This window comes from Amblyomma americanum, chromosome 1 (genome assembly GCF_052857255.1).
Source record: "Amblyomma americanum isolate KBUSLIRL-KWMA chromosome 1, ASM5285725v1, whole genome shotgun sequence".
In the NCBI taxonomy this organism is placed as follows: Eukaryota; Metazoa; Arthropoda; class Arachnida; order Ixodida; family Ixodidae; genus Amblyomma; species Amblyomma americanum.
In genome coordinates, this window is record NC_135497.1 from 111,712,574 (window position 1) to 111,841,816 (window position 129,243).

The following is a 129,243-nucleotide window of genomic DNA, read 5'->3' on the forward strand; positions in this document are numbered from 1 at the left end:
AGATCCATCCTTTTGCGAAGTTTCGGACCATTTGTCGCGAGTCGCAAAGAACCGTGGTGCACGTCGGACCCGTGAGCGCGAGTGCCACCGCCGCTTCCTCTGCGCGCTCGTAAGCTACACTTGCCGTTATGCGCGTTTTGCCACTCGAATCGACGACCGCTGGCCGTGCAGGAGAGCTCTGGCCCTGGCCACTCTTCTTCCCTGGTTGTGCTCCGGGTGGACGTTCTGTGGAATCGGGTCGACTCTTGGCGTTTGTCTGATCGCGTCCGGAACGGCGACTTTCTGGCTTTGTCGTGTGTGGTAACGGATGCTGAGACTTTCCATGATCTGGCGTCCTGCTCTCGTGGCCGCTAATCTTTATAGTTGGGAAGTGCGCTGCGCCTCGGCGATTTCGCTAAGCGTGTTGTGAAGCCCGAGCAGGAGCAAGCGGTGCGTGCTGGTGGACTCGGATAGACCCAGTGCTATCTTGCACACCCTGCGGATGAGGACGTTGATATTGGCTTCTTCGCCCTTGTACCAGTTGTGGAATGCCGCGACGTACGCAGTGTGGCCCATGACGAAAGAGTGTACGAGTCGTGTGAGACTCGCCTCCCTCATTCCGTTTCTTCTGCTAGTAACCCTCTTGAGGATGCGCATGGCGTTAGCCGTCTTGAGGTTTAATTTAGTTCTCGTTTCGCCGTTCACGCCGTTGGCCTCGATTATCATGCCGAGGACCCTAATTCTGTGCACTATCGGGATGGTTGCTCCGTTGCTCGTGCGTAGTCTGATCTCTTCGTATTCTCGTCTGGTCGTTGCCGCATCCCGACCACACCCGGGTAGTCTACCCCTCTGCGTAGGGCGGTAGAGTAGGAGTTCTGACTTTTTCGGCGAACATTGTAATCCCGTACCCACAAGGTATTCCTCTATTGTCTCGATTGCTAGTTGCAGTGCCGTTTCGATGTGACCGTCGCTGCCTTCGTGCACCCAGAGGGTTACGTCGTCGGCGTATATGCATGGTGTGCCGGACGTTTTCAAGTTCTTGTAGCTTTGCTGCTAGCCCGATCATGACCAGTTTGAAAAGCGTGGGCGAGTTGACGGAGCCCTGCGGGGTGCCGGTGCTTCCCAGCGTGTTTGCTCTTCTAGCTGGAGGTCCCCTGCCACTATAACAGCTCACCTGTCTGTCAAGAAATCTTTTACGTAGTTGTACGTGCGTACACCTAGGTTTCGCCGCGATATCTGGTGTAAGATCGCAGAGTGCGCGATTCTGTCGAACGCGCTTTCAAGGTCGAGGCCGAGAATTGCTCTGATGCCTCTCGTCTTGCCGTCAAGCACCTGGTGCTTCAGTTGTATTCTGTCTCATCATAATTAAGACAGAAACGCGTGAAAGTTGGTGCATGTAATAATTAGAAATAGCGCAACAGACAGGGTAAGAATTATATTGACGACATGCAGCGCTGAGCGCCGTCCACTACTCGTCCTGTCTGCTGTGCTGTTACACCGAATTTCAAAATCTGTATTATTCTCGTCCTGTTTCGCTATAGATTCTAACCACCTTTATAGTTTCACAATGTGCCAGTTCTGTGCCCTGATTCCCGTTTTCTTACAAAGAGAGCCCGTGAAACTCACACTAAGCGCTCACGTGCAAGTCGTATGTCTTGCACGTGCGCTGTGATGGCAGAAATGAACAGGAGCATGGACCACATGCTAGAGTATGTGCACCGGGCCCCGTTGAAAGAGCACTTTTGCTTAAATAGGATCTTCTTGACCAAGATTCAGCGTTAACGAAAAGTGAAGTAATATCTACAAACCGCTTTTATTAAAGAAAAGCTTGAAATTTAGTGATGGCAAATGCTTACGCACATCCGCAGTTTTTCTGTTTTGCCTTGGGCTATTTCGTACAGTTCTTGCATAGAGATAAAGAGCGAGACCGAGAGAATCAACTTTCGCTGACTTCGATGGATTATGCGGGTGGTTCGCCAAGGCGCGGGAAACTTGTCGAAGACGGCCCTCCTGACCGATCAGCTGGCGCTGAAGGGGGAGCTCAGTGTGGGCCAGCTTCGCCTCCCACTGCTCGTGGTTGAGTTCCTGAGAATTATGTGCTCTAAGTAGCTCGGGGCAGTTCTAGCAACTTCACTTTTTTTCTTTTACACAACGCAACCCGTACACTATAGAACAAAGCACGGCGGTCATTTGTTTCCTGCTAGTCTGTGATTAAATGCATGGCCCATTACAAGGCGCCTTAAGAAGTTACAATGCGACCCCGAAACAATGCCGAAAGGCCAAACTTAATTGACAGGCCGCCTCTGTGTCAGATCACTCATATTTTAAAGCGGCCTCATGCCACTGAATTCCGTCAGGAGGTCTTCGCTAAACCAAAAGCGAAAACCTCCGAAACGCATTCTGCCAGCCGTTCAAACGCCTCGCAGACATGGAAGGTAATAGCGCTACAGCGTCAAGACATTGCTTTCAGTCGAATGCGGACGCTCATCAAATCGAGGCTGGTGGCAGAACACATGCTGAACTGTTAAGAGGGAGCCATTAACCTTACTACCAGCCGCAGCAGGACCACATGACGAGCGCACAATACATGTTTAGCAATTGCCGCGACCGGCAACATCTTTTCCTTGCTTTGTGTATTATTTTAATAAACCAGACCGCCTGCCAGGCGTACGCATCCGGACTGTTCAATCTCCACGCGCAGCACATATTGAAGAATCTCGCCGACCCTAACACACTCCCATGGCACGCGCCGTCTGGGCTCTACACGTCCCTTCCTGGCAACGAGCTCGCACGCGATCGCCCGAGAAATTACAGGCCGGGTACGTGTGACAGGCGGTCACACCTCAACGACGACGCACTACCGTCAGAGCCACTCACATCCTTGAATACTATTTGTTTGCACAGACTCTTACGAAGAACCTTCCACCATCCAACTCATCCCTCCCAGAGCGGACGCCACGGCGTGGCACCAGCTTTAGACGAACTCCTTCCCGAACCTCCGCCACAAGCGCATCTTCCCCTCGCCAGTCACGTATTCCTCAGCCCACTCCCTCCTCGTGGGAAGCTGCTCTGTGAGGTTTCTTATGTCGCTTCTGATGATTTTTTTCATGTACTGAAAAAAAAAAGCGTGTCAGTTAAATTTGTCCTCCTCGAATAAGGCTACTTAGCATAACTACGAATCAGCAATACGTTGTCGCATTGCATCATCAATCTACATGTAGTCAACACCGTTCAGAGGGGAACTCAACCGTTTGCATGATTCTTTTGCGGAACATGCCCCTAAGGGAGCAGTGGAGAAAGTATGACCATTAGGTTTTAAACGTGTATCAGGTCTACAACTCGGAGCAGTGTGGCGACGTACCGTTTGGAAGAGAAATTTGCCATTACTGCGTGGAATTCTCCACATATGGAAAAGAAATAAGAAAAAGGGATTCCAGGGAATGTTGGAAAAGCTGGTGTTCACTACGCGGAAAGTTATATTTGGCAGGCCAACCTCCGCGCTGCTAGGATACCCGAGAAAATGGGCATTGTGCAGTCCTTACGTTCGAACAACAAACGCAGCATAATTGTACTGAATTCCGCGACCTTGATACTCTAAATTACAACTGCGAAAAAACACCAAATAACTGCTGCCCTTTTTCAGTGCTTGCAGCCAGTGACTGGGGAACACAGCAGCCCGTCGTAACTTTTCGATTGCCGTGTTGTTAGAGCTACTGCACCATGCATAATACACACTAAAAGTGCCAGAATATTATTGCCACGAGCGAAGCAACCATGCACTGCCAGTTTCCAGTTCGGTCACATTATTTCAGTCGCCACGCAACTGCATACTAACCACGCCACACTCAGAGCGTACTGTACGCGACCGGCGCGTGGGACCCAATATGCAGCTGCGAGGGGGAAACGGCAGCGCGGGGTGTACCATCCGTGGGTGGTACAAAGGGTGTCCCCACCCTGAATGTGGAGGCGAGCGGACATAAAGGCACCCTACCTGCCGCCGCATTCAGTCCGGCCTAAAGTCCCTAGATCAGCTGATGCAAGGACTTTAGTCCGGTCATGACACATGGACTATGCTCCGTCAATTCGTCGCACAGGCACTGCATAGTTTCCCGAAACAGAAAAAGCGCTGAGCATGTCAAATGTGTCGTCGTGTTACGTCATTCGTCAGCGTCGGTCCGCCAGTGCAGCATGAGGCCCGGGCATGGGCGTGTTAATTCCGTCCACGGCCAGCGTGACGTCATCCCTCAGGCCTACGTTACCGGAAGCAGCGACCAATGGTAGAGGAGCAAATAAGGCGAGAGCAAAATGAAACGTTTTCAAAATATGGTCTCTGATGTGGCAGCAAATGAAGGCGCGCAAGGCAAGGTGCGAGTGCATTGTGCGGCTCGTTGCTCTGGACGCACCAACAATGGCGCGTGCACGTTAAATTAAAACTTTGCTACTCCGCAACGCGAATTTATTGTCAGCGACAGTTCAAGATCGAAAGACAAACTGGACGGCATATCCGCGGTCAGTAAATACGCGAACCCATTTCCTTACCTTTGACGTAGGCACTCCATATCAGGTCGTTGGCGTCAAGAGCGCGCGATAGTCACAGCGACCACGTGACTCAGTGAACTTAGATCTTGAGCTGTCCCTGAAATTCGCGTTACTGAGTGCACGGTCCTTTATTCCAGTGCTTGCTACACGTGATCACATCTAACGACGCGCCGCCGACCAACTAAACCACTCGCGTCAACAGGCAAGGACGCACACAGCACCACCGCCCCAGATCCTTCCCACTGAGCACGTCTCGTAGATTTCTTTCAACATCCATACGGTCATGGATAGCTTGGGCTGCAAAAAACATCTACAAGGCGCTGTTTGGTACGTGTCTAGAAGGCATCTCACTCAAAACGTCTGGAAGCTGTTTTTAACCTTTTTATCTTTTTAGTTACACTCTAAACACAAATTAGGATATCTGGGAGTAAAAACCGATTAAGCTGTCCTCTTGCGCACTCCCTTTTAGGGGCAGGGAATGCTGCCCAAGACCCAGGGTAGATTTCAATCACTAAATATACGGTGTGCTTATAACTCTTGGCAGCGGAGGCATCTACCTACCACAGAGCATGGTAACTTAAGTTAGCAATGGAAGGAAGCTTTTAAATTCAGCACCAGTGGTCTTGAGTTTAACAAATAAGAGGTCCATCCCTCGCACATTTTTAAAAGGGAATTTGTTTCTGTTGCCAACTGCAAGTATTACATATTTTTACTGGAGGAAATCTAGGCCAGGGCTTGGGCAGCATACCCTGACCCTAAAAGAGTTTGCTAGAGGTCAGCCTACTCCCTTTTTACTCCCATATAGGCTAATTCATGTTTAGAGTGTACACAAGACACAAGTCAGCTTAAACAAGTTGACTTCAAGACATCCTCTGTCAACTAAAACTACCTCACAAGACCGCTTGGGCAACATGGCCACATATATGCAGCTTCAGTGCAATGTTAACACTTAAACAAGAGGGAACTAGCGGGTGACCGCCGAAAACAGAAAAGCTCACAATTCACACGTGACCAAAATGTGTGGTACACACATGCAAGACAGCACAGAGCAGGAATCTTTCTTGCCTCCAACATGCTATGCGTGATACACTGTCAGCCAGTGGACAGTGTATCACGTGGTCCAAGTGAATGGTATAAATTGTGCTGGTGTTTTTATGACGCAATAAAGAGTTGGTAGTCAGCGCCCGTCCTGTGTTTCGTGTGTCTCTTCGTCCTCGTTCCATTGCGCTGTGTCAATCTGTGTCGTAGAAAATATGAACCAACTAGCCCACACCAGAATCCTCTTAGCTCGTAAAGATATATTCTAGATGTGCAGTGGGTTGTTCCTCTCACCACAGCAGGCCAGTATGGCAACTCAAAGCATGTCTAGATGCACGCACTTGTTCAGTCTAAGGTCCCTCTACCTTTTAGAGGGTCCTTAGTTCAGTCTGGCACTGCTCACGCTCGCTTCAGCCCTCATCACTTCCTCTTCCAGCGGTGCGCCCTCTCTCCTCTCATGCCTTCTGTACCACGCCGCCACTGAATCGACCTCTCACGTTTTCTGAGATAGGACAATGTATGTAGCGGTGACTTAAGCGAACGAAAAAAGGTTCCCATATTAAACTGCACCAGCACGCATGTACTTGCAGGTATCCTGTGCCAGTGTCCCATTCGTGTGTTGCACTACACATCCGTACGCCACAGCAATTTGATCACCGAGATCAGCTTCAAAAGTAGTGCCTTGTATGAACTGGAGTGCACAAATCACACAGCTCACTTTCTGCATTACGATGCTGTAAATCAGAATAGTGATTGCTATTACTGAAAAATAACTTCGCGCCCCATTGGCAAAGTGACAACAAATGTGGCTGTACCATGGAGGAAAATTCCTCTCTTCCATGGTCCACACTCAATAGCTGCCCAGGCCATCACACCTTTGCATGCTATACAGCCACGCGATGACTAGTTGCCTATCAGCGACACAGTACTGCATAACAGGCGGATGCACTATTTCCAGTGGTACAAATTCTAGTTGTTTGGAGACTTTGAGACGTAGAAATCACTTTGCTATATGCCCATGAACTCTTCAAACATGACCATGAGCTGCTTGATGCACGCAGTACATGTTAAAGAACTCAGATAATCAGAATTAATTTGAAGCCCTTCACTACGAAGTCTTATAGCCGGTGTCCAGCTTCAGGGTGCTAATGCCACACTCCCCAACACCACACATTCTGTGCAACACTCTGACATGTCAGGCCTGACGTATGACGCCGAGTAAAATGAAGGAAAACCTGCCAATTCGGCACATGCTAACCGTGTTTGTGTGTGCGTGCATGAATTTTGTACAGCAAAGATGAAAAATGCAAACTTTTGTTTTAAGCTACACAATGCAAAGACGCTGAGAATGTGGGGCATGCAACTTTTATTTTCCACACAAGATTTGACAAAGCTATTGAGAAAAGTTGCACACACAAATACATTTTAAATCCCAAACACACTAGATGAAGCCAATGGCTTGGATGAATTGCACTGACAAGAGTTAGACAAATAAAATCACTAAAAAACAAAGAATACAGAAACCATGAATGGCCAATTACATTTACACTTGAATGTATGAAAAAAGAGTCTACACAGATTTTACTTGACTGTTCCTAATGAGCAAAGCCACCAACTCAGGCTAATGCTCTGCACCCTAGGTGCTCAAAAGTTATTAATAGCCAAATGGCATGTTAAAGAAAAGAGAACAAAATCACTAAGGCACAAAGAATACAGAAACCATGAATGGCCAATTACATTTACACTTGAATGTATGAAAAAAGGGTCTACAGAGATTTTGCTTGACCGTTCCTAACGAGCAAAGCCACCAACTCAGGCTAATGCTCTGCATCAAAGGTGCTCAAAAGTTAATAGCCAAATGGCATGTTAAAGAAAAGAGAACAAAATCACTAAGGCACAAAGAATACAGAAACCATGAATGGCCAATTACATTTACACCTGAATGTATGAAAAAAGGGTCTACAGAGATTTTACTTGACCGTTCCTAATGAGCAAAGCCACCAACTCAGGCTAATGCTCTGCACCAAAGGTGCTCAAAAGTTATTAATAGCCAAATGGCATGTTAAAGAAAAGAGAACAAAATCACCAAGGCACAAAGAATACAGAAACCATGAATGGCCAATTACATTTACACTTGAATGTATGAAAAAAGGGTCTACAGAGATTTTACTTGACCGTTCCTAATGAGCAAAGCCACCAACTCAGGCTAATGCTCTGCACCAAAGGTGCTCAAAAGTTATTAATAGCCAAATGGCATGTTAAAGAAAAGAGAACAAAATCACTAAGGCACAAAGAATACAGAAACCATGAATGGCCAATTACATTTACACTTGAATGTATGAAAAAAGGGTCTACAGAGATTTTGCTTGACCGTTCCTAACGAGCAAAGCCACCAACTCAGGCTAATGCTCTGCATCAAAGGTGCTCAAAAGTTAATAGCCAAATGGCATGTTAAAGAAAAGAGAACAAAATCACTAAGGCACAAAGAATACAGAAACCATGAATGGCCAATTACATTTACACCTGAATGTATGAAAAAAGGGTCTACAGAGATTTTACTTGACCGTTCCTAATGAGCAAAGCCACCAACTCAGGCTAATGCTCTGCACCAAAGGTGCTCAAAAGTTATTAATAGCCAAATGGCATGTTAAAGAAAAGAGAACAAAATCACCAAGGCACAAAGAATACAGAAACCATGAATGGCCAATTACATTTACACTTGAATGTATGAAAAAAGGGTCTACAGAGATTTTACTTGACCGTTCCTAATGAGCAAAGCCACCAACTCAGGCTAATGCTCTGCACCAAAGGTGCTCAAAAGTTATTAATAGCCAAATGGCATGTTAAAGAAAAGAGAACAAAATCACTAAAGCACAAAGAATACAGAAACCATGAATGGCCAATTACATTTACACTTGAATGTATGAAAAAAGGGTCTACAGAGATTTTACTTGACCGTTCCTAATGAGCAAAGCCACCAACTCAGGCTAATGCTCTGCACCAAAGGTGCTCAAAAGTTATTAATAGCCAAATGGCATGTTAAAGAAAAGAGAACAAAATCACTAAAGCACAAAGAATACAGAAACCATGAATGGCCAATTACATTTACACTTGAATGTATGAAAAAAGGGTCTACACAGATTTTACTTGACCGTTCCTAATGAGCAAAGCCACCAACTCAGGCTAATGCTCTGCACCAAAGGTGCTCAAAAGTTATTAATAGCCAAATGGCATGTTAAAGAAAAGAGAACAAAATCACTAAAGCACAAAGAATACAGAAACCATGAATGGCCAATTACATTTACACTTGAATGTATGAAAAAAGGGTCTACACAGATTTTACTTGGCCATTCCTAATGAGCAAAGCCACCAACTCAGGCTAATGCCCTGCACCAAAGGCGCTCAAAAGTTATTAATAGCCAAATGGCATATTAAAGAAAAGAGAACTAACACAGTGAAACACTACAATAATGCATTTGCAACTTTGTTCATGGGGACAATCATGAAAGCGATTCTAGTTGCTGATTACACTGCTGGCTTAATACAAGCTGTCAACTTAAAGCACACAACTGCAGCATCTAACCTTGGTTTTCAACCAACAGTTATATCCCCCTCCATCACTTGTGAAAAAATATAGAAAACAGTAAGCCTAGCAGCAGCTAGCCACATGAAATGGAAGATGTTTCATCATAAGCAAAAGCATATTTTTCTAATGAAAACCAGTGGTGTAAAAATGACAACCAAAATACTATACAAACTATATTGTCATTCAAAAATTTTAAACAAAAAACGACATCACAGTGAAAACTTGTACAAAGGCAATCTAGTGCACTGTGAGATGTTTTGGAACTGAACAAATGTGATGTAAATTTTGCCAGAGTGAAAGAACCAACATATCCAAAAAATTTTAAATGCACATACTACCCTAGAAATTTTTGAAGCATCCCAAATATTTAGTGAAATTTAACGACAGCACGTACCACATTTAATTTTCTAACAAGAAGAATCCCTCAAACAACTGTCACACTTCTAAGGCCTAGTAAGAAGAAAGTGTAGGCCACCACACTTGGCTGCTGGCCCGAAAGACGCGGGCTCGATCCCGACCACGGCGGCCGAATTACGATGGAGGCGAAATTCGACAGCCCTTCACTATGGCGTCCCTCATAGCCTCAATCACTTTGGGACGTTAAACCCCCATAAACCAAATCAATCATTAGTGGTTGAAACCTTTTTTTTTTCTTTCAAGTAGGCGTGTGTGAATATTCTAATCGAATATGTTTGATATTTGATTCGTATTCATATTCGAGAAATTGATATTCGAGAATTTCCGAATATTCGAAAATTCCCACATACTCGCCAGCGATCGTATACTGCGCAGACTTTCATAAATTCAACCGTGGCAAAACCACAATATCTGGGCAAATTTGCCCAGATATTGACGTCGTGAGAATTTCCGCAAGTGGGCTTTCCCACATATCACACGTGCAGCAAACAAGATGGCCGACGGCCCGCATCGAACAATCGCAAAGCGAAATCGCGTTTTTTTTTTGAAATCCTTCCGTAATACCTTACATATTTAATGCCCACATCCGAAGAATGCGTCCTGCCGCCTTCATAACTCTCCGAGCGTCACCTCCGCCATTACGTTTTGTAGACTACGCTATGCGGGAAAGCCTACTTGCGGAATGTCGCGGGACCTCCTGAAGGGGCGTGTCGAGTTGTCGCAAGAGGGAAAGCGATCCTGTAAAAATCCCGCCTATTGCATGGTGCATTGTGACCCGCGCACCAGTTTAGTGGGCGTAACGGCTGACGTGACGACGATCGGAAGCCCCTGTCGCTAGGTCAAAAAAAAAAAAAAATAGCCTGGCCAAGTAGTCTCGGTTTCTGAGCTTCGCCGCTGCCCCGCGGCAACTGCAACTGTCGGCCCGCGCATTCGCCGGTAGTCCAATCCCAGCTCTGCGCGGCTTTCGAACGCCGATTGGCGCGTCGCAGGTTTCTTTTTCCTTTTTAGAAACCGTCTCGCCATTCCAACGCCAGCGTGTGTTCCCCGGCCCCTTGCTTGCATTTGTGTTGTTCTTCGAGCACACTAAACAGGCGGCTCGTAACGGGCTTACAGGTGTTAGCGCGATGAAGCCGCCTCATAAGGCCTTACTGCGTCTTAGCATTTTCGGCAGGTTTTTTTTTTTAGGGGGGGGGGGGGGGAGGCACGGTTAACTTTATAAACTGAGGCCTTCGCATGAACCGGGCACTTCTTCCAGTCCCTTGAACTCCAAATGAATGAGGTGGTACTAGTCACTGTTATTTTTTGTTGCCAGTCTTGTCATTCTATGAATTTTGTTTTGCATGACCTCATTATAGTTTGGATACTGTTATGCTGTCAAATCAAGTAGTATACATTTCTGTGCACATCATGTTTTTTATATGGTACTGAGGCAGTCTAGATTTGTTTATTTTAGTTGCAAAGACCATACACTATTTTGAAAAAAATAAATAAATAAAATAAGAGCAACAACATTTGCTTGTTTATCATTTTCTGAAATTTTTTTTGTACTGAACAGATATTCGATTCGATATTCGAAGCCATTTTTTTTCTTCATATTCGTATTCGATTCGTATTCGAAAATCTAAATATTCACACACCCCTACTTTCAAGGTGTGACAACAGGCCAGTGCAGCTGTTATAACCAATTTTTAAGATACAGCCTCCAACAAGGCCAAACAGGAAGTCATACACCTGTCAGAAAATAAGGCCCTCTTGACGCTGTGATGTTGACAGAAATTTAGATAGCTGTTCTAATAGAAAATGAAAAGCTGTGGTACTATGGCATGCCAATAACCTTGCAAGCCTTGCCATCACATGACATTTCTTTATGTTTATGTCCTTTAATATGAATAAACATCTGCAATGTTCAACATACACCCCAGTTCACATCCACATCTTACAGAAAGGGCAAGCAAATGTGCAAAACATCAGGTCCCAGTAAAAAAAAGGAAGATATCCTGACATAAGTGCATTTCGGTAAGGCATATGTTGGCTCCTTCAGTACAAGCTCTCCAACGTGTCGGCTGCAACAGGAACCGTCATTACTCGTTATGTTCTTCCACGAGCTTCCCTTTTAATACCGGCTTACTCTCTGGCTCACTGTTGTAGACCCATTTGGTAACGGAACCGTCCCACTGAAACCAAAACCACCTTGATTAATGCATCATACAAAACAAACACACCACGACACTCGGTTGAATCGCTCAATGTCCAGCCCATGCACAACTCTGAAGACAAAAGAAGCAAATATAATAAAAAACTACCAACATTTCAGTAGATAGTCGCAGAGTGATCAAACATTTTACAGGTACATTATGTTGTATTTCGAAAACTGAAAAGAAAACCCCCCTATGAAATGCCATTATTTATTTTGATAAACTACATGCAGGTTGCATCTTGAAAGTTTCCAAGTAAAGGACAAGCATCTTAAAACATGAGCCTGGAAAGATACAGGAACAAAAAGGAATAACATTACCTAATGAGGTGTCCACTATTTATAAACAGAGTAAAACAGATTTACACTAAGACACCAATTAGACTGCTAACAGTGCTTAGTGAACCACTAGCCAAGTCTGTAGCAATCCTAAAAATAATGACAACAGGAAGGTGAAAGCCAAAAAGCTATGCTTACGACCAGCCAAAAACCTTGAGTGGAGTGGCAACATTAACTGCTAATACAGTTATTAAAGAGATCTAGATCAATCACTGGGCAAGGAGGAAAAACAAGAGACCAGTACACTACTTCCCTCCCCTTGCAAGTGTATGTAGCAAGTGGCAGGCCCTGTTCAAGCTATGAAGACGTGACTATAGAGTACTTCACAGTGCTTTAGCACCGGTGCAAGCAATATGAAAGGGAACAAATAGGAATGCGCTGATGCGGGCTGATTGCGCACCTGTGGCTGCTTCACAGAATTGGAAGCACACCCAGTTGCACTTGCAACCAGCACAGAAACAATTTCAAGAGCAGTGCCTTCAATTAAAAAAAATTGCAACACATGCCAGATCAGCACTTTGGCCTGCACAGCTATCTAGCTTTCTGAAGATGGAAAAAAATAAAAGGGGGGGGGGGGGGAATATGCACACACGATGGAGCACGCCTCCAGTTTTTAGAACAGCTGCAAGTGTGTAATTGGCCCACATGAGCATGAATTTGCGTGTGTGGTTTTATATTACTTGCGTCTGTACATTTTGAGCATTCTGCACTCTGAAAATACCTACAGGTGCATATCAGTCTTCAGCTCAAGCACCGGTCAATGCCTTGACTGCACAAAACTGCTCTCAAGTTCTTCACTTTTACTGGCAAGATGGCCTCATCAAGGCAACATTACCTATTCAAGCCAATAAAAACACATCAAAGCTTCACCCCCCCCATAACCATCCTCCTAGCTTACTTTCAAAGCATGATATGCTGTGCACTATAAAAGTGCAAGGAAGTTACTCAAACTGCATTACATCTCTGACAGGACTACAACCTCAGTCTGGCGAATGACCTTGTACCTTGGCATGACACAGCTTTGGCACTGTGTCATGAATGGCCTGTTGAAATTTTTAAAAGCGTTAGCTCTTACTCATCACGTTTCGAGATTTCGTAGGGTCTGCTACCACCCTGAGATCACAGCGCCATCTATGGCAGCAACTAGAAAACAGCATATCTCTCATGGAGACTTGTAGCGTCATCTACAATAGCATTGTAGAAACAACCACCTGCCGCGTGCCAATGATGACGTTTCGGTGCAGCATGGTGGATAGGGGTGGGACTATGTGAGAATGACGTCAGGGGACGAAATGGCGGCATAGTTTCGGTTCCTCGAATCCAAGATGGCAGCCATTAAAATTGGTTGTGCCCTTCCCCCCTCACCCCCCAAAAGATATCCTACAACAGGAGGAAAACTGTCCCTTTACAGGACCGCTATATGTATATACAATCGTCTGTCTGTCTGTTGTTGCCAGGAAGAAAGAAAAGGAAAGTGCACAGGCCTGCTCACTGGCTCAAGCTGAGCCACAATCGCTACCACGTGCAGATAGTAGGAGAGTTGAAAGATGGGATAGAAAGACAGGATAGTAAAGACGCGCTAAAGACAAGGCCAATCCCGGAGGTAGTGCAATACCGGGCCAACCGGTGGCGGGAGTGAAGCATCCTTCAAACTCTCCGCCACACTTCCAAAAATAAGTCCAATTGGACCCGTAACAGATACTCCACGGGGTCTGGACATTCGCGCCTCCAAGATGTATATACAATCGTTCCACTATATATACAGGGACAACAAGGGGCACTCATCTGGGAATAGCTGTGTACTGAATTTGGTAGGCAAATAAAACCCTATGGGTTGTTGTACAGAAATAAAACCACAATTAAATAATAGGTAAATACTGTATGCATGGAATTACTAATTGAAGCGTTACCATATTGCGCCGCAAGCCGAATTCTAGGCGCACCTTGGCACCCCAAACGAAGCAATTTCCATTTGGGACGTATCTTGAGGGGGTGTAACTGGACAATGGGCACGTTCTTCGATTTCTTCATCTAGTAAGCCAAACAGCTAACGCTCGTTACTTCAACATCTTCCAGACGGTGGCGGCCTTTTTTAACTACATGGGTCTTATACGTATTCTGCGATAATCATGTACGAGTACGAGTTCGAGTACGAGTTTTATGTGAGCGCACTTTGGCTCATCATTATCACCCTCATCTGGAGTAGCCTGCAAGATAGATTAGCAGGCTAGCCTCTCTGGTGCTCATTAAAGAGTGCCTCCTCCTCATGAAACTGATAATCAGTACAATGTGGTGCAAGGAGATTACGTGAACTGAAGTGTGCAATACTGGTTGAAGGAACAGATAGACCAGCTTAATATTGATGCTTGTTTCATCACGTTACACGAGACTGGAAGCGGGCGGAGTGGGTGAGGGAACAAACACGGGTTAATAACATCCTAGTTGAAATCAAAGAGGAAGAAATGGGCTTGGGCAGGGCATGTAATTCGAAAGCAAGATAACCGCTGGTCCTTAAGGGTAACAGAGTGGGATCCAAGAGAAGGCAAGCATAGCAGGGGGCTGCAAGAAGTCAGATGGGCGGATGAGGTTAAGAAGTTTGCGGGGGTATTGCGGCCGCAGCTGGTAAAGGACAGGGTTAATTGGAGAGACATGGGAAAGGCCTTTGCCCTGCAGAGGGTGCAGTCAGGCTGATGGTGATGATGATGTTGCATGACATTTTATGACAGCAGCAGTTAACATAAGCAAATGCTAAGCTAAACCATGTGGGGTGAAAGTGTGTGCGGAGCCAAATAACTAACTTGTTATGAAATGAGCACATAAGAAAACAAGGAAAAGAAAAAAAAGTCAGAAACTCCCCTTTCTTCACTTCACTCAAACGTGAATTTTCACACAGAGCTTTCCTTTTAGAGCTGTGCATGCTTTATTTGAAGTTAAGTTTGATTCCAACCTTAAGCCTTGTTGAAGTTAAGTTTGATTCCAATCTTAAGCAAGGAATCAAACAACTTCAACAAGGCTTAAGATTGGAATCAAACTTAACTTCAAATAAAGCATGCACAGCTCTAAAAGGAAAGCTCTGTGTGAAAATTCACGTTTGAGTGAAGTGAAGAAAGGGGAGTTTCTGACCCCAACATAATTAGCTCCAAGAAGCTCCTCAGCAGTTGCCACAAATGCCCCAAATCAATGCTTTCATCAGCAAGGCCACAAATACAGCAACAAACATGCAAAGAAACAGTTTCATTTAGCATGGCTTGATCCCTATATACCATATTTACTCACATAATGAACCCACATTTTTTCCAGAAAAGTTGACATCAATTTGGGGGAAGGGTTCACTACACGGGGGAAAAAAGTTTGTTAGATCTTTTTTTGTGACAGCCGAAAATTTCATATGCATTCACATGCCTGCTCATCCATCTGTCCATCTTCAATGAAAGCACATGATCAGCCAAGTTCATGTCGCCAGTGTTCAGCATCGTTGGCATCATACTTGCTTTGCTGTATCATGGCGTGATCCGATGATTTTGTGGTAGTCAACAGTGCCGGCTAACCGTGGTGAGATCAAGTGAACATGCCGAACACCGGTCCTGAAGGTCGGGTGCACATTTTTTACGCGAAGTTAAACTCACAGGATGGTTGCAAGTGTTGTGGGAATCCGGGCTTCCCGCCGTTGCTTTTGCGCAGCTGTTGCCGGCATCCCGCGTTGTTCTCCTCTTTCCCTTTCGCCTGCCTCAGGCGACGGAGAGGCAGCTGGGTGACTAATCACTGTCATTTTGCCGCAGCTCTGCCCCGGCTTTCCAAGGGCCTTTGCCATTGGTGCCTTTTGGCGGGAATTCGGGACCCGCTTGGGCGGCCGTGCTACCGTCGGAGCGGAGCTCGGAGAGAGACTCCTCCGAGACAGCGTAAAGTGCGTACGCTACTGTCTGTCCGGGCCGGCCTTTGCCGTTTGAGCCAGTGCATACTCGAGCGTGCCAACACGGGTCTTTGACCTGCAGCGACTCGAGCCTGCCCAGGGGTCCAGCGACCTCCAACAGGCGCATCTTGCGCTAACTGCCCGCTCTCTTTCGCAGACGGCCCAACAGCCGACACGAGAGATCACAGCACTGCCGCAAGGACAATCTCCTGCAGCGGTGTGCTTGCAGAGTACATTACTCTTGTCGCTCCGCGCGCGCAGTGGAGCCTTGCTCCTGGGGCGCCCCGAGGACAGGGTGACGAGTGTATGTATCGCTGGAGGACGGCGTGAATAAACGGCATGAATAAACGTCTCCTTTGTGAACTTGGAGGCCTCTGTCTTTGCGGCGAGTCGCTCTCCTCTCTGCGGAGGTTGAGTGCGCCGCAGCGGTGCCCCAGGGTGCGTGTGGTGACGGCTGATCGGGGCCCTTGGCTCGCGCAAAGCCCGAACCCGCGGTGGATAGTGGCCTGTGCTCACTGAGAAACTCACAACGGGCGCCCAACGTGCTAAGTCACTGGCTCTTATGCCTTTGATGGCACATTAGCCGAGCAGGTCGCTTTGACGATCACGCTTGCACACCATGCCTGCCACCCCCCCGCGGGGCACTCGGCAGCTACGTGTCGGCTCCCTACGGAGTCGTAGCATCCTCTGATCTGTTGGCTCTGATCCTTTGAATAGCCAAACACCGTGGTTGGCCACAGCCCCCACTAGGGCATATGGCGATACAACCCCCAACGTTGATCACGTAGCTCCCTTTGGAGCTGTATCAGGAGCACCCTGCGGCGCACCCATCAATCACATGCCTCAGCTGTACAAGCTTTCCGCCCAGTGCGAAAGTGGTGCGTGTGACGCTGCTGCAACCTGCAGTCTTGCACAACAGCAGCCGTGCCCCCGCTAGCAGTCAATTCTGCTCTGGGAACGGTGAGGAGCTGGCCCGGCTCCCTGTGGAAACCGCGCCGCTCATAGAACTGGGAGCCTTGCCTCCTGCGTTCATGCAGCCCGCCCAAACCTCCTCTGAGGCTGGGGCGCAGTCGCTGCTAGAAAGTGCTGCCCAGATGATTCAGTCGCTGTCAGGGGCTCCTGAGGTGCTTTTGGCCACGACAAAGGTGTCTCAACCCGGGGTCAAGTTGCCGATGCCAACACATTGCGGGTATGATAACCTCCTCAGTGCCCGTGATTTCCTTGAGTCCCTCACCTATAACCAGAGAACTATGGGTCTCACTGATCAGGTTGTGCTCGCACACATCATCCCCGCAGCACTAATTGACATGGCAGCTAGGTGGCATCAGCTTGCCGGCCACCGGGCAGCGGCTCTCGAGGAGTTCTGTGCAGCATTCCTGCACGAGAGCTGGAGCTCCGTACACAGGCTCTGGATGAGTCACTCCTGTAGTACGTACGTGCGATGGAGAACCTTTTCTCAATCGCTGAGCCCAGAGCCTCGAACGAGGAACATGTGGAAAGGACGATCAGGCAAGGCAAGCACATCCGACTTTTTCGGCATAGCTGCCCGGCGGCCGATTCCGAGATTTTTAGGAGCTGGCCGCGAAGGCAAAGCGCATTCAAGGCGACATTCTCGCCACGCGTGCCTATCGTCCGCCACCGCCGGCAAGCGAGGCCCTCGAGCCACGCTGCGCATGGAGAGGGGCCATGCCCCTACCCAACAGGCGACAACCCCCACAACCTGCCTTTGCAGCTGTTAGCGGGCAAAACGAAGTAGGGGAGTTGAGCGAACGAGCTCTTGATCCCTATTCGCACAGGAGACGGACAGCCTGTGCTGCCCCATTTCCTGAACTGCGTGCCGAGGGACGCCAAGCGCTCTAACGCACAGCGGAGGGGGAAACCCGAATCAGCCGGCCCTTTGGTCGTGCAGCGGGCGGACCCAGGCAGGGAGAGGCACCATTGTCCCGCGACCAAGCTCGCGACGGTGTGAGCCATTTCCGCTGTCAAGAGAGGGGACACTTAGCAAGAGAATGCCCTGTGGCCAGGACTCCTGTGAGGCAGGAAAACGGCGCCGGGGGTTGGTCGTAAAGGGATGACCGGCCCAATGTTTGCGAATTCCCTCAGCGTACAGAGCAAGCTGCCTTGCTAGTGCGCATGTGCAGTTTATTCCAGTCACCATTGCTGGCCACAAATTTTCGGCGTTACTGGATACGAGATCCAGTGCCTCCTTGTTCAGTGAAGAGGTGTTGTCCCACTCGAAAAAGCACTCGGTGCGCTTGCGGGACTGCCGTACGGCATTCAACATTGCGAAAGGCGTAGCCCATTTGGCTGGCGCAGCGAGGCTGACTGTCAGGTGGGGAGAGCGGACGAGACGCACGCGTTTCATCCACCTCCCAGGGCTCAGTGTGGCCATGATTCTCGGAAGGGACTTTCTCCTGAAAACCAGAATCATGGTGAACATTGCGAATGGCGGTTATCGCGATGGACCATTTTCCCAGCTGAAGCCGTTCATCAGCCCACCGGCGTCAATAACTGCCTGCGCAGTGAAGGCGTTCAGAGAGTGCCACGCTCAGTGACCAGGGCCAAGACCTTGTGTCGAGCGTTCCGCTGTTCACGCTCCCCTTTGGGACCGAGCAGCGCGGCACAACCACGCACCACATCCGCTGGCCGCCTTTGCGGTAACGTTGGATGACACACAGAAGGCTCGTTTGACACCACTGTGCGTCAGTACGATGAGCTCTTCACAGATCAATCTGGCTGAACTATTTTAGTGAGCCACAAGATCCACACCGGAGATACGCTTTCTTTGAAGTTCAACCCCAGACCTGTCAGCCTTGCGAAAAGGCAGGTGATGGATGGGTTGGATGAGATGCTGTCGGCCGGCATTATCCGTAGCTCATCCAGCGCTTGGGCGTCTCCAGTTGTGTTGGTGCCTAAGAAAAATGGCAGCCACCGTTTGTGTGTGAATTATCGCCATCTGAATGCGCTGACTCGCAAGGATGCCTATCCACTCCCGACGATCAGCTCAATCGTAGGAAGCCTAGGCAGTGCGCGGCACTTTTCCATGCTAGATGCCTCCAAAGGTTACCAAGAGGTCCAGATGGCGGATGCTGACCGGTCTAAGACCGCGTTCACATGCCACAGAGGGCTGTTTGAGTTCACTCATATGCCCTTTGGTCTCTGTAATGGTCCTGTGACTTTTCAGAGGCTCATGGGCCGCACCCTAGGGGAAGCGAAATGGTCCCAATGGACCTGGACGATATCGTAATTTAGTCACGAACCTCCGATGAGCACTTAGGCCACATTGCTGACGTGCTCAAGACGGTATGGGCTGCTGGGGTGACTTTGAATCCTGCGAAAGCTCAAATAGCGCGGACCCGAGTTCAGTTGCTAGGGTTCACGCTGGGCGAGGGCTCCACTGAGCCAGATGCAGAGAAAATCCGAGCCATACTCGAGTTTCTTGTGCCCAAGGATGTACGCGGCTTCCGCCGTTCTCTGGGAATGGCCAACTTTTATCGGTCGTTCATCCCATCCTGTGCCCACATGCAGGCTCCCTTGACCAAGCTCTTGGGAAAGACTACCACGTGGCAATGGGGGCCTGAGCAAGAGCGATCCTTTCGCCTCCTGTCTAGTGCCATTGCCGAGACAGCGCAGCTCAGGCTACCTGACCTGACCAGACAGTTCGTAGTCCAGACTGATGCGAGCGACCTGGGTTTAGGAGCAATTCTACAGGATTTCAATGGCGTGCTGCAACCGCTGGCCTTTGCCAGCCGCTCCTTGCTGCCCTCGGAGAGGAATTATTCTGTGACCGAGAAGGAGTGCCTCGCCCTCGTGTTCGCACTGCGGAAATTCGACGTCTACCTTGACCGAACGCAGTTCGTGGTGCAGACAGACCACAGTGCGCTCAGTTGGCTGATGCGGCTCCGCGAGCCTGCAGGTCGGCTGGCGCTGGGCTCTCCTGATACAGCATTATGACTTTTCGGTGCAGTATCGAAAGGGGAGCACTAACGTGGTAGCTGATGCACTACCCCGTGCCCCACTCACCAGCAGCGCATTGACGCCGGCAAGCGGTGGGGGCAGAACAGCGGACGAGCTGCCGGGCATCAAGGAGGGGCAGCCCGCGAACGGGCCAACCCATTCCGCTAACCAGGCAAGCAGCGCTTCGCAAAGTGGGCGAGAGGCAAAGCTCCTCGTGAGCACCTTGGAGACGCATGGAAATTTTGGCTGCAAACCTGGGTGGGGACGAGACCAGGCTCCCCTCTGGGATGACTGGAATCGTTTTCAGCCAGAAAGAGCTGCTGAAAGCACAGTAAAATGACCCCTTTTGTCGCGAGGTGAGTGACGGTCTCAGGAAAACAGAGCGCCGTGACGCTACTGGTATAGTAGCGGGTGCAGGGGGGCAAAAGCCAGCATGTGTCGCGGCGAGCCCCGGGGATTCATATTTGCTGGACCATGACAGGCTCGTGCTGAAGTACACAGCCACTGATGATGAGTCAATTGACCTGTTCAAGGTGGTTATCCCCAAAAGTTTGAGAGGCGCATTGTTGCGATTCTCTCATGACGAACCACTGGCCAGTCACCTCAGTGGCTCCAAAGTTTTTGCAAAACTGTGCGATGTGGCCTGGCATGAAGTGCGACATTTTTCACTACTGCCGTTCCTGCCATGTCTGCCAAGCAGTGAAGTCACGGGGTGACAAGCAGCCCGGAATGATGAAACCAATTGACAGTGTGCGTCAAGTGGCAGATGGCCACCTGAGATTTGATGGGGCCTTTCCCCAGGAGCAAGCAGGGGTTCATTTAGCTGATGGTAGTCGCTAACCATTTTTCCAAATGGGTCAAGTTGTACCCGCTTCAGAAAGTGTCAGCACAAGCGGTACTGGATAAACTCCAGGAAGTGTTCTGTCAGTTCGGCTTTCCCGAAAGACTGATCACAGACAATGCGTCCTATTGCACCACTCGGGTGTTCAGTAACACGTGCCGTTCCCTCAGAATCGAGCACTACACCACTTCACTCTACTATCCCCAGTCCAACTTGACCAAGCGAATCAACCAAACGCTCAAGCCAATGCTGGCGGCCTTTGCCGAGTGTCAAAAGGACCGGGCAGACCATTTGAGTGAATTTGAGTTTGCCATTCGAACAGCTGAGAATCGCTCAGCTGGTTTCTCTCCCGCCTTCCTCAATTTCAGAAGAGAGCTGGCGAATCCAATGTCAAACGTCATGCAGAGCCAGCTCGGGCATGAGGAGACTCGGGCAGACTGCTCTGCTTATGCGTCGACGCTATGGGACCAGCTTGGTCGGGCTCTCAACAGAGCAAGGTGGAGTTTGGCGGCAGCCAGAGCCCAACAGAAGGCTCAGTACGACCGCAAGCACCACAGCCTGACTTTTCAGGCGGGTGATCTTGTCCTGAAGTGCAACTACGTTCTTAGCGATGATAGTGTCACGTAGTGGTGACGGCAGTCGAAGCAGTGATGAAGACGGACAAATGGTCTTCTAAAAGAAAACTGTTTATTGGGCTGACTTGCACCCAAAATGGACTGAATCACTTAGCGGCGGCGAAGCGACAAGCGTGCTCGGCAGTCGTCGAACAGAATGCCTGCCGCTGTCGGCCGTGCTCAATATAAAGCTGATAGCGAACTTTTGAGATAAAGCGTGCAAAGTTACTAGAACATTCCGGAACAACATAGAATCAGTGCTGCCAGGCTGCGATCAATCGAGATAAATCTAGTCGCGTCTTGCGTCGCAAACAAAGCGATAAAGTTGTGTGGCGGCAGATTTGAAGAATGAACAAACACTACAAATGTTCGCGGCAATAGCAAGGGGTTCTCAGCCTCGCTCGCTCCTAAGTGGCTTGGTCCGTACCGAGTGGTCAGAGTCTGGTCACCGCTCGCGTACCTGCTGGAGGATCTTCTTTCGGGAAAAACCAGCCGTGCCCACATCGCAGACCTGAAGGCCTATGCGTCACGGTCTGACGAGCTTGCATTGGTACCCATTGGTACCACAGGCAAGCGCAAAGGCACAACTGGTGCTGTGGAATGCAAGCGTACAGCGCACCGGTACAATCTGAGGCGAGACGGCCGCCAATGTGATTGATGGTGGAAGGCGGACTCTTCCACAACCGAAGGCACACAGCCTCAGCTTGCTGGCGACTCACAGGATGGTTGCGAGTGTTGTGGGAATCGGGGCTTCCCGCCGTTGCCTTTGCGCGGCTGTTGCCGGCATCCTGCGTTGTTCTCCTCTTTCCCTTTCGCTCACCTCAGGCGATGGAGAGGCGGCTGGGTGACTAATCACTGTCGTTCAGCCGCTCCGCCCTGGCTTCCCAAGGGCCTTTGCCAATGGTGCCTTTTGGCGGGAATTCGGGACTCCGAGCGGAGCTCAAAGAGAGACTCCTCCGAGACTGTCTGCCCGGGTCGGCCTTTGCTGTTCGGACCAGTGCATACTCAAGTTCGCCAGCACAGGTCCTTGACCTGCAGCGGCTCGAGCCAGTCCAGGGGTCCAGCGACCTCCGACAGGCGCACCTTGCGTTGACTGCCCACTCTTTCTTGCAGACGGCCCAACGGCCGACACGAGAGGGATCACAGCACTGCAGCGGAGACAATCTCCTGCAGCAGCGTGCTAGCGTCTCGCATTACTCTTGTTGCTCCGAGCGCGCAGCAGAGCCTTGCTTCTCGGGCGCCCCGCGGCGGGGTGACTGTTGAGTGTGTGTATCGTCGCTGGAGGACTGCGTGAATAAACGTCTCCTTTGTGAACTTGGAGGCCTCTGTCTTTGTGGCGAGTTGCTCTCCCCTCTGCAAAGGTTGAGTGCGCCGCAGCGGTGCCCCAGGGTGATGTGGTGATGGCTGATCGGGGCCCTTGGCTTGCGCAAAGCCCGAACCCGTGGTGGATAGTGCCCTGTGCCCACTGAGAAACCCACAGTGTGCAACGCAAGTGTTTAAGAGCTAGATGTGGTGTGAGAGGTGTTAACCATTTCAACTCCCGAACTCAAGCTCGCCAAATTGCTTGGGGGTCTGAAGGCCCTGCTTCCTCCATAGCAATTCAGTGTAGAGGACGTCTTGTAGTGTTCTGGTTTAAACCGCTATGCTCCTCTTCGACGCTCAAGCGCATCGATGGCTTTCTAAGCATACACTGGTGCCGCAGCTGGGTGCACAGCAGCATCGCGAGCAATATGCTGGCACTTCTGTCAAAGGTTCACACTACCTTGGTGCTCTGCCACGCTCGCCAAGCATGCCACCCCCACAGGAGCTCTCTTCAAAAGATAAACATATATGCCGTGATGTTATCAGCATGCAGAATCTTGGTGCGAAATGAGGAAAGCGCGCTAAGAAAGCTAACGCTAAAAAAAAAAGTAAACTCTCAACTACAGAAGTGGGGGGTCGGTTCATTATGCAAGCAAATACGGTAATAGTGACAGCATGGACATAAAGCTCTACAGTTGGGTACAACTTGAGAATATTGCTGGAAGCTCCATTCCCACCTTAATTGCCACCAGTGCACTGTGCAATCAGACATCACCCTTACCGTTGGCCGGACTATGGACTACCTCCACTGCATGTATAGCCCTAATGCTCCAAATGCTCTGTTTATCCCAGTCCTGTGCCTGTCATGGTCACCCTATCCCAACAAACTTCTTAAGAAATCTAATTTCTCTGCCTGGCTTCCTGTCACTCCAAGTCCCCACCTCCCCATGCCACACTTTGTTTCCCTCGGAATAAAAGTTGCCAAGGTCAGTTTTGAATGATGGCCTGTCTGAATTCAGTGATTCTTAGCATCCTCTGCCGCATGATAGGCCTGACCGCTGAGACCAGTTAGTCGCTTTCCATGAGTGAGGAAGAGACTGGCAACATGCATGAAAAAGAGGCTCTACTCTGCAAATTCAGCAGACGTTACTGCACACAGAACATGGCACTATGCTGGCAGTCCATGAGGGATGCAGCATTAGCAATCGTAGAGCAGGGTTGGTGGTGTGAGTACAAAAAAAAAAAGGCTGTATGCGACGGGTTAGATGGCAGAGTGATTTAGCAATGAGCATTGCTGGAGTTGTATGATGTTCACGCCATTTCCGAGGCAGAAAAAAAAAACTTAAGGAAACAACAATGTTCTGAACTATTGCTCCGAGCCTGTACCCCCCCATCAGGCACACACACATGCACATATATACAAAGCACTTACCGATGAGCTAACCAGCATAGGCAGATAAGGATGCCATGAAACATCTCTCACACAAGCCCTGTGGCCGCTCAAAACAGTTTCTATTTTTCCCGTCAGAAGGTTGTAGACTGAAAAGGTGCAGAAAGAGTATAAATATAAATTTGAATGCAGCTTTCTGCATGTGTGAATGCAGGCACACACCAACAAAAAGATGCGTTCCAGTAATGGCAGAGAATTCTCCACAAAGGCTAGTATCACGATGACTCTTTTCCCATCACACTTGACTAGCGTAGTCTTTATTTTCCATTATGTTAGCATGCAATCTACTAAATTACAGACATTTTGTTGCAGCTACACAAACTAGCCCATCAGCACATCCTTTAAAAGCAAAAATTTAAAAAAAGAAAAAGAAACCTTGTACACTTCTCACACAGGCAGCAAAGCTTCTAAGAAACTGTGTGTGTATATATATATATATATACACACACACACACACACACACACACACACACTCCCCTGAAATCTAACTATATCACCAGATCAGACCACATTGGGGAGCAGAGCAATTCGAAATGGGACATCGTGGCACCTGGTCAGTCTATTGCTATAAGTATGCGCTGGTGACACACCGCCAAAAGGAAGCTTTCAGCCCATGAGTCATGCCCATGTCAAGTGACCAGTCGTGCTCATTGCATTCAGTGGCAGAACAACAAGGTCATCGCAGTGAGGGCAGGCAGCACATGGTGTGCTGCACAGTTGCCGATCACAGGAGGAATCTTTCTATTTTTTTTTTTGCCATATCATGGTCCGACTCAACAAGGCGCTCGGCGAACAGGCCACCTGCCAACTACACGCTCCCTCTAAACTTAGGCCTAGTGGCACACTCATCAAATAAAAATGAATTTTTGACGGCCACATTTAAAGTTTTCAGGGCATTCCACACGTCTCATATTTCTTAAATTTTTACAATTTCTGCTTTTTTTGGGTCAATGCGTTATTTGCATAGGAAGGAGTAGGGGATGACCACGAGGCTGGGATATGCTTGTCGCTCCCGTTCCTGCAAGAAGTGGTGGTTTTCGTCTGTGGGGTCGAGTTTAAAGTGTCTCCTCGCTGTAACCGAGTTGTGCAGCCACAAGCGTTCATTGTATTTGAGACGCAATGCCATTGCCCTAATACATAACTTTATGATAGTACCGCCCTCGTTTGTTAATCTTTATTCAATGAATACCCCGCTTAGCCCAACGGTGCTACAGCAGGTGGATTACAGACTTGAAAACAACCCATTTTCATTTATACAGCACACTTGCCGACCTGAAAGCCAATTTCATTCACTGATGGAACAAACAAAAAAGGGATTAGCATATATATATTAGTTCTCGCACAGTATTCCAAAATCTTCAAACGATGATCACTGCGAGCAGAGACATAGTGTGGCCTGTATAAGTATATTTCCTTTCGAATGCCGGATTTGTCGTGATATACTTGATACAGGAGTTCAAATCCTAATCTCCTTTGTCGAGAGGGAAGAGTTTCCCATCCTAATTTATTTTCATGTCGGTGCAGCTATCAGTTCTCGAGTACTGACACAGGACAAACCTTTCTGTTCTGATTTTTTGTCAATTTTATTGCTAAGTGTTATTTGCCAGGGGTCCCCTTCGGCACTTCAAAACAGCAATAGAATGAGTCAGCCGTAGTTTTACTCACCAACCACTCGGCCAGAAGCACAGCCAGTGTAGATGAACTGCTGCCCCGTTGTAGCAATAGGTGAAAAGTGACATCGGATGAGTGTCTGCAAGACTGTGTGGCCCTGGTAGGTCATTAGAGATGTGTCTCCAGGAAGCTTCTCACAGAGGTCAAGAACTGAAAAGAAAATTAAAAAAAAAGTCAAGTGCCATTTTTAAGCCCTACACAACATGACACCAATGACGCCTAAGCCATATGCTTTGTGCATGCAAAATAGGGTAATGCTGAAGGTTGTATTTAACATGCACTAGGTTTTCCTGCTCAGTTTAATCCTCACACTACGCAAAACAGTCCGGCTGTTAGCCACCTGAATTTGTATGCCAAACTCTGAATCTAAATGCCTGTGTATTTAAATTTAAATTTAAACATCACCTCAAATAACTCAAGTATCACTGCATCAAGGCGCTAATTTAATCGACATCCAGAAAAGCGCATAGCATGTGACTTAGGAGCACAGAGCTGCTGATTTCGTGAATTAAGTGAGGCTGAGCAGATTCTCATGACCATATGGCAAGTAACATCATAGTTTAGAGCGTTTAACCTTCATAACACTACTAATCGTCCTTTCATGACAAAAGCTGCAATGATGGCAAAATGTAAAACCTTAATATTTGAAAGCACCATAGCCGCTCAATACTACGGCTGGTTGACTTAAGATTACATTACAAAAAGTACAGCTATATCCATGTGCCCTCACTTTTAGAAACACAAGAATTGTTTTTCAGATAAAATAAGAATAGTTTTGGTCTAACAAGGTATGAAGTTTGAATTCAAAGACTCAACAACGAGACATACCTTTTCTTTCAAAAATGAAGAACAGAAGAAAAATGAAGAAGTAATCTGCGATTCACTGATGACATTGCTTTACTATGGGGACGAATTGCTGAGTATGATCAATGACTTAGACAGACAAAGCAGAATGGTGGGTCTAAAAATTAATATGCAGAAAACTGAAGTAGCATTCAATAGTATCAAAAAGATAACAGTCGTTTAAGATAAGTAGCGAGGCGCTGGAAGTGGTAAGAGAATACATCTTCTTAGGGCAGGTAGTGGCCGCAGATACAGACCATGAAAGTGACATAACTATACTCCATCTCATAAGTAGTTTGCAGCATTTTGAAAGGTAGAGCTCTTTCGTCAAATCAGGCCCAAGGAAGATAACAAATAGTCCCTCAAATATTTCAGCAGTGTCCTGACTATCTTCAAACACTTATTGCACTATTTGAAAAGGTAGTTCAGGATCGTGTTTTGAAATTACAGTGAGCTTTTCATTCACTGGAAGAGAAAGACCGCACTAACACAGCACTGCGGAGGCCTGCTACGCAGTGGTGTGCCGCCATTAGTAAACACGGTGTCCACCAAGACCTCTGCACACAGCAGCCGGACACTGGTGCTGTTTCCTTCCCAGTGATGGAGCCACCATTTGCGTGGTGAGGGGCATGGAGGAACACATTTACACAGCGCGCGCTATTCTGATTGGCTAAGATTGCCATAGCCTTCACAGCACAGCAAATGACTTATGAGATGGAGTAGAAGAATAAGAAGAGGATGGAGCGCGTTTCGTGGGTACTCTCAGATCACGAATCGCAGTTTACCGGTATCCCTCAACAGAAAAGTACATGGCAGCTGAATCCCATTGGTGCTCATCTATGGGCCAGAAATGTGGAGGCTCACAAAAAGGGGTAAATGTAAACTGAAGACGATGCAATGAGCTATGGAAAAGAAAATGGTTTGGTTTATTGGGTTTAACATCCCAAAGCGACTATGGCTATGAGGGACGCCATAGTGAAGGGGCTCCGGAAATTTCGACCACCTGGGGTTCTTTAATGTGCACTGACATTTAACGTGCACTGCACTGACACGGGCCTCTAGAATTTCGCCTCCATCAAAATTAAACCGCCGCGGCCGGGATCAAACTTGCGTCTTTAGGGTCAGCAACCGAGCGCCATAATTACTGACCCACCGCGGCGACGGAAAAGAAAATGAGAGTTCTAACGTTAAGAGACAGGAAGAGAGATGAATGGGGTCAGGAAAAAACACAAGTCCATGATATTCTAGCCGAAATCAAGAAGAAATGGGCATGGGCAGGGCATGTAATGAGAAGGCAAGATAACATGGTCCTTGAAGAAGTATAGATGCCTAATTTTGGTGGCATGTTTTCTTCTCTACAATGATGCGAAAGACGCTACTATGCATGGATCCCTATGTGATATTTGCCTATGGCCGCTAAATAATTCATAATCGAATTTTTTTCTGCCATGCTGTTTCGGTTTCAACAGCCGAACGATGGCTGTGACATCAAAGAGCGCTTTTGTGTCACGTGAGGCATAGAGGAACATCCATATAATCGCTACTCCTTCGTTTTAATTTACTGCAGCGCTGAAGCCAGCCTTCCTCAAGAGCCAGAATGACAATGAATACGGAACCAGCAATTATTTTGCAGTTTTTTCATGTCTCATGTGACCTGTAAGCACGCGTTGATGTCACAGTCCTCATTTGGCTGTTGAAACTGAAACCAAAACAGCATGAGAAAGAAATGCGATTATAAATTATTTAGCGGTCGTAGGAGAATACCAGGTGGTAATCCATGCATAATAATGCCTTACACATCATTACAAACAAGAAAACACGCACCCAAAAGTTGCGTGTCTATACTCCTTTAAGGGTTACGAAGTGAATTCTGAGAGAAGACAAGTGTAGCAGGACAGATTAGGAAGTTTGCAGGGATAAGGTAAACATAGCTGGCATGGGACCGGTTAATTGGAGAGATATCGCCAAAGCCTTTGCCATGCAGTAGGTGTAGTCAAGCTGATATGATTATGATGATGACTAAAGGTGCGAACGCTCACCGCAACACCGCCAGCCCCTTGTGTAAAGCAGCAAAGCCTGCTGCCTGCTATCGGAGGGGAACCACTTTGGTGGTGGGGAGTTCGATAGATCCAATTTTTGTCCAAATGCATTTGGTATAAAAAAAAAGCCCGTGCTCTAAGAAGAGGTTTTGACAGTGTTTGATATTGCCAGTAAAATGTTATATCCAAATGCGATATATCTAGCTTTGGCTGTACTTGCCCCTAGCTCTGTGGCTATGCTTTGTTTTGAAGAGATTTTTGCATAGTTTCTTAAGTGTGACTGCAACTTGACAAATGAAGGAATGGAAGGCTGACTTTTGTAAACTGCATGCGAGAGGGGTGGGGATGATGCACTGTTAGGCGCTACAGTCAAATCCCGCTACATTAAACGCGCGACAGTGAAATTTCCGCCACAATGAAGTATTTCCGATTCCCCATTAGCATACCATACAAGGCAATGCAATTATTTCCCCCCTCACAATGAATTAATTTCAGAATGGAGTTCCACTTCAACGAAATTTTTACGAGGAAGTGGCCGATTTTTTTTTTTTGCGCGTCTGCATGTGTCCGTATCTCGTTAGGTTCCACCAAAAACAGCTGCCAAAGAAAGTTTGCACTTTCAATAGCGCAGCTGACATTTCCTGGAGAATCAGAATTAATGTGCAGTCATGTGCACAAAAATAAGTGATGCAGCGCACGACTGCCTGCGATCTTTTTGCCAATAGCCCGGACTCTGCATTTGCGAACCGCGGTTGTTGGTGCATGGCGGCTTTCGGCTTTTTCACTCGTTTCGCTTAAGAAGGCATAACGGAAATGAGTTCTAGAGCGTTCTTTTCTGTGTGAAGCAATCGTGTCTATAGAATCCAGTGAAAATATTAAATGTTATATCATAACCGGTGGCTAGTTCCACCGAGCTTTTTCAGGGGCTTCTTAACAGAGCACGTTAGGCGTTAGGCCTAGCAACACTGAGCAAGCAGCGCGCCATGATCCGTTGTTGCCTGGCGCGCCGGTGGGAGGCATGCCATTGCAAGAAACCCAACGCCGACTAGGATGCACTCTAATCTCGCTTTTGCACTGCAGGTGAGCATTGTGATAACGTCCCCTCCCCTTCCTGTCTGGTGCACTCCGGAACTAACCGAATACAGCCACTGCGAGTGTCGGTGGTTCTTGGCGGACGTCTTAACAGAACGATACTCCGCCGGTAGGTTCGTAGCGCATGTCGCAAAACGTAAAACATCTTCGAAGGATCAGAGCAACTACATTTCTGGTACGTAGCCTAAAGGATTAATTTCGAGGAGCATGTGACCGCTACTCAACGCGCAGTGAACCAAGTGCACGCGCGCGTAGTCTACGCCGAAATGTCTCCGTGCAGCGTCATCTAAGTATGAATTCACATACAATTAAAGCAAGGATCTTCTAAAACGCGTTCGGAAAAAAATAGTAGTTTCGATAGCAAATGTAGCGGGTGCGTTTATTACGCGATTCTTAGATTTTCGTAGTGCCAAGAAAATCGCCACGACGCCCATTCCAAAACGGCAAAAGACCATAACTGACAAATTTTCGTAAAATAAACATTGTTCATGAACTCATCATCATCATCAGCCTGACTACACCCACTGCAGGGCAAAGGCCTTTCCCATGTCTCTTCAATTAACCCTGTCCTTTGCCAGCTGCACCCACCCTATGCCTGCAAACTTCCTTATCTCATCCGCCAACCTAACCTTCTGCCACTCCCTGCTATGCTTGCCTTCTCTTGGAATCCACACCGTTACCCTTAAGGACCAGTGGTTATCTTGCCTTCGCAGTACATGCCCTGCCCAAGCCCATTTCTTCCTCTTGATTTCAACTAGGATGTCATTTACACGCATTTGTTCCCTCACCCACTCTGCCCGCTACCGGTCTCTAAACGTAACACCTATCGTTTTCCTTTCCATGGCTCACTGTGTTGTCCTTAACTTAAGCTGAACCCTTTTCGTTAGCCTCCACGTTTCTGCCCCGTAGGTGAGTACAGGTAAGATACAGCTGTTGTACACTTTTCTCTTCAGGGATACTGGTAACCTGCTATTCATGACCTGAGAGAACCTGCCATATGCACTCCACCCCATTCTTATCCTTCTAGTTATTTCCCTCTTGTGATCCGGATCAGCTGTCACTACCTGCCCTAAGTAGACGAATTCCTTTACCACTTCCAGCACCTCATTGCCAATTGCGAACTACTGTTCCCTTGCTAGACTGTTGAACATTACTTAAGTTTTCTGCATGTTAATTTTTAGACCCACCGTACTGCTCTGTCTGCCTAACTCATTGATCATGATTTGCAGTTCATCTCCTGAGTTACTCAGCAAGGCAATGTCATCAGCAAATCGCAGATTATTTAGGTATTCTCCAGTAACTCTTATCCCCAACTGTTCCCAATTCAGGCCTCTGAATACCTCCTGTACACGCGGTGAATAGCATTGGCGAGATCGTGTCCCCTTGCCTGGCGCCTTTCCTTATTGGAATTTTATTGCTGACTTTATAGACGACTATGGTAGCTGTGCAGTTGCTATAGACATCTTCCAGTATTTTCATATAAGGCTCTTCTACACCCTGATAACGCAATGCCTGTATGACAGCTGAGGTTTCCACAGACTCTAATGCTTTCTCGTAATCAATGAAGGCTATATATAGGGGTTAGTTATATTCAGCGCATTTCTCTATCACCCGATTGATAGTATGAATATGATCCATTGTGGAATATTCTTTACGAAAGCCTGCCTGATCATTTGGTTGATTAAAGTCTAAGGTTGCCCTGACTCTATTAGCGATTACCTTAGTAAATACCTTGTAGGCAACGGACACCTTTCTTATGAATTAAGATTATATTTGCGTTTTTCCAAGCTTCTGGTACGGTCGAGGTCATAAGGCATTGCATGTACAGGGTGGCTAGTTTTTCTAGCAGAATCTCCCCTCTGTCTTTCAAGAGGTCTGCTGTTACCTGATCCTCATCAGCTGCTTTTCCCCTTTGCACTGCTCCTAAGGCTTTATTTATTTCCTCTTTCATTACTATTCCATAATTAACGTTCTAATCACATTGGCTACTGTATAGATTTGTGTAGAACTCTTCGGCTACTTTAACTATCTTATCCATATCGCTAATGACGTTGCCCTCCTTGTCTCTTAACGCATACATCTGGTTTTTACCTATGCCTAGCTTCCTCTTCACCGCTTTTAGGCTACCTCCATTCTTTAGAGCATGCTCGATTCTCTCCATAATAAACTTCCTTATGTCGGCTACCTTGCGCTTATTAAAGGGACACTGAGGAGAAATTGAAGTTGGCTTGTATCGATAGAATACCAGCTCCTGATCACAAAAACGCCGCTCTTACTGAAAACAAAGCTCTTGTAAGGTAGAAAATAGTAAAAACCAAAATACAGGTATCGCCGCCAGAGGCCAAACTCGCAAGTACAAGCATTGTGACGTCGTAGGACAAGAGACGCCACCTTGGAGGAATTTTCCTTCCTACATGGGTACGCGAATCTCTAGGGCTGACAAAGGAAGATTGCGCGGTTCAATATTGAAGTAAGTTCTGTTTTAAAACCGATAGTGCACTTTTATCACACAAAGAAGGCAGACAAAAGGCAACCTGAATGTTGGAAGCAAAGAAAACCGATGCTTGGTGGCAAGGAGAGTTTCGATTCTTCGCGTCTATGAGCTTTGCGTGCCCCGTGGTTTTGTTTTTGACGCGCCTCGACTTACAAGCGCCGAAGAGCAAAGGAACTCCAAGTGCCGCTTCAAGTTAACCTTTGAAGGAGCCTCTTAAGGCTGGTCAGATGATCGCCACAGTCGATGAAAAACTATGATGGCACAATGGTCGGTAATCGTACAAGGCAGCACTTGTGTCTTCGCACGCTCGCCCGGCAAAACATTCCCCGCTGTGCCAGTCAACTTCAAACTACTTAACGGAAATCGTTTATTAGGGATGGAAGACAAAGTACAAGGCAGTTCAGAAAAATTGCTGATGGCCTAGCTCTGTTAGGCCAGGATATACATAGCGAAAGCGCGGAGATTTCTGCATCGGAAGAGTGCATTCACTAGATGCGCCTTTATTGTTCTTTGCCACCTAAGCCGTCGTGGCGGTGTGGTAGCGTCTCCACCTCAAACGCCAAAGGCCCTGGTTCGATTCCAAACCTCCAGGATTTTTTTTTTTTATTCAGTGAGTGGGCGGCAGTGGCTCCCATAGATGCCGCCACCGAATACGTTGGTTAGCGGTTAAGCGCAGGCTCTGTTAAGGCGCGTTTATGCACCGGCGTAACACGCGCGCGCACGCTGCACGGCGACGTCACGTCGGCGAAAGCGAGACCCTCTATACTCCAAATGCGCTTGACCACCGACGCGTTCGGCGGCTTCGGCGCACTCTGACCGAACTGGCGCCGAGTGTGCCAGCCGCCGCCGGCCCGGCCAGACTGATTCGGCTCCGCGGAGAGGTGCGCGTTGTGACGTAATTCAATAACTTTGGCAGTTGGGCGGAGCTGTTCTTTTCGAGCTCTCGGCTAATTTGATCCATTCACGGTACACATATGAAGGTACATGCAAGTGGGCGAGAGAGCCCGATCCTGTGGACCCGTTGGATCTAGCGGAAGCAGTTGAAGCGTCGTGCGTCGGCTTTAGTTTCAAGGCGCCCACTTTAAACGCGACCGCTCTTGAGCACCTATCCGTTTTTTGTGGCAATAAAATAAATAATTAACTTGGCCCTTGCAACCGTGGGAGACCTCGACACCGCCTGCTGCCCCGTGCAACCACGCCGTTCAAGGAATCCCAATCCGTTGGCCCCAAAGCCCCGGCCAGACTCCGATGGGCTCAACGCGCCGACCTTGTCCTGGCCCCTCGCGACTCCCCGCACTGGGGTTATGATATTTAATTTGCAACGGCTGCTCACTGAGGAAGAGAGAAACGACCCGCCGGCGCCTTACCTAACCGTGCTCCCTCAAAAGCATCGCACGCTCTGTGGGGCTGAGGTCGCTGAAATGCAGGACGGAGATTTTGCGAGAACTACGTCGTCGAGTTCGGGAACGGGATCCATCGCAACGCTGGCAAGACGCCGGTGCAAACGTAAACAGAGCGACGGTAGCGACCCCCGATATATGCCTTCAACGTGCGGCGGCGGTAGCTTTCATTTCGGCAGCTGCTAGACCGCACCGCTTATGCCGGAAATCACGGAGTCTCCGTGTCGTCATAAGAATTCTGGAGTTTGAATTGGAGCGGCGGGAAAAACTTTTTCAACTTCGAATACAAATTTCTTTGAAATAAATGCATCTTTCGGTGCCAGACAAGCGGCAACAAAGCCATGAAATGCCGAACTATCAGGTTTTGCTAACAAAAAAAATTTGATAGGGTTCTCCTCAGTGTCCCTTTAACTTCGATAGCTCTGCTAGTTCTATTCTGTCTGTAGGGCTAGAAGCCCTCATGCTTTGACGTTTCTTAATCGCGCATAGTAAGAGCAGATGATGGCATAGAGGTACAGCGTCCGCCTCGCGTGCAAAAGGACTGGGGTTCGAATCCTAGTGCCGTGCAATTCTCCACCGGGTTTGTAAAAAAAAAAAACTCAGCGTGTCGATGGAACTGCATAAGCAGGCCTGGGGTGCGGCCTGATCTCGGTGACCAGAACCAACAACGCACTCCCTCACGAGAACAGGATTTGACCACCCTGGTGCAGTACTTGGCCACAACCTTCCATGAACAAACCAATTAACCCTCGGCCCTCAGTCCCCAGCGGCTGCGAAGCAACTGACCAAGGCAGTGGTCAGAGCTATGACACAGCGGAGGGTGCTAAGAATCTCTGGCTCCGGACAGGCCGCCATTGGGATCTGAACCTGGCAACGTTTAACGCTAGAACCTTATCTAGTGAGGCTAGCCCAGCAGTGCTGTTCGAAGAACTAGCGGGCATTAAATGGGATGTCATAGGGCTTAGTGAAGTTAGGAGGACAGGTGAGGCATATGCAGTACTAAAGGACGGGCACATACTGTGCTATTGCAGATTAGTGGATAGACGAGAACTGGGTGTGGGATTCCTCATTAATCAGGATATAGCTGGCAATGTAGAGGAGCTCTATAGCATTAACGAAAGGGTGGTAGCTATCGTAATTAGGCTTAATAAGAGGTACAAGCTGAAGGCGGAGCAGGCCTACGCGCCTACATCTAGTCATGATGAACAGACTGTTGAAAGCTTCTATGAATGCGTGGAATCGGCGATGAACAAAGTAAAAACACAGTACACTGTACTGATGGGCGACTTCAATGCGAAAATGGGCAAGAAGCAGGCTGGCGACCAGGTGGTAGGCGACTATGGGATAGGTTCTAGAAATAGCAGGGGAGAGCTGTTAGTAGAGCTCGCAGATAGAAATAATTCACGCATCATGTTCATGAACTGCCTGGTCCAAACTGTCGATGTTCTGGCCAGATTTCATGACAATGAAGCTTTTGCTTCAGCGAAATTTTTCGTGGGTCTCTGAATTTCGTTGAAGTGGGATTTGACTGTATCATACTCTAAGCCATCCCTGTTCAGGCATGTTCTCAAATATAAATAATAAAAAAGAAGGTATAAACATTCATTAGATATGCACTGCGATTTCTGGATGATCTGCTCCAAGCTCTACAAGACGATTCAAAGACATGCCCTCACGTTTTTTAGGTACACGCTGCCACCTGTAGTCCCAGTTCTGGCAGGCCACAGCCATCTTTGTTGCCTGAAATACATGAAGTGCCCAAGTAAGCAACTCAAAAATTTTGCAAGGGAGAAAGGCACCTAGAAAACTCAAGCTTTTGCCTTTACACCAATAAAGGTCCATGGTACAAACAAAGTGCACTGTGTTGACTAAAATATAAAGAGCACAGCACATTGTGTTGCAGAAGTATAGAACTGCTGATTCAAACGACATTTTGAGCAAAGTGTACAGCAAAGAAAGAGACAGTGACAATGCAATAAAAGAAACTCAAATGAAAAAGTAACAGTCTAAAATACAGCACAGAGAATTACGTATTATGACCAAAGAGAACACCAGGAGTACATACCTGGATACCTTCCTTGGATGAAAAAGCTCGCATGTCCCAAAGCTTGATTGTTTGATCTTTGGAGTTTGTGATGAGGTACCTAGCATCATTCTGAAAATAACAAAAAAAAGGAAATGTCTATACACATGTATCAGTACTCAACGTGCATGAATACTCACCTTTGAGTCCACAAAGGTAATGCCATTGCAATGTCCTGCTAGAATGCCCACAGGCTTGGGATCTCTCTCACTAAGGGTTCGTCTGTCCCAAACCTACAAGGAATACATGTTGTACACACAATGCAGGAAGGAGTGACGGTAATGGCAAATATTTTTTGCTAACGCACAATTGTACTTCCAAGCTAAAAATGTTTATTTTTTTAATTTACGCTCTCAATACTTGCAGCCACACAGCCACAAGAAATGTCAACTAGTGGTATTAGGAAGCACATTATAATGAAGCGCATGTGACAGATTACAGGCATGAGCCCGCTAAACCAGGATAAAACAAACATACAAAAGCTTATGCATGTGCTGTAGTGCTGTATCAAGTGGCATCAACTTCATGATAGCAACAAAGTATTTACCAAGATATTTTTTCAAGAAACTTCAGGCATAACACAGCTAAGACTTTATCAGCAAATTCTCTAACAGACATGCTCTCTACAGTATTTTCAGTATCGTGCATTCACTCTGAACTCTGCTTTATTATTATTACACTTGTAAAGCGTACTTTTCCATTCTTTCACCCACCTTACAAAGGCCATCATCACCACCACTAAACAAGATCTGCGAAGTCTTGTCTGCAAATGCAACAGCATTAACATCTCCATCATGGGCACGTATCTGTAAATCAGAAAGGAAGCTTCAGATTTAGGCAAATATAAGCAGTGGTAACGCCTCAATTCTCAGTACAGACAGTATATTATAAATGCTGGTACTGTGTCCACTGAAAACAAAGGACCAGGCTGTACAATGCCCATGCACAAAGTGCCATAAAAACTTGGGTATAATATGAACCCGCATATAATATGAGATGTAATTTGGGGATAGCAAAAACGAAAAAAAGTTTTCATCCGCGTATAATGCAAGTGAGGAAGGGAAGTCAGCTCAAAGATGTTCCGGAAGCTGTGGAAGCCGAACACCCTCCAATTATTTGTGTACGCCGGCGTGCCGGATACCATGCATGTAGCACGAGCAGCAGGCACAGAGGCGCTGTGCTTGTGGCCACTTGCATCCTGCGCAGCGAGTATGCGCAGACCGGTTCCGGCATGGCGTGCATGCTTTGGAAATACCAGTCAGAGCTTTGGAGATTGTCATCGCCGGGTGTTAGATATCCCGCATTTTCTGAAATAACTGCCAGCGAGCTTCCCAGGAATGCTGGCTCAAGCATCCGCGATCTGAATGCACAGTGCGGTTGGACAGGCCCGTGTCTGGCGGCAGTAACTGCAGGCTCTCCCTACCTCACACAGACAATGTAGCAGCACTTGATTTCATGCGGTGCTGATGCTTTCGACAGCTACGATTACTTTCTTTTTAAAAGCAGCCGAGTGCTGCTTTCGCAGTCCAGATGTCATGCGAGGTGCGATCGTCCTGGGCATCGCGATGTCAGGTCAGCGTAGTGAAGTGGCCTTGAAATCGAAACAACCAACCTACGCCACCGCTAGATAGTGCCTCCTCTTGCTGGAAGCGTGATGGTGATGCCGATTGACAATAGAGACTTTCAGTAGAGCGGGTCTGTGCACCCGCTCCGCTCAGCGAGCAAGCAGGAGAGCTTCTGCGCATGAGCGAAATGCTCAGACGGGAGCGCACGTGTGGAACGGCCTCTCAGTGCCGCTCCCGGCTGAGCCAAGCGAAGCACGGAGCACCACTCCGAGCGGGCCTCGCAACCTGCTGGTCTCGCTTGGATTTTGACCGATAATTGTTTGAACCCACATATGAGGTGGAAATTTGGAAGAAAAAAAAAAACCTGTATTATAGTATGCGTTTTTCTGGAATCGCAGAAAGTGCATTTCAGTAACTAAACTGAGCAGCATATTATTGCAGATAATGTTGCGCAGCATTTCTAAAAAAAAAAAAATTATGTTCACCCTAATCAGCATGGTTTAAAAAAATTATAAAAGCTCGTTAATTCGAACTTCACGGGAAAAAAACTGATAAGAACCATTTGCATTGCGGTATATGTACCGTACCGTATTTACTCCAGTAACCAACCCACTCGCATAATGAACCCCCCCTATTTTTGCCTAAGAATTTGAAAGGAAAAAAAAGCATCAGCCAAGATGCTGAGCAGCGACCTTTTGACTTTAGCTCTATTATAGTGCCTAGGATATGCTCTACCATAGAGAGGGAGGGGGGTGGGGGGCGAACTTGGCAGAGTGCCAGCGGTTGTCCGGTTCTGCAAGCCTCGTTTTCGTTATGTTCACCTTATCCTGCCAAGGGCGATCGGGGCGGACGCCATCTACTGCCACTCAATCATCTCAACGCGCGATAGCAGCAAGCGCCTTTTGCAGCGAACGATGCTAAAAGCCGGCGTCATGATCACGGCTGACCCGCGTGGTTCCGCTGGCGACTGATGGGTGAAAGGATAAACGACACTCGCAAAGCAAAAAAAAAAAAAAGTTTTTCGCGCGTAATTTGTAGCGCCCGTCTAAAGTCACAGCCTTAATGGGCACTGGCTGGGGCCGCGCCGACAGTACTTGTCTGTATTTCCGAATTAACAGGGCTCTAATCAACGAGTATGTACTCTATTTACCTGTGTAATGGACCCACTTTTTTCCCAGAAAAGTTGACATCAGTTTGGGGGGAGGGTTCATTACGCGGGAAAAAAAAAAGTTTCCAACAGAATTTTTTGGAGGGGTGGAGATTTCATATATCTCCATCCGTCCTTCCCAAGCGCGGAGTGTGGAATGGTTGGAGTGTGGAATTAGTGTGGAATGGTTGAATAAGCAGACTGAGCACTCTGAAATTACAATTTACTATTGTAAAATGGCTACTGTAATGTTTCCGAGCATGGCTGTAAGAGGATCTCGATGATACAAATCTCACGGGGCTGCAAAAGATGTTTGTATGACCCAAAGCTAACAAAATCCGTATACAGCAGCATTGGAAATGTATTTACACAAATCTGTTTATAGCTGAAAAAATTTATTTATGGTCGCACCCCACCGCTTTATTTATTTTATTAATCATTGTTCATTAATACTACTCTACTGTTTCTTCCCTTCTTCATTCCTCCTATATTTAGCTAATTCATGCCTTAACTGTGAAGCCTATGACGTATTTGAAGCAGGAATTTATTTTACACTTCTTGCAAACCACCCTCATTCACAAAACCTCTGTTAAAGGGTCCCTGAAAAGGGTGTTTGAGGCTGGCCATAAAATGCTTGCATTATGTAGAGTACAGGCCAACGAGCATTCATGCTCGTAAAAGACCTCAAGAGCGAGCCGATAATTTACAATACAATTTTGAGAACTCCCACTTCCGCACCTAGCGGTGACCTGCGGTGATGCGCTTTTGCCCGTTTCCGCGCTCGTTACGTCATGAAGCACTCGTTACGTCAGCAGCTGACTGCTAGCATTGATTCGCACGCGTCTGCAGCCGGCGGAAGAGTGGCAACATTTCAGCGTGCAACAAGTGACGAGAGGAGAGGGAAAGGCGTGAAGACGTTGAATTCAAATTTTGACTACAGATAACTCAGTTTCTATGAAGCACACCTAAAAAAAATTCTTGCTGGAGGATATTTGTGAAGCGGCGTCCTTTAGCATCCTAGGCACATCGCATCTTTGTTGAGACCCCCTTTCAAAGACCCTTTAAGACACAAGACAAATAAATATACAGTACAATCACTGTGTCATACCCTTAGGGAACGATGGTGTGCTTCTCTGTCATATACATAAAGACAAGAGTCATTTGCTCTGCAAGAGATAAACACCACTGTCAGAAAAGAAACACGCATATAGGCTTTGTCATGACAAGCATAGCAAAAAACACGCATGCTAATCCTAAGTTCTTGAATGAGAAAAGGAGTAAAAGTATAGAATACGGGGTTTAACATTAGAAAACGACACTATCTTTAACATCCCAAAGCGACATGGTCTACAAGGAACACTGCAGTGGAGGGCTCTGGATAAATTTCGACCACCTGGAGTTCTTTGATGTGCACTGATATTGCACAGTACGTATCACCTTGCATTCTGCCCCCACCAGAACATGACAATCGCGGCCGGGATTTAACCTGTGTCCTCGGGCTCAGCAGCTGAACATTCTAACTAACCACTAAACCACCATGGCAGGTTGAAAAACGAGGAAAAGTAAAACTGCTTCTGCACTGTTCCATGTTTGGAGGAGCAGTCTCCTACAAAGCACTGGCGGTTACCCTCCTGATGAAATTCTTTGAAATAGCCACTACACTGAAGAGCATGCCAGGGGCTTCCGTGAAAAGTTGAGGGTTTAAGTATATTTTGCAGAACTGTGTGTTAGCAGTAATCATCTCTTATTTGACACTACACTGTTGTTACAGACATCACTAGGAACGACAGTATGTTGAAAGAAATTACCAATTTACCTTATTTGCATGAATATAACACTAGGGGGGAGTTTGACACTAAGAGTTTGAAAGGAAATAATATTACAATAATGCAATACCAAACTGTTCAGGCAAACTACAGCCAAAAAAAAATCCCCCCTAAAAAATGCAGATGGCATACTAAAATATAGAAGCGTCATAAACAACACCATTATTTATGAGGCAATGCTTTAGATGTGCGTGCCACAATTGATAGAAGCCAAGCCCCCGACACTTTAATGAATGCAGCCTCCCATGCAGCAGGAGACGCTGTCACTACCATGCTGCCGCCGCTTGGTGCTTTGAGCTGCCAAGCCCAGTGCTCGTTTGCCTTTCTTTGTTTTTCCTAGTCCACTCAGCTCTTCAGTGCCTCCTCTTTTCTCAATGACCCATACTGCTTTCTTTCCATATGCATAGCCACCTTCTCTTTTGCACTGGATGCTGCGTGCTTTGCCACAAGGTCATTAAAAAGCTGGCTTCTTCCAGTGGCTCTCAAGCCTGGTAGGCAAAGGAAGCTTTAAATGTACCTGGAAAAGCTCAGAGAAAACTCGCACTATATTCATGCCTTGGCTCCGAATATAACATGGGGTGCATTCAGAACTTTTATTCAATCTCTCTTGCGGAATTTAAACTTTTCCACCGCAGAAAGTTAGGGGCCCTAATGATGACACAGTGTGAAGGTCACAAGTTCTAGTGAACTATCTTTTAAGTCATTTTAACATGTATAAAACTGCAATGTGCACACTACTTTATGGACAAGAAATAGTATCAACCACACTTGAGAAGCTTCAGTGTTTGCTCTGGTATACATCATTTGTTTAAAGCATTTTAGCATAGCATCAAACCATGCTGTCACTGTTCCTGTCATTCACCCCATTTGAAACCAACAAAAACAACAAGCCTGCACTTGCAATGGCAAGTTTAAGGCTCAGCATTTCTGCACCACAGCCTATGTGTGTATACATGCTGTGCAGAAACAAGTTAGCGCATGCCCCTTTTCAACTATTCAGCCAAGCATGGATCTGCATCAATCTACATTACCCTAAATAAGCTGCTTGCAAAACCTCTCACTTTTCAATTCTTATTACCGCAATGAGGCCATTTCCAGCAATTGAAAGCTGCAAGACAACCAGTTTCAGGGCTTACACATTAGTGGGAGAAAGCAGCAAGGTGGGAACCTATGTATGAGTGTTAAAACACGAAGTTAGTTGTTCACCAGGTCCGTGCAAGATAATTCATTTCAAAGAGATGCAACCAGTATGTCTATCAAATCCCAATACAACCATGCCCTCTATGTTCCAGTGCTACTTATACTACTCAGTATATTTAACTAACATGCCGTACTGGCAAGGCTTCAAACTAAGTGCGGCAGACCTCAGGAAATTGAGTATGGTTAAATATCAACACGTTACATCAGATCTCGATGAAGTGCTGCTCAGCATCGAATGAAACGGGCAAATTTCGACCTTCAGAAGTACCAGGCTATGAAGCAACCAAAGTTAGGTGTTTGTAATACTGGCTGCTTTTCCTTTATTGGAGCTGACTCAGGGCTTCTGAAACTAGAAGAGCAAAATGCCGTCGACACCCTAGGCTTCTCAAGGAAACAATGATTTTGCCCCAAATAATGAACTTCCCAAACTAAGACTCAGTGCACTGCTCACAAATATTGCGAAGAGAACTCGAGCAGTGTACTATGGAACAAGTAATGTAATGTGTATTTCGACCCACCGCCAACTGTGTTCACGGTAAGGGCGGTAGTCTCTATGTGGCATGAAGGTCCACAAAGCTTCATCTGCACGCAAGCATTCACTCTAAAACCTAGCAGTTACGGCCAGGTGTCACTACGACAGCTGTGCAGTGTACCCCATGAGTGCTTCAAACAAAAGCAATTGGCGACTTACTCCGAAATTGTCTTCTCCCTGACTTTTTCAGAACCGGCTAACACCCTGACATTTTCCAGTTTTCTGGGTTTTCCCAGTTGGCAGGAATCCTGACACAAATGAAAATTCCATATTTCCACTTGAAGCTGCCTTTTTTACCTTCTGTCATGCATTACACTAATATTAAATACACTGTGTGGCTCACTGCTTGAATCAGGTGAATTCCTTTTTTTTTACTACAATAAGCAATTACAGTTTCCCAAGCTTTCACTAATAATGAAAAACAGCATGATGCAAGAGCCACCTACCCTCCAAGGATGTCCTTTCCATCACATGAGAACTGCAAGGAGAAGATGCAAAACCTTCTATCTTCGGGACAAAGTGCCAGTGCCTCATGGACCTGATGATCTCCATAGACGTTGCACAGATGGACTGAAAAAAATGTTGAAGCAGCTACTGCAGTGTGCTGTTACATACCACTGCTGCTCTTAATATTTTTTTTTTTTAATATAAGACAACAGTGTATAGACCTTAAAATGCACAAAAAGGAAGGGCACACCCGGCACCTCCAGTGTGCATTACTTAGGTATTGGAGTACTAAAACTTTTGCAATAGTAAAAATCTGGTATGAAGCGCAATTAAAATGCGAGCAGTACACATTACTATTAAGGCATGAGCACAGTTGACCAGCACTTTTCTGCAGGAATTTTTTTTTTCTTAACGTACAGTGCACATGAAAGATTGATACAAATGCAGAAGCAAATGAGGTGAACGGTTGTGCTTCAGAGCAATTTTGGTGACTCTGCGGGCTTAATAACCATAAAATGTTTCCCCCTATTTGCATTAAGAATGTGTTGTACTTACGATATTCGGACCAGCTTGAATAAGCAAAGTAGAGACCATCAGGACTGTAACCAGATCATAAAATGAAAGGCGTCAATACTGACCACATGGTGCAAAGACAAATTTTAGCCTCAAGGCAGCATTCCTTTTTTCCTTAATAACATAACAAAAAAAAAAATGAAGAGTGCTCAGGCCCTAAAGGGCAACAGCAGTAGACACAATGTCCACCAGCATGTCCAAAACTATTACGAAAGCGGCAACTCTCATGTGCCCTGTGCAAACGCTATTAAAACTTTGTACAATGCATGACTTCTGTTTTGGTCTCTTGAATTTCTCATGAACCAATATGAATTAAATAACAATCAATAAGATTTTCTTCTGAACTAAATTTTTTTAAAGATAAAGTGCAGGCAATATGTCCTGGATCCTTAGTAACAAACCCATTTGGGAACAAATTAAAAACAAACAGGTTTTACCTGTACCTTAACATAATAACCATAACAAAAGTATTTTTTTCTCAACTTTCCAGGTGCTTGCTGCCATTAACATTGAGTGACGGCTTCCGGTCTTTGATTGCTCTTAACTTTTGAGTTTTTCACAATAATATTTATTAAGTGAAGTGAGCTTTAACAGACAGCTTAACTGTTATCACTTTTGAAAAAAGTCAAACAGCTCTAGTTCCATCTTCACTGCCCTCTCTAAAAATGCCCTGATAATATGGGGCGATCACAGCAAAATGACAAGATGGCAGGAGGCTAACTAACCTCTCCCACCCCCTCCCTCCAAAGAACTTAACAATTCCTGCACAATTCGACTGTACAGCACAAGTTTTGCTGCAAAGAACCAATGGTACCCGTTGACAGTCACCGCATGATGTCATTACCTTACGCATGATGTCATCACCTTATTAAGATTCCACGTGTGCACTAGATTGTCAGCAGTAAGCTGCTGCAGGCACCAATCAGTCCAATCACCAAGTCTTACGCTGGTTTCCACATTACTGTAGACCTAGAGTTCTGAAAATGGGACCCTTCTTCAAAAGGTTCTGTGAAACCTTAGGTTCCTTAGAGTGTTCTTTTGGTCCCCCGAGCACCTAATTCCATGCATAACTACACCCCTATCTTTCCTTACCCACTCTATTTTTGGCCTCATCACACAAACTGCTTATAGCATGCTGCTGTCACTCTACAGTCAGTCATTATTAATTGCATTTGGGTACTTTTTGAGAGGCCATGTGTATGCATGCTCTTTTTTGCCTGCATGCTAGGCAGAAAGGGACGAAAGCCAAGACATATGGGGCTCCTCTGCACTTTTTGAAAGCTATTGCAGCTCCCCCAATGCCAAAAAATTTGAGAACCCCTGCTGTCGATAATGGCATGGAGATGCATAGTAGTGTAAGCTTGCATCGTCCCTTTCACAAAGCTTCAGAATGAAACCTGCCAGCATACACTTCTACCCTGGCTTTCAACAGTGCCCTCAATTAATGTTCCATGCATGGCCTTGCATGGCATGGCAAGCTTATGCAAAGATTAATTAACCAATTTTTCTAGCAACAACTGAAGTAAAGAAACTGAATTAAGTTTTTCTTTTGTTAAAAGGTTTTTCTTTTCATTTTTGAAAGGGGGCAGTATTTAATTATCCTGTTGCTCTTGAAACTGCTGCTGAATCTGAAGAATCAGCTGGTGACAAAGACTCTATTCTATGCGAGGCCATGTGTATGCATGCTCTTTTTTGCCTGCATGCTAGGCAGAAAGGGACGAAAGCCAAGACATATGGGGCTCCTCTGCACTTTTTGAAAGCTATTGCAGCTCCCCCAATGCCAAAAAATTTGAGAACCCCTGCTGCCGATAATGGCATGGAGATGCATAGTAGTGTAAGCTTGCATCGTCCCTTTCACAAAGCTTCAGAATGAAACCTGCCAGCATACACTTCTACCCTGGCTTTCAGCAGTGCCCTCAATTAATGTTCCATGCATGGCCTTGCATGGCATGGCAAGCCTATGCAAAGATTAATTAACCAATTTTTCTAGCAACAACTGAAGTAAAGAAACTGAATTAAGTTTTTCTTTTGTTAAAAGGTTTTTCTTTTCATTTTTGAAAGGGGGCAGTATTTAATTATCCTGTTGCTCTTGAAACTGCTGCTGAATCTGAAGAATCAGCTGGTGACAAAGACTCTATTCTATGGTTCCTATTTTAACTGTAAAAAGAAAGACTGCACTTTACATTAACTGCAGGTGCGTGTTGAAGACGCAGGTGACAATGGTCAAGAATGACATGACAGCAGACTGCTTCATTGTTTGCTGACCTCCACATGAGAACCACACGCACTCCGTCACGCTGTTTTGCACCAAGGATGATGTCACAATAAAAGCACAGGCCTTGGTGCAGTTTAGACTAATGAACTTTCAAATAAAATAACTTTTAGCTCTTTTGTGCTATTTTATGGATTATTACAGAAAACTTTAAGAGGCTCTTAACAGAGCAATGCGTAAGGGTGGAACACAACGATCAGAAACAGCATCAATCAAATGAAGAAAAAAAAAACACTAACACGCTCAGCCTTTTCTGCGAACATATCAATGGGGTTCTACCATACTTGCTCTATTCTGACCTTGTGCACAACCAGCCAACCACTAAAGTGTGCCGTATCTCAATTTAATACGTTCACTGCGTCGTGGGTCACCGGTGGGGGTCATGTCGTGTATTCCAGCTGTGCGGCACGAATACTAAGTGCCGCTACGTAGCCGTGGGACAGCTCAGATTTTTAAGACAGCCTGCAATTGCCATCTGTTGCTCACTAGTGGATCATGCCGCACCCAAGAAAATCTAAGGGTGGCCCAACAATGGGCCACAGGTACTCGTGCCCCGAAAATTACAGCTACAGTGAATGTGTTAAAAAAAATTAATGGATGACTGAACACTGTGAACAAACTTCTTTAGATTGTCATCAGAGAACACTAACAGTAATCTTCTTAGTGACACAGTCAATAGCCTGCTTCACATCGAGCTCTGAAACTGACTGAGTAAAAGGCAGGTATCTCCTCATTTTTGTCAGCCCCAGTTGTCCAAGTAGTAGTGATAGCAATGTCCACACTTGTGATGCACACCTCCCCTGCCTGAAATTTTTGTCACACCAACACAGCTTCGCACAGTGAAACTTATAGAAACATGGAGAAACTGCACCTTACGGCCATGTCCAGAATACTCCATCCCACATCTCGAGCAGACACACACTTCAATTCATCGAAGTCGCCATGGCTGGTGTCGTAGATACGGATCACACAGTCTGCACAATGTTGAAACAAATTTAAGAGCGATACAAAATAACACTCTTGCTAAAAAAATACAACAATGGGTATCTTCATCCTTCCAAGGAGTACATCAAACATAATAAAAAAAACTGCTTAGTGAATAGTCATAAAGCTAAACATTTCAACAGATTTACCTCTGTGGACTGTTTCAACATAAGAAATCTTCCTGCAGTATTGATGTTCACGACATGTACATCACCTAGTGCTGCCTTGCTCCTACTCCCCCCTCCCCCTCTCCCTCACTTCCCCTGAATTTGTCTCCTTCCCCACCTTGACAAAAACACGAAAAGACAGCAAGATGTTCTCAAATATGACCACTTTCTGCAGCTGTTCCTTTCCACTCCCCATCTCCATTTTTCTCTCTTTCTGCCCATGCTCCCTCCTTTCAACCCCTTACAGCTGCACGCCTTCCTGCACAAAGTTAAAACCCCATGAGGATGAAACCAAGTTGGCTCTGAAATGTTAAGTTTTATCAAAAGCAAATTTTTGTAGGACACAACATAAATTTCATTATTAGTAAATCTGCACAGCGTGGCAAAATAAAGTAGAAGTAAAAGCTAAAAAGAAAAAGTGACAAAACAAAAGATGGCAAACAACCTATGTTGTCAAGCTGGCAATTCCTACTTGCCGAATTCTCACTTGCCATGAAGCTGAGCTCAAAGCAAAAGACAAGCACTCACAACAACTTAATTACACCATACTACAACCTTGCGGACCGATTTTCCAAGAACATTTACAAAAACTTTTTTCATGCAGATGTTATGCACGAGCATGAAAAAAAGGTAACATCACATAGCCACTAGAGATTCGTACTTTATGACACAGCTGTGTTAGAACTGTAAAAACGCATGTCTTCAAAGCTGCCCACGTCAGCCACAAGTAAAAACTAACACGACTATCCCACGTGCTTTAAAAGGCAGCAATAAAAACACATCAGCACACTAAAAAACAACACAAAGGACACAGTGACTATATACAGAAATACCAATTCTATAGTTGCTTCGTGCCTACCGAATCAATCTCACTTATGGGCACGGCGGAGGCGTTGGAACCATGCGGCTAACAAATCCGTTCCTGTTTTTTGTCCAGGCCGTGTTTTTCGTGAACGTGGAACCCACATCACAGGGGGCGTACTACGACAGCCCTGGAAATTGGACCGACCATCGTGTTTCCGGCGTGATTTCTTCATCGGAATGCATCGCGAAGACCAAAGTGATAGGACTGCGCAACTGGACACCACTACTGCCTGCGCATCACACGCCACCATCGACTACGTCACCAGTCACAGCACATAAAAGAGAAGCTTCTGCCCGGTTCGCGACCAGTGGGCACGGCGGAGGCGTTGGAACCATGCGGCTAACAAATCCGTTCCTGTTTTTTGTCCAGGCCGTGTTTTTCGTGAACGTGGAACCCACATCACAGGGGGCGTACTACGACAGCCCTGGAAATTGGACCGACCATCGTGTTTCCGGCGTGATTTCTTCATCGGAATGCATCGCGAAGACCAAAGTGATAGGACTGCGCAACTGGACACCACTACTGCCTGCGCATCGCACGCCACCATCGACTACGTCACCAGTCACAGCGCATAAAAGAGAAGCTTCTGCCCGGTTCGCGACCAGTGGGCACGGCGGAGGCGTTGGAACCATGCGGCTAACAAATCCGTTCCTGTTTTTTGTCCAGGCCGTGTTTTTCGTGAACGTGGAACCCACATCACAGGGGGCGTACTACGACAGCCCTGGAAATTGGACCGACCATCGTGTTTCCGGCGTGATTTCTTCATCGGAATGCATCGCGAAGACCAAAGTGATAGGACTGCGCAACTGGACACCACTACTGCCTGCGCATCGCACGCCACCATCGACTACGTCACCAGTCACAGCGCATAAAAGAGAAGCTTCTGCCCGGTTCGCGACCAGTGGGCACGGCGGAGGCGTTGGAACCATGCGGCTAACAAATCCGTTCCTGTTTTTTGTCCAGGTAAGAGACAAACAGCCTGTTTACTCTTACCGCAGTGACAATGTGTGCCTACTGCTTTTGCCGTGCCCACGGTCGTTAGTTACGCTCTTTACAGCAATGTATCATTGTTTTGTTGACGTGCTTGCTATGTGTGGTGACGTAGAACCAAACCCAGGTCCTTCTACACAGGAAATGCTGCAAACAATAATGGAAGATCTTAAACAGCTGAAACAAAATACAAGCTCTACTAACACCAGACTGTCTGCTATCGAAAAGAAGCTAGACGATATTTCCGCAACGGTTACTGACTACACCTCTAAAGTAGAATCACTGGAAAAAACTGTCGACAGTCTACTTATGAAAGTAGACGACCTAGAAAATAGAAGCAGGCGGAACAACCTAACTGTGTTTGGCAATAAGGAAACCGAGGACGAAACGCCCCAAGACCTTGAGAACACGGTCTGCAAGGATGTTCTTCTGAACCGGTTGAAAATTTCGGATGCGGCTATTGAACGTATCCACAGAATAGGAAGGCCGGCTGAGGACAAATGCAGACCGGTTATCTTTAAGCTAGTTGACGGGAGGGTCAAGGAGAGAATTCTCAAAAGCTGTAAAAATCTGAAAAACACAGGCTATAGTATATCCGAGGACTTCTCCCCTCGCGTTCAATCAATACGAAAGAAGCTTTGGGAAAGTGCGAAAGAGCAAAGGTTGAAAGAACAGAAGGTCATGCTCAAGTTTGACAAAATTAAAATAAATGGCAAACTGTATCGATGGGACGACGCCTGCAATGAAAGAGTTCCCTGCACTTCAAAGTGATGGTCTGTTTCCAAACCCGTGTCCGCACAGAGTAACACACAGAGCTCAGGAGCACTAAGAGCACAGCCATCTTTGAATTCCTTTTCAATGCTTAATATTAATACTAGAAGCATAGTAAATAAATTCGACGAACTTGAAAACCTCCTCTTCACACACGATCCTGACGCCGCTGTTCTAACAGAAACATGGCTTCATGATGCAATTCCGAATGATGCAGTTATCACATCCGAGCAATACGAAATCGTTCGTCGCGACCGCACTTCAAGAGGGGGCGGTGTCGCTATTCTGATAAAGAAAGGCATCGACTATACGCTGATACCGCATCATACCAACACTGAAATGGTCTGGGTTGTTCTCCGTCTTTTTCAGCTTAGTCTTTTAATAGGTGTTATTTATCGACCACCGAATGCTGATACTTCTGTACTGGACAACTTGCACGACTTTTTAAATGAACATACAAAGCGCTATAGCCATGTTATCGTATGCGGCAATTTTAACTTGCCAAACATCAACTGGGATTCTCTGTGCGCTCAAACTTTGTGTGCTAACTCGGATGCTTTGCTCAGCATAGCTTTTAATTATAACTTAAACCAGGTTGTTCAGAAACCTACGCGCATTACAGCAAATACGAGTTCTCTTCTTGACCTGGTATTTATATCAGACCCTGTTAGTCAATTGGGCTTTTCGACAGATGTCTTTCCCGGAATATCAGACCATAAAGCGGTGCTCTTTAAAAGCGAATTGATGCGACCAGTAATTGTTCATCAGGAAGGAAAAGCGTTTCGCGACTTTAACAATGCTCAGGATGAAAGCGTTCTAGATCAGCTTGAACTGACGTATGAATCCTTTGCTAAAAAATACACTGATGGGCGTACAAGTGTGAACGACTTGTGGTTAGAATTCAAAAGTACGGTTCATCAATGTATCAACAAGTACGTGCCGCTTAAACATAAGAAGCTGAAAATGGCATGTCCCTGGATAACACGCGGGATCATACAGTTAAAACGTCGCGTGAAGCGATTATCAAGGTCAAGCAATAAAGTTGGTGGTGCTTTGCCGGCTCTTCGGGCTGAACTGCGTTCAAAAATAAAATCTTCACGGTACCACTTTTTTAATGTCAAGATGCACAATTTTCTAAAAACTGACCCCCAAAAGTTCTGGAGGCATCTGTCACAGAAAAAAGACCCGGTTAACAAACTTCTCCTTAACAGCACAGTTGTTACCGACTCCCTCTGCTTAGCGACTGCCTTCAATGAGCACTTTTCCTCTGTATTCCTGAGTAACAGCAACTCAGTCTCCGAATCTCGAACTAGCCATTTCAATCTGCCAGACCTAATTATTAACGAGGAGGGTATTGTTTCGGCTCTATTGCAGTTGAACACAAAAAAATCCTCTGGACCAGACGATATTCCTAACGCTTTTCTGTACCGATATGCTGAGTGGTGCGCCAAATACCTTTTCATTATTTTTACTGAAAGTCTCAGGACAGGAGAAATTCCAAACGATTGGAAAACAGCAAAAGTGATACCCATTCACAAATCAGGAGACAAGCTTTGCGTGAAGAATTACAGGCCAATTTCTTTGTTATGTACGTCCAGTAAGGTGTTAGAACATTTTATTTTCAAGCACATAAGTTCATTCCTAGAGGGAAGCGGTTTTTTTATTGAAAGCCAGCACGGGTTTCGGCAAGGCTTGTCGACAGTGACGCAGCTTATTCATATCACAAATGAAATTATGATGTCACTAGACAATAATGGACAGGTAGATTTAATTTTCATTGACTTCGAAAAAGCGTTTGACCGGGTATCGCATGGCAATCTTTTGTTAAAAATAAGGTGGTGTTTAAATAATCGGCAAGTAGTACAATGGTTAGATTCCTATCTTACACAGCGGCATCAGTTTGTTCAGATATCTGAATCTCACTCCACAAAAGCGCCGGTACTTTCAGGAGTTCCCCAGGGCTCAGTCCTTGGGCCGCTTCTCTTCCTTATTTATTTGAACGACCTGTCCTTCAACTCACACATACGCTGTCGGTTCTTCGCCGACGACTGTGTTATATACCATAGTATCACATCAGTCGAAGACCAGACACTCCTAGCCGAATACTTAACAGCAGTTTCCAGCTGGTGTTGTACTTGGCAAATGGGTATAAACAGTTCAAAATGCGGAAAAATGACAGTAACACGAAAGAAACAACCGCTCCAATGCACATACAAAATCAATGGCCTTCCGATCAACTCAGTGACTCAGGTGAAATATCTTGGGGTAACCATGACATCCAACCTGAACTGGAGCGTACACATCCAGTCCATTGTCTCAGCAGCGTCCAAAAAACTTCGATTATTAAAGCACCGCCTAAAGCATTGCACGAGCAAAACTAAACTGACAGCATACACATCACTTGTGCGTCCAGTGCTCGAATACGCCGACGCTGTATGGGATCCGCACACAAAAACGGATATAAAAAATCTTGAAGGCGTCCAGAGGAAAGCACTCCGGTTTATTTACCACGCTTATGGTCGGCAGGTCTCGGTGTCTGATTTGCTCAACAGATCTGGGCTTCCCACTCTTGAATCCCGTCGCAAGCAGCACCGACTAAAAATGTTGTTCAATATCATACATAATAAAACAAAACTGAATTTTCAGAGTTACATGCAATACAACACAACACGCCCCACCCGTAACAAACACGGAAGGACTATCTTGATGCCACGATGCCGAACAAAAGCATATTCTTGTTCCTTCTTTCCATGCACCATTTCCGAATGGAACCGACTGCCAAGCGATATCACCAACCTGGTATCTTCAGAATCCTTCTTGTCTGCTGTTTCGGCTCATGTATCGCAGTAGCGTGTCTAGTACACAGTGTATTTCGGTTTCCTTGTTTTTATTCTGTTCACTTAGACTGTTTGACGTCGGATGATTTGCCTGTACTTTTTTTTTTTGCTTCCAGTTGGTCTTATTGAATTTTGTCCTCGTACTGTAATCGCCCTTTGTCGCTGTTATTTTGTTGTTACCACTTTGTAATTTTTTTCCTTTGTGCACTCCTGCCCTGACCGCCAAAGGGCAGTCGGCAGTATTTATGAAATAAATGAAATAAATAAATAAATAAATAATAACAGCAATGTGATGTTCACGCACTGTATTTAAGTTGACAGAAAGTGGTTCGTAGAAGCTATTAACATTTGTTCAGGTTACTGGTTTTCTCAAGTTGCATATTAGGCCTTGGCCATCTAGGCAGACCATTACACACAATGTAACATCAGGTGTGTGTTCTGGTATAAGGGATCTAATGTTCTGAAGTTGCACATGGCCTTTGAGGGATGCCAAATGGCAGGGCTTCACAATAATTTAAGACACTTGTGCCTCTTTAACATGCACTAATGCCACACAGCAGCCCATAGGCATTTTAGCATTATGCCTCCAATGAAATGTGTGCACCAATGCAAAGTATGTGAAAACATTATGCTGAGCATGGCCTAGATCACAGATGCAAACTGGATTTATACCCCATTTCAGCAGTTCCTTGCAGCACTATCAAAGCAGCGAGGAGTACCAAGGCGACATTCTAACACAGCGGAATGTAGTGCCAGTATGAAATGGGCATAGAGGCATGTGGGATACCATGCTTAGGAGTGAGCATGCACAAAACGCTATTTCAAACCGAGCCTTAAAGGGGCTCTGAAAGGCGTGGTATTCCTGGGATTTTAAATGACACCGCTTCACGAATATCCTCCAGCGCTTTTTTTTTATACGTTTAGTAGAAGCTGCTAGCTGCAGTCAAAATTTGAATTTCAACGTCTTTGCGCTTTTCTCGCTCCTCTCATCACTTTTTGCATGCTCAAAGGCCGGCACTCCTCCGCTGCCCCACTGCGGGAATCCCACGGGCTGTGAAGCTTCCCGACCCGCCGGAATGACGCTGCTGACTGGCTGCGGCCATGGCAGTTGCATGACCTCTGTAAGAATCTAACCAATAGCCATCTCTTAACAAAATTACGCAGCACCGTGTGACAGAAGAGACTCGGTAGCTTTCGAGCACGATTGTGGGTTCTCTGCTACTTGTAGAAGTGTATTATTTGGCTGCTCAGGTTTTCAAGACAAGAGAGTGTAGTAACTGAGCGAGTTTATGAACTCTCCTCAGAAGATGCCTCAGAGTTCCTTCAATTTATGCACGCGTTACATACGCTTTTTCCAGAGTTTAGCGTGCCCAACCCTTGCGTATGCTACAATAGTATTTCCAACATGGTGGCGCGCTTCCGTGCAGAACCATTAATTTCGAAGTAAATTCATCATTGTTTGTGGGTTTTTCAGGATGTTCACTGGTCTTAAATGGGGCATCGGCCATTCGCTCTGTCTCATTTCACCTACAGCAAGATCCATGAGCAATGAATTTGCTTTTATTTCGAGTTGATGATACAGCCGCTCCTAGGCCTAAAGAAGAAATATTGGTTTGTTGACAAAAATTCTTTCTGTTCAAAAAAACCACATGGTGCCGCTAGGCTGAATCGTCGTGTCTCCATTTGCATAAGGGGCAAACAGAGTAATGTCCCGTAAATGCTTGCATTTAGCATACGTAAGTGTGCAGACATTATTCTAAAATTGCCTAATGTTCTTTCTGTGTTCGGTAGGTAAACAGAGTCTATTTAAATTTTTTGCAACCATATCTGCATATGCCACAACCAGATGACAAGCAGATGATGCCGCGTGGAGAAACATGTTTAGTGCACTCTCCTGGATCCGTATTCAGAGTTTGTGTCATAATAAAAAGCGTCATAATTTGCCGCAGCGGCTACACCTGATTGGTCGAAACGCTGGAAGCGGATGTGGTGGTTTGGATGCAGCAAAAAGGGTCGAAGAAATTGGGCAATGACGTCATACACATAGCGTACACTCCTCTAGCAGCAGATGCTCAAGGACAGCCAACATGGCGGCGCGCTCTGAAGTGGAGCCACTTGCTTCTAAGTGACCTCGTCGGTGTTACTGCGTTTTTCGGCCCGTGAACTGGCTATAAACAGGGTGCAGGACTTTCACTACAGCTTATCTTTCCTATAACAAACTGGATGGACGATAAATTTGGCCTGCTTTTATTTTACTGGATGATTCAGTGGCTTCTAGGCCTAGTGAGCACCGGTTTGTTGTAGAAATTGTTCTTCCTCCGAACACTTCACCGGTAAAACTTCTAAGGCTAGGTGTCTCCAACACTCTGAATGAGCTCATAGAAGCCGCCACGGCGTCGCAGCATCAAAGGCTTTTAAAAACCAAAACTGGAAGGAAAATCATGGAGCACCTGAGGTTCGAACCCTCAAAGCGGACAGATAGCGTACCTAGAACAACGAGGGATAGACTCAAAATTCCACCGCTGCCAAATAACATGCATCCGGTATTTCACGAAGATAGACGCAAAGATAGGGCTGTGACCTTGCAGGGCAAACTTCGAGGTAGATCCAATTTGCTCTACATGGACGCTGCCGAATATGTCGCAAGGCAGCACACACAGCGGTAGTGGTTCGTCAGAGTGGAGACCCGGTCTTGTGCTGCGCTGTTGAAAACACAAGTGCAACTAAGGCAAAAGAAGTTGCCATTGCTCTAGCAGTAATACAAAATGGTACAAGGGTGATGATAGGGAGTGACTCCAAGGCAGCCATTAAGAATTATGATATGGGTAGAATCTCTGCTGCAGCTGCCAAAATTCCAAGAGAAGGGCAGGTACCATCAAAGCTAATCTCACTGATCTGGTCCCTGGTTCATCAGGGCCTGTGGGGGAACGAGAAGGCGCACGCGACCGCCCAACGGCTCACTTTCCGGTCGATTGCTGCTGACGCGCCACCTCCACGCAGGAACACCTCCCATCGTGTGACGGAACTCGCAACATTCCATGAAACATTCTATGAGTGTTGTGCGTACAACCTAGCTGCCTTTTATTTGCCATAGGCAATCGACAGCTGTACGGGTCGCCTTCTGTCACTGAAAAGCCATGCATATTGCGCACAATATTTTCTTCATTAAGTACACCTCCGGCCTTTACAGTACAGAAAAGAGTATTTGGACTATTGTTTCTATTTGTTGAAGCCCATTGGGCAAATAAAGCAGCTTTCATATTACCCCTTTACAGTGGAATCCGACGGGCAACTAAACTTGTGGCTGAATGTTTCTTCTCTTGCATTGGTCTTGTTCCATTTATCAGCAAAGAGCAAAAGCGCCGCTGGACGTTTCCCTGCGGCAACCGCAATGCATTGACATCCTGCCACCGCTCACAGTCGCAACCGAACTGACATCCGCTTCAGGCGCTTTGTCCACTCAGATGTGGCCACTGTGGCAGATTATGACGCTTTTATTATGACACAAACTCTGAATACAGCCCCTGCTTGGCTGAGGAGGTCCCTAGCTTCCCTAGTGCTGCAAGGAACTTGTGAGATAGGGTATAGGTCTCACATCCATCAATATGACAAGCACAGTCAGGCTATGCCTAGTTGTGCAAACTAGTCTCCATAGTATTGTACAGCCCCAAAGTAAGTCATACAGTAATCTCTACCATGCAATGGGCAACACCTAATTACCACTAGCACAGTTCAATATAAGCCAGCATAAGCAGGACCACAGATTAAGATGCAATTCAATTTCCTACTCTTTCCCCTTCCTAACAGTTATGTGTGCTGCTCATTTTCCTCTAGCATATGATGCATGAACACGTGCTATAGCCACTAAGGGCACACATAGGAGAACTAGTACGGCCACCGCATGCACATTTCATTTGTTATATGCCTCCTAGTGTCGTTTCATCTGCAGTGACTAGTAATGAGAGCTAGGCAGAGTCTCAAACAATTACATAGCACAAACGTCCACTGCAGCATTTGCTACTTCACAGTTGCATCAAACAAGAAATAAAAACAAACAAGTCAGTTACTGACCCAGAGGATAGCAGTAATTTAAGTGATCACTAGTGTCCCATAGTTACCAAGCCAATAAATATGGTGTTCAAAAAATTAAAACATTCGATTTAAAAATGTGTGAAAAGCAAAGGATAAGACGTTATCAATAAATCTCTATCACCGTTCGCGTGGAGCTTGGACTGACTAATTAGTCTTGGAGCTAGGCTACGACGGACACCGTAGTAGAGGGCTCCAAATTGATTTACACCACCTGGGGTTCTTTAAAGTGGGCCGACATTGCACAGCACATGGGCGTTTTTGTATATTTGCTTCCATCGAAATGTGGCTGCCACGGCCGGCATCGAACTGATAACCTTTGGATCAGCAGCCGAATGCCAAAGCCACTGAGCCATCACAGCGCAAGTTTTCTCCAAAGTTCCCCATTCAAAACAAAACCGTCAATGCTTACCTTGGCATGCTGTCATGAATATGTCACCATTTCGAGCAAATGTGCCACAGAATGTTTTGCTTGGGTAGAACAGCGTGCCTGCTGTAACATTTGGCAGAAACCTAATGGTGAAGAATAAGGTGTACAGAAAGCAAACTGCAAAATGAATGAAAAGATTAAAAAAAAGGGACAGGAGCATTTTATGCTACCATTACTTTAACCTTGGTTGCATTAAGACATCAACTTTTCCCATGGCCCCCAGTCCATCAGTATTTTAATCATAACTAAGTGTGTATGGAAGCACAGAAAATTCTTCACTGCTATGCTGACTACAGTCGATCCCGGATATATTGAACTCGGATATATCGAATTATTGCCTATAACGAACAGTTGTAAAATCCCCTTGGGAATACCATGCAAATAAAGTGTTGAAAATTTATTTGCGTTTATCGACCTTCCGTGCACTCCATATTTGATATATCGAACTCCGTGCCGCGCCACGACCCCACAAGTGCGCTTCTCCCAATACTCCCACCCTAGACGTGGGCTTCTCCCATCGCTGCACACCTCTGCAAATGGGCTTCTCCTAGTGGAATTCACAATGTTCCCAAAATCTCATCTCATGCGCGGCGCTGGCCTTGGACACCTTCAAGCAGAGCTGCACAAGTAAAAGTCATGTTATGAGAACTTTGTGGGGTGTGAACGGAAATGGGAATGGCCATAGGGACATGCAAGGGGCTGGGAATAGAGAAACCGTGCTAGCAGCCGCAGACGCCCGATTTCTACATGCTGGTTGGCTGACTCCACTGACGTAGCCAAAACAAGCGACGTCAGCTAGCTGTCACTAACGTTTTGGCTATTTTGGCTGTCACCGTTGTCGGTGCTGCATGGGCATGTGACTGGTGTGGTACTGTGCGGTGGTCGTTCCTTTCGCTTTGTTTGCGAGGCCAATGCGAGTTCGCTTGTGACTTGTGCGGTGCCGTGCATTTTCTTTTCGCTTTGGTTGCGTGTTCGGGAGCCATGAACGAGAAAAAACGTAAGAATTAGGACTTGGCAACAAGGGCGGACATCATTCGATGGGTGGAGGCCGGCGAGAAAAAGTTGTTAGTCGCCGATGCATTCGGAATTCCTTGCAACACGCTGAGTACAAACCTAAGAACAAAGCCGACGTGCAGCTGAAGGTAGCGCAATCCAGTCGTCCTGGAGCATGTCGTATGCATGCTCCAACCTACGACAAGGTCAAGAAAGCTTTGTATACAAGCCTGGTTTTCAGAGACAAGTGCTAGAAACACCCCTGCGACGGCCCAATGCTCATCAAGGAAGCGAAATGGTTTGCTGGAGCCTTCGGAGAATAGAGCTTCACGGGTGGCACTGATTGGCAGCAGCGTTTTAAGAGTTGCTATAGCATCATCGGAAAGACCCTCTCGGGTGAAAGCCAGGCGACCAGCAGCATTGACATGGAGAAGTGGCTGTACGAAGAGCGGCCAGAGATTTGTGATAGCTTTTCGCCATTCCAAATATTCAACGCAGATGAGACAGCATTGTTTTGGCAAATGCTGCCACATAAGGCTCTGGACCTGAAGGGCAGTACATGCAATGGTGGAAATAACAGCAAAGTGCGTGCCTCAATTTTGCTTGCAGCAAATATGGATGGGTTATGCAAACTGCGGCCACTGGTTATCGGCAAAGGAAGGTCGCTACGCTGTTTCAAAACCACGAAAGGCCTCCTGGTTCGATACGCATTTAATAAGAAGGCTTGGATGACATGCGATCCTTTCACCGAGTGGCTCCGAACGTGGGATGCCGAACTAGAGAAGTCAGACCGCAAGGTTTGTCTTCTTCTCGACAACTGTTCTGCCCATCATGTCATCTGCCAGTCGAAGCAGATCACCATCTAATTTCTGCCGCCAAATACAACAGCGAAGCTTCAACCTCTCGATCAGGGCATACTGAAAGCATTCTAAGGTTGGTTACAGACAGCGAATGGTGCAAAGGCTCTTAATCAACCTTCAGTTGAGAACTGAACTCAAGGTGGACCTCCTCGGAGCCATACAGATGCTGGCTGGTGCCTGGAATGACGTGAGGCAAAGCACAGTCAAGGACTGCTTCTGCAAAGCAGGGCTTATGGTGGCTTCAGACGACATGTGTCTAACCACAGAAGACTACGATGCTAGATGCCTGGACAGGGAGTTTCCTGAGCTCTCAGTGTTCGCAGGTGCCGTCCCAGACGGTGTAACAGCACAACATTTTGCCGGTGGTGACGACGACGTGCAAGCCACTGCAGATCGTGCTTATGCTGAGATTGTGGCTGACACCATAGATACCAAGAAAGCGGACCCAAGCAGTGGCAAAGATTAAGGCGAAGAGACCCAGCCACCATGCACTGTGGCTGAACTTGCATTTGCGCTCAGAGTCATTCATCGCTGTTGTGGTGCAACGGAAGCCACTGGACTTTCTCATTTGGATACCATCAACAAGCTTGAGGACAGCCTAATGAACTTTATGGTGCAGAAGAAGAGGAAAGCTAAGCTCATTAACTTTTTTCTTACGAAATAAAAGTGCGGCGGTCGTGGAGCTGTGCTTTCGTTTTTTGTGGACTTTGGAGGAGCAAATCGGCAAGTTCCCACTTTTCACGATCCCGGGGAAATTATCCGAGATGTGCGCAATTTTGAAAAAAGCATCTAATAGGCGTATTTCATATTTTGAATTATCAATATATCGAACTTTATCATGATCCCCTTCGAGGTCGAAATATCTGAGATCGACTGTAGTTAGATTTGTGTACAGGCACAGACAGAATGAAATGGTGCATGGCATGGCATGGCATCCCAACTCTGCTCATGCATCATCTAACCAAAACTATTAAGTACTGCGCATGCACGCAAAATGCATCATGGATATGGCAGTGCAAAGACACATCGTGCCTCTTAGTTTTTTTCAGGACAACTGTTAGTGCAGTTAGGAAAGGGAAGCATGATCCATTAACTTTTTTACTTTTGTCTGTGCCAGGACCTTTACAAAATGCAATACACACATTCACTTTTACATCCAACCAAACATTACTGCATACATAAGCGTACTTGAAAGTAACAATGCTGATTTTAACTTTGCTGATAAAATGAATGGATTACCTTTGTGACTGCAACCAAATAAGTAAAAAACTACAGGAAAACGAAAAAAAGGGGGGGGGCCAGAAAACTGATTTCAAATGTATTTCACAATTAATCCTTTTTGATTTATAATACATTTGCTCAAGACCAGCTGCTTAAATCACTAATTTGCATGACACAAGCGCGCGCGCGCGCACACACACACACGGCACAGAAGACAATGAGTCCTCTGCCCAGTCACTTCAAGATGCTGAAATTTTGCTCCAAGGGTTCTGAGCAAATGTCAAGAATTAGTTTACGCTTAGAGCCATTCTTTACCATGCAACATTTAGTTACCATAATTCATTTCTTCATGCAGTATGCCATGATGAAACCTTTCAACAAGAGAGATGCAGAAAAACAATGAAACATCATTAATTTTTACTTCAAGGGGGCTGGAAAAAAATGCCCAAAATCACCCAGACATTAGATTATTAGATCGTCCCCAAAAGGCTGCCAAAAACAATTCGTATCATAATAAATTTACTTCATAAAAATCTGGGCAATGGCCATCTGCTTTTGAGATGAAAACTGCATGCTAGCAATAATCTTTTGCAGTTCCATCAAATGCTTTACGTGTACAGACCTTTGCAATAGGGGCTCCCTGGGCACGGCCATATTATTTGCTGAACTGCCGTGTGCACTTCACACTTGCACGGTGGAAGCAGCAGCTGAACCGATATCTGACAGTCTCGAGAGGAGGCGTTTCGACAACTCCTTTGCCTGATGCAAAGATCTACACACAGGATCCTGTCCGCACTTACCAGTGTAAGCCCAGCTAAATTCGAAAAAAAAGTACTCAGCACCATGAATTTACATGCGGCAGTAATATTTATTTGAATTTCCAAATTAAAAAGGTTTTATTGTATTAGAGAGTAAACCCATGATACTTCTGTCGTATACCACCATGATACCACCAGCCGTGTTCGATTGTACGCGGATGATTGCTGTATCTATCGCAAAATCACCAGTGTGGCAGACTCTCAACATTTACAGAACGACCTGGACTCCATGTTCTTGTGGTGCCAGTCCTGGAAGATGTCCCTTAATTTATCCAAATGCAATCTCGTAAGGTTTACAACAACCAATGCTTACCAATTATGCCATGGATGGAACTTGTCTGTTGGTTGCAAGCGAATACAAATATTTGGGGGTTGTATTCTCTGCCAATTTGTCATGGAATGCTCATATACATAACATAAATCTGAAGGCTAGTCGAATGTTAAATTTCCTCAGACGAAACTTTAATCAGGCACCAACTAAGCTAAAGGAAACATTATTTCTGTCAAATGTACGTCCAATTCTTGAGTACGCTTGAGATCCGTCAGCCCAGTGTAACACTGCAAAACTTGAATGCATGCAGGCACATGCTGCTCGCTTTGTGCCTGGTAATTATGACTTTTCGAAGAGATCTCGAGATCTTTCCAAAACCCTGGGGTGGCCGCTGCTTGAAACCAGAAGAGAATACCTGCGCTTGTCGCTATTTTATAATATCTTTTACTCTACAACAGGCATCAACAAAGATAGATATCTAAAGAAACCAACATATGTATCTGCATGAACGGACCATTCCCGAAAAGTGCGTGAATATGCTTGCTGGATAAACTTATTTAAGAACAGCTTCTTCCCTAAGACAATACATGAGTGGAATGGTTTGCCTGGAGAAATTGTTTCCGGGACCCCTTCTCTTTTATCCAGGATCTGAAAAATATTCTTTTTTAATGGGTTTTAGCATTGCTTTTAACTTCTCATGCCTGTTTTTCCACTTACAGTGTGATTAAGTGATGCAAATATCAAGACAACTACGTGTATACGTATCGTTTTATTTTTCACTGCTTGTTTCCTGCCTTTCAATTTGTAGCTGAATATGTATTATATATCATCTGTGCACTCATATTGTTTTTTCCCCCCCTAAACTAATGCCCACAAGGGAGGTGTAGGTATGTAAATAAATAAATAAATAAATAAATAAATAAATCAGTATTCAAAGAACATCTCCGATACTTTTGCGGCATGAGCAGAGGCCTTTCTTCAATTGGTCTCACTCCGCTACCTATATTCTGAATGTGTGCCAGCCTTTAGAACTGTTGGTTCAGTATGCTAATAAGCTTGAACAAGTCATAAAACAGCTTGAACAGTGCATAAAACTTACCTAGAACTCATCCTGCACTTGTCCCCTCTTGTGAAGATACCACGAAAAGGCATTCCACATTCCCTCTGCAAAAAAAGGGGAAAAAAAAAGAACAGGAAAGGATGAGGTCGAACTGACTAGTGCAGCTTAATCAGAACAATCAGCACTGTCGCTCATTTCTACTAAGTGAAACTCTAAGCAAAATGAGCATTTGCATACAATGCACGGCATGCACAACAACAATGCAAAAATTACACACCCTAATGCTGCATGTACTTTGTCAGAGCTGACTAGGTTTTCTGCCCTTCGTTGCACTACAACCCATGCAGAAAAATTTACTCAGGTGGTTGAAGAATGACGAATGTTTCAGCATTGCAAAAATGTTAATTTCTCACTTCTAATGCCACGGGTGGGAATGGTCACCTGTATTTAGGAGCACAGTTAGTATAGCAGGAAAATATTCATATTGGGGCCAATTTTAGCACATTTTGCAGCAGCAGCTCATATAATAGAAAATTAAGCCGAAATTCAAATTTACACTTCATAATTTCCGGCATTAACCAATGTCTGGTATTGTAAGTCTACGTATATGGTGCTAGAGTCTTTTTCTATAAAGATGCTCCCTCACCAAATGCAACAGAATAAAAGCTGGCTGGTACTTGGTAAAAAAAAAATGAACAGCACGAGACACAGGACAACAGATGAAAGAGGTGGGACATTTCTTCTTTGACATGAAAAAGAAACAGGAGTTGCTAGTCACAAGTCTGTCCTGTGTCTCTCACCTGCTGTACCATGTTTTGCACTGTTGGCTTTCGACCTAACAGGCCTTATATAAAACAGAAAATTAACAAACATAAAGAGGAAGTGCAAGTACTAAATTAATTTCAGTGGCATGCATCGAAGCATTACATATATTCTCGACCCGGCATCCATTTTTTTTTTAAGCCTGTGACATCGTTGCAACAATTCCATCTCTCTAGCATGAATCATTCTAGCTCAGTCACTCTCAAAGTCACTGAGGTCTTGCAGCTTCATAAATCTAGATGGATCAGTCACAATTCATGTCTGGACACATGTTCTGGCTCAACTGCTTCCTTTTTACTTGCGACAGAAGATATATGCACAGACAAAGAGCTTTACATGTGCAACATTTTTAATGTGCGTGCATAAAAAATCTGACCACAGACCAAAGCAAAAAAGTAAACAGAGCAAAGTTGACTGGCCACATTAAGGCCAGGCTCAAGCCCGGCCCGAATGACATGGGAGTGACAAAAATGCCTCAGTGGCACATTACAAGTGCATGAGAAGTCTTAGTTTAAAAGGAGATGACGGATGCACTGCAGACCTAAAACAGATATGCCAAAAATGAGGGCAGAAGTTTAAAAATATTGGTAAGAGCCTGACTCCCGGAAACGAGTGAAAATATGGAAATGAGTGGCCAGGAACAAAGCACAGCAGCCAATATGGGAAGCTCAGGGATGGTGGAAAACAAGTTGAATGCTAGCAGCCTGAAGCTTGCAAAAAGGAAATTGAAAATTGGTTTTTGAGAAAAGGAAATGGCGCAGTAATTGTCTCATCTCTGGGGACAGTGGAACAGCACCACAAGGGAAAGGAAGAAACTGGGAGTGAAAGAAGAAAGAGAGAAAGAGGTGCCGTAGTGGAGGGCTCCGGAATAATTTCGACCACCTGGGGATCTTTAACATGCACTAACATTGCACAGCACACAGGCACGCCTTTGCATTGCTGCGGCCAGGTTCGAACCTGGGTACTCCAGATCAGTAGCCGACTGCCCTAACCACTGAGCCACAGCGGTGGTTTAGCGAAAAGGCAATGACACAATGAGTGCAGGTGTCGTGTGCACGGCTGCTTTGCCCCTGCGCGCTAAAAGATGCAGCTTCTTCTCTCATGCACGCATGCGCATGCATGTGGACAAAGTGTGGCGGATGTTACATGCCACAGAACTGTTAAAACTGCTGAGTGGGCAGCAAGCTGGCGGTGGAGAAGTGGACAGCAGGAGAGGCGAAACACCTGCTGGTGCTGGAAATGGCTGCAGGAAAGCACTCTGCCTCAGGAAGACTTGTCACCCAATCTGGCCATGGTCTGTAGTGGTGATGCTATGATCTGGGAGCCGCAGACGCCTGTGTAATAGCCTCTGGGTTCCGGAACCGACTAAGGCCTGTTGCCTTTTTGGTACCGGGAAGAATTTTAAAAAGGAGCGAAGAACAATAGCAACCAAGAATCATATAGGAACGGAGGACCTCAAGAGGAGGAATCAGGGAGACTCTGTAGAAGAGATGAAGCGAGATAAGAATAGAACGGAGCAGGATGCCATCCAGAGAGGCTGCACCCTGATGGAGAAGTTGCGACCGCCACTGCAACATAGTGCATTATAAATTCTGTAGTCTGTATTTGAGTAAATCATCCAACTTAATCCAGAGAAGAAAGGAAAGAAATTGGAAGAGAAAAGAGCCTGATTACACTGCAGGCAAGCTCCATATGTTTGTTTTCTGTAATGTTTGCTGCAGTACTGAGCACATTGCTGAGGAAAGTGTGCATATTCGGACACCCCATAATGGAATCAGGTTCCGTAAATAACCACTGTCACCCTTTTTGTCAAACAATGTGAACAAACGAACGAGTTACACCCTTCACATCAGGAAGGGCATCCCACTGCTTAGTGTTTGTTGGCTGTGGCTCCCGCTGGCAGTTGAAATTGCATTTAAGCATAACACCGGCATAACTTCCCCATAAAACTGCCCTTTGTAGTAGTGTGTAGCAGGTTCAATATAATTGTGCAGCCTGACCCAAGTGCTTTAACAAGGTAAACAGTTGAGCTGGTTGGTGCATGATCTATTTAGTGAAAACAATGCTTACACAGGACTGAGCAGAAGTAGGGATATGACACAATGCAGCATAGGCAGTTCAGCATTCCCTCTACAGAAACATACAAGTGTGACCAAATTAATATAGAGCACTCTATGGTGTTTGAACTTTTCTTGCATGTTCCAAAAAGAAAATATAAAGGTTTCTTGGGGTTATACGTGAATGCACCAGCAGAATTTCAAGCATTTATGTGCATCACGTACCTATGAATTTTTGCTAGGCACGGCATGAGAGGAGTTTGATCGTCAAAGCGTGCTCCGTATTAATATGGCCATGACTGTACAGATTAATTTAAAATCAAAATCGCACAATATGTGCCCTTATTCAAGAAAAAAAAATTCTATGAATGGGATAAACTATGCTCACCTGTTGAAGTAGCGAAGCCATTGAGGTGCCCTGCTCTGGCTTTCCCCGGTTTTTGCTCCCGGACTGCTGGTTGACAATCGTATACAGATCATTTTTCTGTAAAGCAAAAACACAGTTTTTGGTAAGGTATCTGGAATTTAACGCCAAAACTGCACATGAGCTATGAGAGATGTTGCAGCAGAGGGCTCTGATTTATTTCAGACGACCTTTTAATGTGCACTCTTTACACTCACTGACATCGAACAATACACAGGTGTTTTTGGATTTTGCCTACACGAAAATGCAGCCACCACTGCGGGGATTTAATCATGTGTGCTTGGGCTCAACAAATGAATGGTACAGCCACTAAGCCATTACATACTTTTCATTTTTATCATAAAGTTCAGTCATACCTTAAGCATAAAATATTAACAGTATGGAAATTTTCACAAGCAATGCGACAGCAGCCCTGATGTATGCTGTCGAAGACCTGGCGTACAGAATGGTAAATTGAAGAAGATTGGCTGACAAATATTAAAAGGTAACTATGGGCCACAAACAATGCAACTTCACACACACATACCTACATACAAGTAGCTGACCAAGTAGCACGCTTACCAGTATCCTGGAGTTGTCAGGCGATGAAGCAGCTGAAACAAGTCGAAAATAACATCTCCTTGACATCAGACCTCGACCCATGTCAAGTGTATCTGTTGGCATAAATTTAACATGCATTAACTGCTACTCTTAAAAAGGCTTCCACAAGAGCAAATACACAGCCTTGACAGCAATATGCAATGATTCAGACAAGAGTACAATCCTGAAAGTTCAGCACAAATACGTGTTAATGCAAATTATCCGTTGGCTTAATTTTCATGCTGTACTCACAGTCTGCTAATTTAGCATTTTTCAGTATCATACAAGCTAATTTAATTGAACGACTAGCAGAACACTTGATCAACAATTGCTTAGTTTATGATTCACACATTATCTATCAGTTCCAATGACAATGGCTCTGAAGCACAAAAACTTGTTTACCGCAATAATCTGTGCAGCATCACAAAAACTTGCATACACCAAGCATTTTTCACTTGAGACGAACTCTTCAGCTACATCCATATCACTGGCTTTTATGCTCCACACTAACTAGTAAAATAAAACTGAAGAGGCCATTTCATTTATGCTAACACTACAGAGAGCCACAATACACTGTGGCACTATATTTCAGCATAAAAACACGTGACATGTCAGTTGCTAAACAAAGAATAACCACAATATCTGACCATGGGAGTGTTTTCAATCTGTCCACAGCAGAAATAAATACAAGAGAAAACATGGAGCTTTACCAGCTCCAGTTGCTACAGAAGATTTTGACCGCCTATGCAATCACTGATACATGCATGAATATCTCTACTGTCTGGGTCACCTGATGTAATACATTGTATTATGACATCATTACCATCCATCCCACTCTACCACTCCCTTTTCTTCCCTCCCCTTTCACCTACGCAGTGAAATGACTGACTGAAGTTACTTCGAAGCTGCTTTTGGAGCAGCCAAAAGTGCGCTTTGGCGCAGAAAAGTGAGCACTTGGCGCAGATATATACCTTATTTTATGGTGTATAAAACGAGTTTTGATAAAAAAATTTTTTTGTCGGTTCGACTTAAATACGGCAAAACATTACGCACAATTACATGTCATTTTTTGCCGTTCCTAGTAACTATGCTTCAAAAGAAAATCAATAAGTAAAAGAAAAAAACAACAGACTTATTACAGCTTTAGTGCAGCGTGATCCGCTTCTGCGGGGACTGAACTACACCTGGGCAGTGGCAGGCGTGCGCTCTTCAGGGCCATCTGCATAGTGCGTAGATAGCTCACAGCGGATTTGGTTCACGGTAGTGGAATGCGGATCGCGCTATGCTAAGAACGTAATTTTTAAATTTTATCCAATGGCTAGAATCTCATAATCTCGCAACAACAGGACTGAATTCAACGGCCACATGCAGTCCAGTCATATTCTCGAATGTTTCGATTTCAGTGTTATGACTTTGCGCGTGTAGTGCGTTCTTCTTACTCAACATGATGCTGCTTGCGAGGCAAAAATGCAATGCAAAATTGAACTAGCGTGCCGTTGAATCTGAAGTGGAAAACGGGAACCGCATTGCAGGGAAATAGTTCAATGTGAGTGAAAAAAATTATCTATGACTACTTTCCTCTTTTTGATACGACAACGAAGCGAACCCCAAAATCGGTGCCCACCAGGAACTTCGCGGTAGAGTAGTTTCCCCACTTCAGCCCAGCAAGGACGTGGAAGTCGACACCGGTGCCATTTGTGAATGCTTGTGAGATGCGCATTTCCGGCATGCTTTCTACACCACGAGATGACCAGAGTAAATCCCTGCGTGCTGCAGGCCTATTGTGCCTCTCTGTTTCACTACGCAGGGTGACAACATGCCCGGCCGGCATGGTGTCCAGCCAGCATGATGCCTGCCTGCATATGTATACAGGGCGTCCCAGCTAACTTGGACCAAGATATTAAAGAAACCTAAGTGTTCTTTGGAACTTAAATCGCGTTGATGCTGTTAGGGTTTATCTCAAATTTCATTATTATTTTCTTGCTCGTCGGACTTGAATAATTATGGGAGATAAATTAACTTTTTAAATATATCTTGAAACGTTCAGGTGTCAATAGGAAAGTTATGGAGCTCCACAAATATTGCCCAACCCAGGCACTTCCAACGAGATAGCCTTAGTGTGGCCGTTTTTATTCGGGGGAAAACGAAAGCTCCCGGAGTTTAAAAACTACGACGTGGCAACGCGCTCCGTGCGCCCGAATGCGTTGCGATTTAAGCGCTCCCATCCACAATTTGTAAAAAACATTGCCAGCACCGCGCCTTCTCTTCGCTTGCGAGAAAGGGCTTCTATCTATCGGCTGGCAACGCATTGTGCATTCTGCTAGCATGAGAGCACAATTATCGCAGCAGAAACGGGAGCTGGCTTTCTTTCAGCTGCTGCCCGAACCCACTGGCACTTATCTTGGAACCAAGCACAACACGAAGCTCTGTCGTGTGCAGCATGAAAGGCGCGAAGCGAGCTATGTTTTCTACAAAGCACGGATGAGAGCACTGTAACTGCGGCACACTGAGAGCGCTGTCACGTGATAATTTTTAAACTCCTTGGTCTTTCGTTTTTCTCTAATTAAAACAGCCACGCTAAATCTATCTCACTGGAAGTGCCTGGGTTGGACTATATTTGTGGAGCTGCACAAACTACTTGTTGGCACTGGAACATTTCAAGCTATATTTAAAAGGTTAATTTATCTCCAATAATTATTCAAGTAGGCCGAGCAAAAAAAAATGGTACTGTAACTTCAGATAAACCTTAACAACATCCACACGATTTCAGTTCTGAAGAACGGTTAGGTTTTTCCAAAATCTTGGTCCAAGTTAGCTGGGACACACACTAAAAACCGATTTAAGAAAAATTCCGTTTTCCAATAGTGCTGCTTAAGCAGAGGTAGGATAACACGCGGTGCCCAAGAATTTTGTTCACCAGAAAATATGGTTTTTGCGCAAGCTTGGCGTAGATTACTACTCATAATTTGTTGTAATGCAGCAGTATGTAGCACGCTTTGCCTTTTGGCACAGTTTGGTGCAATTGGCGCATCAATCACATCACTGCCCCCATGTGTAGTTGTAGGCTAGGGTCATGTTGCCGCCGGCCGACCTCTCACTTTTCCTCTCATTAAACTTTACTTTCTCTCTCTCTCCTTAACCACTGTCGCCCTTGTAAAACCTTCTTGTCAAATGGTCCACAACTTGACTCCAACATAAGAAAAGCAAACAGCCACTAACCTGAGTGCAGCAAGCACAATTAATCCACTCTTGCTATTTAATGGTGGACTATCATTCAAACGTGATCTATGAGGGTAATGTCACCACCACCTAAGCTGTAGCAGGCAAAGAAAAAGGGCTTCTCAGTTAAGAACACCATAAAAAATACGATAAAACCCACCAGCCTTACAACCTTAACAGTCAAATTTCATGCAGAAATTCCCGTTACAGCACATAAGTTATGTTAAGAGTTTCCTCAAAAATTGTAATGTATGCCTTTTCAGAGAACTGTGAGCCGGCTTTCCCACTAAGGTGCAATATCACGAGTGGCATTGGAGAGGTAAAAAAAGGTATTCTCCAAAAAAAATTTTTTTAACTGTGAAAAATTGTAACAGTCATATAATTAAAACACTTTTCAGTACCGCCTTCCTCTGCTTGATGGTAATTTCTTTTTCTTTTCAAGAGCTGTGCACACGCCTAAGCACTATACCTGTTCATCTTTACTCTCGGATAAAATGCATCTCTCAACTCAGGTGGGCTGCAGGACTCTGCCTCTCACTGTGCTTTCTTCCTCTGTTCACCGTCTTTCAAACTCATGTGTTCATGTACGGTGCCCCTGCAACTGTCCCTCGCCCAGCTAACTGCATGCAGAACAAGGCAGGGCTTCTGATGACTGTCCACACCAGCACTCCAGGTGAAAGAGCTATGAAGAGCTATGAAGGACCTTGGACTTTGTGACCATGTTTCGACACATTACATCACCATCCAAAATTGCACATCATCAATCAATGCACATGCCAGCTTAAATTAAGGCAAAGTGAATGAGTGTTCAAGACAACATGTGAGGTTCCTCCAGTGTGCAGAGGTGAAATATTTGATAAATTAGGTAACAATTTTGAGCTTAGTGCTATTACTTCTGTGTAACTACAATGCCTATAACATACTTCAGGGGTGTTTACAAGGTATACGGTTAAAGAACCATCGGCAGAATGCAAACCGTGCCAGAGAAACTACACATGAATGGCTGCAATTGGTGCTCACACAATGCGTGAAATGTCTGTGCCAGAAATGTAGACATGAGTCTAGATGAAAAATACAGATAAAAAAGTAGTAGACTATATAGATCAAACCTCTTCACAATATGAGGCATATGCAAAACAAATCAATCTGAAATGATGTGACCAACACCTGACAACAGAAGCTTCACAAAAACTTTCATAACCCTTACCATACTTTGGCTGGATACCATAAGGTATATAAGAAAACAAAAACTGCATGCCTTTTGGGAATAACTAGCTCTGTGAACTGGAGACAATGGCAAATACAGTCAATAGCAAATACCCATTTTTCGGACCCTCTCGGGACCGCGAAAAAGACCGAAAAATCAGGTAGTCCGGAAAATCATATTTCACCGAAAAAATCACGAACTTATTGCCAATACGCTGGAGAAAGGGGTCAGTTGTATTGCACACATTTTAAAGCTCCTCGTGATTAATTTCGCCGCGCGACACGTGCACAGACTACGGGCGGCGACCGCTTTCACGAGCTCGGCCTGGCTGTGCTGCCCTAGGCATGTCGCTGATGAACGCAAGGATTGGGACAAAGTCTAGACGGGAAAGCGAACACGCCGATGCGGGAACTGCGCTGCGCCCGCAGTACGATCGATACGGAACGAGAAGATGGCGAAACAAGAACCGAAAAACGGCCGAAGCAAGCACTTCGTCGGCGGTGGCCTTTGTCATCAATTAGGCCTAACGAATAGAGCCAAAATCTGTCGGCGTTGGTCTTTGTCATTAGGCCTAATGACTAGAGCCCAAATCTGCATCGTATTCGGCGACATGCACTCTGCGGTGGCTGGCGTATAATGAGAGGCGTCTTGCCTGTCATCGAAACGCCAGTTGTTTACGTTTTTACAACGGTAGAGTCAGGGTTGCGGCGCATTTTCCGCGGGTACGCTGACTCCGCTTTGAAATGCACCACCATTTCCTCCCGCGCTCACCTTCGTCACCTTCGTGAATCAGTACGCCTCCCTTGGCTATCCGTATGATTCCCATTTTGCCTGATCAAGTTTTCTATCTCTCCTGTAGTTTAAATGAATAAGGTTCAACTGCAGAATTTATATGACGGCTTGAATACTGCTGGCGAGCCAAACAGGTCCGGAAAATGTCAGTCCGTACAGGCCTATTAGATATAATACACTGCCTCTATTGGCCAGGTCGCGGCATGAAGTTTCTTGCTATTAACTAGAGAGATGGTGGAAGGAAACTCAGGAGAGGCCCTTTCCATACACCCTGAGAGAAAAGTGTGGAGGAAATCACGTGTTTTTCTAGATCGGGAGGCGCTCGGCTACTGCTCCGGAGTAACCGGGTTCGAACCCGACCGCGGCGACTGCGTTCCGATGGTGGTGGTAGTTGCAGTGTTTTTTTTTAAAATTAAAATCATAGTAAAAAGGAAGGAAAAGATTTTTGCTAGCCCCGGCATCTGCCATCGATACTGAAGCACCTGAGCTGGGGCAGCGGAAATAAAGGATAATAATAATAATAATAATAATAATTGTTTTTTGGGGAAAGGAAAATGGCGCAGTATCTGTATCATATATTGTTGGACACCTGAACCGCGCCGTAAGGGAAGGGATAAAGGAGGGAGTGAAAAAAAGGATAGCAGGCAGAATGGAGAAATGAAATGAAATGAAAGAGGTGAGGGGACAGGAAGAGAGGATGGGGGAGAAGTAGTATACAAACTATTTACACAATAAGAAATGTGTCCAGGTTGTTCGCGTGATTAGTTCATGTTGTAGGAATTAAAACAAACGCGCACAGGACTGTGGTGGCTACAACTGGGGTGGGGCGTCCAGTTATTAATCGTTCAAGGTAGAACTCGCGGAGCGTTCGGTCACTGCGTGTAACTACCGATGGAGGCGAAATGTTAAGGCGCCCGTGTGCTATGCGATGTCAGTGCACGTTAAAGATCCCCAGGTGGTCAAAATTATTCCGAAGCCCTCCACTACGACACCTCTTTCTTCCTTTCGTCTTTCACTCCCTCCTTTATCCCTTCCCTTACGGCGCGGTTCAGGCGTCCAACGATATATGAGACAGATACTGCGCCACTTTTCCCAAAAACCAATTATTATTATCAGGCCACCTTGTCCGGGCAGCTTAGCAACGGCGTCGTAGTTGCTGTTTAAAAACCGGGCGGCAGCGGCGGGCCGCGGCGTACCATTTGAGGTGGTGGTGAAAATAATAATGAAAAGGAAGGAGAAGATTTTTGCTAGCCCCGGCATCTGCCATTGACACTAGGGCCTTTTTTTTTTTACCTACACTAGGTAGTGTACCACGGGTCTATTTTTTTTTACCAGTGTAGAAAAAGTGTAGCTCCGCCCACCTACACGAACGTATTTCTTTTACGCGTAGTGTAGCACGATAACTACACTTCCTACACCGCTTTCTTTGGAAGTGTAGGCTAGGAGACTAAAAAAATGGCCTGGCTTAGCTTATGGTTAAGCCTACGATGCGAAGCATACGTCGCTTGGCAAGCCGTACTTCTCGTTCTTATCCCGTTTCCGTGGCTCTTTGTAACTTGCGCTTTGCGGTCTGGCGAGCCGCCCTCTCCCTGGCCATCTCGCTGCTCAACTGACTCAAGGAGTGCGTGACGTCAGTATCTCCTAGCGGTAGGAGCGGGAATTAGGCCGCCGGCGGAGGCTGCGCGTCCGCAAGCGAGCGCACGAGTTGAACCCCAGCTTTCACAGCTGTTGTGACGTCATATCACGTGGTGCGTCGATGTAGGTCAAGTGGTAGCTTCTTTCACTCCCTCCTTTATCCCTATCCTTACGGCGCGGTTCAGGTGTCCGCCGATATATGAGACAGATACTGCGCCATTTCCTTTCCCCAAAAAACCAACCAACCGAATGTCATTCGATGCATCGAATGTCATCCGGTCTCCTTCGGTGCTACACGGTAAAAAATAATGCCATTCGAAAATGATGGCAGTGACAATCAGTGAAAAAAAAATAGTACAATTGAAAGACATCACCGCGCATAAAAGATGTTCGTAATTGTTGTGTAGTGTTACAAAAGCGGGCGAGAACATTTCTGTACAATAATATAAGCTTAATATTTCCGGCAATTTTCCAGCCCTTTTGTTTGCTTGCTTACATTTGTGTGTGTGTGTGTGTGTGTGTGTGTGTGTGTGTGCGTGCGTGCGTGCGTGCGTGCGTGCGTGCGTGCGCGCGCGCGCGCGCCTCACTGTCTGGCTTAATAATCTTAAGTGTCTCGCTGTTACAGTTTGGTTTAGGTTTTATGGAATTTAGCGCTTTCATATATTTTGCGTGCGTGTTGTTCGTGCGTGCTCTGCAGCCGCGATGTGAACGTCTCATTATCGCGAAGGCCTCGCTAACACCAGCAGGTTGGGGCAGCGCGCTGAAAGTCGAAAGCGCGCCGTGAGCTGCATACAGAAAAGCCGTCGGAGTTTTTTTTTTTTCTTTAGATGCACAGGCAGCTTTAATTGGCGATATTCGTGCTGAACTCCCCAGTGTGCCTGGCGGAAGCGTTGCTCGAAACTATTATGTACCGTAGTGCTGCCGCTCCAGGCACAGCTTTTACGTGGTACAACCTGCCGCCTGCTCTAAGCATTGTAAATTTCCCTCAGCCCTCCGCCCCGGCTGTCCCTGACGTTTCTCGCTCTAAACGCGCACGATCGACCACACACTGGAGGGCACCGAACTCCCCACAGTATTCCTATCCCGTGACGCATCTCTTACCTCATTCCTTTCTGTCGCGTCCGCTTTCGTGAAGATCCCAGAAACAGTTTCGCCTAGTTCGTTATGGCTTTTTTCGCGGTTTCGCGTCGCTTCCGCCGGTTGGGGGAGTGGGAGGCCGAGGACGCTTTAGGTAAGTCTTGATAAGCAAGGCAGCGCCTTTTGCGCGGGCCGCTTTTTTTTTTACTTTTTCTGTACCCATCTTCGTTCACTCCTCCCTTTTTTTTCCCATACGCAATGCAAAGCTAGTTTACACAAAGAAAACGAGAATTTTTTGCAAAATACCCATTTTTTCATTTGTATAAAAAATTATGGACCGGTAACCTTAATACTTTCGTGATGGATATCGAGAGGTCTGTAATAGTGCATCAATTTTACTTAAATGCAAAAAATTATTTCATTTTCCCATTTGCATTACTCATACATGTCATGAAAATGTACACACTGTTCAAACACAGCTGCGTAAATACTTAAGCTGTTCACTGTTTTCAGAACAAAACGTATAGTTATTATTGGCATACGTTCAGTCACTTTGTCCACAAAGTATTTAAACTGCTGATAATACAACATATATAGAGCACTCGAGAAACCAGTTGTCTCGCAGCCACGTTTACATGAATGTGACCTGTCTCGACTTTCTAGCATATCAGATGTGAGAAATGCGGCACCCATCCCCTGCCACCTGCACTTGGTACCAGCTGCAGCTCGCCGTTCCACAGCCTACACTGGGCATGGCACCCCGAACCTTGATGCGGTGCATGCAAATGATGACCCAGTAGCCGAACGAGGTACATGAGGAAATACAATGTGCCGCAGTCGCATTTTTGTAAACTTCGCTTATGTATGAACTAATACAAAAACAATTACTTTGCATGAGTTGTTGCTTTCTGCCAATGTTTCATAAAATTTTTAAGTTCTCTAATGAACTGCTTTTTTGCCACATTTAATTTCTGTGGTTAAGATTTTGTGGTCCTTAGATGGGAAAATCTTCCGACCACTACATGATAAACTTCACCTACGAATGCTCATTTCTGCGTAATTATATTCATGACTTCAAACAAAACATGACATAGCATTGCACGGTAGGCAATTGGTTTCCCTGTGATTGCACCCTAACAGTAATTTGAATGGGATCTAGGCTGCTCTGTGAGGTTTACTAAAAGACATCTGTTTTTTTTTTTCAGATTTTTTTCAGATGAAGCTGGCCGAGTGGCCTCAATGATGCCAGATAGGCCAGCGTTGGACAGGCAACGGTGACATCTGCACCGGAAGCACCAAAGAAAAGGCAGAGGAGACGCACATGTGCGTACACCCCTCAAATCCTCAAGCGGACTGAGAAACTGCATTCTCAAAGCAACGGATACAAGAAAGTACTGGGCCAAATTAGAAAAGGGCATCAGAGAAGGCGAGTAACACATCATGAGGCTCTAAAAAAGCATTAGCCGCATTTGCTACTAGACCTTTTTTTCAGATGACGTTCTGCTCTTTTCCAAAACCCAAAAAGCGTTTTCATATTTGCTGCCGCAACCTCTGAAAAATGTGTATATCATTAAAGGAATTACATTCCGCCTTTGGACAAGAAATCACGTAGTGTGCCCAGTGCCCACATATCGAATGTGTGTAAGAATCTGGTTGAAAGGAGGCCAAACCGGCAAGGTATGTTCTGTTCAGTAGGCTGAAGTCTGAAGTTTCTTAAGTTAATGTGCCACACAAGGCTACGTGGGTACACCTCATTTGTCAACAGAAGCACAGATACAAAGTCGAAGCAGATGCTCCCATCAGAAAGAAGCATAAATATACTGTTAATATTCATGAGTCATGACGCATCTTGTCACTAAATGATTAAAATATTTAGTTCTTGATTGCTGCCTACTACTTATGTGTTCTCTTTGTTGAAGTATTTATTTGTCATGTTCATAAGTGTTTTGTATTTGTTATGTAAGGGGGGTTGTGGCTCTTCTCTTGAGCCACAACACCCTTGTGCTAAGCGTCTTTCACACACACAGTTCACCACAGTGAGTGACGTGGCTGCTATGCTAGTTTATAATTCTGCTCTGGTTGCACATATACTGTACTTGCTTTGCTCTTGCTGCGTTACTTTTATGAAATGTAAGGTTGCTTCGTGGAACTGTTGTGTGCCATGTTAGTCTGAGCATTGTTATGACCAGTGGTTTTGAATATACTTATTACTGACGCATACTAACAGCTTAGTACCAGGGAACCCCATGTTATATGGCTTCTTTCTCCTCCTGTTCAACGGGCACTTAGCCATACAGCCACTCGAGAAATGCCAGAATTCAATTAATAATGATTAACTGTATGCTGAAATCAGTCTCTATAACCAGTTGTAGCGCGATTAGTGAAAAAATAAAGTAGTGAAACTTAATGTTGAGACATGCATGGCTTCAGCAGCTCAAAAATTCCAAAAAGTACTCTGCAGAACCCAAGGGTTTTGCGGTATATAATTTGCCATCCCCTGGTCATGACTGTTGCACTCTATTTTGCTGTTGGGGAAATTAGTAGTATCTGGAATCCAGCGCCAGCAAAAACAGGCTGGCTCAAGCGTTCGGCTCTGTAACAATTAAGAGGACATACGCATGATACGTGAATATGATATAGTGCTACTTATACTGGCTGTTTTAAGAATCTCTTCTGCAAGTTGTAACATTGAGGGTTTTACGTCCCCAAGCAACACATGCACTATGAGGGTTGTAGTACTAGTGGCTGGCACATTATATTGGATTCCTTAACATGTGCGGACACTGTACAGTACAAGGACCACTTGCAATTTACCATTTAATAAATCACCCGACATTGTGGTAGATGCAATATAATGCCACACAGAATTAGTGGCTTATTATACACATTGCACATTATACTTGTTATTTCTGTATGAGCTATTTATACACATGCATATTTTGGGTTACCCTCCAGTGTGTCATCACTGCTAACTGAATTAATGACCTCCGATTATTGTTGTGTGCCAGCCATGGCCATTTTGTTCCGAGATTTTTCAAAAATTCGTTTCTCAACTTGCCCTGGTCACATTTTCCTTCCCTTTGCGTCTGCGTTAAACAAGTAACCAAAATAGGCCGCGGCAGACGAGCCATGCCCTAAAGCGTGCAAGCCTGCAACTCATTAGCCAAGAGGTAAACATGCCCATTATTAGCAGAGTTAGCCGGTGAACTTTTCTTGGTGTCTGTACATAGCACTGCAGCAGATTATGTTGCCCTTTGTCTACTTATGTACTGTGAATTCTTCTGCACAAGTTAAAGTTTGAAACTTTTGGCTGGCTCACGTATGCCCATTGCCACACATTGATCAAGGACTACTTATGCACTGTTAATTCTTCTGCACAAGTTAAAGGTTGAAACTTTTGGCTGGCTCACTATGTGTGTGCATACTCATTGCCACACATTGATATATTTCAATACGTGTGAAATGTTTTACTTCATTGCCATTTACCTGAATTTGTACAAAGTTATTGAGTATGCACATATACTGATTGATGTAGCATTTGGTTATGTATACCATACTTTTTTTGATAATACCGTACCTTTTTGCAGCATACTGCATTTTCCGAATCTAATTCTTTGGAGAAGCTGTCACTGATATTGTCATGCCAATGATGCCTAGAATCACCACTTTTGTACATCCATTGTGAATACTTATGTATTCTTTAATAAACTGTCGTTTGCACTGAATTGTTTACGCCTTTGCTTCTCGAGCAAGCACCCTAAGCAGCTGCTATGCAGTCGCGCCGCTCGCCACCATGAACCATGCCACCCCAACAGACACTTCGAAATACACGTTGCACATACCGTAAGTACGTAGGAAATCATGCAAGAAAGCAGCGCGGGAGCAGTTAGTGGCCAGTATTTACGAAGCTTGAATCCAGCTAGCGACCGCCAGCACCACGAACGCGCGAGCAACCGGCTGCGACCAGCCGCCTAAACGCGCGCCGCCATATTGGATTTTTTGAATTGGCTTGGCTGAGCTTGTCTCAGGGAGTTTTGAGCAATCCATGCATTTACCGCCGCTCCCAGGCACCGCCACTGTTGCATTCAAAAATCGTCCCCATTGGCTCTACGGGTATGTCACGCCCTTGGCGCGGGCATGCCTTTTGGCGTAGAAGCCACCAGATGGTGCCACTGCAACTTTATCTAGCGGCACCGTCACTGGTGCTTCAGGAGTTTGTGCATGTTTCTCCGCATAGTCGTACCGGTGCATAATACGCGCCTACTTAAGAAACCTGCATGCCACTGGCTTCAAACCTGCATGCCACTGGCTTCAACTAACTTTCCCCACAGAGTTCCTTCGCACATTTTGGGGATGATGAAAAATCACGTCTTTCTACGTCGTCTGCTATCGACAAATGGCAATGCGAAATGCTGATAGTTTTGCTGGTGGATGTAATTTGTTTAGATGCATCTCTTACTGAGCTGATTTTTTAAAACCCCATATTTCATCTCTGAGGGCACTGTATGATCTGCTTGAACGGAAATAACTTTTCCACTTTTCCTGAAGCGGTTAAGCGGCCTCAGAAATTCATTTTATTCACAGAATTTTACCCACGATCAAATATATTTTCACCCCAATTTTAGGCAAGGCTTGCAGCGCAAGTGCAAAAGAAAAATTATAGCAAATCTTGGCTTCCTGGCAGGCACATGCATTCTTCGAGTAAACGAAATTATGCTAAATGGAATTAATCCCAAACAGTTGCTTTGCAGGTCTAAGCGCACCAATTTTCTGGTACTCACAATCTTTTCCCTTCCGGCTGTTTGAAAATGGAAGGCCGTTTTGTTATGTAAAAATATCTGAGAGGCACTACAGCAGCGAGCTCGGCTGCCACATTTTCACAGTAGCCAGGACAGCCAGATCTAAGCTCTGCTTTTGCCTTAACCACCTGTACAATATCAAGGATACTGTCTGCATGTAGCTGTATAGGAGGTTAAAGCATGTTGTGTAAGTATATTTTCCAGGTAAGTTACAATTTGTAGAGGAGGCCCTGAGGGATACAGCACACCACCCTTGTCATTCATGTGAGTGCACTCGGCTGGCTTGAGTTCCCTGTCGCTTCTTTGGTCATTGGAAGCAAATTCAGGCAGCTCTCACAGCCTGTCTTCAAGATGCCATTTTTTTTTGCTACATAGCCGTGCAGCTAACAATACGAAATAGCGCTAACAATACGAGGGCGCATAGATGAGACGTACACACGAGCGCTCGTGAGTGCGTATTGTCTCTGCGCCTCAAATTGTTTGCGCTGTTTTGAGAATAATCCACCACCAGCACGCCCAAGCTTCTATATTAGAATATTAGCCACCTGTCACTTGATGCTACAGTGCAAGTGGAAAGGTATGGCTGTATTTTCAGAATTAAGCACTGTCTCTTCTGCGTGTTGCCTGCATCTAGAATTTTATCAAGCTCCTGCGTGCCACTGGATGGCAATGAGGATGGCAAGCGCGAGGTTCCCGTAGAAACTGAGTGCGAACGATTGTCAAATGCAAGGCAGATTCCAGTATAACTACGAACGTCTGCTCAGCCGCTGGATATGGGTATTGCAGCCAGAACGAAGACTGGTGCACAATTCTGATAAGATGCCCGGCTGGATCCTGGCTCACTCCACTTGTCATCAGGTAACTGAAACCTGCATGTTCTATCAGGTACTTCAACAGTGACAACTTGCTAGACAATGTCACACGCAGTCCTGTAGCTGTCGATTTGCTTCTAAAAGCCTTTCATTCCATTTGTCTGCTTTTCCCACGCACTCAGGTGCGACAGAAATAAATAAAGCGTGTCAGCAGATGCAGAACTTGGACCTAGAACCCCAGCAGTGAGGCGCGAAAACGTATGGGCTCAACAATTAGAGAGCCTTTCCTACTGCCTAGCCAGCACGGCGGCATGGGCACGGTGCTATTAAAAGGCTCGGCAGCACCCCCTGCTGCAAGGAGAGGCGTTTTGCTTCAGCCAAGCCGCTGCCGTTCGCCTCCGTTCGCGCCACTAAACCAGTATCCTAGTTCACTATAGTTACCTGTTTAAGTACTTGCCAGCTAAACGAACATGGAGAGCCAACCAGCAAAAACACGCAACCCAAAATGATCGACATTCGCGGAAAAGGCCCTGCTTCACGGTCGGCCGCTGCCATTGGCTGCTGCTGGGACCGAGAGTAACAGCTATCCACGACAACTTCTAGTGTCAAGAGGTTCGCATCAAAATTAATATTTCTTTAGCAGAACTAAATAAATCTAATTTTTAACTTTGGCAGTGCGCATGCTATATTTTTGCATCGCTTGTTTCTGCTGCGTATCTGGTGTCCAGAGTACACATTCGGTTCGAGGTCGAATGCGAATGAGTTCCCCAAACTCATTCAAAGGCGAATGTCATTCCAACCTAATGACCTTAAATGTTCCCGTGTAGCAACCGATTAATAGCATTCCGTGCTAATGTCATTCGATGGGAATGACATTAAATCTGCCGTGTGGCAGGGGTATTACTGTGCAAAAAATTTAGCGACAGCTGCGTGCTCCATGCATCTGCAGAGCAGACGATACAAGTTTGTGTGTTGCGCTCCATCTGAGGGGAAACAAAAGTCCTTTGCATTTCTCTGCCGTAATAAACGCCATGCAAAAACGTTTTGCAGTATATATTTCATTTTATCTTATAATAAATTACGACGACTAAAAAATTCAGAGGTGGTTGTCTGCTGTCAAGGACGACGGCGCTCCGTAGCATGCTATTGGCTGACGCTCGTGCATACGAGTGCAGCGCCTCATGTCATAGCTTTAGCCCTGCCCTCCACTCGCCTACACGAAGCATAGAGTTTCTTACTATTAACTAGAGGGAAAGCTGGCGACCCACCTATGGGAGTTTGCATGGAGCTCCCTCGAGACCACCTGTACCACCATGGGCACTCTAAGCATCACGGGGCGGAGAGCTGCCGACTGCAGAACTACAACTTTTGGCTAAAAAAATTAATGAAAAAACAAACATTGTTCGATAATTAAGAATGTCCTATCATTCAATATCCTGTCTACAAATCGTAACAAACGAGCAGAAAAGCATGTAAATGCAAATTTTGCTCAAAATAAGCAATGGCTTGCTCTCCTATTGGCCAAGTATTGCAGACCACAAAACCCAATATTTCGTACTTAATAGGTGCACTTTTAAAAAGAAAAGTTTTTGAAAAAAATGTCGCTTCAACATTTTAAAAGGCTTTTCTACAGCATTTTGGAAAACAAAAACCTTTTATTGGCGTCGTGTGCTGTTGCGTTTTCGTTACTATGGTTTTTGCACACTACGTGGAAAGTCGTCTGCGCGTGTGCCATGGATACGAAATGGACATCAGTGACACCACTCAGTGTTCCTGAAAAAAACCTACTGTACCACACCGAATAGCTCATCGCCCCATGATGCTTTGCGCGCCCATGGAGGTTCAGGTACAGCGCCGCCAGCTTTCCCTCTAGTTAATAGTAAGAAACTCTATCTGACACAAAGTGTAGCTCAGTGTAAGTTAAAAAAATAGCCCTAGCGAAGCAGTTGAGCTGGGGCAGCGGAAATAAAGGACAGCAGGCAGAATGGAGAAATTAAATGAAAAATGTGAGGGGACCGGAAGAGAGGATAGGGGGAGAGGTAATACACAATAAGAAATGTGTACAGGTTGCGTGTGTGATTAGTTCATAATGAAACAATGAAATCAGACACGCACAGCACTATGTTGACTAAAACTGGAGTGGGGCGTCCAGTTGTTAATCTCGCCCGAGGTAGCACTCGCGGAGCGTTCGGTCACTGCGCGTAACTACCTGGTGGAGAACAGACGGGACGTCAAGTCAGTCTGTTCGAGGAATGCACAGAGGCTCACCAAGGTTCGCTCACGGGTACGCGCACTGCCCTGAACCCACAATAGCCCACGAAATTTTTGCTGCGAGCCCGGATTCGAACGCGCTCGGCGACAACGATAGCACGGGCATTTCGTCTACTGCGACACTGCTTGGAGCCGTCGGGAGACTGCCGCTGTTCACTGAGGAAGATTCGCCCTGTTCATTCACCACTGGTTCCATACGGCATGCGCTACTGCGCGTTCATCAGCGTACTGTGCAAACGTTTCGTGCCTTGTGCGTGCAGTGTGCGTGTGCCATTCGCGCTCCCATTTCCATTGGCAATGAAACCTCGTTGCTACTTATGTGTGTTCTTGCAATGCTCCAGCGACTGCAACTGGTGTGGATTATTCAATATAACTCTCATTTTTGTTTTTCGGCGATTGCGCTTGTATGAGCGGTGCGGGTCATGACATGGGCAGAGAGCGATAGTGTGAAGGCAGCAGTTCCACTTGTTTTGTTCTTAGTATATAGAAACTTTGTTGCATGCCAGTTTGAAGCATCTAGCGAGCCTTTGGTATGTGCCGGGCTCATGTGTATTCGTTCATATCGAGATCAAGTCTATTTTTGGTCGAGCGCTCTCTTTAGATCCGTTTTCTATAGCAGGTTGTGCAATTGCTTTTCTGGCTGAGGTCATGGTCAAGAAGTGCGAAAAAGGCGAAGTATTTTCGCACTTTATGACAGCGAAAATGTTTCAACTGTCCATATTGTTTCTGGATTTCGTTTGCCACCCTGCATGCATTGTGTGAAGGTTATTGCTCCGAGCTTTCACAGTGTAATGAAGCTCTAACTGAATTTGGGGGCCTTTTCTCACATGTGTTTATTGCGCCCATCTCCTGTGATAGTGTCATTTGTAAAGTACTCGGTGAAATGAGAATGCATATATGCATTCAATTTCAATGATGCCTATGTTAAAGAAAAATAATTTGATGCATTCATTACATTGATTTTCATTGTCTATATTGTGGATCACAAGTAAAGTGTGCTACTATGCAGTGACATTACAAGCTAGTATTTCACCAAGTGGGGAAATAGGTGCGTAAAGATGTAGCTCTGCATGTTAAACATGAAGCACGGCATTGAAATAATGCAAACACACTGTAAAACCTATACTGCAGCCACTGGGTACTCCTAAACTTTTATAAGCAGTCTGAAAAGCTGTGGTCATGTATATTAATTATGCACTAAACTAGATCTGTGGATATAGATCATGCTATGATGCAGTGCTACAAGGATGGATTTATGGATCCTTCTTAAAGGAGGGGGTCCCATTTGAAACGTATCTCTTGGACTTTTTTCATAGAGAAAAGAGGGTTCGGCATTGTTTTCTTATGTAAAATTTCAGGCTGTGGGAGGGGGTGACACCCCTCCTATAAATCCTCCCTTGCCGTGCTACTACAGGTACTGTCAGCCCTCTCCGTTTCTGTCGCCTCAGTGAGGGGTCTTGAAGTTGTGAATCAAAAGTCAGTGTTGGCACGGCCATCATTATGAACACGTTACGATACTAAATTGTGCATTCATTATCAAGAATTGGACTTCTTAGTATTGTAAGGTTTCTGGCGACAGCCCGTCTGGTTCAGCTGCGTAGTCGGCCCGGGACACCTGCAGCCGTTGTCTCTGCACGGCGATAGGCATCTTCGTTCCCACGGCCTGTCACCGCTTGGGTTATTGGATTAGAGACGGAGGACTCTGCTGCTGTTTGTAAACAACATTGTTCCCGGAAGATCCACCGTGCGCTATGGAAGCAGTTAGTGACCGCCGACCCGAGCAGGGGTACCTCACGCATTCTACTGTGCCGTCTCGCCGGCGCCTCGCCCCTTCGGACTTCCCGGAAGACGTGTCCGGCTTGACAGCGTGAGAACTGTCGTTCGGACGCGAAGACAACGCTCTCTCTGGTGGGGGAGATGGTCCAGCGGCACCCTCTCTCTCCGGTGAGGCATGTGACAGGGGCGTGTCCCTATGTGAAGTGGTGTGTGTGTGTACGACAGCGCAAGTTAGGCCACGCCCAACCTGGCGAAGACCTTCTCGAACCTGGGGAATCCTAGGGACCGGACCCTTTTAAAACCGGACGACGAGTGCCATGGGAAGGAATCCTCGATCATCCTCAGATCTTCTCAGATCCTCCGACCTTCCCCCATCACCCTCCAATGGGTTCCTAAATCTTGTAAATAATGTAAAATAAACCCCCTGCCTGTACAGTTTCCTTCATAACCAAGTCCGACAAAGTCATTCGTAGAAGGGACCTGCGGCGCTGAAAGAGTCAGCTCACTCAAGGACCCCTCATCTCTAACAACTGGTTGGCAGCAGCTGGGATGGACCGTGCAACATTGTGCTTTCTCAACCGGTAAGCGTTTCAGCATTTTGCTATAGGATTCGCCAGGCTTCAGATTTTGAGAGAATAATCTAGAATCACTGGGAAGTGTATGTCAAATGAGAAAGAGTAATCTCACGACATTTTGCAGATAGTATTGCCAAAGCGGAGAAAGCGTTGTTATGGACCTTATGAAATTGTCAAAGTCGGACTTGCTCTTGTTATGTGAGGAACTGTCAATAGAAGTACAGGGAAAAATTACAAAACCTGAAATATGCAAGACAATTCAAAAACACGTAGAGGACGATCAGCTAGTAGATACGTGGAATTTGGTACAGGAGGAAAAAAGAAAAAGGGAAGCGGAATGGGAAAAAGGGAAAGAACGGCAAAAGTGGGAAGCTGAAAAAGAAGAAAGAAATCTAAAGCGACTGCAGCTTGAAAGCGAAAATCGAAAAAAAGGCGACAGTACGAGAGCCGGGTCTCCTGAAAGAGCAAGCAATGTACAATCATATAGAATGAAAAGATTCATGCAGCCCTATGAAAGTGGAAGGGACATAAGATTGTACCTGGGAAACTTTGAGAGAACTTGCGAAAGGGAGAACTTTGCTCGCAGTACATGGCCGCAACGGCTTCTGACACTCTTGCCATGTGAAGTAGCTGAAGTCATAGCGAGACTAAGCCCACAAGACGCAGCTGACTTCGAAAAAGTCAAAGCCAGCCTGCTAAAAAGGTACCGGCTGTCAGCCGAAGCTTTTTGACAGCGCTTCAGGAACACAATGAAAAACGATAGCGAGGGCTATCCGGATTTCGCGTATGGCCTAAAGACGAATCTGCTAGAGTGGCTAAAAGGAGCCGAGGTTTATGAAAGCCGAGACAAAATCATCGAGTGTTTTTGCCTTGAGCAATTTTACCGAAGCATTCCCCAAGTGGTGAAACTGTGGGTTTAAGACAGGGAAAAAGTCAACACAGTTAAAAGGGCCGCTGAGCTAGCAGAGGAGTACGTTTCGCGCAGAAGGTTGAGCGCTGAAGAGGGTGCGTCACACGCTCGAAATGCGATGCGAGATAGAGGGCCTAGCAGAAAGACGCGAAGTGCTAGAAGTTCGGAACAATCTGAGGCAACGAAGGTAGCGCCAGAAAACCGTGAAGAACAGACAAAGAGAGAGGGAGCAGGCAAAGCCGCGAAAAAAGAGTTTGAGGCTAGTAGGCCATTTCGTTGTTACAACTGCAATGGTGTCGGGCACTTTGCAGCCAAGTGTACAAAGCAACGTTTGGTGTTTTCGTGCGTCGAGGATAAAGCCGAGAATCTAGAGCTCCTTAAGCCATACCTGCACGAGCTGCACGTTAACGGGAAACCGTGCAGGGTGCTTCGTGATAGCGCCGCGACGATGGACGTTGTCCATCCGTCTTACGTTTCCGCGGACGATTTTACAGGAGAAGTCTCGTGGATAAAACAGGCATTAGAAGAACACAGTGTATGCCTTCCCATAGCTAGAGTGAAAATTTGTGGACCGTTTGGAGAGCTAATCACTGAGGCCGCAGTTTCGAAGGCAGTGTCACTTCAATATCCTTACCTCTTCTCGAATCGATCAGACCAATTGCTACGCTAGAGGCCAGAAGCTCGGAAGCGGGGTGATACAAGCTTTGAAAAGGTCGAAAACTCGTCAGCTCGCATCTCAACTAAGTCAGATTCCCGAACCTCAGGTAGCCAGAGACGCACCAGCCAGCATATCGTTGCAAACAAATGAGGAGGGAAGGGAACCAACGAGGAATGAAAGCCAGACAGCTGACCGAGCAGATGAGCGACCAGGGACTTCAACCACTAAGTCGGTAGAGGAGGCAGAAATTGCTGAAGGATCCGTTTTATCTTCAACATCGTGTAGTTTTGATCGCCTTCTGCAGGTGAACAGGGAGTCCCTAATAAAAGAACAGAAGCAGGATGCCACTTTGGAAAGACTGCACCTTACAGCTAAAGAGGGCATCGCGAGACGCAACATAATGATGCATGAGAAGGGAGGCTTACTATACCGACACTAATAGGACAGAAAAGGCAAAACATTCGATCAGCTGGTCGTGCCCGAAAAATACAGAGCGGACATTCTGAGTCTCTACCACGGAAATGGCTGGGCAGGACATCTGGGAATCAATAAAACAAAGGAGCGGCTATTAATGGAATATTATTGGCCGAGTTGTTTCAAAGATGCAGAACGCTACGTAAAAACAATGCAATGCATGCCAGCGCGTGGGCAAGCCGGGAGAGACATGGAAGACACTGAAAATTGTTCCATTGATCTCGGAACCCTTCCGCCGGCTTGTAATAGACACAGTAGGCCCTTTGCCTAAAACAAAATCAGGCTACAAATACTTGCTTACTATGCTATGTCCCGCCACAAAATTTCCCGAAGCAATTCCGTTGAAGGACTTGAGCTCCACAGAAATAGTTGACGCCCTTTTGTCACTGTTCGCGAGAATAGGATTTCCAGCTGAAATCCAAGCCGATCAGGTGACGGTCTTTACAAGCGCCTTGACGACCACATCCCTAGAAAGATGCGGAATAAAACTGTTACACAGCTCGGTGTATCATCCGCAGTCCAACAGTGCAGAGAAATGGCATTCGGTGCTGAAGCGGGTGCTACACGCTCTGTTATGAGCATAAAGCAGACTGGGAGGATTGTCTGCCGGCCACACTTTTCGCTTTACGAACAGTCCCCCCCCGAAGCTACGGGGTTTACGCCAGCAGAACTCGTGTACGGAAGAGCCCTCCGCTCTCCCCTCCGAATGCTGAGAGAAATGTGGGAAGGGACAGGAGAGAACCAGGAAGTGGTTGAGTACGTGCTTAAGCTACTGGACCGCCTTAACAACACGAGGGAATTAGTAAACCGAAATATGAAAGCTGCCCAGGAGGCCGCCAAGGTCTATTATGACAAAAACGCGCGCCTTTGAGGTTTCACCGCGGGCGATCGCGTGATGATCCTCTGGCCATCAAGAACACAAGCTGGAAGTTCACTGGGATGGTCCAGTGGAAGTGTTGCAAAAACTTTCGGAGACGAATTACGCGCTAAGGGTTCCAGGCAGGAAAAAGCAGGTGAGAATATATCACTGCAATCTGATGAAGCCCTTCGTGGAACGCAGCGGGATCGTCAATCTGACTCTAAATGAACCAGAAGAGCTGGACAGCGAGAGTCAGGGTTGGAAGGGAGGTGCGGACACTAGTGACAATGTGGAGAACATTCTGGCTCTCTCCGTGAATGCAGATTTTCTAAGCGGGACCAAGGTCGACACGCTAAAGCAGTTGTTGAGCGAATTCGCTGACCTATTTAGCAGTCGCCCGGGAAGGACACACCTCCTGACACACGAAATCAAGCTCACCTCTGATGAGCCAGTACGGTCGAAACCCTACAGGGTATCACCGCGGCAAAAAGAAAAAAGGGACACGGAAATTCAGCGCATGTTGGAGTTAGGGGTTGTGCACCGCTAATTCTTGTTGAGGCCCCAGGGAAAGATCCTCGTCCCTGCGTGGATTATAGAAAGCTGAATGCAATTACCAGGGATCAGCTATACCCGATTCCCAACATAGAGGAAAGGATAGAAAGGGTGAGCGGCGCGAAATTCATTTCCACCCTCGATCTCGTATGGGGATATTGGCAAGTTCCCCTCTCAGAAAGCGCGAGCAGGTATGCCGCTTTCATCTCCCCAGCGGGCACCTTTTGACCCTTAATGCTTAGTTTTGGGTTGAAGAATGCCCTCTACAGCTTCTCGAAACTCATGGACATCGTACTGAAGGACATGCAGTGAGTGCTTTGCACTCCCTTATTTAGACGATGTAGCTATTTTTTCGGAAACCTGGCAAGAGCATCTAGAACACCTAAAGACCGTGTTTTCCAGTTTACGACAGGCTGGACTGATACTGAAGGCAGAAAAGTGTAGATCTGGTTGCGCTCAGGTGACTTACTTGGGCCACGTTGTAGGCCAGGGAACTAGGAGCCCATCCGAGTTAAAGATTGCCCCGATCGCAGCATTTCCGCAACCACGGACAAAAACGGACATTCACTCCTTTTTGGGATTAGTTGGGTACTACCAGCGATATATTCCTAGCTACTCACAGCGAGCTAGTCCCTTAACTGACGCCTTGCGAAAGGGAGCACCTACTAACGTAAGTTGGGATAACCAAAAAGAAAACGCCTTCAAAAGCCTGAAGGAAGCACTCGTGTCCCGACCCTTGCTCAGGACCCCTGACTATGGGAAAGAGTTTATAGTCCAGTGTGATGCCAGCGATAGAGGGCTGGGTGCTGTCTTAAGCCACGTTGGCTACGACCATGAAGAACACCCAGTTCTGTACATCAGCCACAAACTGACCAGTAGAGAGAAAGCGTACAGCGCTTCCGAAAAAGAGTGCGCGTGTTTAGTTTGGGCAGTGCAGAAGTTGTCGTGTTACCTGTACGGAGCAAAGTTTGTATTTGAGACTGACCATTGTCCTTTAACGTGGCTGCGACAGATGTCCCCCAAAAATGGTCGCTTGCTCAGATGGAGTCTGGCTCTCCAACAGTACAATTTCTCGGTGTGTTATAAGAAGGGGAAACTGCACGAAAATGCTGATGGCTTGAGCAGACTGATGTAAGTTGGAGAACTTAGAGGAATCTACTCCTGTGTGTGTTTTCTTTTTACTTTGTTCCGAGTAATCCGGCTGTGGCAGTTTCAAAAGGGGATGCTTCGCGCTCAGTCGGCACAAAATTAACCCAAATTTAAACACAATTTTTTAAAAGTGTATTGTTGTCAATGGAAGAAGCCTGGTGATTCTTTGGTGAATTCCGAGCGCTTGCGGGTGGGGCAGTGCTTTGCTGTTTGGAACGTCCCACCTGCGCTTTCCTTTGTTGGTGGTGCTTTGGGTACTGCCTTGGGGGCACTGATATTGCAATCCAGGGGACCAACACGGACGCCATCTCATCTCTTTCTGCCCAGCGGCCATCAACGCTGGACATTCGAGATTTTTCGGGCCGCGGAGGAGCTGTAAGATTTCTGGCGACAGCCCGTCTGGTTCAGCTGCGTAGTCGGCCCGGGACGCCTGCAGCCGGTGTCTCTGCACGGCGATAGGCATCTTCGTTCCCACGGCCTGTCACCGCTTGGGTTATTAAATTCGAGACGGAGGACTCTGCTGCTGTTTGTAAACAACATTGTTCCCGGAAGATCGGCCGTGCGCTACGCAAGCAGTTAGTGACCGCCGACCCGAGCAGGGGTAGCTCACGCATTCTACTGTGCCGTCTCGCCGGCGCCTCGCCCCTTCGGACTTCCCGGAAGGCGTGTCCGGCTTGACAGCGTGAGAACTGTCGTTTGGACGCGAAGACAACGCTCTCTCTGGTGGGGGAGATGGTCCAGCGGCACCCTCTCTCTCCGGCGATACGTGACGGGGGCGTGTCCCTATGTGAAGTGGTGTGTGTGTGTGTGTGTGTGTGTGTGTGTGTGTGTGTGTGTGTGTGTGTGTGTGTGTGTGTGTGTGTGTGTGTGTGTGTGTGTGTGTGTGTGTATGACAGCGCAAGTTAGGCCACGCCCAACCTGGCGAAGACCTTTTTGAACCTGGGGAATCCCAGGGACCGGACCCTTTTAAAACCGGACGACGAGTGCCATGGAAAGGAATCCTCGATCATCCTCAGATCTTCTCAGATCCTCCGACCTACCCCCATCACCCTCCAATGGGCTCCTAAATCTTGTAAATATTGTAAAATAAACCCCCTGTACAGTTTCCTTCATAACCAAGTCCGACAACGTCACTCGTAGAAGGGACCCGCGACGCTGAAAGAGTCAGCTCACTCAAGGACCCCTCATCTCTAACAGTATATTTGCCCATCCCCACTGCTGTATGAGAAAGCACTGTTGGCATGGCCAGCCACATGAAAACTTGTGAAAATAAATACAGTATTAAAGACCAAAAACGAAATACTGCAGGATTTTTCTTGTCCTCACTGCTGCAGCAGAACACATTGTTGACACAGCCAGCTGTCCAAACATATGCAATGCAATATTGATATTACAATATTCAACAACAAGAGCAGCATTAAAAGGCAGGTTGAACACCAAGCTGGAGTGTGACCATGCAAGGCAGCATTGTTCACAACTCAGCCAAAAGCAGGCACCTGCACACTCATTCACCATAAAACTGAGGAGGTTGTGCTATCAACCAGAGAGGCCATTGAAGTGTGGCCAGTATGTGGGCCACTTTTATGCAAGCATAGCATGCAAACTACACGACATCGAAAACCTTGTTCAGAGAGCTCATGCATGAAGCTCTAAATTTATTCTAGAAAAGAAATTTTTTTGACTACTTCACAGCACATTTGACAGCTCTCCACTCAAAACTCATTATGCTCTCAAATACAAAGTGTTGCAGAAAGCCATCTAAATACAGTCGAGTCCACTTATAACAATGTTCAAGAGCCACGAAAATTCCATTGTTATAACCGATAAATGTTATAAACGGGTTGCACGAAAAAAAGCATAACAACTGCAAAGAGGGGTCACGGACGGCAAATGACATGCGAGCTCCGCCGAGGCATCGTTTTGGTGGCACCGAAAGGGGCATCGTAAAAAATACGAGAAGGTTGATGCGGCTGCCTCTCAGCTTGAAAAATCCCTTAGTGCCCGAAAAAAAAACAAAGAAAACATGAAAACTTGAAAGCATTTAAATAGGGCAAAATAGCTTGCACTTCTCACTTCGTTGCTGAAACAAACCCGTAATCGGTGAGTTTTGACTGCTTCGCGGCAATCTTGCTGACATCGTTCTGGAGGGCATCCAAATGTTGGACATGTCCGAGTGAAAGGTTTTTTGCAAAAATGAAGTCCCGCAGGGACTTGATCATTCTTGAGGCCTCCTGATGAGAGACAACTTGTACAGGCTCCGGTTCATCTTCGTCATCGCTGCTGTCATCGTCTTCCGCGCCGGTGACTGCTGCAATGATTGCCTCGTCAGTCAATTCTTCATTTGTGGTGACTGCATCGTCGGCGTGCAAGAATTCTTCAAGCCCGTCCGCGTCGCCATCATCACCGCGCACCGTAGACCAAAGTTCTGTAATCGCTCCATCGGCAGGAGCTTCGCGACACTCCGTGTCACTGATATTCCTGGCGAAGCCCGCTTTTCGGAAGCAATTCATGTGCAGCTCGTGAAGCAGGAGCCAAAAAAAGTGGGAAAGATGGGGCAGCCCATGCTGAAATGCCGTGACACGTTTTCAATGGGCGGCGCACCCTCAGAATGGACTGCTCCCCGCGCGGATACAAAAGCAACAAAAGGAAGCGCCTCCCTACCCTCTCCACCTCTGCCCAGAGGAAAGTGCCCGTCTTTTCTCCTCCTCCGAGTCATACAAGCTTCTCCGGCTCACCCCATGCGCCTCGCCTCACATGCGTCGTCACATGATCTTTTCGCAGCCGCTGTGGCCGCTGTGTGGGCGGCTCCGCATACGCGCGTGCGTTTTTTGCGCCATAAGCGTAGTTTGGCTGGCGTGGTAGCTGCGTTTGAGAGTTTTTTTTCTTTGAGGGTTGGCTCCAAATTACATTTAATTGTTATAACCGACAATCTAGTATGATAAGCGGTTTATATTACCACAGAACACATTGCAAAGGTGACGGTGCCACGGCTGTCCATTGCTATATCCGATATATTGTTAAAAGCAGTATTGTTATAAGTGGGTTTGACTGTATAAGCCTCATACGAGCAAGCTGGACACTGAAAGCTTCCAGGGTTGCCATGTACTATTGCACTCAGTATGAGCTACACCGCACAAGCGCATGGCCAAGCGCTCGGCACGGTTGTACAAGGGCGCCGATCGCGCCGTTTTTTCGAACTATCTGGAGAGGGTGTAGCTGTTCCAGCCATCTCGCGTCACCTCCACTTGCTCACTTCCCCTTCACCCTTGTTTATTCCTGTTTTGACATCAGTTTCGAAAATGATAACTGTAGCCATCCTTCGACGCTCAAACTTCGTGATCGGGGCCGTCTTGGTCCGCCCAATTGCTCTTATCTGGTATGCCGCTTTTCGTTTCATCATTTTACTGAACAGGGAAATGTTGACGGAAGCGCTGCAGACTAATATGCTGGAAAATGGCTGTTTGTAGAGCCGAGAACAATCAGCAATACGTTTGTCAGCTCGCAAGATGTCCCTGGTGCCCAACAGTGAGCGACTGCGGATAGTTGAACTCTCCTTAAAGCAGTATACCCAACGTCGAATAGCGGATATTACTGGAAGGTCAAATAAAACTGTGAACCGCATCATCCAGGATTATAGGGATGAAGGCTGCATCGGCGACGCTTTACATAAATGGCACCCTCGAGCAACGCCTGCAGCTCAGGACAAGGGCATTCTCGAGGCCGCGCGGGCAAACCCCTTCAGCACCGCCAAAGAGATAGGTGCTGCTGCTGGTGTGTCGGCGAGCGTGTCTACAGTCAAACGCAGGCTGGCGGAAGGAGGTCTGAGAGCCACGTGGCGGCTCAGAAGCCGCTCCTGACAGACACGAACAAGGCTTAAATTCGCAAGTGAACACGTCGACTGGACCGCCGACAACTAGAAAACGGTAATATTTTCCGACAAGTCAACGTTCACAACATGCTGGGACCAAAATCAAAGAGTTTGGCGCTCTGTCCATACCCGCCACGAACCCAGTTACGTCCAGGAAGTGGCATCAAGTGGCCGCACTACGGTCAATGTGTGGGGAGCTGTGTCCCGAGATGGACTTGGTGTCCTCTATCGCTTTGACGGACACCTGACATCGGCAAGCTATTGTGACCTACTTGATTATGTCATAATTCCCTACGCGTTGGATGGCCCTTTTCCTGTAGGAGATTTCCTCTTCCAGCATGATCTATCACCTGTGCACACTGCAAAAATTGTTGAGGAAATCCTTAACAAGCGAGGAGTGCAATATCTACAGTGGGTGCCTAAAGGAGCCGACCTCAACATCACTGAAAATGTATGGGGAAGGATGAAAGTCGGGCTCTGCAAAAGAGGACTGCACCGATCATCCGCTGATGAGCTATGAAACGCGGTAGAAGAGGAATGGATGCGCATCCATAATGAAGCAGATTTTATGGAGAATCTGGACGCGTCGCTTCCGTCGAGGATGCAGGAAGTGGTCACCGTTCAAGGGGCGATGACTTGATACTAAATAGTGGCAACCGTTTTTTTTTTCCTTTCTGGGTGTTCGTGGTTACGTAGTTTCTGATTTCCTTTTCAAAATGCAGTTCTTGGCGCCAATAGCTCGCTGTATTGAATTTGCTACATCGCTTTACGTGTGCGTTGCAGTTCTCATCTACCGTAAAAACCGGAATATAGGTCGAACTTTTTTTCAAAAAACCATGGTGAAAAGTCGACCCCCGTCTTATATACCGGTCATTGGCGGAAAAAAATACGGAAGTCTTGTAACAATGGGTGGATGAAGTCAGCAGCCTCCATCACCATCGCCATCAGCAGCAGTGCCGCCATTTTGCGTTTCAGTAGATGCAAAGCGGAAGCTAACGGCAATTTACCGTTGCCTTCAAGAAAAACACGATTGAGTACGAGGAAGCTCACGGGAACCTGGCGGCACAGCGCGAATTTGGAGTATCCGAAAAGTGCATTCAGTACTGGCGGAGGCAGAAGCTGCGTATTACAACTTGCAGCAACCAGAAGAAAACATCATTTCGTGGGCAGACCGTAGTGTGTCGAGAATAGGAAGGAAACGTTGCGCTGCGAGCAAGATCGCTGCCTGTGACTGCCGAATGCATCCGCGTGAAAGCGGCAGAGATCGCGCGTGCCTCTAGACTCACGAGGGCGCAATTCAAAGGCTCGCCATCCTGGTTGCGGCGATTCATGAAGAGGAGGGCTTTGCTCTACGGCGCCGTACTTGCCTGTGCCAGAAACAAACACGAGGGCCGATTGGTGCGCGATATTGTTAAAAAATTTGCCGGGTGTACATACAAGCAGCATTTAAATGAAATTAAATACTGTCACCATTGTGCAACCTCTCGAGTCGCATTTGTTTCAAAGTAAGGATGTCTTTCGGTACTTTTCCCATTGAAAAAGATCTTTTTCATTTTTAGAATTGGTTAGTTAGGGGGTCGACCTATATTCCGGTCCGACCTATAGTCCGGTTTTTACGGTACTTGCATTGAATCAAATATTTCTTTACAATTTGTTAGCTTTTATTTTGGTGTACAACTTGTGTGTTTCTACCCAATTCTATTGTGATATTAAAGGAATGGTATGCAGTATTCGTATTGTATAATATATTTACTTTAGACAGAATTTTTACTTTATGGTAGTTTGCTTTCTATTTCAATGAAGAAATATTACAGTTGTCAATGTTATATCTTTAATAACTTCTTTAACTCCGCCATCTCTGACTGTAGCTTAAATTCTCACACAAAAATAAAAGAAACAAAAAGTGACACAGCTTCGGAGTTCACTCAAATACCAAAAATCTATTTTAATGAGAAAGCCTTATTTCCCTAATTGTCAACCGAAGCTGTCAGCATCGGCGGGGTTGTCCAGGAAAACTGCTCCCCGAAAATTGCCGTGATGTCAAGGGTTATTGGTCATAAGGTACAAGGCAGTATATACACGTGATTACTACTGATCCAATTTAACCTCCTGATACACCTCCTATTCCACAATAATCGACTTCTTAATTCATCTCAGGCTTTCGCATTCACGGCAAGCAAGCTGTCCTAGTGCCATCCAAAACTTTTTCATTCAGACTGAATATATCTCTCAGTGAGCACACGACCCTTCGGAACGCCAATTAATACCCCTGTCACACGGGCACTTGTAAGGCCTTAGAAATTAAGGTTGTTTGCCCCAAAGGCGCATGACGCGCATCTAGACGGCAAAGCGTTGAGACCTTTGCGATAAAGGTCCGTAGCCGCAAAGGCGACCGTCAGCGGCCTTAAAGTTGCTTAAAGGAGCAACCCAGGCGGCAGCACCAGCTAGCGAGCTCAAAGAATAAAAAAATTGAAGCAATTTTTATTTTTTTAAATGTAAAAAAACATCTAATTTATCTTATTTAATGGTTAATTTTGCGTTACAGTGCACTTAGCCGTAGAGGAGGCTACGACTTAAGACATCTACACTGCTAAGAAAGGACTTGAACACTTTTCAGCAGCCGCATCGACACAAACGTGCTTGCACTTCTCGCTTCGCTGTTTTTTCTTCGCTTGCTCTTCATGGCAATTACACACTTCGTTCTAACGTCTTGCGGTTCGTCGTTCATGATTACAGCAGCACGCTAACCAGGCACAACCTTATTTCTTTGAAATACGCACAAGGACATAAGCAACAAAGCAAGCTTCTCACACAGAACGAGGAGCCGAACGGAAAAGTGCGCCTACCGTGGTCGGACCGGGAACGATGAAAAAAAAAAAAAACTTGTTTCAAAATATTTGTTTCTCACCTTCAAAACGCTTGTTTATTATCGTGATAGCTACTTTTTCCAACATAAACGAAAGCACTAGTCTTATCCTCTTAGCTACCGTCTGCTTTAATTTCATAATGTTACTAGCGCCGCTTCACACACAGCGGTGACTTTTGGCATTCACGGAGACCGCGTTCTAGCTCCTTTGGATTTGCCGTGTAGCAGCGCCGCTGCTCCTTTTCGGTATTCCCCCTTTAGTGCAACAAGACAACTTTACAACAAAGGCCGTGAAGAAGTCCCGTGTGACAGGGGTATAAGTACCATAGTAAAAGATACCATGCACAAGACCTTGCGATCACGTATCTTGGAAACGTCTTTTCTGGTGCTACTTTGCATGACCTGACTGGGGACTACTGTATTCTCATAATGCCTGTAATGATCGGCAAAATCGGGGTTTGGGGCCTTAGTTATAGAGCACTATAAAATTTCGATACCATTTAACACACCTTAAGAAGGCGCGGTGTGTTCGGGAGAAATTACACGAGAGAGGTTTGTGAAGGCAACCCGACGCGTGGTCCCAGTAGCTGCCGCAAGTGAACAAAGTAGGCTGCTATGGCCAAATGCGAAATGTTGCAACAACGGAGAACGGCGTTGGTAGCAATGGCAACGCTTTGTTGCATTAGTACCCGGACCATGCAAACGCTCTGTTGAAAACACTGCGTTGCCCACGTCGCGGCTGCTTCTGCCTTTACGCTGGACGCTAACGTGCTCTGTCAGTCCTGATATCATGTCTAAACGCACAGACATTTGTGGATGATGGAAGCACTCAGTCTGTGATAACCAACTTTCGCACGCAGTGCCTTGTCGGTGGAAAAGGCGCTGCATAATCTTGCAGTTTCTTCCCCAGTAATAACAAAGTGAACAAGAAAAAAATGGTGTGCCCTTCAGATAAACAGGGCCAAGGGGTTACAGCGCGCTTGCTAGAACAGCTACACCCTCTCCAGATAGTTAGAAAACACGGCCCGATCGGTGCCACTGTACAACCGTGCCGAGCGCCCAGCCACACGCTCGCGCGGTGTAGCTCACTGAGCGCGATAGTACTATAACTTTGTAGGAAGCTTAAGTTTAAAGGCAGTACTTTGCACTGCATTAAGGTATGATAGTTGGTTAAAAAGAATCATGAAATACACAGCGCAATCCAAGGCACACAGTTTAAAAAAAAGAAAGTTGATAAATGGCACAAAGTAACAAGTTCTATTTCAGTAGCACCATGTGTAAGAGTTTATATCAGAAAAAAAAAGAGAACACAAACAAGCATGCTCTTCAAAGTGCATGCATGCTAGGTTTGGTTTTCTTCCGCTATATTTTGGCAGCAGGTGTGTATTTGTACACAATTTCACTGAACTAAAATTTTTCGCCCTTCAACTCATCTGGTGAAATTAACCTTCTAGCCCTGCAATTAACCCGAGACTACGATGGACTGGATGTAAGTATATACCAGTATATTTCGCCAAGTGCAGCCTGCAAGGCTACCTCTGTCGTTGCATACTTCTGTCGTTGCAAAACGACGCAGGCAAAAGCGGAAAAAGACACTGCGTACCATGGTGGGCCACAGTAATAAGTGAAAGCAAAAGTTCCTTCCCGCGCTTACCGCAGATGCAATAAGCGCCTTCGCCGAATGCTACTTGATTATGACCCAAGGCCGGACCGTTTCGTTCAAATAAAAAAGCGGGGATCCATGACACGGAGACGACGCGGCCCAGGGCAATAGCTGGAAGCAGCCGAACGCCACGCACAACATTTTAGAGGTCTCCCGTACATGAACAACGGCCAGAAACCAAGAACCACTCGCACTGGAGTCTCTTTAGGCCAGCTCCTTCGCTGGATTTGAAACGCACACGGAGAAAAGTAAACAAGAGCGCGCCCAGACAACATGGCGTTGAGCTCATTTCCGGCTTCAAAAAATGTCATGTGATGGCCTCTCCTCTAAATTTTCCTTCGTCCATGGCTAGAGGAAAAGCTGGCGGCGCTGCACCTCAGCCACCATAGACACTCAAAGCATTATGGGCCAGTGAGCTACTTGCTGCGGGACAGTCGGATTTTTTCGGGAACACAGAGTGGTGTTACTGAGATATCCCATTCCGTCCATGGCGTGCCCCGTGCACGCACGACTTTGGCATGAAAGTAGTACGCAAAAGCCACGGTACCGAAAACGCAACAGTACGTGACGCCAATAAAAGGTTTTTGTTTTCCGAAATACCCTTAAAAAACCTCTTAAAGTGTTTAAGCAACATTTTTTTTAAAACATATTTATTTTTAAAAGTGCACCTGTTAAGCACGAAATATTAGTTTTTGCGGTGAGCAATACTTGTCCGATAGGAGTGCAAGCCATCTCTTATTTTGGCCAAATTTTGCAGTCACATGCTTTTCTGCTCGTTGGTTGCGATTTATAGACAAGATATTAATGTTAGGGCATTCTTGATTATCGAACAACGTTTATTTTTGTGTTTTTGAAGCGAAAAGCTACACTGCACCAGCCTTTTGAGCAATCAGCGGGGCCGCAAGTTTGACCTTTAATGCAGCTAGAGGCCAAACCATGAGCATAACTGGTGGTAATCAGGTTCGACACCAAGGTGGTCTATAAGGTCAAAGTCAAGATAGTTGATGTAATAGCCGCTGCTGTCGCTGCTGTAGCTGACGTCATATAAAAGAGGAGGAGCAAGAAGTCGAGGGGTATATAAGTGTGTGTGCGCGCTCACTGCCAGACACCTGGGGTGAAGGAGGAAGATGAACATCCTGCCGTAGCCGCGCGCCAAGAAGCCAGGATGAAACAGCGTAATGAGGCCAAGAAGAGGAGCGTGCAGTGAGATTGCATAAGCGACGGAAGAATGACTCCGACTGAAAGCAGCGTCAACTGGTGAGCCAGCTTTCAGTTGAAACCGATTGTGAGACGTCTTTTCCCTTTCGACCAAGGTTAACCAGAGCTAAACCACAAGCAATTTTTTTTTTTGGCCAAAAGTTGTGGTTCTGCAGTCAGTAGCTCTCCATCCCATGATGCTTAGAGCACCCATGGTGGCTGAGGTGGTCTTGCGGAAGCTCCATGCAAACTCCCATAGACGGGGTACCGGCTTTCCCTCTAGGCAATAGTAAAAAACTATGTATTGCGGCACCATGAAAAAGTCAGAATAATCAAACAGGTCTGAAAAGTCATGCGTCTGAATTTTTGGTCGTCGGCTGTAAACGCAAAATATTAGAAATATGATAACGAAGCATCTTGCTCATTAAAAATGCTAAAACAAATCAATAAATAAAAACTGTAAACATAACTGAGCAACATCACAAAAAGCTTTTAGTTCAAAGGTCACCCTCACGATACACAATTGCATAGTACTTCCCAAAAGAAACAAACAAATGAATTTTCCTAGTGAAACAAGAATACTAGGGCTGCCTTTTAATTCTTACAATGAATACGAGGAAAACTGAACAATGTCATGACATGCATTCCTTTGCCCTCCACCCAAATATAACAACTAAATGAAAGAAGTAAGGCGAAGAAAGTAATGCCTACACAGTCCGTTCAGCTGCAGTTCATCATCCGAATCGTCTTGATAAAACACCTCCAGGGCACTGCTGAACAGCCGCGCCCGATTCGCTTCAATGCTGCAAAAAAAATTTGTAATTCAGGTTACAGAGATGTCATAAAAATGTTTCATGTGGCATATCCCCATTTTCCGGAACACAAAATAAGTATATAAACTGGGAACAAGGCAACTACCCCAGCAAACAATCAGCCACCAGCAACATTTGTACTTGACTTTATACAGTTCTCAAGCAAAACAACAAGTGCAAATAACTTGGTGCTAATATTCTGCACTGCCAAGAAGTCATTCAATGAGCTTTATACCTCTTGATTACAATGCTCAAACAATAGTCTAGCAATAGTGAACAATGGTCCATTTGGTCTTTCTTTTAGGGTACCTTCTGATAAAAGCTGGAAGAAATGCACACTGCCTGCCTGAGACAACGCTCTAGACTTCTTTGAAATTCAATGTCAATAAATTGTAGCTGTAATTACATGCTCACGGTCTATTAGAGCTTTCCTCTAGGGCATCGTCTAATAAAAGCTAAAAGAAATGCACACTGCCAGCCTTCTTTAAAATTGACTGTCAATAAATTGTAGCTATAGTTACATGCTCAAGCATAAATATTGACTAAGGTACAAAAAAAAGCATAGCGTTAAGTCCTAGAGTGTGTCTTTTATTATATATAAAAAAAAATGCATTACAGCCTGGCGCTAAGATAAAAATTTCACATTCACTTTTCCAACTGAAATGTGCCATGCTGGTTACATCTACAGCTGCCACCAGTATTCAGGCACAAAGAAAGGAAAACAGAATTCGGAACATCGCTACATTTTGCACAGCCTTGTTAATGTAGCAATAAAAGGAGTTTTGAATATGCTCCCATTGCCCAGCTCCTTGCTTCAGAGGAAGAACAACATGGTCACAAGTGGATCATTAAAACAAAAAAAAGGGGCACAGATTGTGTTCGTGCTGCACTTAACATACTTGGTTCAGTGCCTAAAACCACTCACCTCACTAATACAGGCTTCTGCACCCGCTCGTTTCTGGATGGCCAGGTACCTCTGGGGAAAACTTGGCCGAGGTGGCAAACAAAACATCATCGTAATGTACTATCTTTTTAATTCAATGTGAAGTGCTACGGCCATAAGGAATTAAGATAATTCCGCCTCTTTCCCACACACCAGAAGGCAAATTGGCGTAATTCGTTACGTCCAAAGCACTTTACATCGATCAAAAAAGATTGGAAGAAGCTACGATGTTGACATCTTGTTCTCTGCCTGATCCAAGTTTTCCCGGGTGCGTCTGACTATCCAGAAATAAGTAGACACTGAAATTTATGGCAATGAAAGTAAGGTGTGTAGTGTTAAGCCCTCAACCAAATACAATGAGTGCAGCATAAACACAGTATATAAAATTCCGATGGCTTGTGGCCAAGTGTACATCGGACAAACCGGTCGCTGTCTTAGAAGGCAACTGTGGTATACTGAAACTTTTAAGGTACATTCTTCATAGTTTTGTAATCTTTTGTGCCTAATTTCGCAGCTGTACAGCGTTTAGTTGTAGCGCAAATTAATCTTAAAATTTCCCACTTCGTGGCCTCAATCAGTGCGATTTCTGTGGACAACCTTGCGTGTGTGACATCAAAGAGTTTGCATACTCGTCGTTATTTGCTCAGTGTTTTTAGAAGGGCAAAATTTCCAGCTTGTTTTTGGCCATTTCAGACAATAAATGATCCAAGTTGTTGCTTACAGTCTCCTGTTTAGCCAATCAACATGCACACAATAGGTTTTGAGACAGTATCTGTGTTGCCATTGATTGCTCTGCTATCTGGTTTTGGTTTCTTGGTTTTTGCTGTTTCGAAGTACTTCTATTCGGTACATAGAAAAAAATTTTTTGGTGCTGGAGAGAGGGGAATTCATATGACAATCAACTCAAAATGTTAAAAAAAAAACCTTTAGAGCTGCCTTTTAACACGGGGCTCAGAAAGCGTGATAACACTTTGAATAATAACCAGAATGCTCACCTGGCTGACCAATGTCTTCGCTGCCCCTAAGAAGGTGGGCGAAAGTGCTGCCCACCTTCATTTTCATTTGTGACATTTTTATTGGCTTTTCTTCTACTTTCTGATGTGGGGACCTTTCATGTGGCTGCACTGATTTTTTTTTTTTTACTTCCTCTTCCTATATTGACTGGCTTTAAAATTAGTTGCTGAGAAAAGGAAATGGCATAGTAATTGTCTTACATCTCTGTGTTCTATAAAGAAAGGGAGGAAGATGGGAGTGAAAGAAGAAAAAGAGAAAGAGGTGCCGTAGTGGAGGGCTCTGGAATAATTTCGACCACGCGGGGATCTTTAATGTGCACTGACATCGCACAGCACACTGGCACTTTTGCGTTTCACCTCCGTCAAACTTTCCAATAAGCATTCAGGTGCGAGTAGAATGGATGTACTATTGTGTCCTTTGTCGGTGCCTCGTCTGCATTCTTCAATATGTATACACGCCAATACACATGCATATCAGATCAGGCGGAGCCCTATTTAGCAAACAGTGGTTATAATCATGACATGCAACTGGAGCGAAAGGTGCTCCAATGACAGTTTACAGTTCTTCCTCCTCTTCCCTAGACTGTTGTCACCATGCTGCAGTTCTGATGCAGGTATTCTAATTGACTCTGCCACTTTACTCTACAAGAAAAATTTGGCTACCCACATAACATGTGGACACTGGAACAGGATTAACAAATTTTGGCATGGGACAGGTTCAACAGTACTACTCTAACAAGTGAAGACTTATTCAGGTGCTTTACATATTCAGAACGATCAGACATATAAGAGCTTGCAGCCTTGTCCTATACACGACTACGTCAAACTCGCTTGAGGGGGTCCTTACCCTGAGGAAGATGCGCATGACATCACGCAATAGTCCTTGAAGTAAAGGAGTTTAAAGAGTTTGTAGCAAAGGGAGTTTATCGACCTCCCTTGAAGGCTAAAGGGGGTACTTCCGCACACAATAAGAATGCATTATAGTCGGATACACCTCAAGAACGAAGCAGCCGATGCCCCTCAAAGGAGGCCCTTCAGCCGATGACAATGACCGATTTTCATGACACAACGGTTAATCCATGGTTATTCCTCATTCATCTGCCACCCCCGCGATTTCACACTAGCAGGCCAAAAGGGATCAGTCAAGGGGGAGAGGGGGATAATCAGACAAGAGGGAGAATCTATCAACTCCATTGGCTGGAGGGGCTCCTTTGAGGGACATTCGCCGCTTCGTTCTTGAGTTGTAGCCGACTATAATAGTGAATGATTTCCAACAATTTTGAAACTTGACCTCCAGCAACAACATTAAACATTTTCATTGCACTAAACCAAGTTCTGAGCCTGTTTTTGAAATATTTGCATGCATAAATGACACACTTTCTAGAGAGGTTCACATCCCACACATCACAACAATCTACGCTGCTACTGTTGTTACTGTTTTGTGTCCGCCACTGCACAAACATATTGCCCCCTTAACAAGGTGATGGTTCGGGATAGTGGGTATGCGTTATGATCTATAGCGCAGCAACACAGCGGGGGACAAACACAAGCGCTTGTGTTTGTCCCCTGTTTTGTTGCTGCGCTATGAATCATAAAACATATTGCCCCCATTTTCGAATGTATTAGATAAGCTGTAGTATGCACTTGAGGCCCCTGCAGCCTTCTGTGTTGTTTATTGCATCACTATTTGTGTGTGAACATGTACAACGGCAGCAAAATAACTCAGGGCACGCGACAGGCGGCCAGAATCAGATAAAACTGCATCGCCGCAGTCTTACTCTGATGTTGCACTTCTGGGGTCGAGACATCGCAGTGCGCGTCCTTTCATGCTCGCAGCAGTATCTTTTTTCTCGCCTGCAGTGGACTAGCTGATTGCATGCAGCGTTTCGCGGTAGGGGTTGCTTTCTTTATTCACTACCTCACGCTGTGAATAAAGAAAGCGACCCCTACCCCCTATGCCCCAACTTATTTTGCCGCCGGTTGTACACGTGCCATGTGCATGATGAACACTCCCACATTGCACCTTGGCTACACCATGGCACATGGAGAAAGGTGCCTCCCAACCAAGTATTTCATGCACTGAGCATGCAGCCACACATCAGACAGGCGGTGGCTGGAGGAAGAGGACACTCCAAGTCTGCAACGAATGTGACCGCAAAAGTGCCTTAGTAAGGATGTGAAGATAGGTGCGAAGACTGCAGTCGACTGCCTCACAGTATACCATCTGGCCAGAAAACATAAGTTCATAGGTCATTGACCGGTTACATAAAAAAAGATATTTCAAAGTGCTACCACTCCCTTGTTAACAACCTTCTTTTCTTGCGAGCAAGAGAGCCATAGTGGTCCCAAAATATCTTACAGACCTGATCAGTGATCTATATTCAGCTAGGTGCAGAGAATGAAAAGTTTCTGCTCAATAAGCTGCTGGCATTTACAGTGCTATTTTGCACATCCTAAATTCGCCCTTGATTTGTCGCTCAAGCTCATGAACACGAACTCCGACCATGACAAAAATGCAGCCTATGAGCTCTGCATTACCATTCACCAGTTCAGTCCAACTTTGACACCAGCCAATATTGCTACCAGCTTTGCTTTGTTTAAGGTAGGTTTTCAGATGTCTTTTTCTTTCGTTCTGCGCGGACGGAAGCTGCGCGAAAGTAAGTAGCGGCAATTTGAAGGCTTTTATTATCTGAGCAAACCTTAAATATCTAGCGTCTAATGGGTCCTCAGTGGCATCCGTGAGAAACAACAATCTGCGCGGCATCGCGCTCACTGGATGGATGGATACGGCTGAACCCTTTAAATCGGGCGGTGGCTCAAGCCACCTAGCCATGACTTCATTACATATTTTTCATGCACTGTCAGATACTCAGCACCGTTATTTATCCACACCTCAAGATACTTGTACTCATCCACTATTTCTAGCGTGAACTCCTGTATTCTATGCTCGCCGACCTCATCACTAAATACCATGACTGCAGATTTTTCCTTACTAAACTTGAAACCTAATCTATCTCCCTCTGTACCACATGTCTATCAACTTCTGTAAATCTTCCTTGTTGCCAGCCACTAGCGCTATATCATCGGCGCATATTAGTCCCGGTAATGACTGTTTAATCCATTCTCCTTGCTTGAAAAAAGAAAGGTTGAAGCCTAATCCGCTCCTCTTTAGCTTGGTCTCCAACCCTTGCAGGTACAACATGAACAACAAAGGAGACAAAGGACATCCTTGCCTAAGCCCTCACTGTATCTCTACAGGCTCCGATACATTTTTTTCCCATTTTATAAGCACTCTGGTACCTTAATATATATCTTTTAAAAGATTAATTACTCCATCTTCCACATCCAATGTGCCCAGTATGTCCCACAGATACTCTTGAATAACGTTGTCGTAGGCTTCCTTAATATCCAGAAAAGCTAGCCATAGGAGCCTGTGTCTCTTTACAGCAATCTCTATACACTGTGTCAATGAAAACAGATTGTCCTCCAACCTCCTTTGTTTCCGGAACCCAATTTGTAGCTCCCCTAGCACCCCCTCGTTCTCCACCCAAGCCTGCAATCTGTCCTTGCTGCTCCTGTCACTGCTCTCCAAATGGAACGCCGCTGACGGTCTTGCATTGATTTCGTTCATGGAATTAGGTTGAAGTAACTGTGTGACGGGGTATTACCCTGCTGATGATACAGCTACTATTGCAAACAATACGAATGCTCTGTTCGCATAATCTTGAGAGGCTGGCGCATAACAAGAACTATCATGTAGTCTGCAATTTACAGAAGCAGAATGCGTTTATGAACTCCAAACAGAAGCGGTACCTAAGACATGGAAAGCGTTAGAACCAAAACATCGCCGTCTTCTTTGACTGCCGTTTTTCCACCTATGCAGGCACAAACGCAAACAACTTTAGCCAGAACAATACTAGCCTTTCGTACTGAATGACATTCATACACAATTAAATTATGGTGCAATCAGCGAGTTATTCGATTAACAGATAAAGAAAATGAATTCAATACTCATGCCGTGGTCGAAAAAGCTGACCTGCATCGCTGCACAAACGAGTTTAGAATGCAGCTAACGACGTATCCTTCGTAACTCGCCCGACATGGCACGCTCACAGGATAGAACTGCGCCGCAAGGGTGATGTCTACGCGCAAGCAGCATAATAAAGATAAGAAGCATAACATCGTGCCACAAACATATTCACTTGTCCCTGACGATTAGCTGGTCATACGTACCTCCTCAGTAGAAATTGCAGAACTCTAGCGTAGTTAGGATCGTCGGTGCGCACGACCCTGTAACGGCCAGGATTCTCGCTGTTCCGTCCACTGGCACTTTCCGATGGGGGCCTCTCACACATCCTCCACGAAGAACCAGTCAAGCTCATGCAGTCATTTCAGTGTGATTGCACTGATTAAATCCTAGAAACGCTTATCTTATGAAATCAGCTAGGCTGCCAGCTATCTTCGAACGCAAATGAAGCAGTCTGTACTATCTGAGCTGGAGCTGGACAGGAACACAGCACACTCGCAAACTCGCTGCTAGCCAGCCGAGCCGAGCTCCCGAATGCAGCCGCACACAAATGTAAAACGAAAAAAAAAAAGATGACGTCACAGCACAACCTTTTACTGGACTGGACCGACTGGTTGTCCACTTCCAGTAAACACTATCAGACAATTTACAGACATATCTGTTCCCTGCATGCAAAAAAAAAAAAAATCAACTGCATTTACGCAAATACTAACGTCAGAGTCATTTGCCTCTGTGCATTATTTTTATTTATTTATGTAAACATGACGCGACAATCTGTAAACTTAATGTTTTGAGAAATAAAAACAACTAAAACCAGCATTAAACTTCCCACCTGTCTTACCTAGCCATTTTTTAAGTACACTTTATTATTTACGTTTATACAATGCCTCCTGCAGAACATGCCTGAAGCGTCTCCTCGATTTAAACATAGAGTTTCTTACTATTAACTTACTTATTATTAATAGTAAGAAACTCTGTGGATTTCAATGGGCTTGGAGGTCGCCTCGCCACTGATCTCCACTAGGTGGCTGGATGCCACATTCCCGCTTTCCGAAGTGGGAGCAAGTGAAGCCACCGGAAGTTCTGTTGCATGTCCCGGAAGTTCGATGTCTGCTGTGTATTTCAATGCAGAAAGTCGCGTCTTTCGCCCTTCCGTTCTCAGTTTTTCGCGTTGTTTTCGTGTAACGTCTACTGTAATATCAAAGGAATAAGCAAGCTCAACGCGAGAAATGAGTGCATTGTTTGGAGAACCCTGTAATTTCAGAGAAACCGAAGAAAACAGGCATGCAAAGGGGTACGTGCATTAAACACTATTTTCTGATCTGGTTCTTGTCTTCCGAGCGTAATTAGGGGAAGTAGTGGAATGACGATGAGTCTAGATGATCTTAAAAACAAATTTTCGTGTTGCAAAGAAAAGGCAATGGTGCGGAAAACCTGAAACTCGAACTGCCGCTGTTTCAATTTCGGGTTGGTGGCGGACGATGTGTTTTCTCATCGACGGCAGGTGATGTTTATCGCTTTAGTGTGCCATTTACCTTCCAGACGTGCTTTTAATCTAACTCAATAGCACAGCCACGTTTCACCTACACTGCACGAGAGTAACGACTGACGAGAAAGACGAATGCAGCAGCGCATGTGACAAGCGCAGTTTGAAGTGAACTGTGCCAAGCATCGCGCGAATAACAGCCCATTCAGGCATAATTTGCTACAGCACGAAACTGTACTTGATACGCTTCGTCGAAAAAGCAGTAACATATACCTTTTGGACGCGCTAATGTGAACCAGCAGAACACCGACGGCACCTCACCAGATTGTGGCATCGTCCTCGCTCCGGTTCAGTCTAAACATAATTCGGTAAAATGGTGCACTGCAAATTCAGCTGCCTAATGAAGGTTTCCACCTATTCTTTCTTAACTTTATCCCTCATTGATGGTATAACTTTGGCTTAGAGCGCGTCAACATACGTCACTACAAAGAGCAGAGTTGGCGACGCTAGCGCAACGGGACGACACAGCTGAGCAGACGAGGTTCCGCGCACGTACTGTGTAGCGACGTTCTGTCGTCTGCTAGTGTCGTCCCATAGCGATGCAATGGACCCTTATTTTTGAAACGTCTTTCCCGGGGACTTTGCTGCTCACCTCATGCAGTTTGCGGCGCAACAGGTAGGCACTGTCATGAAAAAAGACGAGAATGTTGAAAAAAACAAAATGCTAAGCGAAAAACGAGAACTGAAACTGAAAAACCGTGCTGAGGTCCGATTTCGTGCACTGCCAAAGGCTGACTTCCGGGACATGTCGCCCAACTTCCGGTGGCTTCACTTTCGGGCGCCCGATGCGGCATCCACCCCCCAAGTGGAGATCAGTGCCTCGCCTGTGCGCAGGCTGGCCGCTAGGCGACGCTAAAAGATGACCCTCAATAGTGTTCCTGTACAGTATTGTGCGTTTTTATCGTGAAGACTCAAAAGTTTCCCCGCCTCACCCACTGGCTCATTTGCGATGAAACTGCACACAGAGCTTGCGTATTATGGTAACTTTTGTATCGTAGCAAGTTTGATAACGGCGCTTAGTTGAGCCGTACTTGATAGTAATAATAATTGGTTTTGGGGGAAAGGAAATGGCACAGTATGTCTCATATATCGTTGGACACCTGGACCGCGCCGTATGGGAAGGGATAAGGGAGGGAGTGAAAGAAGAAAGGAAGAAAGAGGTGCCGTAGTGGAGGGCTCCGGAATAATTTCGACCACCTGGGGATCTTTAACGTGCACTGACATCGCACAGCACACGGGCGCCTTAGCGTTTTTCCTCCATAAAAACGCAGCCGCCGCGGTCGGGTTCAAACCCGGGAACTCCGGATCAGTAGTCGAGCGCCCTAACCACTGAGCCACCGCGGCGGGTAAAATGCGAAAATGTAATCGTCTACGTAGAGATCAGCGAACGAAAACCCGCAGACGACGTTTTTTCGCTGAAGGGCGGTACTGGCGCCATCTGTTTTCGGCAGTCGAAAGCGTCGCGACAAGACCGCCGAGGCGAGCGTTGCAACAAGCGCGGGCCCTTTGAATAAGCCGTTCCGGCCGTTTCGTCTGCTTAAACTGAAGCGCTTACAACATTTTCGGCTAATTGAGCGGAAAAAATATCAGAACTACTGATTTAACGAGGCTTGCTTTACCTTTAAAAGGATATTGTTTGCAACGCGCGCTTCGGCGGCCTTTTAGCGACGCTTTCGACTGACGAAAACAGATGGCGCCACTGCCGCCCTTCAGCGAAAAAACGTCTGCGGTTTTTTTTTTTAATTTCCGTCTTCGGACGTTTCCGCCGTTTTTTTTTCGCACACTGCAACCGCATCTCTTGCATTCTGGCACGGTGTGCTTGCAGTTGTGTTCAGCTAGGCTTAAGCCTTACATCCGCTGTTGAGCGTCGTCTGCGACATTTCGTCGCGAAGTCAGCATCCGATGGCAGCGCAGAAGCGACCTCACAATGCCCTTACGTTAGAAAGGAAGGTGGAGATAATCAACGACTTCGAGAGTGGTCGCTTCACAAAAACAGCGCTTGCGACGAACTACGCTGTCCCCAAGAGCAGCCTCACGAGGATACTTCAGGACAAGGATAAGCTGCGGCAGGCTTTCGGGACGTCACGCTTTGGCCCTCAAAGAAAACGACCGCGGGTGGCCAACCACGAAGATCTGGAGAAGTGCCTGGTGGTTTGGCTGCGGAGAGCCCGCAGTGAAAACATTCCGATCAGCGGGCCACTCATCCACGCGCAAGCAGAAGAATTTCTTCTTCAGCTCGCCATTGAAGGTTTCTCATGCAGCGAAGCTAGGTGGTTGGAGCACTTCTGGAGCAACGTTTCCTGCTCTTTTCGGAGCAACTGTATTCCAAACGCAGATCTGAGCCACGGATCGCGTCTTCCAATCGTAGACAGGGAGCGGTTGCCGAGCCGAGATTGCTCCGTGGAGCAGTCGGGACTGCTCCGCCGAAATCGGCGGATCCGACCGGAAGTTTGCGTGGCGTTCTTATGCAGCGGCGATAGCGGCGCCCTACATGCTCTGGCCTGCATGCTCTGGCCAGAGCAAGTGTACTCCAATCGCAATTTCAGGACACGCGCTTTGCGCCGGATTCAGGCGCTCTGTCACAGAGCGTGCAGACCGCTCCGGGCCTGCGATTGGAATTCACCATTAAAGATCGGAATGGCATAGTGTGTCGTGCCGTTTCAGGGTAGGCTGCCGCTGCAGACACGGCAGCATGCGGGGACTGGCGAGCAAGACGGCTCCCCAAAATTCTGCAGAAGTGAGCAGCCTGTCTAGTACGGGTGGCACCATCCTAAGAAAACGGTTGCGAGAGCTAAAACAAGCAAACATAGTCATTTTTCACAAGCCAATAAATTGCAGTTCCCACTGATTTCCACGGAATAAGTGGACTATTGACACTTTTTAAAATTTCAGTAGTGCTTTGAAAAAAAAAGTTCACTGCTTACTGCTTTTGTGCAATAAAGTTTGTGCCCATAGTGTACCGTTCTCTTTATTATCTAGATTTTGCATTTGAGATCCGCTTCCGCGGAGACTGCGAACTGCGCGCACACCTGCCTCGTCGGAACCAAGCAGCACGGAACGGATTGCGAAATACTGAACCTTTTCTCGCTAAACGAAATATATTTTCAGGCTCCCTTGAGGTTCCTTTAACGAAAGTCCACTGTATAACGGCCGGACGGAATCTCCGTGCCACGCAGCGCATTTTCGAAAAAACCGGCGCTGCGCCTAAGCAATCGCGCCCGCGCGCGGTAAAGTAAAACAAAAAGTCAGCGGGGAAGGACCCCCGGAGAGTGCGTAGCTTCGCGTACTGCTTTTCACTCAGCTCGCCGGCGGGGCGCCAAAGTAAACATATGGTGACTTCCAAACGCAGATCTTAGGCACGGATCGCGTCTTCCAATCGTAGACAGGGAGCGGTTGCCGAGCCGAGATTGCTCCGTGGAGCAGTCGGGACTGCTCCGCCGAAATCGGCGGATCCGACCGGAAGTTTGCGTGACGTTCTTTTTCAGCGGCGATAGCGACACAAGCTAGCGGCGCCCTACATGCTCTGGCCAGAGCAAATGTACTCCAATCGCAATTTCAGGTCGCGCGCTGTGCGCCGGATTCAGGCGCTCTGTCACAAAGGGTGCAGACCGCTCCGGGCCTGCGATTGGAATTCGACTAGCGAAGGACCAGCGAGGCAACGTGCGCCAGCCTGCGGATCGGCCCCGTCGTGCTCCTCAGGTCGTCGGACTGTCGCAGTGCCCGGTGAACAAATTGTGTTTTCATTATTAGTCTTTCTCTGCGTTAGTGCACTTTATGTGCAAAGGTTTTGTTGAATTGTATCTCTCTCTATTGTTACTTTGCATGCGTTACATTGTATTTGTAAATCACTTCGTATCTGCTCGTACGAGTGATTGTGAAATCCTCTGTATCGTCTCTTCGCTGTATAAACTTTGTTTTGTTTTGTGAACCTTTGGCTCCGACCCATTCTCTGGCTTGCGACCGGCGAAAGCTGGGCACCAAACTATCAACCTCCTTGTCACTTGGTAGTTGGTCTCCGGCTGAGCTTGCCACGCTGAGTCAAGGGCATCTCCTTTGTGACCGAGACCGCTACCCCCACACGCTCTAAGGGTGTTTGGGAGCGCACGCAAAAGTGCGCGAAGTGGTGACAGCTGTCACTTTAGAATGACAGCCTGTGGGGCGAGTTGGTGCATGGCTGAAAAAGCGGTTGAAAAAAAATGAAATACTAGATTTGTTAAATTTGTCCCCGAATAAAGCGACCAAGTCACTACGAATTAGCAAGTGCACATCATCGCATATCGCATCTTCAGTCTGCGTGTAGTCAACACTATTCGAAAGGAAACGCAAACAACTGAATTATTTTGCGGCACAATTAATCCACGAAGCTCTGCAGGACCTTAAATAAAGTTGTTACCAACGAACAAGCCATTAAGGTATCAGGTGCTCCTGGGCCCGACAACATTTCTGCGAAAACTCTTAAAGGTACCAAAGTAATATCCAGTCATTTCCTGCAAATCATTTTTACGCAATCCATTTCTAGTGGCCAAATCCCGTCTGAGTGGAAGATTAGCCGAGTCGTGCCTTGCTTTAAGGCAGGTAACCGCTCTGATCCATCAAATTATCGTCCCATCTCGCTAACATGCATTGTGTGCAAACTACTTGAACATATTATTTACTCCCAAGTAGCTAATCACCTCGATAGAAATTCTTTTTTCTTTCCAAACCAACACGGATTCCGTTCAGGCTACTCATGTGAAACTCAACTTTTCGAATTTACGACTGACCTCCACCTAAACCTTGACTCCTTGTTTCAAACAGATATTATCTACCTCGATTTTTCGAAAGCTTTCGACCGAGTTCCTCACCAGCGCCTCTTGGCTAAACTTTCCTCCCTTTCACTGCACCCGCTGATATTATCATGGATTTGCAGTTTCCTAACTAATCGTTCGCAATACACCGTCATCAACAACCATCCTTCTACCGTCACTAAAGTCACCTCTGGAGTACCTCAGGGCTCAGTTCTTGGGCCGCTCCTGTTTCTTGTCTTTATCAATGACCTTCCTGTCGGCATTTCATCATCCATCCGTTTGTTCGCAGATGATTGCGTTCTTTACCGCCGTGTTAGCACTACGAACGACCAGTCATTGCTGCAGGACGACCTGAACTTGATACAAAGTTGGTGCTCGACCTGGCTCATGAAACTGAACGAAACTAAATGCAAGTTTATGCACGTGTCCCGTAAACGATCTAACCTGCACTTTTCTTACACGCTAAACAGGACCGCGCTATCTGAAGTTGAATCCTACAGATACCTCGGCATAGAAATAACAAGTGATCTTAACTGGTCGAAGCACATAACGTCCCTTGCTGCTAGCGTTTCTAAATCACTAGGATTCATCAGACGATCGCTCACATTTTCTCCCCCTAAGGTTAGACTAATCGCATACGAAACTTTCATCCGCACTAAACTTGAATATGCATCGAGCATTTGGAATCCCCATCAAAAGTATTTAACACATATGTTAGAGGCCATTCAAAATCGAGCCGCTCGGTTTATAACATCAAATTATGATTCTCAGTCGAGTGTTACTAATATCAAATCCTCTGTTGGTTTACCTTCCTTGGCATCCCGTCGTAAGATAGCAAGACTCTGTCTATTTCATAAACTTTATTATAATTTTCCCCAACTGCGTGAGAGCCTAATTATGCCCCCTTTAAGATCATCGCGACGTTTGTATAATTGCCGTAGTATTCAACGCATTCATGGTTCAACCAATGCGTTCAATTCCTCGTTCTTGCCAGCTGCCATAGCCGAGTGGAATGTCCTTCCAGACAGTGTTGTGAATGAAGTTAATTCCCTAAAATTTAAACAGATGTTAATTGATTTATTCCCCAACTAATTCCTGTTGAAGGCCCTTTTTTCTTTTTTTGTTTACTCACTTGCTTGTTTTTCTTTTGAAGTGTTCACAGTTGTATCTACATGTGTTAAGTTTATGTTCCAATTTTGTTCTTTGTGACATGATTACTGTTCGCCCCTCCCCTTATGTAATGCCCCCTGGGGCCCTTAAGGGTAAATAAATGATGATGATGATGATGAGTTCAGAAAATATGACCGTTTGGTTTGAGACGTATCCTCAGCTTTTCACTCCAGAGCAGTGAGGCGACAGATTACTTGGAAGATAAATTTGACATTATTACGTGGAATTTTTCACATACGGTGCAGCAACAAGACAATGTCACTTACAGAATGTTGGAAAAGTGGATGTCGACTACGCAAAATTATATTTGGCAGGTCATACATGCTAATAATAATAATTGGTTTTTGGGGAAAGGAAATAGCGCAGTATCTGTCTCATATATCGTTACTGAACCGCGCCGTAAGGGAAGGGATAAAGGAGGGAGTGAAAGAAGAAAGAGGTGCCGTAGTGGAGGGCTCCGGAATAATTTCGACCACCTGGGGATCTTTAACGTGCACTGACATCGCACAGCACACGGGCGCCTTAGTGTTTTGCCTCCATAAGAACGCAGCCGCCGCAGTCGGGTTCGAACCCGGAAACTCCGGATCCGTAGCCGAGCGCCTAACCACTGTCCCATGCTCCAAGTTGCTTGTATACATGAGAAACTTAGGGCCTTCTGAACAGTCTTTACGTTCAAAACGACAAAAACAGCATAATGAAATGCAATTAGGTGACCCTAATATATAGTCCACAGTATCACTATCAAGGAACACAAATAACTGCTGCTATTTTAAAGTGCAGACGTCGACTGGGAAACACAGCAGTCCGTCGTAACTTTTCTATTATCGTGCAGTCGGAGCGTGCACATCATGCATAAAATACGCTCAAAACTGCAAAAATACTACTGCCACGAGTGAAACAAGCATGAACTGTCTATTTCCAGAACAGTAGCATTATTACAGCCGCCACGCGACCGCGCAGAAACCGTGCCAGACGCATAGCGCACTGCACGCAACTGACGCGTGGTACCCCAACATACCGCTGCGAAGGGGAAACGGCGGCGCGGGGTAGTACAAAGGGTGTCTGTTGTATCGCGGCCCGAAGGAAAAGGGCGCGAAAATAAGAGAATACACCGGACAGGGAGCCCAACCTCCGGTAACGGCGAACAAAACCAAAGAGAGCGTTTATTTGAGGTAAGCGGCTTATATATACCCTCCGCCAGGGGGCCACACAATGTTTGCACAGAAATGAGTTCAACACGTTGCCAACACGCAACACGGAAAAACCCATACCTGAAAACACCACATCATCCCCTTCGCAAAAAAAAAAAACTACAAGTCACACGTAGAGGTCCCGGAAACGTGACGGCATCCGTCTGTCCCCAGTTGACATTTCTCTTGATCTCACTACTGAAGAAATGTCGTTTGCAGGGGGTTGAAAAAAACCTGAAGCATCAGGCGGTAACCTCGAAGGCGGTGTTGCAGCTTGCAGAGGCAGTTTCGAGTTTTCCACAGAACCTGGGTCTGCGCTCTCCCCAGTAGGCAGCTGGCACGACTGCTGGTTCCTCTCGGTCAGACACTCTTCTGGAACAGGCACCAGCTTGGATGCATTCCATGTCCGGCCATCCTCCAGTCGGAAAGAACTCGGACCCAGCTGTTTTATTATTCGTAAAGGCTTTGAGTAGGATATCCCTGCCTTTCCCGTACACGCTGAGTTACGGACTCGCACATAACTTCCCACCCAGAACTTCGGAGCCTTCGCCCCTCTCCTCTCGTCTTAAGTCTTCATCGAAGTCTGCTTTTCCCGAACGCGGGCACGTAGCCGGCGCATAGCCAAGGCAGGCTGTTGGAACAACTCCCTCGAAGGTATGCCCACAATGTCGAGGCGGGTTGTGGGCTGGCGGCGATGAAGTAACACAGCTGGCGAGACTCCTGTAGTAGCGTGCGGGGTTGCCCGGTACACGGCCAAATACTCTATTACAGTTGACTGGATGCATTGGCCTTCCAAGGCAGGCAGAAAGTTGAATGAAGTCCTTGAGGCTTCTATTAAACCTCCCTACTAAGCCATTAGCTTGAGGGTAATACACCGAGGAGACAATGTTTGATGCCCCTCTCCTTCAGGAAATTGTCAAACACTTGAGACTAAACTGGGGCCATTGTTCAAGACAAGTTCTTCCGGGTAGCCCTCACGACTGAAGACACCACACAAAAAGTCAATGACGACGTCAGACGTCATTGTATTGGTGAAGTAAACTTCTGGCCACTTGGAATATGATAATCTATGAGAGTTATTATGAACTTCGGGCTGGCCTGCTGCACGTTCAAGGGGCCTACTATGTCAATAGCCACCGTTTGCCATGGCAGCTTCGGAAACGCAACAGGCTGCAGGGGTGCACTAACCGGTTTTGTCGACTTGTCAGCTGCTTGGCAAACATGGCAGCTTCTCACTGCATGTTCCACCTCCTTGTCCATTCTTGGCCACCAGAATTTCTCTCGAAGCCTTTGCTTCGTTCTCGTTATGCCGGGGTGCGTGTCATGTGCGAACACTAACACGGATTAAGCTTGCGGGCACAACAATTCTCTCCTCTCTAAAGACAATGTTGTCTATTACCGGGAGCTCCTCTTTCACCTCATAGTAGGGCATTAGCTTAGGGCCTAACAGCTTTTTGGCAGGCCATCCTGATGCAATGTATTCAGACACAGCCTGTAAGGTAGCATCGTCAGCAGCAGCTGTTTGGAGTTGTTCTTTGGTGATACAAGACAGTACCACAGACAACACTTCTTCGTCCAACTCCGGCTAAGCTGCAGACGTGACTGCTAACCTCGACAAGGCATCAGCAACTACGTTATCACTTCCTTTGTGGTACACTATGTCAAAGTTGTAGTACAGAACTCTGGCAGACCATCTTGCAATCCGTAGCGGCCTTCTACCAGCACCTCCTGACGACAGCAATGTCACCAACGCCTGATGATCAGTTCGGAGAAGAAACCGTCGGCCCCACAAGTAAACATGCCATGTTCACACGCAAAGAGACATGCAAGGGCCTCTTTTTCTCCTGCGGAGTACTTGCGCTCAGCAGCTGTCAATGATCGGGATGCAAAGGCTCCAGTTCGCAGCTCGTTCCCGGCCTGCTGCTACAGCACAACTCCGAGCCCTGTGTCGGATGCGTCAGTAGACACGACCACTGGCAAGTCTGGATCAAACACGAGGATGACACTGCATGACGATAAGGCTGCTCTGAGTGCATCAAAGCTATGCTGCGCTGCTTCGTCCCAGACGAATGCTTGCTCTTTGCGCAAGTTTTCTCACTGGCTCCACCACGTCCGTATAATGTGGCACGAAAGAAGAATAGTAACCCGCGAGTCCCAAGAACGATCGTAACGCTGACTCATCCTTTGGCACCACTGCCTGAGTGACTGCTTCCACATTCGAATGCATAGGTGCAATGCCCTCACTGCTGGCTTCATGTCCCATAAAGGATATCTTGTCGACATCAAAAACGCATTTCTCGTTCAATATGAGGCCTGCGTTAGAGATCCATCTCAGAACTTCTCGCAAATTCTCGTCATGCTGGTGAGCAGTCTTGCCCAGACTATGACGTCGTCGTTGTAGCAAAGTACCCCTTGGCACCCCTTAAGTATAGCTGACATCAACTTCTGAAAAGCTGCAGGTGCAGATGCAAGGCCAAAGCACACTCTCCTGAACCTGAATAAGCCTTCGTGCGTTATAAATGATGTGAGCTCGTGGCTCTCACTTGTCAGTTCCAGCTGATGGTACGCTGCTTTCAAATCCAGTTTCGAAAGAAAAGGGCGCGAAAATAAGAGAAGGCACCGGGCAGAGAGCCCAACCACCGGTAACGGCGAACAAAACCAAAGAGCGTTTATTTGAGCAAGGCCGGTCTCGAGGAGAGCGCGCGCAGAGCGAAAGCGCGCGTCAAGACCGGCCCCGATTTGAGGTAAGCGGCTTATATACCATCCGCCAGGGGGGCACACTGTCGAACACAATGTTGTTTGCACAGAAATGAGTTCAACACTTTGCCAACACGCAACACGGAAAAAGCCATACCTGAAAACACCACAGTGTCCCCACCCAGAGAGCGGAAGCATGGCGGAGGCGAGCGGGAATCCAGGCGCCCTAGCCGCCTCTAAAAAGAGGACGCTGCCTGGTTGGCTGCGCGATTCTCGCGGTCGGCTGTTACATGCAGTGGGCAGCATCCCCTTTCCCCCCACTCCCGCCTTTCCTTTTCTCCACACTCCCGCATAAAGAAGTTTGAGTACGCCGCGGCTGCTTTGGACTTTTTTTATTCGAGTAGCGTGTTCCATCCGTGAATTATGGCGGCATCATCATCGCTGCCGTTCGAATGGGAGTTGGACAGTGACAACTGCGTCGAGAACGTGGCTCTGAACACCGACGGAGACGCGTACGAGTAGCTCACCAGCTATGGTGCAGCGACAAGAACCTCGTTGATCGTTGACTGGGAAGCTGCAAAGCCTAAAAAGTATGGGAAATTTTGCATTTTATTCACCCATGCACTTGATGTATTATTCGAAAGAGTGGTCCTCTATTCATAATTGTTTGTCCTTTCTGTGCGGGTTCCGAAGCCACCCGTGAAAGTACTTACATAGCCGTGCGGCGCCGAAGCCGAACGTATTTTGCTTGACGTATCAGAGTTATTCACGCGCTTCAGGGTGTTGTGTGCAAGTTCTGAAGCGTGTCATGGAATAATTAGATAACTGTGGACTGTGACATTCCAATTTTCAGCTTTTTTGCTATGCTGGCTTCACCGCATGGCAGTAATGTAGTGCAGAGAATTACGCAATATTTACATTATTGTTACAAGTGTCTTTCTAATGTAAAATAGACTAAAGCAAAAAGATGAGCGTTATTCTGAGAAGAGAAATTGCTTGCATTTCTTTTAGAATTGCGGAATTGTGGACTGTGACAGATTCCAATTATCAGTTTTGTAAGTCTGGCTTCACCGCACGGCAGCAATGTCTTGCAGAGCATTGCGCAATATTTACATTATTGTTTCTAGTGTCTCTCTAATGTAAACTAGACTTACGCAAAAATATGAGTGTCATTCTAAGAAAAATCATTTGCATTTGTTTTTTACTAGGATCGCATTCCACAAGAAGTGGAAATGCCAGCGCTCGAACAGGAATAAGATTACTGGCCAAACGGCCACCAACTGTCCAGCCTTTGTGGACATCAAAATAAAAAAAACATTACTAGGGACACAAGGAAGCGGGACCCATTCCTGAAGAGGGCTACGCCGTTACGTGCCATTGTGAAGGTCAGGGATGACCATAATCATGTGCTAGACTGTGCTGATGCATTACGTCTCCTGCGCACCACAGCTGACACTCGAGCTGTGTTCCATAGCTATTTTCATGATGGCCTCACGCCAGCACAGGCCATAGCTATGCACCAGCAGAAGCTAGAAGCTGAAGACGACACAGCCGAGAAGCTTGCCAGTGGTGCCGTGAATCCAAGCGCAGGCACTGTTTATTACTGGTTCCGGCTGTGGCGGGATCATCATTATGGCAGCGCAGTGGACCCTGTCAGCAAACTTTCAGAGAAAGCATCATGCTATCTTGACAGGGTAAGCTGCAATATATCTGAGCAGTGTAGTTTCTTTTCTTTGAAATTCCTGTGACTTTTTGAAAGGACTGAACTGCAAAGATTTTTTGGGTGTTTCACTGTTTGCATTTGCTCATATTTGTGTGTGATTACTTTTATTTTGTGGTCTAGGTATTTCATAAATATTTACCTTTTGCTTCACCAGAATTATCACCAAATGTTGTAGCACATCATGCTGTCAACAGGGGTAACCTCTCGTCTAGCGGTAGTTTTTCTTTCCCCTTAGAGGGACCACCTGAGGCTTTAGAGTATATTCATTCAAGCCACAGTGGCCCCCTTTTCGGTGAAAATAGAGCAGGATGAAAAGCCATACACATGTCTAAATCAGCTTATAGCAACCTTCTCTGGCCTGCATTGCTAAAGCTGTGTGGTTTACAACAAAAATCCCATCCATGATGAATACTTCTTGCATTGTGAAACAGTGAGTATGCTACAGTGTCTGCTTTTCATTATCTGTAATATCGAGATTTAATATCCATACATGCCAACATTACTCTGCCCAGTGATACATTTGCCTCACCCTAAGCCTGAAGCATAGCATTACAGACATGGGCATGCAGGTGCAACCTACTTGGACCCCATCGGCAGCATGTGGTTGTCTTTCCTTGTGCGTTCTGTCACATTATGTTACGCAGTTATCCTACATCCAAAAAATAATTACGCTGTGACTACTTTCTCAATACAGTTAACAACATTAAAAGAATAACTAGAACAGTATTCCCCTATGCTTTCCTGATCTTTATTGATCGTTTCTTGTGTACATATTGATGTACCAATTATTTCCCTTCCCTTGCCTGCTAAAAAGCATAAAGAAGGTATCTGGTTTGGCACTCTTGAGGCCATAAACAGGCATAAAAAGGTTCAACATGCGAAGTGCACGCTAGCAGAGGTACACTTGATAGTAGTAGTGCCATAGCTCGGTTGGTTGAGAACCATCTGAAACACATGGAGGTCTTGGATTCAGATTCCATTGGAGGCATGTAGCTGCCTTTTCTCCTACCTTGTGTTGAATTATCTGACACCTAACAAATGATTCTGCTGCTCCTAATTTCATGAATAAGAACATAAAATTTATTTTTTGAAATTTTCGTTTTGCTTTGACTGCTGGCAACTTTTAAATGTATACCTTAACAAGCCCCTTATTTACCTTTGCTTCTCTGCTTAATGCCACTATAAGTAGGAGTCCTATATTGCATTTTGCAGGGGCTGATGTGAGAACCACAAGGCCAGAGGATGGTGCCTGCTGGGCAGTTCTTGTGGTGACGCAAGTCATGAAAAGGACGCAAGGACCGAGTGCTGCTAAGGAGATAATATTTGTAGACTCTACAGCCTCATGTGATGAGTCACAAAGCAGTCTCACGGTGGTACTTACAGCAACTGCAGTTAGGACAATGCCTCTTGCTGTACTACTACATAGTTCTCAGAGCAGCGAGAGCTACAAAGCTGCATTTCGTCTGCTGAAGCAGAGCTACCCAACCTGCTTTGGTGGCACTCATGTAAGTAAAGAATAATACTCAGAACATTCATGAGCTAACAAATTATAATTAAAGCAGTGGATCTAAACAAGAGTGGATCATCACATGTATTTTGTTTACGCTTTCTTCTGTTGTATTCACATAGGGGAATTTTTGGTAAAAGGGTGGGGGGGGGGGGGGGGCAGAATGACATTTGCAGTGCTTTTGTTCCCAGTGGTCACATGTTAAAGCTGTCATTTACCCATGTGCATAATTAATAGAATAATTCATAAAATAATCTTACTTCAGACTACATAACAAAAGTTAGAGCATCAAGGTCATGTCCATATCAATAGAGCGCTATGTGAAGGTTCAAGAATAAAAATGTTGATATTTATTCATTATCATTTCTGCTGGAATATTTGGCTGCTTGATCTATGGCTCGATAGGAGAGGATAAAAGCACATATAAACATTAGTGTCTCTTAGTTGTCATTGTTGCTCAGTTTCAAAAATGCCAATTCATTACACCATTCAAAGCCCAATTACTTGTCAGTGTTTTTGCCCCACACAAGATGAATGGCTGTTTGCTCCCCAGTCAAGGACAAAAGGAATGGTGTCTTGAGCATGAGCTATGACCACTAACCTTCATACTCTTTCTGCTGGCATAATGAAATATCAGCACCACATTTTCATGCCAACTTTTTAAAAGCTTCACCAATCAAAAATGGATAAGAAATCTTACTTTTCAGGTTTACCACTGTGATAATATTTTACGCATATAGTTTAATAAAATCATGAGAAGGGGCATCTGGGCAGTCAAATTCAATTTTTACAGAAAGTCTCTGTGTCCTTTGTGTCTGAAACTTTGCAACACAAAAGCCTCAAATGAAAAGCAATGTAGAGACTTCATACTATTTAGAATGAATAATAAAGTTTTTTACTTACAGCAACAAAGGTGCAAAATATTGCTTCTTATATTCTGCAGGCACCGCAAGCATTTATGACGGATAATTCGGCAGCTGAGAAAGCTGCTTTGCAAGCAACATGGCCCGAAGGCAAGCAGCTCCTTTGCCACTTTCATGTGGCTCAAGCTGAGTGGCGCTGGCTACATGCATCACGTGACACCAGCAGGGATGACAAGCGAGATTTGATTACTACATTTCAGAAGGTGAACGCAAATGAAGCATGCATTACTTTTAGTTCTGTCAATTTCTTCTAGAAAATGTGGCTGTCAGATATTGCATTGCATCTGCTAAGACAGTAAAAAATAATTGGTCAGTGATTTAACACCACATGAGTGATGCAAAATGCCGGTAATGCGACCAGACAAGCTGTTTGAATTCTTACAATAAAATAACACGAACTATGTCAGACTTATAATGTCCAGTAACGAGTATTAAAGGAATGTGCATGAATGGCTCGGAGGGCCCAGTGAAGGTACTTCGGTGGGTGCCGTCAAAGCAACACATGACTGCATCATGGGAGCTTCAAAGAGCACACGTTCGTGCCAATGATCCCTCTGAATTGTATGAAATAGTTGCACGTTTTATCTGCAACACTGTAGGGTGTTGGGCTTCTGGAACACTACACATTGCAAGTTTTTCTTTCCCTTCTACACAGATTTTTTTTTTCAAAACCCAGAAAAGAAACATTTCTATGGTCTGTGCAAGTGGATTGCTACGCAATATAAACATGATGTCCATCACAGAGTGCAGTTATAAGAAATAAATAAGAATTTGACTCATACTTTTTTGGTTTGCTAAGGCATAGAGAGATGGTGGAATTATAGAATTGATGGCTATCAACACTGAAGGCAAGGCAAGTTCTTAAATTTCTGGCATTGACATTGTGGTTCATGATATCAAAGATGAAATTAAGCATGCTATATGTGCTGAAATCAGTGACAGATCTGCAGCAGAAGTAGTATAGCATCACTTCTTGGCATGGGGGCAGGGTTTAAAAGCATAAGAATGAAGCAGGTTTTCTAGGGCACTGGGCCGGTGTCTCATTTCCTTGTGCCCCTAGAGGCAAATCATGATTTCATTAAATTAAATGAGCATGCTTTCACAATCATGTGCACCTGAATGATTGTGACTGCTGTGAAAACATGCTGTAGATATTGTGGATTTTTTTTCAAGCACCAAAGGAGCGGTACCAAAGAACCCCATTTTCTTAGCCACGTGCCCTTCTTGCACATATCACTATGATGTGAAATTATTGTAAAGTGTTTTCAGTTGTTACCACCGCCCTCTGTTTATACTTCACTGAGGAGGGTTACAACTGTCAGCAGCTACCATACCAAAAAAACAAACCTAGCTGCCCCAATGCAGTTTTATAATAGAGGAAACTGGTATACTATATCCAAGTAATGAAACGGTTGCACTGAAGATATGATGGCTTCCATGTCATAGTTGCATGAACAAGTGTTAAATTTCTAACTTACGAGAGTAATTCATCAAATCCGTACTACATTTGGGATAGGCAGAGCTCGTAAACAATAGCAGTGTGGTAACAAATGGATTATTTGCGCACAGTACCACATAAACTGAAATATGTAACAAGAAGGCAGCAAACATTCTGCGACTTTTTCATCATTCTGCCAAAAGTTTGGGCTGGGAGGTCTGGCCTATAATCGAGGTTGACTTGTCAGGCATTCAAGCATTGTGTTCTGTTATGTAGTCATAAAATAATGATTATCTGCATTCATTACAAATGCAAGCTTGCATGCCTATTTAGTTCACCCTCACAGCTTACAAGAAGCATTGCGGAGAGGAGGGGAAAGAATGCATAAAATTGGTCAAAAGTCACAAAGACGCATAGATGAAAAATGTAAATCGTGGGACTGGATGTCCTGAAGTGACACAGGGCCTAGGCCTATACATTATTTCACACTGCCTGGGAGTTTCTTGATGTGCACCGACATCATATAGCACATTGGTATTTTTGTATTTCACTTCCATTGAAACACAGTCACTGCGGCTATGATCAAGCCTGCGAGCTTACGTTTGACAGCCAAAGCCACTGGGTTGGCGAGAGAAGAGGCAAGTCAAAAACGCTGAGTATAATACAAGGCGTTCTGCAAGTAGAATTAAATGAAATCAATAACTACATGCTCATAGAACCACCAGAGCAATAAAATCGGACGCAACACATTGAACACAACACCCATCATAAATTCACTGCATACTGAACTGAATAATAGCTAGTGTGTCCGGAGATAGTGGCTAATGTGTCTGGCAAGCAGTTCCAAGTACGGAATGTCTCTGATAGAAATAACTGTATATGTGTTATTAATTGAAGAGGTACATCAAGTTTGTGAGGATGATGAACATTACATGAATGCAAGTGCCATGAGCGATCAGGGGTGCCCTTAGGTGGTTTTAATAGGGTGAGAAATCTTTTGAAAAGATCGATATTAAGAAAAACCTGAGAAAAATGCACATAGTGACATACCATGTTTAGAGTTTGTTGCATATTTGTAATGTTTCTGCTATGCTGCTAATTACACACATTAAAGTCATTGATTCTATGTGTTCACTCCAGCTTTAGTTAGTGAAAATCTGCTTGCGTAGCTTTCAGAAAGAGGATTCTAAACAGGGTTGGACACAGTATATATAGCTCTTTGTTTTGAGTGACGTTGATATGAGCAATTGTTGTTAATAGTGAGCATATGGTGCTATGTTATGTCGTTAACCTGAGTTTTCCAGCAAAGGTTATTAGTAGCATAGGTATTAAAGTATTTACATTCTAGAATGGGGCCATGCAGGCTATTGTTAATACAAAATTGTCATGCGGTGGTGGCAAGAAGGAGGAAGGTAAAAGAAAGCTTTGGCAGAAAACTGTTGATTAGGCAAACTTGTGCCCACAAATAGATAATGAATCAATAGCTATACTGGCAACAAGTGTGCACAACATGGATTGAAAATGCCTGCTGTTCTCAGTCGTGTGAAGTTTGAAGGCAATAGTGAGCTTTGGATGTAAACCACCCAAAACACTCACACAATCTTAGACATTGTAAAAAATGCAACATACGATCATTAACATATCAGATAGTAAAGTCACATCTCCTATAGCATAAAAGGGGGCAAACAAACACAGAATATGAGAATGGAAACACCACTTTGGTAAAATATTTGGGACAAAGTGGTAGTTCGTGGAAAACTGTCATTGCTACGTGTTTAGCGGCCTGATATTGAGTAGCGTCAGAAATATTAGTTACCTTGCAACATCAAAAGCATAAGTCGCAGATGACACAGAGACAGATCACTCAATATAAATTTTTATTCACAAATAGTTCCATTGCACGAGGCAAATATTGGTGTGAATGCGACATGTGTTTTATAATCTGCTTTGCAGATTATGTATGCATCAACTGTTAATGACCTGAATACTGCCATAGCGGAAATGGAGGACAAGTCTCGTAAGGGCTACGTAGCACTAGTTCTTGGCTTCCTGGAGCGCAAGGCAGAATGGGTGCTTCTGTACTGCTCTGGAATGCTCACAAGGGGCCACAACACCAATAATTTTGCTGAAGCATCCATACGGGTCCTTAAGGATGTGGTTCTGAGCAGGCATAAAGCATTTAATGTTGTCGCCCTTATGGACCTTATCACAAGCTTATGGGAAGGTCACCTGCAGAAGAGGCTGCTGAAGCACGCTTACAACCGTGTACCAAGCCACAAGCTCCCCTATGACAAACTCCTTGAAAGGATGCCTGAAAATGCTGCTGCAAGCATCCGCACCCTTGGCAGCAATCTGTTTGAAGTTCCCAGCTGTAAAGAAGATGGGAAAATCTATGAAGTGTGGCAGGATGTTGGCACTTGAACCTGCCGAGCTGGCCAGCAGGGGGCGTTCTGCAAGCACCAGGCACTCGTTCACAGCACCTATGGGGGAGGATTCCCCAATGCTCCTATACTTAGCACTCAAGACCACAACCAGCTCGCATGGCTCACCCTAGGTTACAAGTGTCAAAATCCTGCCTTTTTCCGCGACTTCCGTGAGTGTGCATGGGACCAGCCAGGGAACAACTCAGGCGAGCCAGGCAATGAGCCTTTCCAGCCACAGCCACAGGCAGATGCTACAAGCTTGCCCCAAGACACAATGGAAGTTGAGGAGCAGCTTGCTGTTGCAGGGCCAAGTTCCAATCATCAATGCCGTGAGGTCTGGGGCACATTCTTTTTTTTTGTGCATTACAATATATGAGTTTCAAGTCTGGCTGCATGACAGTTCCTTAAAGCAGTATGCAGGGTTCTCATTTAAGAGGTGCTGAAACCTCTCTCTATCCTGCTCAAAACTGTAACTGGACTCGCAGTAACCAACCCTCTCACTATGCTACTACACCGATTTCAGCAATGAACAGAGCTTTCAAAGGCAGCATTGGTCACAGAGTAGAAGTGTAATGTGAAACTTTCCTCGCAACCAGAGTGCACAGCTGTTTCTGTATTTCTTGCTTCTTATTGGAAGTTTTTTGTGGTACCATGCCTCACAGGCATATGTTGAATAATTCAGCGAGTCCAAAAAACTGCTTATTTGTAAAAATGATCGACAAACAGCTTACTTCTCTGTGTCTGCGCATTAAACATTTATGTCCTTGATGTATGTAATATAACTTTCATGACATGAGCATCATTAGTAGTGCCAAGTATATGAGGATGCAGGTTTATTGCAAGATATGCTCCAGCTTATCAACCTTTCCACGCTCTCACTTGATGTAGTGCACTGATGTTCTACTTTTCCACAATCCATCATGTTGGCCCCTTGCGAACTTCCACAGTGCAATTTGCTTTGTAAATTAGAGTGCTCATATCGGAATAACCTAAACACATGGTCATTATAACCAAGGGCAGCTGTAAACAATAAGATGAAAGGACAAAAAGTACAGAAAAGTGAGTGGGATGCTAGAGGTACATTGCGAAAGTTATTACAGTTGGTACTTTAGTGCCTCAGTTCACAGATCTCTGAGCTATTTTGGGTTTTTCACAGGATGCTGCTGAGGTACTCAAGAACATCACAGAGGAGCTGTGGCGGCAATACAATTTGGCTGCAGATAACCTATTTTATCTCACCCTGCTCCAAAGAGACCTGGCACTGTTGAAGAGAGCGCGCACAGAGCCTCAAGTAGTTGCGATGCATCTTGTTTCAACAGCAGCAAAAGCAAGTTCACTGAGGCGCGGCCGCATTATCAAGGTGCAACCGACTGGACTAGCAAGGCGCCGTCCATGTGTCACACGAGGTGCAGCCAGAGTTCATGCCGGTCGGTCTTTGAAAACAGATGGCAGCAGGAAAACAAAACGCCTTCACAGCTTGCATCTGAGTGTCAAGGATGCGGTTCCCCATGCAAAATCACATGGAACTGGACATTAAACAAAAGGGTGCTCTTGTGCAGCAGCCACTTGAATTGGGTTTGTTGGGCTAGCTGTGGTGTGACTGTAATACCGTACATCCACAAGGTTTCGCACAACCTTATTAAAGTAGCAGGCAGACATAACGTTCAGGTCACATTCTCAGCCCCATGCAAACTTTCTAGGCTTTGCGCCATGAGGAAAACAACCGGCTTGTACTGTGAAACAACAGAACAAGTTCACACAGCGCAGAACTCGGGTTGTTTACCAGATTCCCTTAAGCTGCGGGCTCATCTACATTAGCCAAACAAGTTGATGTTTCAATGAGCGTGCCAGCGAGCACTGCCGAAATCTGCGAAATAATGAAGGAAGCTTCCCAGTGGATCCCTGCAGAGCTTGCAGGAATTGCCGTCCTGAGTTAGAGAAAACTATCTTCTTGAGGAGTGAAAAGGTCAGATTAGAGAGAGATGATGGAAGCCTTTTATATCAGGAAAGAAGGGAGCAAATGCGTCAGCAAGCCATCCATTACGCTTAGCAACAAGTGGTTCACTTTGCTAGAAAGATTTTTGTAGGTTTATTGTTTTGTCGTGCACTTCCTTCAGCATTGGGCGCTATTTTTTCTGACGAAGTGCCGTTGTTGGCGCAGATTCCTGTTCGCTTTTTGTGCTTTTGACGCAGACTTTGGTCTGACCCTGTTTTTCACTTTATTCCCTTTTTTTCCATGTTCTTGTTGGTCATCGGATATCATTCATATGGTTGCCGGTTGAACGGCTTTTACCTTCGACGCAGCTTTGGTCTTAAATTTTCATTCTGTGCTTTTTTCCACGTTTCTTGTTGGTCATCTGGTGTCACTCTTCATGTAGTTGTATAGTTTTCGGTTGTTAAGGGTTTGCGTGGTCATGATCGTTTGATTTTCGTACTTGTGTAGAGCTGTTATATTTTTCTTCACGTCGTTTGGGTTTTTCTTCCAGATAGCCATGATAAAATGTTACTTGGTTACTTATCGTGCTTCATGTATTAGATCCCTTTCAGTGATCTGTTGTACGGTGTGAGTTGGCTTCGTGACTTTGCGAATGCGTGAGTGCACGGTTGTTATGGCGTGTTGGCTTACAAAAAGGCAGGTTTTACGCGAAATAAAACTCAGTTGTAAGTTGGCGATCGTTCTGTGGTGTTTGTTTCTCTTTTGTCCCCGTATTTCGCACCGTTTTCTTTGTGAATCATGAACCAACTAGCCCAAACTAGAGGTCTCCTTGTGGTGTAAGCTTTGTCAAGAAGTTAGCCATACCCAGAAAGCACTGTAGGTCTTGTTGGCGAGTTGGAATGAATGAATGAATAAAACATTATTTTTGTTTCTTTGGGTTTAGCGATAAGTTGGCGATCGTTCTGTCGTGTTTGTTTCTCTTTTGTCCCCGTATTTCACACCGTTTTCTTTGTGAATCATGAACCAACTAGCCCAAACTAGAGGTCTCCTTGTGGTGTAAGCTTTGTCAAGAAGTTAGCCATACCCAGAAAGCACTGTAGGTCTTGTTGGCGAGTTGGAATGAATGAATGAATAAAACGTTATTTTCGTTTCTTTGGGTTTAGCGGATTCCAGACGTCGTCATCTTCCAATGGTCGGTGCCCTCATTCCAGGGCCCCGCTGAGCTTTGCCACCTCGCTTGCGTGCTGCACGAGTCCTCTCTGGACCGCCAGCTCGCTGCTGGTGAGCAGGCCCTCCCACTGTTCCGCACTGGGCTTTTCTAGTTTATGGAATGCATAGTTGTGTCTACATTCCCATGTAATATGATATAGCGTAGGGGTTGCCCCGCACCACTTGCATTTGTCATTGTATTGTCCTGGATACATCTTATGTAGTGTGTGTAGGTTTGTAAAGGTACCTGTTTGTAATCTTCGCCATCCCACTGCCTCGTGCTGTGTCAGCAGCGGGTGTGGTGGAGGATACGTCAGTCTCCTTCCTCTGTGGTAATTTAGTATTTCTGCATATGTGGGTTCTACCGTTGTGGTATGTTCCTGTGACTCCGTTGTGTCTGCTCGGTGGGTCATCTCGCGAGCTAGACTGTCTGCCCTCAGGTTCCCTTCCACTCCGGCGTGTCCCGGTATCGTCTGGTATGTTTGCTACTCTGCCTTCTGTTTCTTTACTGCTATATCCTAACCTGCGGAGGAGCGCACGGCCGGTGGTCGACTGCTGGAGTCTGGTTAGTTGCGATCCAGCTTGCGCCTCTCGTAGCTCTTCGAAGGTATTGTGGATGCCCAGCATTTCTTGTTATGTATTTCTTATGTATTTCTTGGCAGGTTTAGCGCTGTTTTGAAGGCTTTCCTTATAAGCGTGTCCGCTTGTTCTTTCTCATTCTTTGTCATGTGGTGATACGGCAGGGAATATGTGATCCGGCTGATTACGAGGCTTTTAATCAGCTTCACTAAATGGCAAAATGTTTTGCATGAAAGGTTTGACTGTTTGTTGTGTCTGCTTTGACTCCATCAGCAGACACCACATGGCCAAGGTAACTGATCTTCGCCATTGCTGGCTTCAGATCGCAGATTGTGGGGTTTAATGTCCCAAAGTGTCACACGGACAATAAAGGAAGCCATAGTGGAGAGCTGCGGATTAATTTGGAGCAACTAGGGTTGTTTTGTTCTCTCACATCGCACAGTATGCAGGTGTTTTTGTATTTTGCTTATTGAAATACATTCATTCATTCAAAATTTATTTCAGACAACGAAGAGGTTGTCCAGGGTGATGTGGCAAAAGGCATACATTGCCTGACGAGGCCACGCCACCCGGATGACAGGCGGCACCACTGGCTACACAAAATCAAGAAGAGCATTACATAATAGAACACACTTTCAGTATTTTTACACAATATATTAAGACATCTTTACAAAACACTGGCTTTACAAAACACACAGCAAACATTAACCAGAATTCGATCAGAGCAATATTTACAAAACATACACTAGTCATAGGTATACGTTAAGTTTTTATCTTTAAGGTTCATTTATGAGCATTGCTTTAATTAACATTTTGTATTTACGTATAGAGGGGGTAGTGCGTGCAGTATCCAGAATAATAGGGTATTGGTTAATTAAGTCAGGAATTTGCCATCCTAACCTCTGAAAACCATAATTTGTGCGTACACGAGGTGTTTTCATACATTGTTTTCGAAGTTCGTATGTGCTAAGTTTAGTGTGATAGGTGGTTTCGAAGGTTATTTTGTCTAGTTTGTACTGGCGTAATATTTCAAGACATAGTTTGTATGCGTGCAGTTTACTTATTTCTAATATTCCATAAGACCTAAACAAAGGCCGGCAGCTGCGCAATAACTGTATTTTCCCAACAGCTCGTAATGCCCGCTTTTGAATTGCAAGGAGGGAATCTCGATTTGTCTGCGTCGTCGTTAACCACACAAGGGAGCAGTAGCTTAAACAGGAATGTATTGAAGCCATTGAAGCCAGCAGCCAAATGCCGAAGCCTCCGAGCTAGTGCAGCTGGTCACTGCTAACTTCAGCTTATCTGAGTCAACGCTGATCCACCATTTAAATTTGACAGCAAGGTATGAAATGTCAGCATTTAGACGTATGGAT

General features: G+C 45.8%; 1 protein-coding gene and 3 pseudogenes across 9 annotated transcripts; 2 read left to right on the plus strand and 2 right to left on the minus strand.

Moving 5' to 3' along the window:
* Positions 1-6,905: 6,905 nt before the first annotated feature.
* LOC144113463 (DDB1- and CUL4-associated factor 11) lies at positions 6,906-107,030 on the minus strand. Of its 8 annotated transcripts, none has more exons than XM_077646552.1 (18): positions 104,949-105,087; positions 99,685-99,745; positions 98,659-98,750; positions 65,571-65,602; positions 64,974-65,069; positions 61,746-61,810; positions 56,466-56,566; positions 46,222-46,324; positions 43,061-43,104; positions 42,505-42,628; positions 39,609-39,666; positions 36,502-36,594; positions 35,929-36,021; positions 35,771-35,860; positions 35,382-35,445; positions 25,832-25,987; positions 24,149-24,255; positions 6,906-11,733 (listed from the first exon to the last, which is right to left on the minus strand). In XM_077646552.1, exons 5-18 carry the CDS (start codon positions 64,992-64,994, stop codon positions 11,641-11,643), a joined length of 1,212 nt encoding a protein of 403 aa, XP_077502678.1. In that variant the 5' UTR covers positions 64,995-65,069; positions 65,571-65,602; positions 98,659-98,750; positions 99,685-99,745; positions 104,949-105,087; the 3' UTR covers positions 6,906-11,640. The 8 variants fall into 8 exon arrangements, with proteins under 8 accessions (XP_077502678.1, XP_077502676.1, XP_077502674.1 ...); XM_077646550.1 differs by having other exon boundaries at positions 65,571-65,662; XM_077646548.1 differs by lacking the exon at positions 99,685-99,745 and having other exon boundaries at positions 104,949-107,030.
* Positions 13,674-13,829, minus strand: LOC144116721 (U2 spliceosomal RNA; annotated as a pseudogene).
* LOC144113465 (uncharacterized) lies at positions 15,153-24,123 on the plus strand (annotated as a pseudogene).
* A 9,484-nt stretch (positions 107,031-116,514) lies between the features above and the next one.
* Positions 116,515-126,351, plus strand: LOC144113138 (uncharacterized; annotated as a pseudogene). The gene is made up of 8 exons (XR_013310652.1): positions 116,515-116,722; positions 117,341-117,826; positions 118,781-118,784; positions 119,068-119,360; positions 120,306-120,524; positions 123,677-124,480; positions 125,303-125,437; positions 126,340-126,351. The product of XR_013310652.1 is annotated as an uncharacterized LOC144113138 (transcript).
* Positions 126,352-129,243: the final 2,892 nt, after the last annotated feature.

Coding starts and splice junctions, on each gene's coding strand:
- LOC144113463 (XM_077646546.1), bottom strand. CDS start 105,097: ATGAGCTTGACTGGTTCTTCGTGGAGGATGTGTGAGAGGCCCCCATCG. Junction 65,070..65,570: donor CTGACAACTCCAGGATACTG/GTAAGCGTGCTA, acceptor TTTGCTTTACAG/AAAAATGATCTGTATACGAT. Junction 36,595..39,608: donor CACACCATCGTTCCCTAAGG/GTATGACACAGT, acceptor TCTGATTTACAG/ATACGTGCCCATGATGGAGA.